Consider the following 144,179-nt stretch of genomic DNA (forward strand, 5'->3'; position numbering starts at 1 on the left):
GGTTTCAAGGACACGGAGATGTTCACCTGGAAAGGTGAGGGGAAAAGAGAGAAAACCTGGGGGCACAGGGAAACTGGGCTATCTGTGGGGAAAGGATTAGAGGTTCTCTGTGTAACTCCCCAGAGGATGAACTCGCTAAAACTAATGGAAATTGCAGTTCACTCTCTGAAAAGTAGGCAGCCACCGCACTTTGGAAGGGTTCAAGCCTAGGCCAGATTCCTGTTACTGGATGTTGCAGATTTTAAAACACTGCATGAGGGCATAGAGTAAAAGGACTCGAAGGCCCTTTCTCACCCTGAGTGTCTTTGGTTATGTAAATTTGGTAAAATACAACTTGTCCCATAGAATAGAACTGAGTTAACACACCAGACTTTTGCCCCTTTTCTTACCAAAGAACCTGACTACAAAGTTGTGCAGAAAGACCCAGCAGCTAGGAGGAGACCCTGGAGGTCAACAGTTAATGCGATGTTCCTTCCCCAGTGTTTGATTTCTTTACAGTGCCTATATGTGGAGGCTCAGTTCTGTTGTACCGTTTGGTCTTAGAGGCCATGAGATTGTCCTTGGCTTGGCAGCAGGAGCTTCCTCAGGAGAACTCTGAGCTCCCTTTCCAGCTCAACTTCAAACCACCGCAACCATCTGTTCTCGATAAGCTGGCCAACACACAGCCCCAAACACCTTTCACATTTCCCATCCTGCATCTTTCTTTAGGTCATTCCCCCAACATGGATGCCCTGCTCCAATCCCCACACTTGCCTAAGTCCCAAGCGGCCCACAGGCCCTGTCCAGTTGCTCCCTGCTGCTGCCACACAGGTGAGGTGGGTGCCGAGCTGTGCTCTGGGAGTGCCTCATGGGTGCTGTTCACCAGCAAAGGCCAAAACTGGTCACTGGGAGGCCAAGGCTGCAATGGCTCAGGGGTGAACATGGAAGTGGAGATCGGAAACCCCAAACAGGTCAAACATAGGGTTGCTGCTTTTGACACAGGATTAGAGGATCCAAACACAACTCTCCCAAAGTCTTAATTTATATACACTTGATATGTAATGTTAAGAGTCAATCCTGAAACAGAATAAAATTGTATTATCACTGTTTAAGTAGTCTACTTACATAATTGTCATTTTTCTTTAAGTTCTAAAGTGTATTTTATTTTTACTCCTAATTAAAATGATGCCCTTGTTGCCCTGACCAGTGTGGCTCAAATGGCTGCAATATTAACCAACTTATTGAGCATTCTCCAAAAGGCATCCCCCTGGCTCTGGAAGGTTTCTATTTTCACACTTGACAGTGTAAATTGAAAATGAAGGGGTTTTCAAAACTGAAAAAAAAAAAAACTTATTAAAAATTCAGTTTATATTTGTCATAATCATTTATCTATGCTCTCTATATAAACTTTACCTTCTTATTTTAAAATACCACTATATAAAGACATGTTAGGCACTAAACCCACCTGCAATAAATACATAACAAGCTGAAGTAAATTGATGCACGCTATTCCTAACGACCCAACGCACTATTGCATTCCAGTCTTTGGTGACATGATTGGATAGTTTGTCATATTTAAGTTGATTACATCCTTGAAAGATACAGTTGTATCCTTTGGAGTACAAGACTGCATCACTTTCAGGTCCAGTTCCTGGAAATTTCTCCGCAATCAATGTGGAATGACCAAGGTCTTTTCTCTTCTCACCTCCAATATTGTTTATCCACAAAGAGGCAGGTTTTGTAGATGAGTGGATTACAAACATCAGCATCGAATCTTTTCAGAGTCAGGGAAGTCCAGACAATGTACGTTCTTGGGATAGTCTGGCTATGGTTTTAAATCACTGATTAACCAGTACTTGTCATCTTTAAAAAGAAAAAAATTGACTCCTGGCTCCAATTATATAAACAGCTTGATAGGAACCTTCCACCAGAAGAGCCCATTGTGAGAAATGCTCACAATAAAAACCGGGACACAGGGCTTGAGCAGTAAAGCGAGGCGTTTATTCACGAGTCTGCAGGGTCGGGGGCACCCTCAGCCAGGAGAATGTGCCCGCAAAGCAGACAAAGAAAGTTGGTTTTATAGTAAAGTGCCCCACCCTAAAGTGAAATTGCCACTCTAAAGTGAGAGCGATTAGCTTCCCCGCCCTAACGCAATTAGCTCCTCCACCCCTTTCTTTCTTCCCCCTTTCTCCATTACTGGTTACTCCGGAGTTACAATCTAAGGTGTTCATCTAAATGCCCCTATTGTGATTTGTAAATATGCTAATGCTGTCAACTCCCTTCTCAGAGCTCCTCTAATTACATTTGCCCTTGAGACCCTTTAATTACATTTGCCCTTTGTTACTAATGACTTTCTACTGGTTTGGGAGTCACTATGTCCTTGTTTCTTACACCATCTTTAAAAAAAATATTTTCCCCACATTTGTAGTGATAGTCATGGATGGCTGGCTCCATAGTGTAAGGATGTGACAAAGGTTGGTGCTTTTATGATTGTCTCAGAGAGACTGAACATCACAGATGTTGCCAGTAGGGAGGGGAAATCTGTTGGGGTCAACATAACTGCAGACGGGGAACATAAGAGCTTTTGGATATTTGGAAAAGCCAAGCTCGAGAACAGGAACAAGAAACAACTCTATGCCTTTGATGTTTTTAATCCAGATTCAGCCTCATCAACATGCAAGTCTCCTCCAATGCCAGCTACAGGTCCATAAGCATGAACAATGGTTCCACCTCTGCCAACAAAAGGATTGGAGTGTAGCCCTTAGTGGTGTGGCTTGGTTGGTTGGATATTTTCCTGCAAAGCAAAAGGTCACTGGTTCAATTCCCATTCAGGGCACATGGCCTGGGTTGCGGGTTCAATCCCCTGTCAGGGCATATATGAGAGGCAATCGATTGATGTTTCTCTCCTTCTCTTTCTCCCTCCCTTTCCCTCTGTCTGAAAAATAAATAAATGAATAAATAAGTATCTTTTAAAAAAGAAAGAAAAAGCGCCGGAGTCCTCATAAGCACCTTGTGTGAAATACATCATAATGTCAGCTTCACCTGGGTTAACGTGTCTGAGTTTGAGAGGATCGCACTACCCCATACACACTGTGTCTGGAGTGTAACCTTGATTCTGTTGGTGACATGATGCCTCATCCATCTGGCTTCCCCATCATTGTGCTGACCAGGTGAACATTGGGCACTCCCCATCAAGATGAGACGCGTCCACTGTCCAGTGACATTTCCTAGACTTTTCCTGCCACAGAGCAGCTAATAACTCTCATCTTAAGCCCTAGAGTTCTTTCCATCTGGAGGCCAGAGTATATATGTGCAAACTCCGCATCAGCTGCTTCTGGACCTACACTATTCGGCAGAGGAAGAGCTCCAGTAGCAGCAGCTTGAAGGACCGAAACTTCATTCTAAACTTCTCTTGAATCATTTAACCCAATTTACTTTGTACTTTTCTGTCTCCAGCTGGCTTTTATTTCCGCCCTATGGATATGCAGGTATTTCCATCCCCAGCATTCCCGCAAGTCTCTGACACCAGCTCTCAGGGAGCACTTCCATGTTTCAATTTCTTATTACCTGTACCTCCTATTTAATGATACTTCTATCACTACTTAACTTTTCATAGAAATGAACTGGCTTATCAACTATTGTAAGACCCTTGAGGGCACACAGGCCAAACTTCACTTCCAGATTCATTATTATTATTGTTGTTTATTTGCTCTTTTTTTCATTTTATGGGCTGACATCTCCCTTCCACCACCCACTCTTTCCTTTGATTCTGAATCTTCATGTTTAGACAAAAAAGTTTTCATGGGTGCGTTCAGATGAAAGTGAGGTGAGGGGCATAGAGCTACTGTTCAGCTGGAAGGAAAGGAAGCCTCAGCATTTAAGACCAATGTCCCGAAATAACGGCATCTCACACAATTATCTCAGATCAAACCTGACTTCTAAAATTTGGACTCTGTGTGTATCTACAGATGCACCTTTAGAGCTTTTAGGCTTTTCTGAGCTTTTTGTTTCTGTTGTTAAAACAAACAAATGCTCTTGGAAGGGGTCAAGACTGTGTATAAAAGGTTCCTCCATAATGAGAGGACTTAATTTAAAACATTTCCTGGGAGTCGTTCCATGCTATTCAAGTACTGTAGCTGTTATTTGTCTTGCTCACTAAATGGGCAGGAGCTGAACTTAACTCACACCTCTTTTACTAGTAGGAGGACCACAGACAGGTTTATAAAGAACCCCAGTACAAGTGGGAGTGGTTAATACCGCCTAATACATATCCACCTGCCATAGACGCCCTTGAGAAGAAAGATTATTTTATCTTTTATTCTTGCGCAGGGCATAGACCTGTGTTTAAAAGGGTATTAAAAGTTATTTAACTCAAACTCCCAACAAATTCTGGGATACCCTCTTATATTTGGCCCCTGTTTGACCCCTCCGGGGTGGGTAGATCACCACTGTGAGGCAGTGCCATCCACTGTGCGCAGCTCTGGTGGTCAGGAGACATCCCATGGGGGAGCTAGACCTTCTCAATATTTGTCTGAAATGCCCTCCCCTTCCTTCTGCTTCCTTCATTGAGTGCAATGTCTTTAAAATGCCAATGCAGGTCCCACCCAACAGAGCACAAGACACACATGTGGGGTTATATCCCTGACTCTCAAAACCCAGTGAATTTGTACTGCAGTGTATCCTTTTGTTCATTTCTTTTGTCATTTAAGTAAGTTAATCTTAGAGAGGTACATAACTGTCAAACTTATAGAGGACATCAGTGTTGATCTAGACCATGAATTCTCAACATAGGCAAAAATACACTTACTCTTTGATGTAAAAAGCACAGATGTTCATACAGTACACAAGCAGACAGACAGTATATCTGGTGGTATTAAAATTTTACGAGAGAGTAATTAAGAAAAATATTCTTTAACATGGCTCTTTAGGGGAGAAACAATTTTTTAAAAGTTTAGAAACATTGATAAACCAGTGTCTTCAGACCAATTAAACCAGAATCTATGAGGAGTGGGATCCGAGGATCTACTGTACAGCCAGGATTGAGAACCATAGACCTACAACAACACATTATCCCATGGGGCAGCTGAGGGCTGAAAAAGAGAAATAATCTGTCAAGATGACCAAACTAGACAGAAGAGAGTCCTTCATGACTGCTATTCCAACATTGTTTTCACTGTGCTGTGATGTCTTTTTCAACTTTTGTTCTATACAGTTTTATTATGCTATATTATGTAATTTTAATCCATTCTTAGGTATATTTTATTGATTATACTATTACAGTTGTCCCAACTTTCCCCCCTTTCCCCCTCTACCTGATATACCCCCCTTCCCTCCAGTAATCCCCCCCACCTTAGTTCATGTCCATGGGTCATGAATATAAGTTCTTTGGCTTCTCGATTTTCTTTACTATTCTTAGCATCCCCCTGCCTATTTTGTTCCTACCAATTATGCTTCTTGAACCTTGTACTTTTTGCCCCATTTTCCCCCTTTCCCCTCCCCACTGGTAACCCTCCATATGATTTCCATATCTATGATTCTGATCCTGTTCTAGTTGTTTGCTTAGTTTGTTTTTGTTTTTTAGATTCAGTTGCTAATAGTAGTGAGTTTGTTATCATTTTACTGTTAACAGTTTTGATCTTTTTAAAAAATAAGACTCTTTGACATTTTGTATAATAAGGGCATGGTGATGATGAACTCCTTTAGATTTACCTTGTCTGGGAAGCACTTTATCTGCCCTTCCATTCTAAATGATAGCTTTGTTGGATAGAGTAATCATGGTTGTGGTTCCCTGTTTTTCATCACTGTGAATAACTTCTTGCCAGTTTCTTCTTGCCTGCAAAGTTTCTTTTGAGAGATCAGCTGATAGTCTCATGGGAACTCCTTTGTAGGTAACTCTCTTCTTTTCTCTTGCTGCTTTTTAATATTCTCTCTTTATCTTTCACCTTTGGCATTTTAATCATGATGTGTCTTGGTGTGGTCCTCTTTGGGTCCAGCTTGTTTGGGACTGCCTGTGCTTCCTGGACTTATATGTCTATTTTCTTCACAATATTGGGGAAGTTTTCCTCCATTGTTTTTTCAAATAATTCTTCAGTCTCTTGCTCTTTCTCTTAATGTTTTTGGAGATGTCCTAGAGTCTTCTTAAACTCTCCTCATTTTTTTTTGAATTCTTGTTTCTTCATTTTGTTCTAATTGACTGTTTATGTCTTCCTTATGTTCCAGATCATTTATTTGAATCCTGGGCTCCTTCCCATCACTGTTGGTTCCCTGTATATTTTTCTTTATTTCACTTTATATAAACTTCACTTCTTCCTTTATTTTGCAGCCATACTCAATCATGTCTCTGAGCACCCTTATTACCGTTGTTTTGAACTCTGCATCTAACAGGTTGGTTATCTCTGTTTCACTTAGTTCTTTTTCTGGAGTTTTGATCTGTTCTTTCATTTGGGCTATGCTTCCCTGTCTCCTCAACTTGACAGTCTCCCTGTGTTTGCCTCTATGTCTTAGGTCGAGCTTTCATACCTGTTACATCATAAGGAACAGAGCCTTAGGTATTCGTCAATATGGGGCAACCCATTTCACCACTTGCATTGGCGCTGTAGGTGGGGGAGGAGTCAGAGAGGGAACAATGCCACGTAGTCAGCACTCACCCCTTTTCCAGTCACTTCACATTTTCCTGTATGTCACTGGTGCCCCTCTAGCTGTTGCCCTGGAGATGGTTCCCAGATTGGGTGGGTTTGTGTCTGTTCTAGGATGCTGGGGGCCCTCTAAATGGACTCTCCTTGGAGACAGGCAGTTTCTTCCGTCTCCCCAACCTCCACTTGTTTTCACAGCCAGAAGCCATAAGGCTGTATTTTCCCAGCACTGGAACTGTGAGCTGTGAGGTCTAGCCTGGGACTGGGATCACTCCCCAGGTGTCCCTCCCAGCTTTTATAATATGGCACCACTCATTTTGTTGACCAGCCTCAGCTGCTGCCTTGCCACTGCTGCCACTGCCGCCATATCATGTCCTCTCTGCCCTGGCTCTCTGTTTCCTCCCATCCTACCCATCTGGATGAACACTTCCCCTTTAAATCTTTGGTTTGTCAGACTTCCATACAGTTTGATATTCTGGCAGGTCTGGTTGTTTTCTTTGTTTTGAGGTAGTTGTAATCCTTATGGTTGTGTGAGGAGGTGAAGTGTGTCCACCTACAACTTCATCTTGGCTGGAAGCCCTTTAATCCATGTTTTTAAACCAACTTTTATCCTGAAGGTTGGGCAATGACTTATACCTCTTTGTAAAAGGTGAAAATGTACTATACACACATGGTTTTGCAAAATTCATATATAAGAAGTGTATTATAAAAAATATTTCTCAACCATGATTTCAGTCTCTTTTCCCCAGACACAGGCCCTCTGCCAAGTGCCTTGAATATCCATCCAACAAAATTCTGTACCTCCTTTTATAGCTTTTAAATAATGTAGGTGTTTTATAATAAAGCAGAAAGAGATAGTGCTCGTATCAGGGCTCCTGGTGTTACCAGGCAAAGTCGGATTCAGCCACCTGTCACCATACGCAAGCATAACACAATAATTAGTGAGGAAGAAAAAGGTTTTTATTAATAAGTTGCCCAATTTGGGGGAGCTGGAGGCTCCCCTGGTCCAAGCCATTCTCTTTTTCAAAACTCAGAAATCCCCTTGTTCCCAAAAAGACTGAAATCCAAATCCATGCCCAGAGACCACACCCTCCATTCTTATCTGCCCTTTTGGAGCCCAAGACTGCTACACTGACATGTCTCCATCTCTCCAACTCCAGGGTCTCTCTCTCTCTCTCTCTCTCTCTCTAGGGCTGGAACCTCCATTGCCCCACCCCACCGCAGCTTCTTCCCTCTCCCAGGGCTGGGGTGCACTGCTGGATCACTGCAGCTGGTCATGTGAGGGGAGCTCTGTCTGCAGGGCCCTGGTGCCCAAGGCTTCTCACACCCTTGGGCCAGTGAATATTCCCAACCCACTTGTCTCTGCACTACTCTTAGAGCAAGAGAATGGGAGAAGTCCAGGATCTGTGTACCATGATGTGCAGGGCTGCAGAGTCCCATGGGCTGTCACCAGCAAGGTGTGGATCCTCTGTGATCCTGTTCCTGACCCTGCAAGCAGGGCAAGACAAGAGACACAAATGCCCCTGTCTCCCCCAACCAGATGGAGTGAGGGGATCACAAAAAAGAGACAAGATTCTGCACATCATCCATTTTAAATCTTCTGCCCCAAAATCCCACATGCTGATGGCGTGGTCATTAGTCAGCCAATTCAAGCCAGTGTCCACCATGCACATCATCCCACTCTTACTGCCACCATGATCCAGAAGTGGGTAGCAGAGTTTTCTAGCCATTCAGGGCATGGCGTCCCTTTCTGGGTATATGGCACACCCCAGCTGTGGCTTCAATCCACTGGCTTGGGGTTTCCTGTGACCCATCCCCCTTCTCTGGGGAAGGGAGGCTCTCCTGCTGTCACAGGGTTCCCTCCCTAACTCTGGGAAACACAGCCTTTTATGCCATATCAGGGATCTCTGCTCCCAGCTATCTGGCCAGGCGCCCCTGTTACACTAAGTGTCTTTACTTTTAGCTCTATTATATCTGTCTTAGGGTTTTGTAACAAGTACACACTCCTCTCCAGGAGTGAAAAGAACATCATTTGAACAACACTGCAATTACTTTCATTTTATACCCAACTTACCAAAATGCCCCAGCTATAAAATAGGACCACAACAGGCTATCTCATTGATCTGTTATAAGGCACAGCAATGATAAGTTACCTAGCACTTCACAAAATAATCATCTTACCAGAGAAGAAAAACTTTGCTTTTTAAAATTTTTACTTTAAAAGCAAATTGTTTTAAGCACAAATTGATCAAAATTCTGCATAACTGATATATTTAGTAATCTGTAAAAAGCATGGTGGTCTTTTAAATGCACATATTATCCTTGTTAGATAATTTGGATAGTTTTATTATTGATATCTCTCTTTTGTAATGAGATTTTTTAATAGAGCATCTTTCTGTCTTCCTTACCAAGATATTCCTGATGTCCCAAAGTAACCTGAGGCAGTGACAGGTAATCATCTATAGATTCTTATTCTAGGCTGATGACTAATCTCCAAAATTCTGCTCCTATTCTCTCCCCAATCCCTCACTCCAAAGTGTTTCCCTAAGGAGAAAAACAATTTTATTTCTTTGGGAAGTTAGTTTTAAAACTATTCTCTTGGTTTTTATTCCTACCCAGAACATGCTGACATAGAAGTGGTAACAGATAAATTTAGAGAGTTCTTTCTCAAATCAAGGAATACTCTAGTTGAGAGGAAACACAGAGCCATAGCCCATTATTTCACTTTACAGAGAAGGGAACTGAGACTAGGGAGGTTAACTGGTCTGTCCAAGGTCATGTGGGAAAATGCACTCATTTTTCTTTATCAATAGGTATTGGGTGTCTTCCATATGTCCAGCTTGTCCCAAGCACCAGGGTACAGCCGCGAATGGTTCTCATTAGGGACACAAATGGCAGCGGCAGAGCTAGAACTCTAGTTCTGCCCTCTCCCACAGGTCTCTATCACGGTCCCCTTGGGGGGACTTCAGGCCTTGCCCCAGGGATCAGCATTCAGGGAGATAAAAATAAGATAATTTCCAGGAAGATGGAGCTTCATTTTTTTTTTTTTTTTTTTTCAGTTCCTTCCGGCAGGATTCAAAGGACATTTGGGAAAAAGCCAGGGACATGAATGTGTTCTTGTTCATAGCAATGATGCCACTGTTCCAGAGCCCACAGGACACGGGCCTCATGTGGTTTTATAGATAGCCTTCCCACAGTCATGCACCTCTTTGTGAATCAGGAGAGGGGGCCGGAAATGAACAATGTATAAACAAAAATGCTGACCCACTCAGGACTGAAACCAAGACTTCATCTTCCTAGAGCAGTGTTGGAGCCAGTTCAGCCACAAGCAGACAACCCAGCAATCTGATTTGCAACCAGCCACTCACATGCTTCTGAAATGTCTATTTATTTTAGCTTCATGACTTCACAGGAATAGTGTGAGGTAAGATGACATGACTTACTTAAAGCCTTTGAGATGGTGAAGCACCAGCCTTGACAAGAATCACAAACCAAACTGCACAGATTAGCACAAGGCATAGACGTGCACACTTGCCTATGCACACACACATGCACACTGAAGCTAAAGCCTCTTACAAAAATAAAATCTGACAACAGGAAACTTCATGGAACACTGATTCTGGAATATGTCTATGAATGAGAATGTATTTTGTTAAAAAACTTCAGATGGATATATGGATCTTGAAGACATACTCATATGCTAATAAATAAACTAGACATGAGCAGACAAATACTATAATATTCCACTTACATGAGGGAACTAGAACAATCAGATTCTTAGAGACAGAAAGTAGAGTGGTGGTTGTCAGGAGCTGGAGGAGAAGAAAATAAAAATTTTTATTGGGTATAGAGTTTCAGTTTTGCAATATGAAAAAGTTCTGGAGATTGGTTATGCAATAATGTGAATATACTTAATACTGAACTGTACTCTTAAAATGGTTACAGTGGTCAATTTTGTTATGTGTATTTTATCACAGTTTTTTAAAATTTTGAAAAAGAAAAGTAATACATGCTCTCTATCAAGAGTTTTTTTACCAGGCCTGGCTGGTGTGGCTCAGTGGATTGAGTGCAGGCCTGTGAACTGATAGGTCTCAGGTTCAATACCCTGTCAGGTCACATGCTTGGGTTGCAGGCCAGGTTCCCAGTTGGTGGCATGTGAGAGGCAACTGACTGATGTTTCTCTCCTTCTCTCCCTTTCTTCCTCTTTCTCTGAAAATAAATAAATAAAATATTTAAAATATTTTGTTTTTAAGTTTTCTATCATATATGAAGTATTACAAATTAGTGTGAGGGAAGAAAGATTTTTTTTTTTCTTATGTTCAGTTCTTGGGGGCCTGTGAATTAAATTGACAAAAGCCAAATTAGCAAGAGAAAAGACAGTGTTTGTTCACATACTGGAAAAATCACAAAGACAGGTGCTCAGTTTAATAACAAAAATTAGGGGTTTATAAGCCTAGCTTAAGAGTAAAGAGAGAGGAGGTAGAAGCAGGCTCCTGTTGGAGGAACAAATGGTTTTCAGAAGCACAAAGTGGGAGATAAGCTAGTTTGTGAAAATGTTCAGTTATGCTGGTTAGTGTTTTCTTCCTCTTCTTTGGGCATGAAACTCCCCAAAGAGGGGACTTACAGTAGTTTCTTTCCAGGTCTTCTTCCTGGAAACTTCCCAGAAGAGTGGGAACTCTGACAGCCTCACTCCCAGTTTACGCATTTCATCAGAGAAGGTCTGTTGGGGGCAGGGAAGGGTGTGTGCTCAAAGCCTCTTTCTGCATCTGTTAACTCTCAAATGCTTTCAGCTCAAAATAATTGTATGTCACTATGATATAACTTGGATTACTTAATAGGTGTTTTTTCAACTATTAAAGGAGATGCTGTTTATAATATTTCCCCAAAGTCGAACTAATAATGCTAATGAATCTCTTCCCTTCCTGCAAGAGGCCCAAAATTTCACATATATATATATAGTGGGAAAGTTACCTGTTAGTTCAATTTTAGCCCACAAAAAGCTCAAAAGCTCTTTTGAGATCAATTGTAATTGGAACATGGCAATGAAGTGAAGAAACTGGGGCTGTATGTTGGTACAACAGTATAATTTTATACCTGGGAGGCACCGGCTAGGTGTCACTGAGGATTTTATTTTACCTTTAGATTCTAGAGCCCAGAAAAAATGAAACTGACTCTTGGAATTCTTTGCATTCTCACTACAAGTATTTGTAATAAGCTGAAGGAATTTTCTAGGCAGAGTTAGAAATCCTCAAAGCCTTGTGACTGGGAGTGTGGTCCTGGACCAGATGTGGGAGCTGCTCAGAAAGGCAGAATCTTAGGCCCCAATCCTGTATTTCAACAAGATCCCTGGGGGATTCTTGAAAGGCTAGCTAGAAATGTGGAGTTCTCAATTAACCTTTTCTAAAGTCTGAGATACCCCTCCCCTGGTCTAGAAGTTTCAAGTTGCTTTAAAAACTTTGTATGAACTTCCGACCAAGATAGAGGTGTAGACAGACATGCTGCATCTCCCTCTACAACTAAGAAGGAATACAACTACTTCAAAACTAGAAACAACCAGAAGTTACAGAAAATCAAGCTGCATGGAAGTCCAGCAAACAAAGATATAAAGAAGAAATACTCATCCAGACAGGTAGCAGGGGCAGAGCCAGGGCGGAGAGGACATGGTGTGGGTGCAGCAGCAGTGGTGGCAGCGGCAGGCCGGCAGAGAGCACAGTCACATGTTTTAAAGTCAGGAGGGACACCTGGGGAGTGTTCCCAACTCCTCACTGGACCTAGCAGCTCATGGTCCCAGCACCGGGGAAAATCAAGCCTCATTGCTTCTGAGTGTGCAAACCAGTGGGGGTTGGGGCAGAGGCAGAAACTACCAGTCTCTCAGCAGAGTCCGCTTGTTTAAAGGGCCACCTTGGTCCTAGAACATCCACAGACCCTTCCACTCTGGAAATGACGATCGGTGCAGTCGCTGGAGGGGCACCAGTCCAGTGTGGATGTGGGAGAGGTGCCTGGAGGATGGGCAAGTGCTGAGAAGGCGGCATTGTTCCCTCTTGGACCCCTCGCCCACATACAGTGCCAAAATGTGGTGAAACAGGTCGCCCTTTACTGACGAATCCCTAAGGCTTCACCCCTTACAATGTATCAGGAATGACAGCTCTACCTGGAACACGAAGGCAAACAAACACAGGAGTCTGTCAGAATGAGGAGACAGAGAAGTATGGCCCAAAAGGGGGAACAGATCAAGGTTCCAGTGGGAGAATTAAGTGACGAGGAGATAGCCACCCTAACAGATGAGGAGACAGACAACATAATGATGCACAGTTCAAAACACTGGTGATTAAGATACTCACAGGCTTGACAGATATGCTTGAGGATGGCAAACGCATAAGAGAAGAAGTGAAGGCTATGCTAAGTAAAATGAAGGAAAACCCACAAAAAACCAATGGCAAAGGGAAGGAAACCGGGGTTCAAATCAGTGATTTGGAACATAGGGAAGAAAAAAACAGTCAACAAGTGGAGAATGAGAAAGCAAGAATTGAAAAAAATGAGGAAAACTTCCCAAATTTTGTGAAGGAGATGGACATAGAGGTCTGGGAAGCACGGAGGGTCCCAACTGAGCTGGACCCAGAGGAGACCACACTAGGACGCATCATGACTGAGATGCCTAAGGTGAAAGACAGAGTCCTCGGGGCAGCAAGAGAGAGGCGGAGAGTTTCCTACAGGGGGGGTGCCTATAGGACTATCAGCTGATTTCTCAGAGGACACTTTGCAGGCAGGAAGGGACTGGCAGGCAGTATTCAATGTGATGAAAGGCAACCTGCAACCAGGACTACTCTATCCAGCAAGGCTATCATTTGGAATGGAAGGGCAGATGAGGTGCTTTCCAGACAAAGTGAAGCTAAAGGAGTTCATCATCACCAAGCCATTATTACATGAAATGTCAAAGGGACTTACTTAAGAAAAAGAAGATCAAAACTATGAACGCTAAAATGACAACAAACTCACAGCTATCAACAACTGAATTTAAAAAATAAAAACTAACCAAACCAGAATAGGAACAGAATCATAGGTATGGGGATCATTTGGAGGAATATCAGCTGGGAGACGGGAGGGGGTGAAACGGGAATATGGTGCAGAGATTAAGAAGCGTAATCAATTGGTACAAAATAGACAGGGGAAAGTTAAGAATAATATAGGAAAGGGTGAAGCCGAAGAACTTATATGCATGACCCATGGACATGAACTACAGGGGGTGGATTGCTGGAGTAAAGTGGGGTACTGGTCAGAGAGGAGCAAAAGGGAAAAAATTGGAACTACTGTAACAATATAATCAATAAAATATACTTTAAAAAAAACAACAAAAATATTTGTATGATATTATGAAATTTCATCTCCACAGAATTCCTATGATAACAATGATTGCTTCTAGAGGCAACCTCTTGTGCAGGAAACTGTCATGTGGGAACCTTTGTATAGCCTGAGTATTTTTCTTATAATGGGCTCAGATGATCTTTACGATCGTAATGTAATCATCACAAGCCTTTCCTAACTACCACATTTCAATAGAACATAATTTGCAAAGTACTTTCATAGACATGGTTTCACAAATACTGTGACCATCATAACCAAGAAGTATCATAACCAAGAGGATATGGGGGGATAAGTGCTAATGGGAAAAAATAAAATAAAATAAAAAAGAAGTGATACATTCAGATATCCTTATAGTACAAAAGATGCTGAAAAATAGAAATAAAGATTATAAACAAACATTGGAAATTAGAACCAAAAATATGATCCAAGTGTTTAAAATATTTTTATTATAAAAAATTTCAAACATTTGCAAAGTAAACATATAATGGACCTTCATGTACCTATCACTCCCTACCCCCTATTCCATTATTTTTTATGTGTGTTTATGTATGTATAAATATATATTTGGTGGGGGGCAAAATCTACATACAATGAAATGCACAAATCTTATCAGGGTCCTTTTCTGTCCCTTAATTCCTATCTTGTTTGGTAAGTCTGCCTCTATTGACTCCCAAATGTAAATGCCATCAATGAATTTCCTTTTGTTTTCTACAAGGAGTTGAATCATCCTTCCCTTTATTTAGGTCTGGCCAGAAGAAGAGGAATGCCTTTGTTCTTAGTCAGAAAGCCTCTGGGCCTTGGCCACGTAGTGTTACAGGGTGGGGTCCCCAGGATTCCCCAAAACCTGTGGGTTGGATGATGGGGGAAGGGGACAGCTTTCAAGGTGCCTTTGCATATCTATGGCTGGTAGCTAGTGTCTTAGTTATGCAAATGGTTTTGTTCTTTCAAGGCCCCAAGGAGGTGGGAGGAGTTTTGGCCATAGAAAGGTGAGAAAAGAGCATATGGGGCCTTCGCAAGGTTCTGTGAATGGTCAGAACTGGCTACCACACCCACTGCATCACAGGCCACAGTCAGGGATTTAAAAGTAAGACAGCAGCCACACAGTTTTAGAGAGAGTAGAGGAGAACCACGCAGTTTGCAAGGAGGTAGAGGGAAGAGAGAGTTCCATGCGGTTTGGAAGGAAGTAGGGAGAGGAGAGATCCACGTGGTTTGCAGAGGGAAGAGAGCCATGTGGTTTTAGAAGAGATCCATGCGGCTTTGAAAGGGCAGAGACCCAGTGCAACACGGCACATGTTTTCATAGATATTATACGGAGACTGATGACATTGTACCCCAGATCCTGAAGGATACAGCTGACATATAAGGGATGGGGAGCTATTGGGCTTGGTTTTGGTTTATAGCCTTTTGGGGAGCAAGGGAAGTGCTGGGTCCCGTGGGAGAACAGGGCTCTGAGCTAAAGTGCTCACTGCCCTCCCCAGGTTATATTGTAAATAAAGACCTGTTTTCCTCAACGCTAGTTGTTGTGTTTTACACCAAGGCTCCATGGGAAAAAACCCTCTTTAGCTCTGTAACAGTTTCTCAGTTGGTTGGAGCATTGTCCCAATATGCCAAGGTTTGAAGTTTCCATCTTCAGTCAGCGCACATACAAGAAGCAACCACTGAGTGCATGAATAAGTAGAACAAATCAGTGTCTTTCTTTCCCTCTCTCTCTCCCCTCCATGCCCTTCCTCTATCTCTGTGTTACAGTAGAATGAATAGCAGAAGAGAAATAAAGGCAGGACCCACACCCTCACCAATTGCAATCTAAAAGAACTTAATAGGGAAGGCTAGAAGCAGAAAGAGACACGTCTCACCCGCTAGCCCAGCAGTCCTTGGCCGGTCTGATAATACTGCCAGGTGTTCCAGTATCACGGGAGGAGAAAAGTCCTTGGAATTCCATGTATTGTTTCCACTATCTGGGAAGGAAAGTCTCTGAAACTGCTTTCATCCCAAGGCCAGAAAGGCAGGGGAGGATCCATAGTGCCCAAAGGCAAGAGCCCATAAACCAACTCTGATTAACTGTCTGACTCCTGTCACGCATGCAAGATGAACAAATGGAGTCTGGAGCAAGACAAGGATTCAAGCTAATGGACCCCCATACATACCCCATGAGAAAAGCTGACTCCATCTTTATTTGTCAACCAATATGTAACCTCTTCACCCCCATCTTGCCAACTGTGTAAGTTCTCAGAACAGAGGACTCGCCCTCTTGGCACTCTTGGCACTCTTGGAGCTCTTGACCTTCTGGCCGCAGGACCTCAGGCCGCCTTCGGCCAAGCTGGCCACCCTGGCCTTGCTTTTGCTCTCCCAGTCACTAATAATTTTTGCATGCATGCTGATAAGCTCACTGATCTGTAATTCTTTACTACATCATCGAGAAGAACCAGAGTTTCTCTGACAACATCTCTATCAATAAATTTTTTTTAATCTTAAAAAAAGAAACATCTGGGATATCAAGTTTTGTTGCTGCATTGTGACTGACTCACAAGCAAAATGCAGGGATGACCCCTCCAAATTGTCCTCTTAGCCAAGAGTCAAGAGTCTCCTTCCAAAATGGAAATGCAGAGCCCCTAAAGGTATGCCACCCCTTGTACTCCATCTGAAGCTCACCACTCTGAGTCACCTTGTTACTGAGCAAAGCAAGGCTTGTTCTCATGGTGCCTTGATGTATGACCCAACAATTAGTGTTGAGAAAAACAGATCTTTATTTACAATATTCCAACCTTACGGGTTCTGAGAGCACTCCTGCTCAGAGCCCTGTTCTTCCAGGATATCCAGCACATCCCTTGCTCCCCCAAAAGCTATAAACCCAAACCAAGCCCAATAGTTCCCCATTCCTCATCCGTCAGCTCTCTCCTTCAGGATGTGGGGTATGTTGTCCTTCATCTCCGTATAATAGTCCACGAAAGTATGCTCTGTGCTACACTGAATTGTGATGAAGTCCAGAAAAGGCACAAGTCCTAAGAGAGTGTCCTCTCCATATGTCCTGAGTCCCAAGATTCCGGATGGAGTTCAGGTCTGCAAGGCAGAGTCCTTGGTGGCTTCAGAGTCAGCTAGGGCAGGCACAACCAATGCAGCAGTATGCCTGCTTTCTTACTAGTCCAGACCACATGGCCAAATCCTCAGTACAAACTGCGTAACTGCCTGTTGCTTCCCACATGGCTGCTACAACATCCTCCTACATAGTGGCACCCACCCATCATGCTTCTCTCCCTGGAGGCTGCCTGCCCTTCTTTTTAAATCCTGAAAGTCCCTACTCCTTTTGCTCTGAGGCAGTAGCACAGCTATTATCTATCTATCAGCTTGCCATAGATATGCAAAGTACCTTAAAAGCTGTACTATCTCCTTCCCCCATGGGCTGTGGGTACTTTGGGGGATTCCTCCCCCACTCTGTTTCAAGCTATTTGGGCCATCATAAATACAGTCAATGTTCATTGATTTAGTCCTACTAACGTGCCAGGCATTGCCTATACTTGATTTCATCTCAAAGAGATCTGAACTCGTAAGACTTTCATTTCCCTTTAAAAGCTGGAAAAGAAAATATAAATGTGTCTTCCATCTCATTGCAGGAGATGAGTCAGCAGAGCAGGAAATTCTCCTTGCACAAGCCCTTCTGGTCGCGTGGGTTGGGTGTGTGTGGTATCGAGCAAGGGCTGGGAAGGGAACCGGCTTCTCTCCTGGAACCACTTTGAAAGGTGAACAATGCAACTTGGCCAGTAAGTTTAGAATTATTTACACACATCTTGCCAATTAGAATTGTCCCAACATGTTTTGGGGAAAGCTCAGCTGCTTCTACATAAGGAACAGGGCAAATAAGGAAACTCACTGTTGCCAAAGTCTAGGAGACTTCAGAACCCAAGATGTTAGAGGAGTTACTACCTGTGAAACTCAAAATGCCCCTGAGTGGCAAGCCCAGTCTCAGGGCTGTTTGAGGAAAAAAGTGATTTAAGGAGGATTCCAGGAAGGCCCTTCGGTCCCACCAAAGCCCTAGTGGTGCAGTTATGCACATGTGTGAGTTACAGGACGCAGAACTTGAGCTTTAGACACATCTGCGTGAGGAAGCCACAGCCCAGTCTGACAGCATCACAAAGCCCACTGAGGAGCCTCAAGCTCCCGTCTGGGTTCTGCTCCTAACCAGGTGGGTCACAGTTTTCTCATCTGCAGAAAGAAAGTTAAACACATAAGGTCTTCCATTTCCAAATATTATAGCCCCATTACAAACTCAAAGTGGTCCCACTTTTTCTTTTCTTTCCATTACTTTTCCAAGGAGACAATGAGGGGGAAATATCTGAGTATGACTGTGAGCGAAACCAGGACTCTAAAAAAATTCTGTGGGAATCAGGCACTGGAGTGTGTGTGTGTGTGTACGTGTACATATTTCTGTCGGGCGGGGTTCTGTCGAGGGAGAAAAAGCACTTAGCCAGCTCTTCACCTTTCAGCCTTGCAGAAAAATGGACGGAGCAAAGATTAAGGAGTGAAATTTTGCATATGAGAAGGAGATGGGGGAGGACCAAATGTGCCGAGATTCCAGCACTGAATTAAAATAAGGATGAGGATGCAGTTAGAAGGGTAGGCTGAGCAAGAGCCAAGAAATAAAAATATGCTGGGCCTTTTTAATAGGGTGTAGCCAGAGCCAGTTAAATCCTACTCTTTCACTCCGACTGGCCTCCTCCTTCACCCCACCCGGACCCATTCTAAATCCTTTCAAGGCTCGGATCCCTTCCCTTCCTCCCACGCAGAGAAATGATATAGGAGCCGGGAGGAAGTGACACATTTTCCTGCCCGAATGGAGCAAGCACCTGCAGCAGCCGCTCCGCGCTGAGCGATTGTCTGCCGGCCGTCTTATCTCGCGCTGGCCATCGGGGGGTCGGCTCCTCAAACAATGCTTTCCTCTGGCTGAACCCCGCCTGGGTCGTGACTCGACTGGCTATGAGAGCTCCATGCTCAGAGAGAAGTTCGGGGCACCCCTGCATTGTTCAAGCTCCTTACGAATGCAACTTCTACTCAATTAAAAAACAAAAAACAAAAAAACCCGCAGTGGGTAGCGCTCAGAGCTTTGTTAGACCAGCGAAGGGGGCTGAGGTCAGCCCCTGCACTCCCTGAAGTGCAGGCCCCCTGGGAGGGGGAGTAGGAGAAGCTCCAGGTTGCTGGTCCCAGAGACTGGAGGTTGCATGCCAGTTCTCTCCCTGACTAGCTGTGTGACGTTTGCAAGTTACCCAGCCACTCTGAACGTCTGTAGAAGTTGGGAGGACTGTTAATTTAAAAAATGACTTAAAGGTTCCAATGTGGATTTCCTAAGGTAGCAGGTGTGAAGTGCCTGGAGCAATGTAGACAGGTAAAGAAGTCCCTCCCATCTTGGGCCACCCCCACCCTCACCCTTAACCAGTCCAACTCACACTATTGTTTGCCTGTCCCTTTCTGGCACCTTTCATCTGCACCTCTCCAGTTTAGCACTGAATTTCATGCAGTGGTATTGTGCTTTAATCCTGTAGGCTTCATTCCCTTAGTGACACCAAAAATGTGAGTCAGCATTACAGTCTAACATCTCAAGTAACTAAATGCTGTACTAGCAGAATAATAAAACTACCTAAAAATGGAAAGTGAAGTTAAAAGCATCATGGATAAAAATGGCCTCTAATCCTTTCTGTTTCCACTACTGTTTTTGTCCTGCTTTGTGTATATTTCTACTATACCGGATTTATCTTTTTAAAAAAGATTTTATTTATTTTTAGAGAGACTGGAAGGGAGGGAGAGAAAGAGGGAGAGAAACACTGATGTGAAAGAGAAACAGAGTTGGGTTGCCTCTCCCACGTGCCCCGATATAATGTGAATACTGTATATAGAATTTGATTTCAATAGTGCCTCCTGCAGACTAGGAATCATGCATCTTTTAAAATGATGCATTTTTTAAAATCTTGTATTAAGTGGGTTTAGACAGGAAAACAGTTTTTTTAATTTAATTTTTATTTTTATTTATTGATTTTTAGAGAGAGAAGAAGAAGGGAGAGAGAGAGAAAGAATCAATTTGTTGTTCCATTTATTGATGCATTCATTGGTTGATTCCTGTATGTGCCCTGACCAGAGATTGAACCTGCAACCTTGGTGTATTGGGACGATGCTCTAACCAGCTGAGCTACCCAGCCAGGGTGAGAGAGGAACATAGTTTTTAAAGAAATTAATACATATTGCATATATCTTTACATTTAAATAAGAGATTTATAACACATTTGAGTTTTTTTCTGAATTTCTGAACCAGACAATTTCTTAAGGGGCACATAGCATAGTTTCAAATTTACATAAAAATAAATGGTACCAGGTGAACAATGCGATGCCATTCATTACTTCAAGGTTGGGACAGGACCTGAATCAAGTGGCACCTGGACCTTACATGCTTGTGCCACAAAAGGCTCAAGTTACTAGGGCGCACGAACACCAGGAAGGGTTTTGTATTTCTTCAAGGGCACTCTCTTCTGCGGCATCCAGACCAATTTCATATATATCACCAATTAGGTAAGAAACCTGGGTCAGCAGCTGGGATCCTTCAACCTGACTCCAGTGATGGTTGGATACAACACCTTTTAGGTTGATGTCCCAGGTAGCCAGCTGTCTAGCTGGCCCATTAGTCCTGTTTGCATTTGAGACACAGTAATCAAATTACAAAAGATCACTTCTATGCTCCACAGATATTTTTTCTCTCTCTCCCCCATGATTCTGGTATAAGACAAAACATAGACCTCACTAAGGTCAATATTGTGGACTTCATCTGTTATACAACTGGATGAGGATGTTGTGGGTAGAGGAGGGAAGTGGGTCCATTTTGAACTGGATCAAATTCCCTCCCACTCAGTAGTCAGAGCACCTGCTAAGAAACCAAATGACTGAGGGAAGAGTCCAAGGGAGACCTAGAACTTCAGCATCTCTCAGGAGAGAGGTCAAGAGGGAGAGTCGTAAACACATGTATAAAGAAACATAAAACCTATAAGCAGGTATGTAAACACAGTAGTGACAGTCAGGTGGGAGTGGGACAGTGAAGGGGCTGTGATCACCCCTTGAATTACACTGGTGTGTTTTTAGTTATTCTTTGTTTTCCTTTTCTACTTTGATGAAAAATGCTGCTGTTTCTACATTGTTACTGAGGAACAAGAAAACCCGTGCCATTGTATAGCATCAAGGCCAGTCAAGTCAACTTTGGATAGTTCTGTCATGTCTGACACAGCTACATTCAATCCCTTCAGGATGAGGGGATCAGGTGTCTGCCTTTCCATTCCCCCAGGCTTGTTCTTGTCACTATGTGACTTGTGATGCCAACACAGGCACACCAGGTCAGTAACATGGTTGGTGGTACCCTAAAAGGTCCTGTTTGGTGATGAAGGAAAACATATCTTTCAAGGCTGCTGCCCACAGAGGTTCTGGACAGGAGTTGCCTGGTGAGTTGCTGGCAAAGCAAGTGCATGCCATGGAGTTGCAGGAGAAAGTTCAGGATTTCACAGCGATATTCCAAACAGCAAAGCTTTGGCTGAGCAAACAAAATAAAAGAAACATGCACAAATACCATAGCACTTTCCATCAATTTTTATGATGGAGGTCATAGATATTTTGGACTTGGTCATAGAGTTAATTTCTTTGGAAGGACCAGAAATTCACCATGAAGGACATCCAAGTTCTTCCTTCTCTGAGATCCAAACCTGCAAAGCACATCTATCAGCATGACCTAGAGGAGGTGGCTCCTATGGTAACCAGTAGGACTTTTGTTTAGCATGGAATCAGTCATGGAGTGTCAGCTGATCGGGGTGGTATGAAATGGCACGTATTTCATGACTGCATTTTTGGACTTTCTGCAGAGGGATTCAACCCAATGACAGAGAAGAATGGGAATGACTCTTCCATGTAAAACCAAAGCAACTTGCCTGCCATCTTCAAGGTGTGGAGTAACCATTCCATCGTTCCTCAAAGTCTTGTGTCCCATGAGCACTTAGGAAAGAGGTCACGTTCTCAGCAGCAACTTTTAAGTGAATGGGAACTCTTCGTAAATAACTAGAAATAGAACCATTCATCGCATCATACTCCAGTTCTCACCCGAATACATCCAATTTTATTATTGTCACCCTAAATTCATAGCCCAGGAGTAACAGTGGAGGATGTGAAGGAGCACTTACTTTGCAGCAGTGAAAGGTTTTCTAAACGTTTATGACTAGTTGTTTATCAGTCCTCTTGTTTCTGTGACATTTAGTGAAAGAGGGACCCTGGAGTCAGACTGCCTGGGTCTGAATCTCAATTCTGCCCCCTTTTAACCATGAGGCCTTGTTGAATTACATTCTGTGCTTCCATTTTCTTGCTGGGTTGTGAAGAACAAATCAGTTAATATATGTCAAGGGTTTAGATCAGTATCTGGAGCTGCTCATGAGTTCAAGGTAAATATTTGCTGCTTCTGTTGCTATTGTCATTCCCTTCTGAAAGCACCCAATTCATGTAGTACCAAGGGCAAAAACTGGCCATGTGGATGCTTCACAGGACACATCTGTTAGATGGAACACGTAGTTTTAATCCAATTTCATTGGGGGTAGGGCTTAATAAAAGTACAATACTCAATTGTGAGCGATACTTTTTAACCAGGGGCCCTGATTCCCAGGGACTGACCGTAAAGAGACAGTATTCTACCAATATAAGAATATTTGCTAGCCCAAATATTTCATCTCATATTATTCTTTTTTAAAAAAAGATTTTATTTAGATAATGGGAAAGGGAGGGAGAAAGAGGGGGAGAGAAACATAGACGTGCAAGAGACACATCAATGGGTTGCCTCTCGAGTGCCCCCAACTGGGGACCTGGCCCCAAACCCAGGCATGTGCCCTAACTGGGAATCAAACTGGCAGCCTTTCACTTTGTGGGACCACGTCCAACCCACTGAACCACACCAACCAGGACCATCTCATATAATCCTTTTCTTTCCAATAAATCAGTGGTTCTTAATATTTTAGGTCAGGGACTCCTTTAAAAATCTGATGAAAACTATGGGCCCTCTGCTTGGAATAGCGCACATTCACATATGCATAGAATGATTTGCATGCAATGTCATGGGGTTTATTGGTCTCAAATGAGGTTCTCCTGCTACGGACATAGAAGAATTAGAAAAAAAAAATTATGGAAATACTCTTCTGTCCAAAATTCTTTGAAGCTCATCTCCATGGTGACCATTTCAAATGCCAAGTTCCAGGGCCACACTTTTGTAAGGCGACCCTCAAGCCTTGGGAATCTAATTATTCTTGCAATAGTTCTCAGCTTTGGCCCTATGTTAGAATCATATGTGGATCTTTAAAAAATTCCATTGTGTGCTCAAGCCATATCCCAGATCAATTAAATCAGGATTTCTGGAGGCATCTGTAGCATTTAAAACTCCGTGATGATGTGGGTGGTCAACCATGGTTGATAAACACCCCTTTACTGGCTCTCCATAATTAAAAGAATAATTCAGGTAATCTGGGCATCTCAGTCCCTTACAGAACCTGTATTTTCCTTTCTGTGTCCTTTCTATGCAGGGTATAATATGTTCCTCTTTAAGTTAATAATTGGCTTGCATCTCACATCATTTAGTATGTCACTAAAAAATGTGTTGTTCAACTACCACATAAGAAAGACTTCATTTTAATTAGAGGTTATGATGGGGAGAAAAAGAAGCAGAAGTAAAAATACAAGCCGCCTTGGATTGTTATACTCTATACAAACTCTTGAGTACACTTTACGAAAGGAGCAGAAGACAAAAGGGAGGCAGTGGTCAAAACATCTTTTTAAAGCCGACTTTAAAGAGGTAGATGACTCGGTTAAATCTGTGTGCATGAAGAAGTCCAGAGAAGAGGCAGAGACAGCTAAGGAGTGATGTTCCTTTTATCGTAGGAGAGGAAGGGTAGGGTGAAGATGGCTAAGTAGGTGGGATTACATAGGCAAGAAAAAAAGAGGGTTTTTTTTTTCCCTTTAGAGTCATAAATTTTGAGTTAGAAGAGACCACTGAGATACTCAAGCATTATTTCTTTCATTTTATAGATGAGAAAGCAACCCAGGTTCATGATGTCCCAACCTAAGGTCTCAGCTAATAGTGGCAAGGTCAGGCGTGGGCCTGGGTCTCCTGAACTCAGAGACTCCATCACCCTCTGTGATGCCAGGGTGACAGGGGCTCCCATCACCAAGAGAGACCAGATGAGCAGAAGAAGCTCACCTAACTCATTAATAGTTATCAGTTATCAGTGCTTCAACATTCACCCAACTGTTGCTGACTCATCTTCAGATTTCCTAACACAGTAGCTGGTTAATTCAATTATCTTAATTTAGTAGCTTTCCAACCATTGGTATTCTTCAGTTTGTTCGCAGTTATTGAAGACTCTTGCTATATGGAAGAAACTTCAGCCCATTTATTCTTGGATGTGTTGGGACTTTAGCTGCAGCACTGTCGCCCAACTTTGATGGAGATTTTACTACCTTATCATGTTGTCTTAATTTTTATTATGCCCCCTTTTCAGACAAAAAGCAGTATTTTCTCTTGGATGAGTTACTTGGTGCCATGAAGCCCACAGTGATTAAAGAGGTTAAATTGTTCAGGTGGGTACCTGTGCTGGACACAGATCTTTAGGTTTGAAAGGACTCTGACCGGGAACATAGGTGGGGCACTCAATAGCATTCTCATGTGACCTTCAAAAGAACCACACATTTCTCATTCTGCAACTTGGTGCAGATTGTGAACGTTGCTGGGGTGGAGGAGGTTAGGTTGTGGAGGTGGGTGCTTCAAATAGCATTTGCAGAGTGATGATGCTTCATCTAATTTCCTTTGCTGAAAGCAATTTTGAAGTTCAACTTTTGTCATAGCTTTATTGCTTTCCAAATTAAGAAATTATTAAATTTAAATTTTTATTGCAAAGCTACCAACATACAATGTCAGAGAGGTTTTTGCAGATCTATTAAGTGTACGCAGGATTTGATTCATTGAGCTTTCCATTTTCTCCAAAGCCATCTTCAAGTATTTGTAGAAGCATTCATGACCTTATTTGGGGCAAGGTAGTCTTTTCTAAAGATGAGAGGCACAGTCATAGAAGGACATATTTTGAGGCCTCATAAGAGAGTTTATATGTTTTATCTCCAAGGAAATTTTATTAATACTTGGCCAGTTATAGTTTGATTGTTTTTAAAATGTATGTGTTGCCCTGGCTGCTATGGCTCAGGTGGTTGGGTGTTGTCCCACAAAGCAAAAGGTTGCTGGTTCAATTCCCAATCAGGCCACATGCCTAGGTTGCAGATTCAGTCCTCAGTTGGCATGCCTACAAGAGGCAACTGTTCGATGTTTCTCTCCTTCTCTTTCTCCCTCCCTTCCTCTCTCTCTAAAAAAAAAAAAAAGTATGTGTTGAAGGACGTATCTTTTGTAAGCACACTGGATCACAGTGCAGTACCAAGACAAACAGTAGACAAATAGTCAGCTTGGTGAGCCAATGAAAAGAGTATTATCTAACTAACTGGGCGACCTCCAAAATCCATCAGCATTTAATAACAATGTAGAACCCCAGTGTTCTCATTCCTTTTACAGACATCTTTGAAATAATACGTATACATGACAAACGAAGCTAGTATACTGTCCTAGTTCAAAAATGTTACTGTTGATTTTGTTGTCGTGAATAATACTATTTTGCAATATGAGATTTGAAACCTGAATTATGGTAAAAACAGAAGTGGGCAGGGCTTTAACGTTTGGAAGGCAAGCACAGGAGAACCTGCACTGGCACCCCTTGCCCCAGATACGTCAAGGACCCTCCATGCTTCAGGCAGACTGAACATTGGACCAGGACTCGAATTCAAAAGTGCTCTTGTGGAGACAGGACATTGTGAAGTGTGTGACAATACCAAAGGTTATTTTCTGTGTGGTTAAATGACAAACTGTTTGCTGCCCCGAGAGGCTTGGAAGCAACATGCATTGGGCTTGGATATAACAGAACAGGGTTCAGTAATTAATATTAATGGAACCTTAGATTCTTTAATGTATCAGACCTAATAGTTTATTCAAATAGTGTGAAACTGATGAATAGAAGGGCTGGTAGAGCACATCAAAGGATCGAATATTAAGGGTCAAGGGTCCCATGGCTAAAAATGTGTGTGAGGAAGGGCTCGTGGAAGCACTGTTTCGTCAGCATTGTCATTAGGTCCAGTGAAACAGTCAGGGACAGTACAGAATGTCCAGCCACAAGGCTTGGAACAACCATTAGCACTAAAGAGTTTTTCATGACTTGTACAGAGTGCCCTGAGCTAGATATGAGTAGGGAGTGGGTAATGGCAAGATACAATAAACCTAAAGTAATGGATGTCCAAAATAAGGTTAAAACACATGAACAAACGCTGAAGTAAGTCCTAAAATGCATTATCAAACATTGGGGCAGCACTGGGGACTGGCTTCTGGTGGTGGAAAGTATGGAGCTATACAACTGGCAGCAGGGTGAAAAATGAATAAGTAATAGCTTTGAACATGTCTGGGTCATCCTTACTGCAACTCAAACAACCTTTATATGTAAGCATAGGTTTCTTTTGATGTTGGTTGCTCAGTCTTCATTCATTCTAACCTCACTATTTCACATTCTCAATGGCAAAAAAAAAAAAAGGTTCACAGCCAAGCTACAGACTTATTTTAGTAAACATCCTAAAACTGAAATTTTAAAATACAAAGTTCACGCTCATCATGGAGATGAGGGTCATCCTACCCGAACCATGTCAATAGGAAGAAACGCTTTAAGGCAGAGACTTACTTATGCAGAGGTGGATGAATTCATGGGCAGCAATGTCCCGGCAAGGGCTTAACAACCAGCTTTCTTGGGGGGGTTGGGGTGGGGGAAGGGGACCCTGATTTCCAGCATTTGCTGATTTCTGAGGTTTAAATATTCCCATCGTGACCAATTTCTACCCCATAGATACAATGCATGAAAGAACCTCCAGAGCATTGAAAATAGTAAAATGTAGTAGAGATCATTAGAAAGTGATGAGATTTGAGTATTTGTGACCTTGTTTATAATATAAAAAATTTAATCATACATTTTTAAATTTAAATTTTTAATAATGGCTGTTTTTTAACAACCAGCTCACAAAATTCCCAGCAATTGAACAAGCGGCTCTCGAGAACCCTGAGAGCTGGCTGCGGCCCACCAGTGCCTGCCAGGGAGAGTGGAGAGACGTTCGGGAAAGGGATAAGGAGGAAGGCAGAGCACCAAAGCAGGTTTTAGATTGTGAAGAAAATATGGTGAAACGTGGGTTTAGATTCTTCTTCATTTAAGTTAACACTTTACCATAGAATGGAAGTTTTAAAGCAAAGGCAGTGTGAACACTGAAAGGCATGTTGAATAGGGAATTTAAATATCCATTGTGGGAATTGGGGTAGTTAGTGGCTCAAGTTCCTTCCAACCTTGAGCCTCTAGGTTTCTGCTATTTAGGCATAGAACACATACCAGGGTCAGAGCTGAAGTCCAATGCCAGATAAAAAATCTACAGTGTGGAAGTAGACTCGTACTTCAAACAGATAGGTTATTTAGATAATAGTTTGTCTGCATTATAGGTCATTTGTGGTCACTTAATAAGAACACTTGCCCTGGCTGGTTTAGCTCAGTGGATTGAGCGTCGGCCTGCGAGCTAACTGTCGCTGGTTCGATCTTCCAGTCAGGGTACATCAGAGAAGGAAAACTCTGACTCCAAAAAACCTCCGCTGCCTTGCGGCATACCTCTTCTGGGGAAAGGCTAAGGGAGTAAACCCCGACAGAAAATCCGGAGCCGGAGTCCCTAAGGCGGTTTGACGTTGTAGTCAACACCGGCAACTCCTGCGGCGCACCTGAAGCCAAGCTGTATCGACTCCGTCTTTCCCTTGGACCCTTCAGCTGCGAAGAGAGGGGGGGTCTGCTGCATGGGCAACAGCAGACCCTCCATATCACCCTGCCCAGGCTCTGTAGCTTCAGCTCCACTGGAGAGGACACTCCAGCGTCATCGCAAGATGTCAATTCAACACGGGAGGAGACAGATGCCGTGTCACTCCCGAGTCGGACTGCACAGCCATTCTCGGCGGTGCAGATAGACACTTGAGAAGCTACACCATCGTCTCTCGAGACGGACGGCTGCCGACGACGACGACGAATAAGAACACTGAAAACAGATTTCAGAGATAATGTTGAATTTCATCAATGTTGTGTTTTATACCAAAGAGATATTCAGGTTATATATTTATAGACTCTACTTCCCATCAAATCATAAAACAAGATTTTTGGTTGCAACTTACATACAGAAGATAATGGCATGAATTTACCAGTCTTTCCTTGATTACATACGCACTGTCGAAAACCCCAAACAAAATGTTTCTCTGCTTTATGGTCAAACCAGGGATTAAATCACATCTGTGTGTACAGTTATAATGGATTACAACTCTTACTTTAATGTGAAAAATCTTTAACATAGATTTTATCATCATGCTCTAATATCACCAGCACTAGAATTGACTTTTAAAATTAAGTTTATTCTTTCCCTTAATATATGTTGATTATAGAATATCTGGAAAAACACAAACGTCAAAGGAGAAAAAATTACCCATTGTATCACTGCCCAGAGACATTTCTGGGAACACCTTGGTACATTTCCTTCCTGTCTTTTTTGGCTCCACATGTTTTGTTTATTGTACATACTCGTGATCATATGGTATCTGCATTTTGTATCCTGCACCTAAAACACCAACAATTAATTTCCTCTGTTTTTACAAAAGTTTGGCTATGTAATAATCCACCTGGTGGATTCACTGCTGTTTTTCTTAAACACTTTTTAGCGTAGGATTTTTGGTGATTTGATGGTAAGTTCTATACCTTGAACATTGTGGTGTGAATTATCATTATAGTCTAGATTTTGCAGAGTTTCGGGAAACCGACTTCTGGGCCAAATTTATAGATATGAAGACAGTACATAAAAATATTCTTATAGTTTCCCTTGTAAAGCCCTTGAACCTGCTCCATATCAGAAAGTATGACTGTGGTTCACCAATATGTATCACTTTTTAAGCAGGGACTTCTTTTACCCTTGACTCTGTGGTCTTTCCTAGATTGCTGCCCCACCCCCACCCCCACCCCCATCCCCAGTTCTAACTGGCTAGGGGAAAGGAGCTTCTAAACAGTCTCACTTATTCAGTGTAGAGGAAGGTTTACGTTCATCTTAACTCCAAGGAAAAAGAACAACTTTCAACTGATTCTTCCAAACAACTCTTCTTTTTTCATATAATACATTTTAAAGAACTGTCTTACAAAAACTCACAGATGAGTCTTGAGAGCTCCATGGTGCTGGCCAGACTGTGGATGTCCTTGGTGCCTCTCAGCACAGATTGGAAATAGAACAGCTCCAGGACTTACAGACTCTCTCCAGCACTTCACCAGGAAAACCTACAGCAAGTTTTCCTCTTGTGTGCCTAACCAGAACTCAGTTCTGAAGGGATCTATTACTTGGTGCATCTCACATATGGTCAGGTGCTAAAGACCTGGATAGGGGCTCATGTGAAAAAATGCTTTCATGATAGCAGGTGGATCATGTGGATAAGGAAATGGTACCCTGTGGGATTCTCTTGGATAGTATGTATTCAGGGACAAATGACCATTTGGAAGTAGTTGGGATGAATCTATCTACTAGCAACTTAAATATTTAACCAACTATGGCCTAACAAATATAGATCAAAATGACCAAGATAATTTGTAAAATGCCTCTTTCTTCCAGGGATAAGAAGGGTGAGTAAAAACATTTATGATATGACAAGCTTTAAGAAGCCAGCATTCCACTGATTTTCTTCCCAAGCCGGATTTATTCAGTTATCCATTAATCCAACAAATTATGTGGCTGATATGAGGATGAATAAGACATACTTTCTACTCTCAAAGGATTCAGTCTAACAACACACATATACTTAGATAATTTAAAAATAAGTCACTAAGAGAGAAGTGTATAAGATTTTATAAGAATATTTAGGAAGGGCACCCACCTCAGATTAAGGTGGGTAGGGAATGGGAAAAAATATCAGTGAAACCTTCCTGGAGGCAGTTATATCTAAATTGGTTTTGGAAGAACAATTTACTGGCTGAGGAAGGAAAGGGGGATGGGCATGGGGGACTATTGGGGTGGGGAGATGGTTAGAGGATGGTGCTGTTCCTAGCAGAGAGATAGGCTCAGCCACGGTGGAGGGAACATGGAATCAAGACTTGTGTTCTGGCGGTGCTTGTTTGACATGCTTATTGTGCATCTGTAAAAATGTCAAGTAGGAAGGGAGGTGTTTGTGTCTGAAGTTCTGGGGTGAGGACAGAGCTGCAGATCTATAATAGTTTTGGCAGCCACTGGTAAATACATGGTATTTACATCTGTAAATATCTGGAAACACTATATGAAATTTTCTGGGAGAGTGTGTGATTAGAGAAGGGGACCCAGGACAGTGGCAAGGGAGAAAGATCACCTTAACACTTAGAGGGTGGTCTGGAAGGAGGAGCCAGCCAAGGAAACTGAAATGGGAGACTAGAAAGGTTGGAAGGAAACCAATTATGTGTCAAGGGAAAAAAAAAAGGCTCAGTGGGGATGGGGAGATCAGCCATTTCAAATCCCTTTGGGAAGCAGAGAAAGATAAAACCAAAGAAGTAACCATTGGCCCTAGCTAGATTCTCTCCCTCTCTTTCTCCCTCCCTTTCCCTCTCTCTGAAAATAAATAAATAAAATCGTTAAAAAGAAAAAAAGAAGTAATCATTGGATTTGGTAACATGGAGACCGTTAATAACCTTGACAGAAATGTAGGGACAGAAGCCTTAGTACAGAGGATAGAAGATAGAATCTAGATAAGGGAGGAAATGTAGACAAGAGCAACCCTTGCTTCTGGGCTAGTGGGTGCGCTGGCCTCTCTTCCTGAAAGCCACTCAGAAGAAAAGGAGGCAGTTTATCGTGTGCTTAAATGACTACTCAGGGTCAAAAGTGCCAGATCCACTTGTATCTGGGTAACCAGATGCACAGACCTTTGATTTTTAGACACATCTTAGCTCATCTCATAAGCAGCCCATCTCAAGATTCTATAATGTTCTTAGAAAAGCACTCAGTACATTGTCTGTGCTATATGAGCTTTTGTTATGATCATCCCAGTTTTAGGCAAGCTTTATCGGCTTCTAAGAACAAATCATTTACGTAGACCAAATCATTTTTCAGGATATGTGAAGATTCAGATGTCAAAAACTGAAGTACAAGAAAGAAAAATGATTTGCATATTGGGGTGCCAGTCCCCAGTTTAATGGTATGTTCTCTCTTCTCTGCCCTGAGTTCTGGTTAAGGTGGAGAGCTCTCACTAGTGACAAGAAAAAGAAACAGTAATGGCATATGCAGAGAAGTACATTTATGAAATCAACCAAAATAGAAGTAAATACAGCACACGGTGCATTGAAGTCTTGTATCTGTTTGCACAGGTAGCTGAAAGATGACAGATAGAGGGTGGATTTTTAGTTTTGGTTTGTCCATTAGTAAAGTAAAAAATATTAATGTAGAAATGGAGGAATAATAACACAACTGTACAGCTGTTCCTTTGTGGGGGAATCCTGAAACTTAACAATTGAACTCTCTGGAGATCAAGAATAAGAAAGAAAGTGGAAACGAGGAACAGGAGGTGTAAATATTGTTAACATCCCCTTGGTCTCCAAATGCCTTATCACTTATTTCAACCTTAAGGTCAACTTCTGGATATTTTTGCAGGTATTTTTTCGGGTGGAAAATGTGGATGTCTCTCTCCTGGGAGTATTGTGGCAATTCAGCGAGATGTACATTGGGACTGCATCTTTAATGCATCTTTCAATGAAGTGCACTTCCTCTCTTGGTTGATGACTGGTTTTGTTTATTTTTTCCCTTATACCTCTTAACTCTGTTGAAGATGCTTTCAATACAAATCTAATCATAACCACAGTTAACATTTGTCATGCACTCAAATTAAGTCATTTAATCTTTGAAAAAATCCTATAAGGTAGGAAGGATTGTTACTATCATCCCTTGTGTGGAGTCAGCATTTGGCAGCCTGCCTTCAGAGCCCAGGTCTCAACCACTGTTTCTACATCGTTAGCTGGACAGAACTGGGCCACTTTCTCGGCCACATTCTGCTATTAGCAAACTCAGTTTTCTCTTTAGAAACCATTCTTAACTGCTTTCAGTCTTCAAGGACTCTTGCCTCTGTTCCCGGGTCACCCAGATGGAACCAGCCGAGCTACGTCCTTCTCACCTCCGCGAACTTTCACCTTGGCCAAGGAGTTTGCACCACTGTCCCTTTTTTTCACTGGCCTCAGGGCTAACGCACAAGGTCACTATTTTAAGTAGCAATACGGGTAATTCGCTAAAAAGACGCAGGCCCGCACGAATCCCTGCGAGCGAGCACTTGAACAGGACAGCTGAGCCCGCCCCGGAGTCCGGACACTGGCTGGAGGGCTCGGGACACTGTGATGTGCAGCAGAACCGGGAGAGCAAGCACCCGAGCACTGAAAGAGACCAGATCACCAGAGCGTGGGCCAGGGCGCGGCGCAGCCAGTCCAGCCGGGACACCACAGCTTGGGCTGGTGTTGGGGACCCGGGGAAGGAAGGGGCGGGGCCAAGAGCCCGCCGGGCCGCTCTCCCACCTCTCCCCACTTCTCTCCGCCTCTCCGGCCCAGCCCGGAGGCTCCGCCCCCGGTGACGTCATTGGCCAGGCCAGCCGGCGCCATTTTGAAAGTGGAGTCGCCTGTCCCTGCTGCTGCCGCCGCCTCCGTCGTCGTAGCTGCCGCCGCCGCTGCTGAAGAAAGAGCAAGAGCAGGGAAGCCACAGAGTGAAATCCACCATCCTGCTGGCTCTTCTGCCTGCCCCTCCTTCTTTTTCCCCGGACCCCCGCCCCCAGCCCCCACAGGTGCCATCCGCCGCCATCCGCCCTCTCTACCCCCCCATCCCCAGGTGAGGGGGGTGAGTTCAGGAAGCGGAGACCCCGAGGAACCCAGCAGGGTCACCATTTGCAGCGCAACATGGCAGGTAAAGGAGAAATCACCCTCGGCCACTGACAAGGCGCCGCTTCCTTCCTTCCTTCCTCCATCACCCCCTAGCGACCGACCGCCTGTGCCTGTCGTAGAGCCACGGGGGCGCCCCTTGGATTTCAGGGAATTGGTCAAGTGGGGTAGGGTGGGGTGGGGTGGGGGTGGGAAGGGTTCTGGTGCGGCGAATGGTCGCTGTGATAGCGAAATGGCTTTTAAAACGAGCGCTGGAACCTGGGCACGGATGGGGGTGGGGTGTGCCGGCGAGCTGTGGGATAAGGCGTGGGTGGGGCGGGGGTGGGGGCGAGTGCAGATTTGTCCCTACTGCTTTGGAGCCTGGTGTAACCTCCGCCTCCCCCTCCCTCCCGGCTCTTTGGAGGATCTTTCTTCATTTAATTACTTACTGTTTTTCCCCCTGCTGCAAGCCTTCTTGGGTGTGTATACGAATATATTTTGCACTGAGAAGGAAGAGTGCTTTACAAGTTGAAATATAAGGTGTTTTCTCTCCTCACTGCGGGCACGTGTATTTCTGAGACTATAAACCTGAATTTTTTTGTCTCGCACCGCCTCCCTTTAGTTTGTTACCCTTTATGTCCAAGAGTGCAAGGCCTTGAGTACAGCAAGTTGCGTGAAAAATGTGATTTCAACTTTCCGTTTTGCATGTTAGCCTTGTGCAGATGTCTTTTTCCCAAAAGGGTTTCATTTGAGTTAGTTAAAATAGTTCTGGAGTTCAGTGATATAAATAGCCAGGAGGAGAGAGATTTAGGTAAAAGCTTGGGCGGGGGGGCGGGGCGGGAATGCATAGAGAAAAACAGGTTGGAATATTTAGCAAGGAATGTAAGTGCGGGAAGAGAAAGATAATTGCTTTGAGGATTAGTTTTGTACATTTTGGTGTGGCCGAATAGCTGCATCAGTGCTACACCTAGGTTCAGTCTCTATAGACCCAGGACATTTCCTCCTCTGTGCTTAAAAATGAACTCGACATTTTCTTGGCTTTTTTCAGTGTTGAGATAGAACCTTTGCAAAAGTTAACAGGTTGGATTGACTGATGGTTTGCTATAAGCGCGTTGCTCTTTGGCCTTGTTGAATAATGAAGTCAACTTAAAATTGTTTTGCAAAAGATGACAAATGAGCAGAATTAATCCTTTGCAGGGTCCTGTGATGAGGGATGAGGGATGAGGTGAAGGGGGGAAAGGACAGTCCACCAGCATTCATGTGACTTTTCCGGGAGCCCCTGCCTTGCTGCTGAGGAAATGCGAGGAGGGGTTGTTGGGTGCCCTGTGCACTGTGTGCACGCTTTGGTGACAGGGTGGGATGAGCCCTTGCTCCTCGCCTGGCAGTGATGTTCCTGAAGTTTTCTCCTCCTCCCGTGTTTTATGCTTGTTTAACCTTATCGAATCTTCTGCGTGCTTTTTGTACACTGAAAGGAAAACTGACTTTTGGTATTTGCTTTTTCCTGGTAGGTCTTCCTTCAGTATAAGGCCTTTATTGTATTTGAGGGGAAGGGAACATGGAAGGGAAGTTTTGAACACATGTACAATGTTAATGACAGTATGTGGCCTTTTACCATTTCATACCTGGAATCTTTTTTTTTTTTTTCCGCTAAAGCAATACCAACTGTTGGGGATTAACCTTTTTCCAAATTTGTGCTCTGGGGTGGTGGTTGTATGTGTGGGCAGTACTAGGCTGTTAGTACCCTGCCAGCCAGGGATAGCAGCTCAGTGTTTATGAGAAGAAATGTGAACAGAACACAGTTTTAATTGGTATTTGTTCTTCCAGGAGCTGGAGGAGGGAATGATATTCAGTGGTGTTTTTCTCAGGTGAAAGGAGCAGTAGATGATGATGTAGCAGAAGGTAAGAAAAATTTACTCATGCAGATTTTGAATATAGAATCTTCAAAATCTTGATTACTAAAGGATTTCTTTGCAGATGAGTTTGTTATAGTTTAAGAACATTTTGTATTGTCCAAGCAATGGAAGAACAGTTTTAAAGATCATCTTTCTGGAAAATAGTCTTAAATCTTTCATTCTTGATGCTTCATTATTAATTTCCTCTGAATTAAATGAAAGGACTGGTATATGATATATAAAACCATCAAAAGAAGGATCCAAGGTTCATATTATAAAGGTTTCCTTGCTGTGTAAATTCCATGTATAAGTAAATGGTGATGCATTTTCATGTTTGAACATCATTTTTAGACAATTAAGTTGAAATGGGTGCCATCAACACTTAACTCAGAAGTATCTTGACAGCATCTTTTATTTCTGAGTGAAGCTTTTTAGTATTTGCCTTTTCTTTTCTTTTTTTTTTGAACTTGCTGACTTTGAAAGTGGGTTGTTGATTGGCATATTCTATGAAGAAATTCTGGCTCAAGTGATGCATTTATTTCTTGTAAGGATTAATTTAGATGGATAAGAAAATAACTGCTATAGATATATCACATGTCTTCTGGGGAGCTTATTATACAATTAGAAGCTGAATTCCTTCAGTTGAAGTACTTAAGTCTTAGTTTTTCCTCCAAATTTGCTTATTAGTGTATTTCAAAAGTTTAAAAATTTGAATTGTTCGGATTTAGCATTCATTTGAGATGGTCTTAGGTGGGGGAGGCATCATTTCCCAAAAAGCGATTGCATTATTTCATCATTCATCAATATTATTTAAAATTTGAATTTTAATCGTATTCTGTGTCTTGAATACAGTAGGAATTTTCCAACAAAACTCAGATAAATTAAAACATGTACTTTTAATTTTTAAAAATTGTCTAGTGAAAGCTTATAAGTCATTTTTCTCAAGATTATGTTGTCCTTGTATTAAGACCCTATTTCTGCCTAAGAGTACTGTTGTTTGAGGATTTTCCCCTATGAGGTAGGATGATGCTTTGTGTTGAGCCACTAGGAGGCTTGGATTTGCTTTGTGTCATTTGTAGTGATCCATGGGTCTTGAGTCTGATGTGTCCTGTGGCAGGTCAGCTGGCATGAGTGTGCTTGTGGTACTGCATAGGGTACTCTTGTTTATTTCCATTTGAATCTTCCTCCTCTGTTTTTCAGATGAGAAACCATGACCTTACAGAACTTAAGAGACTCACTAATAGTCAAACAAACAGGGCAAGTCAAGGTTTTCTGGTGAAACCTTCGGTGTGGGACTTGTTTGGAGAAATTAATTCTAAGTTCAAGGGAGGAGTCTTGTGTTACTAATTTTGTAACTTCACTACCTGTTGAAGAGTAGGCACTCAGATATTGGATCATTAGCTCTGTGCTGTTGTGTAATGTTCACCAAATTAGGAAAGGGCTGTATACTTGAAAACATTCCTTGTTTGATTTCCACTTATTCCTTTTATCAGCGATCCATTGGGGGCTGCCTGAAACCTGGGCCCTGGGGCAATGAGGTGTCTAGACCAAAAATCCTGCCCTGAAGGAGCTCATAGTTTTACTTGTTTAATGGTAGGCAGAAAGACCGCATGGATGTTTTGTTTGTTCATTTATTTTTTTCTTAAATAGGAAAAAATGTCCAAAGTTTATTACAGAAGCACATAAGGGGGTGCCGTAACATAATGAGACCTGAAAGCATTGGGCAGTTGAGGCTGACGTGCCATTCTGGACAAAGGAGAATGGTGGTCAGGGGTCCGGCATTTCAAGGGAAAAGTAGGCAATTTGCAGGTAGATGAGAGAGTGAACATGTAAACAGATTTTTGCTGGGCCACTCACAAACCATGTACATAAGAGGGCAGTTCTGCCAACAGGCTTGACCATATTCTGTCTGCCCCGGTCGGTTCTTGTGGTGATGCTAGGTGGCACTCCCTTCCTGAAGCCCACTTTTCTCTCTGAATTCCTCTAGGCAGGTAAAGGGAGGGTCAAAGGTTCTTTCTGAATCTTTTGTTTCCTAACAACCAGCCCAAAATCAATATTCCAAAATACATATTTTGGGGTGGCAAAACTTTGGTCCTCTTCAGCCCTGCCTTTGAAACAGGGAATAAAGAGATTCACATTCCAGAAACTAAGTTGGTAGGTTGCTCCTTTTTCATTGAACAACATTCAGCCTTGAGAGTGAGTCAGTTCAGTTAAACCCTTGTGTGTCCTTTTAGAAGGCAGTGGTACAGATGGGCTCAAATTAGCCACATGGGTTTTATTTAATCAGAAGTAATTGATGATTCCAGACTTACCTTACTGAACCAAATGATTGTGGTACGTATAAATGGATCAGTTGTTCTCTTCTGCTGATACTTAGCTTCATTTTGCCACTGATTCATTAACTAATTTTCTCCTGAAGTTGTTAAATATTACTTCAACATATAGTGCATTTCTAGCACCTTAACATGCTGAGGCTTGGTATGTATATTTTAATAAAAATATGCCCTGTTTTAGTACCTATGTCTATACAAATGTGTTAAGTATAAAAAGCACCCAGTTTTCAAATTACACTGCTTTAATTCGGGTATCTTTGCATGCTGTACTTTACATATTATAGTCTATTCTGTTTATTTTACTAAGGGAAGATTTGCTTTTCCGAAATAAAATAAGATCAATACGTTGTGTGCCCCCCCCCCTTGATTTATACTAATCTCTATAAACAGGTTATGTTTAGCTCAACCTGTAGTTTGCCTATTTTCTGTTAACCATATATCCCAAGTTCTTTCCCATCAAAGGCTCCAAATTGTCTGTCTTTCCCTTCCTCCAGTTGGCTGTCACAGCCTACTATTTTTACCTCTGTAATGCTTTAATCTTCCTATATACCCATTTTTACCCTAATTCAGGTTCTCAGTATCTCTCATCAGGATTGCAGTAGCTTCCAAATGATTCCCTGCTTCTTGCTCTGTGTTCTCCCGTTAAGTTAACCTTAAATGCAGACAGTGTAATTTTCCTAGAAATCTTCAGTGGTCACTGTATCTGCAGGATTATGAATTACTTTCAGATATTTCAGCCCAGAAAATGAAACCCTTTACCACTGTGGCCTCTACTTTTTTTTTTTTTTTAACTTTATTTATTTGTTTTTAGAGATGGGGAAGAGAGGGAGAGTAACACTGATTGTTTGCCTCTCATACCTGCCCCAACTGGGGACCATGTGCTCTGACCAGGAATTGAACCGGCGACCTTTAGCTTTGCTGGACGATGCCCAACCAGCTGAGCCACACCAGACAGGGTGGCCTCTACTTCTCTAAGTTTATTTGGTAGTATGGTATATAGTCCAGCTAAATGGATATTGTTTTCCAAACAAGTCCTATACACTTACTTTTGGGTCTTTGTGTTTTGCTGTCCCCCCTTGGAATGCCTGACACTCCTCTCTCAGTTCTCTTATTGGAATCCTATCTATCCTTCAGGTCACGCCTAGAATCCTTCATCTCCCTTTTTCGGAAATATTTTTAAAATCTTCCTTCATAACATTTTGTACCTATAATATTTAGTACCTCAGACATCTATGGTGATACTGTAAGCTTAGTGCAGGACTAATATATCTTTCTGTGCTATACCGGACATCCTATATAAAAACTGCTGTGCTTAGAACAGTGCATGGCACACAGTAGGTGTTAAGTATTTGTTGAAAGAAAGAATATAAATGTTACTATTACAAGGTTATGAAGGGGTAGGAGAACAGGAGAGAGGTAAGCTGATGAGACCTATCCAGCCACCATGGGTTTATTTAGTTGGTAAGCTTTCTAACTGGATTGATGAGTTATATACAGCTCTGTAATGGAAGGAAGTCCAGAGACCTTAGGCTTTGATCCTGGTAACAGACTAGTACATATCACTTTAGATAAGCAAGTCTTGACTGGACTTACTCAAGGCTTAGAATTCTTAATTTAATATTAATGTTAAATATTAAGTAATTTTTATGATTTTTATTATTTTGATGTAAGTATAACTTTCCTGGCTTTCATATTTGATGATCTTAAGTTTCCATAGGAAATTATTTTAGAATATGATTTTATTATATCAAGCCTGTTTATGAACCTTGGATCCAGATACATTGTATCTTTTGCTTCCTGTTTATTTTTGGCAGGATTTAGACATTTATGGATGGTTCTCAGAAAAAAAAGTCAGTGGTAGAGTGGAAATATTCTCCAAATAAGGACATAAATAAAATTTTGGGAAACAAATAGTCTTAGGGGTTTCACATAATATTTAATGGTTTTGAATCTATTCTGTATGTAATGCTACATGGTTCTTAGAGTAGTATGCATGTTAGATTTAGGCACCAGAGTCAATTAAAAAAAATGGTAGAACCCTGTTGTTTCAGATTTCAAATATTGGCACATTAGCTATATTTTCCAAAACCTAATGGCCCAGACTAATGGTCTTATTTAACATTTTAATTTTGTATCCCATGTAATACTCCTTTCTTTTCACACTAGCATTACTACTGAGAGAAGTCTAGTATTTACACAGTACAATCACTTAAGGTAGTGTAAATTTGCCCATAAAATAACATGAAAGACCATATTTATCTAGTGTTAGGCAGTATCCTTGTTTTCTTTTAAGATACTAAACTTTTTCTTATTCCTTTATTGATAGAAAATGACGAGATAATGGCTTTGAAAGAGTATTAGCTGACATTTTATTTCAGGTTATTAAAATAAAAAAACAAACATTTTATACTCTTAGTGAACTAATTTTAAAATCCTTGAAAATTGTGAAATAAGCAGAATGTTGAAAGGTTGTTGAAGCAAATAACTTATTAGTAAAAAGATTCTCATATTATTTATTTGCACACATATATTGCCTAGTTTAGTTGAGTTATGGAAATAAAGGTAAACTGTATTTTAAGTTTCTTATGCTATTTAATAGGAACATTGAAGGGTTGGAGATTGATGTTTTAGCTAATATCCTCAACAGTAATCTCTTTTCCTTCTCTTAGGTGGTAATGGAAATTATAATTGAGTAATCAAGGGTCTGCAAGTTGCTTAGTAGAAGGAAAGAAAAATAAATGCCTGGTAATATATAAATTATATTGCTTATAGGTAATTGAATTTAATTATTACCACTGTAGAGTCAGTATAAGGAAGAGATGGCATGGCCATCTTAAGTAAATACAGCAGCCAGCATTTATTGAGGGCTTAACTATGTGCCAGGTATTGTTTTAGGAGTCATATATATATGTATTAATCTTCACAAAAACTCCATGAAAAAAATGGACAGTTGTTTTCCGTATTGTACAGGTGAGAAAGTAGGCTATCATTAACTGTGTGTCCTTAAGCAGATGGTGGAGTTGAGGTTCTTACCTCAAATCTTTTACTTCCCCTAATGTAATTTTATTTATTTCAAAACTCGAGCTACTTCTTTTAGTTCAGGTGAAGGTGTTGGAGGTTGTTTGAATTTGACCTGTTTATGACAGAATTTATTTATAATGCCTTATAGATTCTTGTTGTGTTGAAGTAATTGAATCCAGTTTGGAGACCTCCTGAATTTTCTGCTAGTGGATTTCTTAAGCTAGAACGTCCTATAAATGGGCTTTGTGAACCTTCTGAAGTTTTATGTAAAATTGTATTGTCTGTGCTTGTACATACATGCATTTTTCTGGTGAGAGGGTTCATAACCATGGTTGAAATAGCTAACTTTGCATTTCAGAGTGTGATCTGAGTGACCCTTCAGTTCTTTCATAAAGTTTATGAGATCAAAACTATTCTCATAATAACACAAAGATGAATTTGCACCAATGGTACAAAAGCAACATGTGTGAATCTTTTGATGCCTTAACATGAATCAAAGTCTTGGCACCAAACAATACCAGTAACTAGTCATGGTCATCTTTTATCACCATGTACTAGCAGTGAAAAAATGTCAGTTTTACTTAAGCATGTCCTTGATGAAACAGTAAAAATTATTAGTTTTTTAAACCTCAACTGCAGAGTACATATCTGTTTCTGTGTGACGAAATAGGAAGTACTCCTAATGCACTTCTGCTGCAGAGCAGATGCACCGTGGCTCTTTGGGAGGAAAAGCACCAGCATAAGGAATTATTTGAATTTCAGGCTGAACTAGCTGTCCTTTTCATTGAACATGATTTTTACTAGTAGGAACGACTGTCAACACTGTGGTAACTGAGACTTGGATGTTTGGCAGACATTTTCTCAAATGAACAGTGAATCTGTTGCTTCAGTGGACTGTATTTATTGCCCATGATACATTTGAGCTTTCAAGCAAAAAATTACAATTTTAGAAGTTGGTATCTGCCATCCTGAGCTTGATAATTTCCCAGTACCTAAAATTTTTTCAGGTGAGATCAGTAGTAATGATGTCTGCAATTTTTGATAGTGTGTAATGAAATGTGGCAGCATTTGGAAGATCGCTACAAGTGAGTCAGTACCTTACAAATGACCAATGCCTGTGATGTTAAAAAATCATGCATAAGTAAAGGTGCAAGATACAACACTGGATTTTAATGTAACAGACAACTAATAGGGTTTTAGATTCCACAAACCTTGAAGAAACTACCACATGTTGAGTTTTGGTATAGTATCAAAGAGATATCCAAGACTGCCTGCAAAGCCTATTAAAGCACTCCTCCCTTTCCAACTGTATACCTGAGTGAGGCTGGATTTTCTTCATGTAGTTACCCAGCACAACAAGGGTAGTGCAGTATGTTGAATGCAGAAACAATTAAGAGAATCAAGGCATCTGCTGTTAAATCAGATGCCAGTCTTCTCACTATTTGGGGGGGGCAATAGTTATTTTTCATAACTTTGTTAATGTGTAAGCCTTATTATTACTGTATTTAAATGAATAACTTTTAAAATTTAAAGGTTTTGGGGGTCCTCTGATTTTAATAACTGTAAGGGAAATTCTGCCGTGCAGAGATAATCTGACAACTGTTGGTTTAGTTTGTGATAGATTTCATTGTACTAATGCATGGAAAGACTCCTGAACCACAAGATAAGTGATCAGACTAGTGTGCTGCTTTTGTGCATGAGTGTCTTCAAGCTTTCTTGGGACGAGACTGTTTCAGCCTACTCCCTTTCTGTTCTTTGTCTAGATACCAAAATAGATCTGCCTTCAACTCTTCCGGTGATCCAAAGGACACCTTTAGGACAAAAATATGTGTTTTTAAGTTTAACTGTAGCTTAGATTAAATACCAGTACATATTTGCCAAAATACTTTAGCTCTAAGAGGTTTCGGGACATTTTCCACTCTTCTCAGATGCAACTGTCATTAATAGTTAATGTAGGATTACTGAACTCCTCAGAGCCTTGTCTAGTGCCATTTCTGGGTTGGCTGCCTGGTCATTAGAAAAGAGTTGGTGCCCTTGACATTGTGTTTTGAGCCCAGCATGTTGCAGTTTGATGTGTGGCTTTTTTTTTTCTTTAAAGAAAGGCATAACACTGGCATGGTAACTTTCTGTTTCCCAACTCTTAACTAGTAAAGGGAGGGGGAAGGAGAAGGAACAGTATTTTTCTTTAATTCTACTTTAAAGTACAACATAATTCTATTTTAAAATAGTTGCTGAATTTCCCATTCTAAGAATGTAGTATCGATTATTTATTACTTAGAATTTTCAATATTTTTGTGACTCTTTTCTGCCCTTAAAAAAATTTGTCAAAGTATGTAAGACTTTTAAAACTTGCTGTACCAGTTTTTTTCCATGTTCAAACATTGGGTTTATAAAAAAGAAAGCTAATTTTTTATTAATATGAATTATTTTTAGTTAATGTTAGCAGTAGTTGATTAAAATGTCATCTAGATCTTTGCCCGTGGTGTATGTGAAATCCTTGGCAAATCATTATCAAATGCTTCTACGTGCCACTATACCAGGGTTATATACTCCTACAGTTGTGGTTTCTGTTGGTTGACTTCCTTGAATGTTCAAATGTCAACTGGCATTTTTCTCTTCTGAAGTCTATGAATGATCTCCTTTATCCAGTTCAAGGAGGTTCGTGGACGAACCAATGTACCCTGCTTCAGGACATCTGAGCACATATAAAATTCTGCCTGTGGTTATATGTCTACTGAAATTTGGAGGAGTCAAGGGTATTTTTACATGGTAATGATAATTTTTAACCTGTGGAGAAGGTATTGTTTCTTAGGACTCCTCTTAGTACTACTTTTTCCTGACATAGTTAGAGGGATGAATCTTTTCTAAGGTATTGGACTTGACAGCTTTAGTGTATTCCCTTGGTAATTTTTTTTAATTAAAAACTACTGTCATTTTAATCATAGATAAAAATATTAGAGGAATATATTGGATTTTGAACCAGTTGCTTATTTTCTATTTCATTTAGAGGGAATCTAAATTGAGAGAAACCAAAATAGGTTAACAGTGATTTGGGGGAAATTTAAAAAAATTTTCTAAAGGTCTGGAACTTGCCGTTGTAGAGTTTCAGGTCTGCTCTGTGTAAAAGTAGAAATAGATCCTTTTTTTAAAAAAAATTATTTTAGAGGTTGAGGGAAGGGGTGAGGAGAGACAAGAGAGAGCATGAACCATCGCTTTGTTGTCCCACTTGTTTATGCATTCATTAGTTGGCTCTTGTTTTGTGCCCTGACCGGAGATTGAATCCAACACCACTCTGACCAACTGAGCAGAAATGGAACCTTTTTAGTGTTCCCTGTGTCTGTCTTTATTTTATTTTATTTTTTTCCCCGCCCAGCTTCCCACAGGTAACAGTTTCATGGGCCTGGAGTAGATATGTTTCTAAGATAGCACAAGGGGAATTTTTAATATTTTCAATTGGCTAATACAATAGAGTGGGAATGCTTTATTTCCAGACACACAGGCTGTTGTAGGCAATAAATAGCCCTTACCTAGGGATGATGCACCGTGCATAACTAGGGTTTTTTTTCCCCTTTGACATAAAAAGAATTATTTTTTTTCTACCAGCAGAACTATTTCTTCAAGTCAAATATTTTTTAACTCCCTAATATTTTAACACATTTTTAATTGTAAAAAACACCTGACATAAAGTTTACTGTCTTAACCATCTTAAGGTAAGTTCAGTAGTGTTAACTATATTCACACTGTTGTAAAACATCTCTAGAACTCTCTCATCTTGTAAAACTGAAACTGGACTCATTAAACGCCTCTCCATTCCGCCCTCCCCGAGCCCTTGATATCTACTGCTCTGCTTTCTGTTCCTGTGAATTTGACTAATTTAGATACTAAATGCAAGTGAAACCTTACAGCATTTGTCTTTTTGTGATTGGATTTTGTCCTCAAGGTTCATCCATGTTGTAGCCTGTGACAGGACTTCCTCTTTTTAAGATTGTGTATACCGTATTTTGTTTTATCTGTTCATCTTTTATGGTCATTTAATATAGGTTGCTTCCGCCCCTGAGCTATTGTGCACTCCTTGTATTTGTATATATGGCTGGAGTTCTGTGCGAAGGTGCAGCTCAAGTATTGTACTTCCTGTACATGATTAGAGGTGGGCAGGAAGAGCTGTGGGCAGAGCATGAAAGTATCATGGTAGAGGACATTAAAGAACAAGACTGGTACTGCTGGGAGACAGAGCAATTACCCTAGATTACCAGTTTGAAAATTAGAACTGGATTGCTTTATTTGGTAGGATCTTTTAGTGTAAAATGCGGCTAAATCCAGATTTTGACCAAAGTTTCACTTCACTTGTTTTGCAGTTTCTGGTTTAAAATAGAAAATCCCATAGATTTTATAAATCACTTTTCCTTATTGTAAATCTCTTTATATTAACAATAAAGAAAGCCAGTATGTTTCATGTGTGTTTTAATTAAGCAGAGTCTTCGGCATTATAGGAAAATTGATAACTGCATTGCATTTCTTTGAAATGAAATTGTCGATAAGGAATGATCAAGGTTGCATTTCTTACAGTAGCTTTTGAGGTAGACATTATTGTCATTTTGTAACTGAGGACACTGAGGCTCAAAGAAGTTGAGCGATGTTAAACTATGGTTATGAGTTAGTATAACTATATATGTCCCCATGTTGCTTCTGTATGGTTCAGTTTTTGAAAATATGATTTCATTAAATCTAAATTGCTGGTTCTTATAGAGAGGGGGTGGAGCTAAGGCAAGGCCTTAGTTATTCATCCACAAGTCAACATGTATGTTGAGTGCTTAGCACTATGAAGACTGTGAAGGATATAAAAGACATGGTTCCTTCACTTTAGGTATATTAAGAAGGTCAATTTTATTGAAATAAGCATTTCCCACAACACTTTGGCTTTTGGTATTAAATTGTTCATGTCTCTAGGAGATCCTTGGCTAATCTCATGCAAAAATTTTACAGGTAATGCGAGTAGTGCATTATTTTCCTTTTCCAAGTTGATGTTGAGATGGTGCTGTAGGGGGTTAAATGGAAGAATCACATATACCTCAGCCTTTCTAAAACATAACTATTTCTTTCAATCGTTCCAAATGATTGTGAGTTGAATTTATTGATGAATATTACTGGAGATTTCTCCAGGTAAATGTTTGTGGTAGTTTACAAGCCTTTTTCTCTCTTTCCTCTGTATACTTTGTTTCAAAACCTTTGTTTTTGTCACTTCTTAGCCTTTTGGCTAAGATCAAGTGTAAAACCTTTGTTTAAACAGTTTGGCAGTTACTTAAGTTAAACATAAATTTACCATATAACCCATCAATTCTACCCCTGGGTATATAAGAGAATTGGAAACATGTATCCACAAAACTTGTTCGTGAAAGTTTACAGTAGCATTATCGTAATAGCCAAAAAATGGAAACAAACCAAATGTCTGTCAACTGATAATGTATTTAAAAAGGTAGCGTAGCCATATAATGGAATATTATGCAGTCATAGAAAGGTATGAAGTGCTAATACATGCTGCAACATGGATAAAGCTTGAATACACTGCAAAATGAAGAAGCCAGTCACAGAAAACCATATATTGTATGATTCTATTTACATGAAATGCCCAGAAGAGGCAATTCTATTGAGATAGAAAGTAGATTAATGGTTCTAGGGTTGGTTAGGAGGCCAGGAATAAGGGGAGTGACTGCCACGGGTTATGTTTCTTTAGAGGGAGGGTGTTGAAAATGTTCTGGAATTAGATTGTGATGATGGTTGCACGGTTCTGTGAATGTAGTAAATACCATTGAATTATACACTGAATCTGGAAAAAAAGAGAATAGAATGTAAACTAAAAAATGAACAGGAGAACCCTGGCTGGTGTGGCTGGGCTGGTTGGAGCGTTGTCCTGTGGAAAGGTCGCAGGTTCAATGCCCAGTCAGGGCATATACACAGGTTGTGGGTTCAATCCCTGGTCAGGGCACGTAAGAGAAGGCGTCCAATCGATGCCCCCTTCCCCCCAATCCCCTCTCTGAAAGCAATAAAAAATGTCTTCAGGTGAGATAAAAAATAAATAAGCAGAGACAAGGTAGGGTTCCCTTTCTTAGAGTTTCTAGAGCCAATAAAAACCTTGGCATTTACAAAAGAAAATGCTTTCATTTTTTAATACTTCATCTCATACATAGACCACATCTCTGACTTTCTGCACTGTATTAACCAAATTTAGTTTGCACATCCTTTTTACAAACGAAATAGAAAGCAGTTATTTTTATACCACACACACACACACACACACACGTAAATCGAAACAGTGCCAGAAGTATTTACAGTGAAAGGATGTCTCTCTCTTACCCATTCTCTAGGCTCATACTCCTAGAGGTGCTGCCACAAACTTCTTATTCCACTAGAACTTCATACTTGCATGTTTTCACTTAACCAGAGGATGTTCATCATTTCATATTTGAAAGATGGAAAATATATTCCAGAAATCCATCTATAGGCTCTGTCAGAGAAAGGATCTGAGGAATTGACTAAATGGCTGCCATTTTCTTTTAAATGGTCTGTGATTTTTATAGCTTCACTCTTAAGTACTTGCTAAGAAGGTGTTACATTTTCAGGGTATGCATCTGGATACACAGTGGATTCTAAATACAAAGCTAAGTAAAATTATACTGATTAATATCTAAGATATAATTGTCTTTAAAAGTAACAGTTTGGGTTCATTAATGCCTGGACTTTGTGTCTTACCCTTATTAAATTAGACCTTGAACTTCGTCCAGTTGAATTTTAACTGTTTCTGATGGTCTGAAATAAACAGGTCTTTTTGATAATTATTTAGTTAGGGCTATACTAGGTATTATAAAATATGCTAGATCCTGAAGACCTAATGTGTCTTTTTTCCCTCTAATGTATATTTTGGACTGTTCATTAAATATAGGTCCTTTTGTTCACACATCCACCTTCTCTAATTCTCAACTGAATTTCTTGGGAATTTTGTTAACATTGTTTAAAATGCCAAAATGTTGTGATTTGTATACTTAGGTTGATGAGAATACAGCTTCATTAAATTCTTGCTATGCAATGATTTATTAATATGGAAAATTTTTATTCTTTAAGGAAAATAACTTTCTGAATACAAACATAAAGAGGTCTGATATACTTTAAAAATAACCGCTCAAGAAAGGGCTTTGCATGCATTATCTTCTCAACCAGCTTCTGAGGATAGGTATTACTATATTCATTTTATAGACAAGGAAATCAAGGATGGGATAAAGTAACTTGACCAAGGTCACACAGTAAGTGGGAGAGCCAGGGGTTATATCTTGGTTCTTCTGACTTAAAAACCACCATAAGTAAGTGGAAAAAAATAAAATTACATGTAATCTTGCCATTTTCAGATAACATCTGTTAAATTTTTGGCATAGATCTTTGCAGTTTATAGTCTTTTTTTCCCCTGTGAATATATATTTTCAAAACTGGCATTACATATAAAGTTTTGTATTATGTTTTTTACTCTAGTAACATAAGATAATGGCTGTATGATATTTAATTGGATGACTAGTATATATAATTTGAACATTTAGGTTGTTTGATTTTTGCTGTTATAAATCTATAGTTGAACATTCTCGTGAGAACCTTATTACTTAGGGTACATTTCTAGAAGTGGGATTGCTGGTCAAAAAGTGTGATTTTTTTTTTTTTTTTTTAATGGTTTATTGTATGTATGAGCAAGTTGCCTTAAGTTGGTGTTCGCCTTCACTTCCTCCAGCAGTGAGTGGGAGTGCCCATTTCCTGACCTGTGGACAGGGTCTGGCACAATGTTACCATTCAGAAAAATCTTTCCCACCTTTTTATTTGAGTGTCTTTTAAGTGTGTGGATTCTGTGCCTATGCTTATCTGTTATATTCATTTGTAATAGTAAAGCCGCCATCACCACCACCCCCCTTCATATTGCAGCTAAGGAAAGTTATATGAACGCTCAAATAAGAAATAATTTGGAAGCTAGAGTAGATGGGAAAGGTTTTCTGAATAAAGTGATTTTTTTTTTGACAGCCTAAGAAAGGCAGAGGGTAAGGAAACATTTGAGAATTTTTGTGTGCTTTCTTATCTGTAAATGGGGATAACTAATAGTACTTGTCTTGTTATTTAGAGAATTAAATGTAGATGAGTGCTTAGTTTTAGCACATACTAATCATTCAGAAAATGTTGTTGAATCAGTTAGTTATTTATGATTAACAGAAATAACAGATTAACAATTAACAGAAGAATAAAACCTTTTTGAGCCCACAAATCAAGATTAACTATTTGTTGAGATTTGGGAGAGGTTATAGACACCTGTTTGCAATAAGTTAAGTATATGTTGCATTAATAAAAACAACTTAGCTTGGTTGGGTTAGGAGTTTGGGAAAACCAAAGAGAAAAGTAGGAAGATTAATTTCATCAGAATTGGATGGGCTGGGATCTTGCATTTTGACCCCTAAATTTGGCTAATTTAAAATTAATGTGTGGCAACAAAAGTTTAAGCTTGTTCTTTTGCTTTGTTTTGTTTCATTTTTCCATTTTTCTCTGGTTCCTCCAGTGTTTTGTTCTTTCCTGTGATTGTGTACATCTGCTCTCAAGAATATAATTGGGGAGTGAGGGGGTGCTTTGAACATGCAGTAGTGCTCAAAGCATCCTTTGCTGTTAGTTTCATTTTCCCTTAGAAGGTAAGAGCGGAGTTTGGGAGCCTCTGAAGGTGCGATCTCTAGGAAATCCCAGAAGAAGTATTGGCCCATCACTGCTGAAGCTCTCAGAAGCCCTGCTCCCTTGTTGCCTGTGACAGCATTGTATGTGCGATGGTATTTTCCGTTACAAATATATTCTTATTACTCTTTCCTCCACCACTCAGCTGTTTCCGTCATGATCTGAATTCTTTACCAGACCTTGAATAGGCTGAGGAATATATGTAGAGCCCACAAAAAATTCTATAGGGGTCTGAGGAGAAAGGAAATTTGACCCTACTAATGCCTCCCCCCTCCCCCCTTTTTTGTCTCCTTGATTCTTTATTCAGTAGTGTGCAGTGTTTAATTTTGTCAAAAGAAGTGTATCAGCCCAATACCAGTACTTCTCAAGCTTATGAACTTCCTGGGAATCTTGTTAAAATGCAAATTATGATTCTGAATGTAGGTCTGGGCATTTTTAACCAACTGCAGTATATCTGCGCTGCTGCTGCTGCTCTGGTGGCCTGCAGTCTACTTGGAGCACATGACAATTTATAGCCAGTTTGGGGGGAACAGGGAATGGGTAAGGTAGTATCTTAATTCCTTTGCTCAGCCTTTCTGGCAGACTGGATAGATCCATTGTGCTATTCTCAGATCAGTTAACATTTGTTCAATAAAGGAATAAACACCTCCCTGGAAGCTTTGTACCAGCTAAAAGGGGAGCTTGCATCACAGTGCTACTTGTTAGCCATTCCTAATTGTTAGGTTAAATTTGTGTTTGCATTTCAGGCTTAGCTCAGATCTCTTATTAAAAGGTTTTCTTTTGCTAGTAATTTGCCTTTTTAAGTCAGTTGTTCCCCAGAGCTGTAGAAAGGATAAATTTAGGAAATGAAATTTTAACTCCTTAATTGGTTATTTCATAACCTCTAACACAAGTTTTTAATAAGTATAAATGAGTAACCTTTTAATTTTTATGTTTGTGATTTTGTTTGCTTCATTAGCCTTGAAGTACCTGTTCAGTCTCCAATCAGGATTTCTCTCCCTCCTCAGTTACCTAATCTTAGTTTTGTTTTAGATTGATTTTGATTTTATCTGTATAGCTCATGCACATAGTTTAACAAGTCAATAGTTTTAAAACGCTTGTGAGGAAAATTACGGTTTTTGTCCCTCTTGCTTATCCTGAACTTGAGTCCCCTTCCCGAACTTTTTAGCTCTTCTGGTATTTATTGTCCTATTTCCAAACATTGTGTTCTGACAGCTGTTTATCAGTTTATTCTGCCCCTTCTACTGCGCCTCCCGTTTTCTCAGTCTTTTTATACCATTAATATTGTTTAAACCAATATTCAGAGTTGTAGCAGGCTGAATAATGCCCCCTCCCCCAAAAGATAAGCACATCCGGTCCTGAGAACCAGTGAATATTACCTAATATGGCGAAGGGACTTTATAAGAATAGCCACCGTTATGTCCATATAAACACTGTTCACTGTTACAACATTGTTTTCTCTAGAGTAAGAATTACCTTGTTCTTCCATTTTTTGTTTGCTCACTCTACCATTGCTGTTTTCTTCCTGCACCTTTCAATATAGTTTTCTACATGGTCAAAAGAATCAGGTAATCGATCAGTTTATTATCTCCCTTCACCCCCACCCAGCTTCTCTGTCGTCGTTTCGGTCTGGCGTGATCCCCTTCGTTCTCTCTGCCACTAAATCGCCCTCACGTCTCTTGTCAGGGAATTGAAGCACAGCAGATACTTGACTGTCTTACTTCTGCCTTGAGCCCTGTCCCTCCCATGTGTCTTCAGTCTGGCCTGTTGGTTTGCTGCTTCTATTGCGTAGCTGTTGTCCTTGGGTTTTTTTCATTCTAAGCATTTTTACATCACCATTATGGGAATCCTTATGCCTCTTCTTGGTTGAATCTCCCTACTCTGGGATCCCGTGCTTTTCTCTTTCCTGGTTTACTCCCTTGTTGACTAGTGCACAGCACCCAGTGTTCCATGGGAGGGAGCACATGGTGGTAGCTTTCAAGACCTTGCCTTTCTGGGAAAGATGTCTGTATTCCATTTTCACACTTCCAGGTCTGGCTAGTTATTGGAAATCATTTTTTTCTCAGAATTTGGAAGGCATTTCCCTTTGTCCACTGGTGTCCACTGTCACATTTGAGAAGCCCGAACCTTTCTGTTCATACTTCTCATCCCCTCTGTGTGTTGTGCCTCCGTGCGGGTTGGATGGGTACTCTCTGGGCTCTTTCAAGTTGCACGTTTATTTCCTTCACTTTTTTTCCCCCCTGCTCTATTTGTTCTTTCTGGAATTCCTATTATATCTGGATCTCGAACTTTCTGCACTAATCCTCTAGGGCAACATTCCCCAACCCGTTTTGTGGAAGACAGTTTTTCTAAGGACTGGGGTGGGGGAATGGTTTCAGGATGATTCAAACACAGTACATTCCAGCTCACCTCCTGCTGTGTAGGCGAACTGCTACCGGTCTGTGGCCCAGGGGCTGGGGACCCCGGCTTTAGGGCTTTTGTTCTCTTTTCCATCATTTTACATTTTGTCCTTTCCAGAAGTGTTTCTCCATTTTGTTTCCAGCTCTTGTCACTGACTTTTACTTCCAGTTATTTAAAAGGGCCCCCCACCCCAGTATTCCCTTTTCAGCAACCTCTTTTGTAAATGGAGTATCTTTGAAAAGATTAATTTTATTTACAGTTTTTTAATTTTGGCATTCCATTTCCTTTGAATTCTTTTTTTCTTGTGTTGGTAGACTGCAGTGTCTGGTGATCCTTGGCTGTCTGTTTAACATTTAAGAATGAGGTGCTAAAAAGTAGCTTGGAAATGTGTTCCCTGGCAGAGCTAATTATCTGGTGGGCTTTGCTCTAGGGTTGTGAGACGTGGCCTCTGGTTGTCTCAGTGTGGGAAGGAACTTGCAGGGGGCCCTGTCTCAGAAGGAAGGTGTGGGAGATATCACACTCAAGCCTGTGCGCTGAGTCTGGGAGCCCGGGAGCTCACTGCTCAGTATGAATCCGTTTACTTCATACTACTTTCAGTTTGCGCCTTCACTGACCTCAGCTCTGGCTCAGTGTCTTCAGAACGTAAAATAGCTCTCTTCCTCGGAGTGGATCTTCTTTGCATTATGTTGATGTTTCTATGAGTAGCCCTGTTTTGAGCCCTGTGTCTCATGGAGGTCGTTTCCTAACCCTTTGCAGGGTCTGCAGGGTGAATCTGCTGGTCTCTCCTTGGCAGCTTCTTAGGTTAACATTTCCTTTATTCTGCTAAATTACCTGCTTTCCATTTTCCAGCACATTTGTCCTCGGGTTCCTTCTGCTGCTTTCTGCATGTGCCCTTTTTTCTTACTGCCTCAAACTGTTTTTATTCTCTTACTGTCCTTGTCGTGGGATCTAGGGGGGAAGAGATAAATGAATGTGTTTTCTGTCTCCAAGTTTAACAAGTGTATTGATAAAAAGATGATAGTTCCATTTCCTTTGTGTGTCAGAACACTTGGTAATCATTTATCTGCCATAGAAAGGGAGAATTCACGGAATATATATTCATAATTTTTTTACATGAAAGTAGATTAATTGTTTTTTATATCTAAATTATGTGTATTATTGTTTGTAATACACTAAACTTTATTAAATTGTGTAATTTCCTCAATTACAACAACAAAAATGAGAAAAATTAAAGGTAATAACTTGTATTTTCAAACCTAAATTTTAGGTACTAAGGAGTCAGCCAAAAGCAGTGAGGTTTTAAAAAATTTATTATTACCATTCTTAAACTTTGAAATGTATTCTGATTTATTAAACTCTGCAAGAACTGGGTCTTTTATTTACTTCTATCTAAAACACCTGTAGCAGTGTCTGATACACATGGGTACTCAAGAGATATTTGTTGATTAAATGCTTATGTGAAGTTTGTTCACATTTAAAATGTCAGAGAAAGCTTTAGCTTTATTAGAAATGAATGAGTTTACATTTTTCTACTCTTAAAATCACTTAATTAAAATGCTTGTCTCAGAGTAAAGACATTTGTAAATCAAATGTAAGATTATAATTGGTTACTGCTTGCAGGGCAGCTAAGATCATAGTTTTCTGTTAGGGATATCATGTGTTCCTGAAACCAAGTTCTCTGTGTTTCATCAGGAGCACTCATCCTCTGGTGTTAATGACACAGCGTTTGCATGCTTAACGCCAGGCTCCCTCTTCCACCTCTCAGAGCTTTACAGCCATTCTGTCCCTCGCTTACTAGACGCTCAAGCCACAGGGGCGTTCCTGGTGGTCCAGGAACATACGTGGTCTTGTTTTTGCCCTTTTTAACCTGGAATATACTTTACCCAGGGTTTTATACAGTCTCTACCACCCTGTGCAAATTAACTGATTCCCCTCCCAAACCCAAAATATACTCAGTGAAACTGCCTTCTTTTTTTTCCTTTTTCAATACCCGTATTATTACTTGAAATCTTGTTTGTTGCTTGCTTGCTTCTTTTAGGCTCCCTTTCAAATTTTAAGTTTCATGCATGAGGGAATGAACTTTCTTCTACCACTTTGTTCTCTGCATCTTTAATAGTTTCAGGCACATAATAGTATCTGGCACTTAGTAGGCTTTTTGTAATTATTTGTTGAACGAGTAGATAAATTGTACAAGGTGTTTCCACATGTCATCCCATTTTTAAATATTTGAAACTTTAATTTTTTTATTTTACCAAATATAATAGTTTTTTAAAAAAGGAAATCCAGTAAGCTATAGGAGTTTGATAATACTCATCAGTCTTTCCAGTTTTGTGAATCAATAAAATGAGGCCCAGAAAAGTACCCAGAGTCACACAGCTATTAATACAGGCCAAGCTGCTGTAAAAGACCCAAATATACAGTGGTTCCCAAAAAAGTTTACTTCTCTTTCATGTAAACCGCCAGTGGCAGAGAAGTCTGAAGTGGATGAGCTACTTCTGGCAAAGATTGTCTAGCATCCCAGATTTCTTCTATCTTGCTCTTCACCTTTGCAGAGTGTATTGCTATATCTACGTGGTCAGCTCTGGCTCCTATCTGTGTTCAGCCTGTAGGAGAGACACAGCAAGTAGCTTCTTTTTAAGGGTGTGACATGGAAATTTTGTTCTCATATCCCTTTGTTCAGAACTTGGTCACTTGGCCTTAGGAGAGCCCAAGAAATGTAACCTCTCATTTCCTGTTACAGCTCTGTGTAGTTCTGCTGGGGGAAAGCGGGTGCCAGGGCTTCTTCTCATTTAAAAGAGAAAGTGAGGAGAGAAATGGCCACTTGCAGGGACAGTTGCTTCGTCCCTGCTATAGCCAGTCGTTTTTAAAACTTTTACTCAGGACTGTTCCCTTCCTTCCTACCCCATCTGCACCTAACATTAGGTGTTTCCTTCAAGATATAAAAGAATAAAAATGTCTGGTTGATACAGAATGGGATAGGTTCTAGAGTAGTAACAGAATAGTAACAGTGAAAAATCTTCCACTTTGGTTTGATGAGGTCTGGAAACAGCCTACATCTCACTTTTAAGAGGTATGAGTACTCCTCCCTCAATTTTGAATGCTTTATGTGATCTGGTTAGAAGAGGGAAATTATTAGGCTGAGTAATATAGTTCGGGGGAAAACATGCCATCTTAGAATTTGGTTTTCATACTGGCTAGGTAAGAAAAGGCCAGTCCAGTTTTTTGTTTGTTGGTAGGTTGGTTGGTTGGTTGGTTGGTTTTTTAAAATTTATTGATGAGAGAGAGAAACAGTGATTTGTTGTTCTACTTATTTATGCATGTTTTGGTTGCTTCTTGTATGTCCCCTGACGAGAGATCGAACCTGCAACCTTCCCGTGTTGGGACAATGCTCTAATTCAGCTACTTGGCCAGGGCCTAGTTTGGCATTTTGTTTCATTATAGATGTATTCATGGTTTTAGAACTAAGCTAAATATGACAGGAGGTCAGACGGGTAATATTAGATCTATACAATGAAATATGAAGAGCTGTGTCCAGGGGGGGGGGGGGGGCTGTGAAAGGCATCACAACCCTTTTTAAAGAGACCAAGGAAGAGAGAGTTTTTTTGCTATAGTGTATGAGAATACAACTGCAGCTACTATATTCCCTCCCTCTATTATTCCCTTTTCTAACTTATTTTGAAAATGTTTAAAGCACATAAAGAAGTTGAAAAATCAATAGGGGCTGTAGCTATTATTTCTCTTCACCGATTGTAAGCATTTTGCCCACATTTGCTTCAGGCCTCCTCTTACACACATCCCTGCCATTGTGCCCCCACATATTTTGAGAGTAAGTTGGAAACAGCATATAGTTCTTTATTCATAAATAACTCAGCCTTTATCTCCTAAGAAAAAGAATATTCTAACAACCACAATACCATTACAATATCCAAGAAATTTAGTATTAATTCAGAAACGTTTTTTATTGCATAGTCCATATTTAAACTTTCTCAACTGGCTCAAAAACTGTCCTTAAAATATTTTTTCAATCTAATCAGAGCATTTGGTTGATGTAGGAGAGTCAAGACTTATATGTAAAATAACATTTTCTGGATTTCACCGTTTTAAATCCAGGTTAAATAATTAAATCCAAGTTAAATAGTTTCTACACAACATATTACATAAAGTGTACATAATGTGTATTTCCTGGTACATGAAATCATGTAAGTTGTCTTATTGATTATTCTTTTATAAAAAATCTTTATTGCATTTTTTTCCATTACCATTTAGTCCCCTTATTACCCCTTGCCCCCTTATTGATGATTCTTAGTTTGATCATTTGTCATGTGCTGTCTGTCAGATATCTCAAAAAAGAACCCTTTTTTTCCTCTTCGTAATTATTAAGCATCCATTGATGATTTTTGCCTAAGGAATTCTGCTTCGGTGGACACTGACTGGTGATTTTCTTTTTCTTTTTTATTGAATTTATTGGGGTGACATTAATTAACAAAATTATAGCTTTCAGGTGTATAGTTCTATAATGCATCATATGTAGAGTGGTGATTTTCTAATCTTGTCTTTCCTCTCCTTTTTAATATCACTGTGGACTCATAGGTTCTTTATTTTTTTTTATTCTGTATATTAACAGTCTATTAATTCCACTGTTCCTTTTGATGTTCAAGTTGTCCAGAATTTGGCCAGATGAGAGACTCATCAAATCCCTCCTATTTACAAGCCCCAGTCAGTCCCTGCTCACTTCCTATTTTTCTGACACAGGATAGTTCAGATTGTGCTTTTTCTGCTCAGACTTGGAATTAAATCGCTTTTTAAGGATCCTTGGGTTCTGTTAGTAGGGCATTTAGAAACCCATTTTATGTGCTGTGTTATTTACTACTGGAATGTAGTTATTTTTTGGCCCTGCCATTTTTTTCTACGTAGAGCTAGTAGGTTAAAAGGATTTGGGGGTTTTGTTTCGTTTTTAAATTATGAGTTCATATAGGATGAACTACATATAGTACCTGGTTTCTTCAAAAGATAACTTGAAAGAAGAAAACAGAGGAAGAACATACAGATTTAAAAAGACTTAAAAGATATACCAATCAATTGTAGTTTGAAAACCTTACTGGATTGTTACTCAGACCATTAAAAAACATTTTTGGATATAAGACAATTGGGAATTGAAACATAGAAAGTACTATTCATTTTTTCAGATATGATAATGTTTGGTTATATTGAAAATGGTTGTCTTTTATAGATACCTTCTGAAATATGGGTGAAATAATTTTATATCTGGGATATGCATAAAATAATATGGGATGACTTTATAGATGAAACAAGATTGACCACGAATTTGTAATTGCCGAAACTGGGTACTGGAAACATAGTGTAATTAATTCATTATACTGTGCTCTTCTGTGTATGCATATTTTTGTATATGATTGAAATACGCTGATAAAATTTTTAAAATATCAGTTTATACTGTTACGCCAATTTAGATTGAATACCACAGAGTTCTTTCTTACCTCCCCCATATATATTTTGTGTTCCGTAGTGAGAACCCTGATTCCCAGCCCTATAGCTATCTTTTGTCAGATAAGGATGAAAAAACCTGTATCTTTGATGAAATAAACAAGTGAATTAACCATGGATTTAATTGCTTTACCTTGGGACTGTGGGAGTTACCAATTTTTGATATGGGAGATAACAGATAAAGTTTTTATTGTGATAAATTGTACATCACGTAAGACATTAACTATTTTCCAATGTACAGTTCAGGGGCAATGAGTACCTACATCTATCACCATCCATCTCCGGAACTTTTTTCATCTTCCCAAACTGAAACTTCATAACCATTTAAGAGTAGCTCCACAGTCTCGTTTCCCTTCCCCTGGCAAATCCCTCTTCTGCTTTGTCTTCTCTGTGAGTCTGACTACTCTGCATACCTCATAAAAGTGGGACTTGCCAGTATTTCTCCTTTTGTGACTGACTCATTTCACTTGACGTAATGTCCTTGTCTTCATCCATTCAGGCTTCCATACCAAACTCCTGCAGACTGGGCTGCTTAAACAGCAGTGCTCGCTGGTCTGGGGAGCCCAGGGTCAAGGCACTGGCAGACTCTGTGTCTGGGGAGGGCCTGCTTCTTAGTGCTTACTGTGTCCTCACATGGCAGGCGGGGTGTGAGAGCTCTTTGGGGTCTCTTTTGGAGTCTGTTTTATAAAGGCACTGGTCCCATTCCGTGAAGGCTCCACCTTCATGCCATAATCACCTCCCAAAGGCCCCTCCTCTCACATCACACTGAAGGTTAGGATTTCAACCTAGGAACTGAGGATGTAGAAACGTTCATTCATAGCAGTTCCTCAGAGTTCATCCCTGTTGTATAGCATATGTTGAAATTTCCTTTTTAAAGCTGAATAATCCATGGTGTGTACGTACCATTTTATATATTCACTCACCTGTTGCACATTTGGGTTGCTTCCACCTTTGGGCTATTGTGAATCGTCGTCGTCGGCAGCCGTCCGTCTCGAGAGACGATGGTGTAGCTTCTTAAGAGTCTATCTGCACCGCCGAGAATGGTTGTGCAGTCCAACTCGGGAGTGACATGGTATCTGTCTCCTCCCGTGTTAAATTGACATCTTGCGATGATGCTGGAGTGTCCTCTCCAGTGGAGCTGAAGCTACAGAGCCTGGGCAGGGTGATATGGAGGGTCTGCTGTTGCCCATGGAGCAGACCCCCCCTCTCTTCGCAGCTGAAGGGTCCAAGGGAAAGACGGAGTCAATACAGCTTGGCTTCAGGTGCGCCGCAGGAGTTGCCGGTGTTGACTACAACGTCAAACCGCCTTAGGGACTCCGGCTCCGGATTTTCTGTCGGGGTTTACTCCCTTAGCCTTTCCCCTGAAGAGGTATGCCGCAAGGCAGCGGAGGTTTTTTGGAGTCAGAGTTTTCCTTCTCTGATGTACCCTGACTGGAAGATCGAACCAGCGACACTTAGCTCGCAGGCCGACGCTCAATCCACTGAGCTAAACCAGCCAGGGCCAAGGGTCACATGTGGTTGCAGGGGAAACTGATGAAGCACAAAGTTGAAACTCCCTGCTCCCAGCTACCTTGTTTGGTCAGCAGCCTGCCACCAGACTTCCACATGGCTGTCTATAAGCTGACCAAGGACATGTGCAGGCAGCCCAGGGATGGTGCCCTGGAACGCTCTCCCTCCTAATCATGATCTTGAGTGTCATTCCTTCCTCTTGAGTGCATAGCTGGGCCTACTGACTTGCTTCTACAAGTGTGGTAAAAGTGATGGGATGCCCCTTTCCAGGTTAGGTTACGAAAGGTTCTGGCCTCTGGGTTGGGCTGCACTCTCTCATTTGCTCTCCGGGAAACCAGCTTCCATTTTGTGAGCTTCCCTTTGGAGCTCACGTGGCAAGGAGCTAGTGCTTTGGGCCAACAGCCAGCGAAGATCTGGTGCCTGCCAGCAGCTATGTGCGTGAGCTTGAATCACAGCAGATTCTTTTCTCATCAAGTTTTGAGATGACAGAGGCCTTGGATGATTGGTCATTGCAGCCTTGTGAGAGACCCTGAGCTAGATGCACCCAGCTAAACCACCGTCAAGCTCCTGACCCACAGAAACTGAGATAATAGATGTTTGTTGTCTCAAGCTACTAAATTTGGGGTTATTTCTTAGACAGCAGTTGAGAACTAATTCAGGAAGTAACTGTAGTCATCCCCCATCCCAGAAAATGATTTATACTTGGTTCTTAATTTTTTTTCTGATCAAAGCCAGTATAATTTCCAATATTTCATAAACATAGACCTTTTTAAAGTTGAATACAATACGCGAAAAGAGAGACACATATAGGCTCAGTAGTCTGAAAGGTGATCAGTGTGAGCAAGTGATATCTCATGCAATAAATAGACTTACTGCATAAACAGGAGAAAATTGAAATTTAAAGGACAGCTAATTAGTATTTTCAAGAAGGCTCATATCGCCCTTGCTGCTGTGGCTCAGTGAATTGAGCGTCGGCCTGCGAGCCAAGTGTCGCTGGTTCGATTCCCAGTCAGGGCACATGACTAGGTTGCATGTCAGGTCCCCAGTTGGGGGCGCAAGTGAGAGGCAGCCACACTGTTGTTTCTCTCCCTCACTTTCTCCTTTTCCCTCTCTCTAAAAGTAAAACAAATTAATTAATTAAGAAAAGAAGACTCATGAGTATTTGAAGAAAAAGTCAGGGCAGGAAGGAGTTCATAAGTGAAATTTGTAAGTCTTAACTATTGACTCTAGGAATAGTCCCACAATTTAGAGGAAATAATGACAAAAATTATAGACAAAAATAGAAGAAACACAAAGAAAATAGATCCAGTGTATAAAAAAAGTTTAGAGTGAGAAGTCAGAGGAAACAGATAAAAGATAAAGTCAGAAAAACAATTAAAAATTTTCTGGAGCCAGAGAGAATAAGGTCAAAATACCTTGTGGAATATGGCTAACATTTATTGAACAATTATGTGCCAAGTATTTGGCAAGTTAAAGCTCATTTAAAATTCTCTACAACTCCTGTGTGGTAGGGCCTGTTAATATTATTCTCTTACAGGTAAATAAAGTGCCTACCAAGCAAAATAAATGAGATTCATGCCCAGTGGAATTTTAAGTTTTAGGATATAGAAATAAATAAAACAAAAATCCAGACAAGAAACAGGTTACTTGCATAGGAAGGTGTATCAGGTAAGGCTCTGTCTTCTATATTCGGTACGCTAGAACTGGACTGCCGAGCTAGCAAGCGGTCATTTCCTCAGTTTCACTGCTCACAGTCAAAGTACTTAATAAGTTAGCTGCATGTGGCTAGTGGCTGCCATGTTTGGACAGTGCAGAATAGAATATTTCTACCCCAGAAATTTTTGTTGGACAGTGCTATGATAAAAAATAGTGGAGTGACACCTAGAAAACTGAGAAAAACTATTATAACCTAAGAATCTTACATTGACTGCAACTGTCCTTCACATAGGCAGGGCAACAAAATAGCATTTTTCAGGCTTGCAATTACTCAAAAGTCTTATCACTCAATCACTTTTCTTGGGGGGAAAAAATACTACTCTCAGTACATTCAGCCAACTGAGAAGTCAGCAGCTCAGAAGCATGATGAGTCAGCTTCACAGTCCGGTTTTGTTTAACCCTCTGTTTTCCAGAATAACCAAAAGGCATAAAGAAAAATTTTCATGAATGGCAGATATATAGAGGTTACCCTTTATAAGCCCACCTTCAAACTGTCAGAACTGTGATTTTCAACCTAGACAGCTTAACTTGAGAACTGCTGCTTCTCACAAGTATAAAATAAAGCCACAGACAACAGGTTCATTTTAATGATACTAGTCCGCTGAAATCACTTTTGTTGAAATCACCCCAAAAATCTTTATGTCGCCAAATCCAGGCTTAGCTCTCTGACCTCACTTACCTTGATCTTTGTGCATTTTTGACCCAGTTTATTACTGCCTACTTTTAGAAATACTTGTCTTTGCCTGGCTTCCAGAAAAGTTCTTCCTACCTCTCCAGTAGTTCCTGCATAACCTCCTTTTCTAGCTGGTTCCTCCCCATCAGTGCTAAATGTGGGAGAGCCTCAAGACTCTGTCCTTAGACCTGACCACCTCTTTTTTTTTTTTTTAAATCCTCACCCAAGGACTTTTTTTTCCCATTGCTTTTAAAAGAGAGTGAGGAAGGGAAAGAAAGGGAAACATCAGTGTGAGAAAACAACATTCATCTGTATGTGCCCTGACCGAGAATTGAACCTGTAGCCTTTGGTGTGTGGGATAATGCTTCAATCATCTGAGCCACATCAGCCAGAGCCTTTTTTCTTTTGTTTTCTTTTTTTTTTTTTAATCTGTAATCACTCAGTAGGAAATCAGTTACTCTTTAAATGCCTTCTATTAGCTGATAATACTCTAATTATATCGCTTCTTCCTTCCCTAAACTGCTGTGAAATCTGTCTTGCTCCCTCTATGGCCTTGCTACTTGCATATCTGCTTGAAATCAACATCAAAGATGTGGAAATGGAACTTTTGGCTCCTTCCTTACCCCAAACCTCTTCTTTTCTGGTGTCTTTTCCCAGTGAATGGCACTCACTGCCTTTCCTCCATAGGGCTTGGTTCTAAAACCTTGGGGCCATCCTCTGCACCAGCCGTTCGAGGAGTGCTGTCTTCAAAACATGTTCTGTATTCATCCATTTCTCTTTGGCTGCTGCCCAAATTCAGACTATCATCATCTTCCGCTTAGGCTACTGCAGTAACTTATGAACAGTTCTTCCATGTTTGCACTGTATTCACACAACAGATAATCACTTTAAAATATAAGTTAGAAACTCCCCAGTAGCTTCTTACCACTCATACAACAAATCCACAGCCATGGCCTACAATGTTCTGGCCTCTGCTGAATGCTCCATCTCCTCTACCACCTTGTTTTGCACTAGTCTTACCAAGTTTAGCAAACTCATTTCTGCTTAGGTCCTGTGCTTGAATACTTCCCTTTACAAGTTTGGACAACTAATTCCCTGTTTGTTTGTTTTTTGCCTAAGTACCTGAAATACTCTCCCACCCCATTACTTTCTGTTCTTTATTGTTCTTTATATTTTTACAGTACTTAGCACTACTTTTAATACATTCTATATTTCTTATTTGGTGTTGTAATACACCCCCATGACAAGAATATGAGCTCTATGAGGGCAGGGACTTTTTTGTCTGTCTTATTTAATTTTGTAACCCTAGCCCCTAGAATTACTAGCCTGAGCTAGTGTTTAACATTTAGTAGATATTCAGTAAAATATTTATTGAATGAATTATTCAAGAGTGAACAAAACAACAAAAATATGTAAGTGTTTACAAAACATAAAACCAGTTTTTAGAATTAGAGAAATAAACTTTTAGTTCAAGCAAGTGAAGAAAATAAAACCTTAAATGTTTAATTCTCTTTTTCAGTGAGACTCATGAAAGAAATTGCATCTTTGAAAATGGAATCATGTGAAAATAATTTCAGATCATTTGAAAAAACATGATTATAATTGTTTAAAATGGAAGCACGAATTGCAGTGTAAATACAATTGAAAACAAGATCAGGAAATTATCGCCTTGAGCAAACCTACCAGAACCAAGAGGAAAAGGATGATTTAAAAAAAGGAAAAGAACTAAAAGAATTTCTTTTTTTGTAATAGTGTATGATGTATTTCTTTAAGAGGTTTGGTGAAATCATTCATGATATACAAGGTCTGTCCAGAAAGTATCCAGCCATGGACTATGAAAAATAGACTTTCATGGAAGAAGATACAAGATACAAGAAACATTGTATTAGGACAATGATGACTCAGTCCCCTTCAAAGTAGTTACCTTGGGACCTCACAGAGTTCTCTCAATAGCCATCAGCTGCCCTGTCATATTTTCCTGAACCTCATCAATGGTCTGAAATCTCTTCCCTTTCAAAGGTGGTTTTAGTTTTGGGAAAAGCCAGAAGTTACAGAGCACCAAATCTGGGCTGTAGGGGAGCCGAGTCACCTGGGTGATTTGACGGTTTGCCAAAAAACTCTACACAACATGCGATGCATGAGCGGGTGTGTTGTCATGAAGTTGCCAATCACCAGTTGCCCACAGCTGCTGCCTTCTGAATCTGAGTAGTTTCCACGGAGGAATGTTCAAGCTTCATGCAAAATTTGATGCCCATTCATTGCTCTACTCTCTGTCATTTTGAATGAGACGGCCACACAGTACACAAGCTCACTCAATGGCGTCTACTGCCCCCACTGACCAGTACAGTGAAGTTGTCATTGTTCTCGCATGCACATTGCTTGGCTGTCAAGGAGAACAAACAGTTCTCATTACATTGATAATGGCTGGACTTTTTCCGGACAGACCTCGTATAATCTTTGTATTATTTAGCTAGTGTATATTAACTTCTTTTTTAACCTGAAGTTGTACCTGCCATTTAGATGCTGTTAAATTATGCTTAATGTAAGGCAAATATTTATTAGTGGTATCAAGTACAGTCAGCAAGCATGAGGAACTGGATATTATTATTGCTTTCATCTTTAGCACTCCATACCTTATCAGTGATCAAGCCTTGCCTTATACACTTTATAAAGGTATTTTCAAATCTGTACATTTCTGTCCCCTCTTTTGCCTTTATGCTCTTAGTTTCTTCCTCTGTTAAGTGGCTATATTAATAACAACCAACTTTATGGGTTTCTTGTGAGGATTACATACCTAACTTAACATACTGTAAAGTGCATTTAAAATGTTGGCTAATTATGATAATAGTGATTGTACTATACTGGATTATATCACTATCACTGTCTACTAAGATTTCCAGAGTAGCCCCAGATTGGTTTCGAGACTTCTCCTTACCCATCTTCTAGTCCCCAGTCCTCCTCACTTCATCAGGAACAATCTGAGAGCACATCTAATTGGATTACTCATATTTAAAACTCCCTAATGGGCTCGGGCTCCATTGTGCCATTGGGATAAGTTGATGAGATTTTTCTGTAACATACTTTAGAGACCCTGACTCTTTCTCTTAATAATTCTGTCACTTTTACCCGGTTTGTAGGTGAGCTGGAGGAATCCTGTCAGAAAACAAACTTGAGACAAACAGACAATGAAGTGCTTTCTGGTTCTTACAGCATGGACCAAACAAACCTAGTTTATAAAATTTATAAAGGTTTTAGACAGATGTTATTACTAACCAGGTATCCATTCTGGTTATAAAAATATCTTACTAAGGCCTGCATAGGTGTACAGGAACTTTGTGCAGTACTGTAATGCTGCTTTGTCTAATCTCTGTGAGAAACTGCATTATATTTCATAAGGCAACTTAATGAAATGATTTGCTTTGTGGGATTAATTATGAGCCAATTAAAAATAAGTGAACATTAACAAAGATGGTAACTTCAGTTTTAGAATAATTCATTTACAGCTCATTTTTTTAACATTATATGTTACATTAATACACCAAGGCTTGTTTAGTAAGATCACACCTTTAGACCAAAATGTATTAGCAACTATTTACCTTTCTGTTTTTTGTTGCAGGAGGGTGTGGTTCTATTCCATTTTACCCAAACATGATATCAGATTATCCAGGAACAAGTTAAAGAGAAGGGAGAGTGGTTCCAGAACACATCTCTGGAAATAACCCTATGGACCCCTGACTCCCATGGCAACATTGCAATGTAGGTTCTATATGAGCATCTATAGCCAGTGAGTTTTCTTTGTTGAGCTTTTCACATATCTGGTTTCAGTTTAGAGTCAGAGGTTTAGAACAGGTTATAAACGGCCCTGAGCAACTTACTTCATTGTGGAAATCTTGTTACAAGGTTGGGCTCTAGCCTCAGGCTTGGTGAGCTAAGCTGGGTGGTTTGGAGAACTTGTTATACCTCAGCTAGATTGATTTGAATTGCCTAGAACCAAGTGAGGTTCAATGCTTGTTTCTACTTTGTAACAAAACCTGAACCCCATCCGAGTATTATGCTTATGATGTGCCTACCACGTGCCTTGTACAGGGTCCACTTCGTTGTATTTATAGTATTGCATATTTAGCCCTCAGAGCAACTCTATGGGGCAGGTATTTAAAGACGAGGAAACTGAGTCTTGAAGGGACTGCCTTAGTTCCTCAGTCACATGGACAGATGAAGTGGGGATTTGACCATCTGACTTCTTGTCATTTCTGCACAGCTTCCCTACAGATGTGGCCCAAGAGGGTGTTACAGGTTAAGATAATGATCCCTCTGTCCTTGCGGGGTGGTTTCTGAGTCGGGGTTTAGCCGACTGGAGTTCCTGGGCAGACAGGAGTGGTCTCACCTCAGCTGTGGATGAGAGTGTCCTGCACAGACCAGATCATGCAGGCCCCAGCATGAGGACAGGGGAGTGGCAGTGGCTTGCTCGCTCAGCGAACCACAGTTGGCGGGAGGAGTGTCCTGATCTTTGGGGAAAAGTAACAAGAACTTTGAGCTCCCTCTAGAGGTCAACGGTAACAAAAGAGCATCATAGTGATTCATAGGGGAATAACTATACCTAAAGCGAACCTACCCCTTTACCAAGAAACTTAACATTTTATGGGTGCATTACCTGGTAAAGTATTTTCTTATATTGGGGAGTAATTAGTTACCTTGGAGAAGAAATTTGGGTTAATCATATTCTAATTAGTTGTCTTGGGCCAGTTCTGAACTTTGCCACATAGAATATGCAGTAGTCCCTCTCTATATCGCGGTTCACTTATCGTGGCCTCACTGTATCGCGGGATTTTAAAAAATATTATATCTAATTATCGTGGATTTTTCGCTATATCGCGGGATTTTGTGGTACTGTATATGTATGTTGTTAAAGTTACGTAGGTTTAAGAGCGTAGAGTATGTTTAAGAACGTAAGTACTGTTTATAAAAGTGTGGAAAAGGTTAAGGGAGTGGGAAAGGTTAATAAGGGATTGGGAATGGTTTATAAGTGTGTGGGGAGGGTTTATAAAGCCTTAAAATATATACAAATACTGAAATAAATGTAAGGTTCCTACTTCGCAGATTTTCACCTGTCACAGGGGTGTCTAGAACATAATACCCATGATAAGTGAGGGAATACTGTATATTGAACTAATAAAAGTACAAAAGGTAGTGAAAATGGATCGCATCCAAACAAAATAGCATGATTCTTCATGGGAACCCTGACTCTGGAACAAACTAGATTAAAATGAGAATTATTTTGTGTGCTGCGATGTGCCAGGATGTTTCATCACTTAACAGAGATGGAAGTGATCAGTAACCTGCAGCGTTCTCACCCCTCCCTTCCCAGCATCGGAGAGAAACGTGCGTGAGCACCAGAAGGTTACTGTAATGACATCCAACTTCTAAGACAGCTAACATCCAGTTTCTTTTTTGTTTTTTTCCTTTTAAATAATTACCACTAGTTTTTCCATTTATTTTTGTATCGTCCTGTACTTCTTTTTCTTTTTAAATTTATTTGTTTGTTTGTTTATTTGTAGAGAGAGGGGACAGGAGAAAGAGGGAGAGAAACATCACTGTGTGGTTGCCTCTCACTTGCGCCCCAACTGGGGACCTGACGTGCAACCTAGTCATGTGCCCTGACTGGAAATCGAACCAGCGACACTTGGCTCGCAGGCTGACGCTCAATCCACTGAACCACAGCAGCCAGGGCTAACATCCAGTTTCTTAACCTGTAGTGCTTCAGTTGCCCAAATGAGAAATTAATCCAGGACAGAAAGCCAAGTCACTGTCAGGTACTCCTCTTCAGAGCTCACTGAGTGAGTTCAGTTCTTAAAACTTAGTATATAAATATAGAATGAAAGAAATCATTTACTTTGTGGTAATATTAGGAATATGTGAAAGTTACACAAGTTTTTAAAAGTTCCAGAAACAAAAGGATGGGAGCGTGGCAAAGGAACCTCGGAACCAACCTGAAAGAGCTTTCAGTGGCCAAATCTGGAACAATTTGAACAACATATTAAATTACAGTGTGTGAAGTCAGTATCCATAAGTTTATATGGATAAATGACTGAATAAACAACTGAGGGAAATAGATAATTTCCCATACAGAAAAACTCCAGATAATTTATACAGATACTCAGGGTAGAGCTTAACTCCTTCCATCCCTTGAGATGTGGGCTGTACTTAGTAACTTCCTTCCAGAGTACTTTCCATGGGATGCGGGGGGCTAGGGGGGATGTCAGCGGGGGAGTGAGTGCAGGTAACATTATAGTGGAGAAACCTGGTAAACCACACCTTGGCTAGGAAATCTAGACTATCATTAATAAGTCATATTGGTAGGATGTGCCCTTGATATGATGTGGTAAGAATGACATTTCACCTTGATCTTCTTGCCAGTAACTCATAATTGTAATGTGGCCATGAGAAAGATACCTGACAATTCCCGTGTGAAGGACATACCACACAGTACCTGACCAGTACTCTTCAAAACTGCCAAGGTCATCAAAAACAAGAAACTCACAGACTAGAGGATGCTAAAGAGGCATGATGGCTAAATTGTAATGTGGGATCTTGAAACTGAAAAGGGACACCAGGCAAAAACTAGTGAAATCTGAATAAAATGGAATTTAGTTAATAAATAATACTGTCCTATTGTTGGTTCCTTTGTTGTGGTAAATGCACCATAGTACTCTAAGATGTAAACAATAGGAGAAACTAGGTGATAATCTGATAATCTTTGCAGCTCTTCTGAAAGTCTAAAATTATGCTAAAATAAATATATGGAAAACAAAGATTTGGCTCATTTAGCTCTTCTATGTAAGTTTTGTTCAGTGATGTTTGAAAACTGGGCAACTTTTCTGTTACGTGTATGTGCATTCTGTATAAAAGCGGGGAGGAGCCTGTTTCCTAAATGTATCGTGAGTAATGATGTGGACACGAGGCTCTCCAGTACTGTGGTTTGCTGCTGCAGCTGGCATGCAAGCTGAGCCGAGCAGAAAGGATTGTGCACTTGGTCTCATTCTGTTCTGCTCTCACAGTTGATTGGCTTTTAACCTACTAAAAGTACCTTGCATGAAATCACTATTGCAGATGAATTCCAGGTTTAAAAGAAGTAAATCTGGGACCCGTTTTGTCATGGTGAGATCTCTCACAGAGATTCATGGTCATGGGTAGTTACACAGCATTTGCAATATATTGTCGTCTCAGATCTTTGGTTTTCCACATTGGAGTTTTCTAATAAAGGCATGTTGTTTTTCTCCAGTTGTTATTGTTTCCTTCCTCCCCTAGAAATGTGGCATTTACTTGTATCAATGCTCTGTGAAAGAAAAATTCTAAGAGAGAGATCATCTATTTATGTGTCTTTGCAAATGAGAAATTTCAAGTTCATAAATATTAATTGGCTTGCTCATGGTCAGATTATTACTTACCTAGAGCTGAGACTAAATCCCCAGGTATCTTGTTGCACTTGCGTGTTCGTTAATAAAAGACCAAGGCTTATTGAAAAGGGAGGAGGATTTCAGGAAAAATTAGAACAAAACATGAAAAGATATTGGCAGAATAAGAATATTTGCTCATTCTCTTGCATTCTCTTAACACTTCAAATAATTAAAAGACATTACTGAGCATCTTTATATGTTAAAAAAATTATTTTTTTATTTCTATAGGATGACTTCTGGAACTGATGAAGTTCCAAGGGAGTGAATACTTTGTGGTTTTGGTACAAATTATGAAATAATTTCCTGAAGTAATAATATATTACCTACAATGTAGGTAAATATGAGTCTTTTGAACTATTTATATTTTTTCTGTAGCTTAAGAGATAGTAGTATCATATTAAATTATATTTGAAATTTTATTTGACTGCGTATTTCCTTACATTCTACCAGTATTATTTTTCTGTGAATTGTCATCCTTTGTTATATGAACTGATTTTAGAACACAAGTATTTTTCCTGGACCACTTGTCTTTTGTTGTTGTTATTACAGCTATAGACATTATTCTTCTGGTGTGTTACTACTGCTCCAGAGATATATGAATTTAATTCCCCTTTTTTTTCCCCAATGGGCAACATACAGAAGGGCTGAAGGAATGCGAAGAAGAGGAAAGGAGGAGGTATTTTAGGCAAGGTAGACAATACACCTATGCCAAAAGAGTCACGAAGGTGGGCATAATTACATATATGGGAGGTTAAAATATTTACCTTACCCTTAATAGAGAATTTGGTGAATACTGTGGTACTTAGAAAATAAGATGGTATGTTTCAGTGTTCATATTATGGAGAAGGTTGGATTCCGAGATTATCCAAAGTCTTATGGTACTTCTTAGAGGAACTTTGAAAGTTTTAGAGTAGGAAAGCATTGTGTAACCAGTAAGTAAAACACCAAGTTAGGATTTTGAAATGTCTGGCATGAGATTCCAGTGTCTGGATTGTTTTCTTACGATATTATTTGTGTACAGTGAAATGCATCCTGTTTAGCATAGTTCTTCAAGCTTTAATAAAAAGTGTGCTACTACCACAGTCAAGATAAAAGGCAGTTCCATCACTCCAAGAAGTTCCACGACCCATTCATTGTCATCCACCTCTAGCCCCTAGCAACCCCCAATCCATTTTCTGTCTCAAGTTATGCCCTTTCCAGAATGTCAGATAAATGGAATCACATAATATGTAGCCTTTTGAATCTGGTTTCTTTTCCTTAGATTATGCACTTTGAATTTTATCCGTGTTACTGCTTGTATAAGTACTTCTTTTTTATTGCTGAGTGGTATTTCGTTGTATGGACATAACACATTTTGTTTATTCATTCCCCAGTTGAGGATCACTTGGCTGCTACTTGTGCTGGGCTTGGAGGTGCCCAAGAGAGGCCAAGGTGTGAACCAAAGCAGGCTGCAGAATTTGTAGATGTTCTTTGTCTTCCATTTCTCATCATGTTCATAACTTATTCTGTGTTCTTGAGCATATGGGACATATTTACAACAGCCGTTTTAAGGTCCCTTTCTGCTCAGACCTTAATTCTATCATTTTTGTTGTTTCTGGTTCTGTTTCTATTCGTTTGCTTTTCTTCTTGTTACGGATTATGTTTTTCTGCTGCTTTATATTCCTGATGCCCTGGCTGGTTTAGCTCAGTGGATTGAGCGTCGGCCTGCGAGCTAAGTGTCGCTGGTTCGATCTTCCAGTCAGGGTACATCAGAGAAGGAAAACTCTGACTCCAAAAAACCTCCGCTGCCTTGCGGCATACCTCTTCAGGGGAAAGGCTAAGGGAGTAAACCCCGACAGAAAATCCGGAGCCGGAGTCCCTAAGGCGGTTTGACGTTGTAGTCAACACCGGCAACTCCTGCGGCGCACCTGAACCCAAGCTGTATTGACTCCGTCTTTCCCTTGGATCCTTCAGCTGCGAAGAGAGGGGGGGTCTGCTGCATGGGCAACAGCAGACCCTCCATATTACCCTGCCCAGGCTCTGTAGCTTCAGCGTCATCGCAAGATGTCGATTCAACACGGGAGGAGACAGATACCGTGTCACTCCCGAGTCGGACTGCACAGCCATTCTCGGCGGTGCAGATAGACTCTTAAGAAGCTACACCATCGTCTCTCGAGACGGACGGCTGCCGACGATATATATTCCTGATGACTTTAGATTGGACTCAGACATTGATTTACATTGTTGAGTGTTGGATTTTGTTTCAGCACATAGTTAAGTTACTTGAGATTAGTTTGATCCTATTAAAGTTTGCTTTTAAGCTTTGTTAGGACAAATTCAGTCTTCAGTGCTGATTAGTCCTACTACTAAGGTGATACTCTTCGGAGGACTCTACTTGATGCCTCATTGAATAAGGTTTCTTGATTCCCACAGGTAGGAGCCACAGCTACAAGGGGGAACCCCAAAAATGGAATTTATGAAAAATTGTATATTCTTATATGTAAACTTCAGTCATCTTAAGTATTCTCCATTTGATGCAATGCACCTGTCGAGACATTTTTTTCCACTGCTGAAAACAGTGTTTGAACTCACTGTTTGAAGCCTTTTAGTGCTTCTGCTGTTTTTTGTTTACCTCTTTCACATCAGCAAAACATTTCCCTTTGAGGACTTTTTTCATTTGGGGAAACAACAAGTTGCTCAGAACGAGATTGGGTGAATAGGAGGGTTGGGCATGGGGGTCATGCCATTTTTGGACAAAAACTGGTTAACACTCAATGTGGTGTGGGCTGGTGTGCTCATAAATCACCCATCATGAAATGGGCAAACATGTTGAGAGAGTCTTCAAAAAAAATTCGCTGAAGCCAAACGCAGCCTCTCACAATAACACCAGCTGGTGCAGTGATACATGATATAGAAATTCACCTAGTAGGGGAAGCCTGTGTGCTACAAGGGGCCTGCCCTCCAGGAGATAATTCCAATTAAGGGGGCGGGTCCCCCTCATATTCTGAGCCTCATAAGCTTTCTGGTGATTTTTTTTCCCCCTGGACTTGGTGGAGTGTAAACCACAAATCCTCAGGTTCATCAACCAAAGAATCTTAAGTGATCCCTATATAGACCCCTTGAGCTTTCTCTCTGTGCTCCGCCCACACGTTCTGGCTGCTTTGGTTTTCCTTACCCCCAGTTTCTGTGTCCACAACTCACTGGTTGGTGTATGGGTACTTCGGACTCCCCACACTGCCCAGGCAGTGAGCTTGGGCATATACAGGGCTCAGTCTTTCTCCTGTTCAGGGGTTGCCAGTCCTATACTCCATGTTGCCCATTGTCTGGGAAAAAGTTCTTTTCTATGTTTTGTTTTCTAGTCGTTCATAGTAAGAGGGTGAATCCAGATTGTCTTATTCCCTGTTGGCTAGGCCCAGAAGGCCAACTACAGACTTTTAATTTTTACTTGTATCTCTCACTTCAGCCTTCTAAAAGAACTGCTGGTAACTTGTTGTATACTTTTATTGGTTACTTGTTGTATACCTTTGTTTATGCAGTTAGTTTTAGTGTTCTTTGCCCATCTTTGTTTTCACTGAAATGGAATAAACAGGAGAGAAGGCTGATTACCTGGTAGAGACGGAGAGAAACATCAATGTGTAGTTGCCTTGCTCACAACCCCGGCATGTGCCTTGACTGGGAATCAAATGGCGACCCTTTGGTTCACAGGCTAGCATTCAATCCACTGAGCCACACCAGCCAGGGCTGTAAATTTTTTTAATGGTATAAGAAAACATTAGAATAATAGGTTTATTGTTATTTTCAAAAAATAACTAGTATTTGGCTAACCATAACCAGTATGTAGCATAATGTGGGAGCCCTATTTTTAGAGCCACGTGCTTACCTTTTGCACATCATGGCATACCAAGGAAACAGTAAAGGTTGTATGACACACTGGGATGAACAGGTGGTTCGCAGTTGGAGATTACAGATCTGGGTGTTCTGCAGAACCCAGGCAAACCCGATAACCCATTCTTGGCCACCAGCATGCAGTAGCACATACAGTTTAAAGCTCTGTTTCAGTGTTTTCCATAATTCATTCCTGGATGTTTTTTATGGACTGTACACGTTATTTGATTTAGTTCTCCCTTTTATTCACCTTTTTTCTATGTATTTCTCAAGCATTTAAAGTGGGTTCACTTTTATGGTGTAAATCTCCAGTTCTTGTCCTCTCCTGATGTTCAGCCGCACTTGCTATTTAGGCCATTTTTCCCTGGAATCCTTTAGCATATCTCAAGTACTCTTATTAAAGTTCATACCTGCTACAAAGCTGGTTCAGTCCTACACACGTAACACATCACTTGGCTCTGGAACTCTCACTGAAAGATAGGCATTCCTGGGATAAGAAGTGGCACATGGTAAGAGCAGATGTCTTATTATTCCTGTTGTATCTTGTAACAAATCTTTGATCCTTATTTTCCTTCTTCCTTCTCCCTCTTTCTCCCCTTTCTCTTCTCACCCCCCACCCCAAGCGCACGCGCGCGCACACACATTCTCTCTCTCTCCCTCTCTCTCTCTCTCTCCTCTCTCTCCCTCTCCCTCTTCTTCTCCCCCCTCTTCCCCCTCCCGTCACATGTTCAGTGACTGCGTTGTAATTAGCTGCATGAGTCAGTACTACCTTCAGTACTTAGCGATATTGTGCCTGCTGCTTTGTTACCTGATTCTTGTCCTGTCTTTTAAGAATAGTACAGATATGGAGTCCCCATCACCACCACCCTCAATGTTTTTATTTGTCTCCTTGCTGACTTCATCGCCTCTAGATTTCCTCCTGTCCAGCTCACCTCAGGAACATCAGAATTTCTCCCTTTTAGAAATGGGGTGGTTGTGCTGTACACCCCTCCTGCAGGGGCCGGGTGCAGCAGCTCATCTGCCTGGCAGAGAGTGGGAGTTTCTTTAAGTTAGTTGAATGCAACAATTTTGACCTGGGGAGAAGGGAAAATAATATAAATACTGAGCCAACTCGGCCTGTTGCTGCACTGTGCAACCAGGAGAATAAACCTGGTGCTGGCATCAGGTGGGAGCATTTCGCCCAGCCGAGAGCATATTCCAGAGTTCCCAGATTGGTATCAGATTTTCTTCTCCTTTTTATTCATCCTCTTTCTGTGTCATATTACCACTGAGACCTTGTGAGATCTTGACATTTTACAGCTCAGAAAAACTTTTAAGAGTATGGTTTTATGTTCAAATTAGCCATTTATTTGTTGGGTTAGCCAAAAAGACTTCCAGTGTCTTAGGGAAGTTAGCTGAGTTGGATGTGTATACGAGAAAGAATTTGTGTCTCGGTGCTGAGGTCTCAGGGATTTGAATTTAAACATTAATTTTTACTATGTGTGATTTTTACCTCATTCCCTGATTTTAGAACTGAACCTTCAAATAAGATGTGACTCTATATTCTGTCTGATACTGTTCGTATTTATTTTCTCTCTCCGGCTGTACTCTGTGCTCTAAGTGCAGGGACTAGGTATGTTTTTAATGGCTTATTATATTCACTACAAAAGTCCAGTACAGTATAGAACATCTAATAGATTGGCTTTTAAGTACTTATTGATATGTGGCTTTACAGAGTAGTCCAGTACATTGTTTTACAACTTTGTGTTCCATATGCATGCTGTGTAAGCAGTAAGCATTCTTTCCTCCTGATACTGGACTGTGGTGGGCTGTCCGGGCTAATGTTTTTAACCTGGAAGTGAGGTGCTGTCTAGACCCTCTAAAATTGTATGCGTATTTTTGTGGGCAATTAAATATGTGCAGTTTCTTGAGAGAGCATGTGTAACTTTCAATAGGTTTTCAGAGTTTCAAAAAGCTAACCCTTGGTCCTAGACAAAGGAGGAAGCAAAGAAAGCTTTCCAAAATCAGGCTGGACTTGGAAAAAATCACTAAAAAGAAAATGATAAAATGCAGTGCTGGACAGATTATTGATAAGATATATTCATCAGTACATTTTTAGGTACATAGTGTCCTTTTATTTAGAAAGTCACATTGTTAAATTCTTAGAGTGAGCTAATTAATGTAGACCAGAAAATAACACTTCTCTTGTAGAAAAAGTTGACTTATTTATTTAAAATGCATATGATGGAGTCTTTCCTAATTTGTTATACAGTAATGCTTTATAGTGAAGAACTTGTTGGTAACAATGGTGACTGGTACAGTGTATTGCTTTATCTTAATGCCCAATTCTGTAACTTAGATTTTTTTTTTCCTTAGGAAAATGGCTCTGGTGTCACAGAGCAAGGAAAACCCCCTGATAATTTTATTTGAACTTGACTGTGAAGTTAGCGCCAACTTTGGGTGCATTGTGACTTGCTGTGCCCACTGAAGGTGCCTGGCATACCATGTTTCTGATAAAAGTGTGCTCTATTTGCACATTTTTGCTTGAGAGACTAATTTGAATTTGTTTTTGACTTAAAATTCCACCTGAAATTATTTTTACACTTAAATATTTGCTCCGTTTTAGTTTTATCGGCCTTAATTTTAGAGTCCATCTTTGGGTTTTATAAAAACTTATCAAAAGTATATAAGAAAATTAGCAAGATAATTGTTAATCTTTAATGGTACAATCATAGAATGTATCACAAGTCGATTACGTTCATGAATTTAGTGAAATATTAATAAACCACTGGTATTTATTTGTTGTGTTCCTATTTATTAAAAGTGTCATATTGGTTTATTCTAGAGAGTTCTTTGTGTGTGTGAGAACCAAAATATTCATAAAAAATAGATTTTATTTCTGATGACAGGTTGATATAGAGACTTGGATTATGTTAGGGAAAACATGCTCAGTTCTAAAACTGCTGAATTGGGAGAGAAAAGCTAATGTCTTTTTGTTTGTTTTAATTATACAGCAGATATAATTTCTACAGTAGAATTTAATCATTCTGGAGAATTACTAGCAACAGGAGATAAAGGTGGTAGAGTCGTCATCTTTCAACAGGAGCAGGAGGTAAGTGTTTCAAGTTTTCATATATAAATTTCAGTTTGCTCTTGGGACTGGACTTGCTCTTGCACTGGAGAATCTCATCAGAGGTCACTGGCAGTTCTTAAAAGAAATGTCTATTTATCAAGCAGAATACCCAGTGTGTAGATAACCCTGTTTCTTTTAGCTTTATGTATGTATGTGTGTGTGTTTGGGTTAAAAATACAATGCTTTAATTGTAGAAAGATTTGTTGGGAGAAAGGGGTGGAGAGTGGTGGAGTAATCCAAGATATTACCTGGTTTTAAAGCCTTGGCCTTCTTTTTTTCTCTTAAGACTCCACAAAGCAAAGCTGCTTTGACCTCGTCTCACTGCTTAGTTCACTTTGTGTGATTAGGGGTGGGAGGCCACTTAAAGAAAAAGTTGCTCAGTTATTTTGTGTTAGTCCGTACGGATACTGTCCCTCTGATTTAAATATAAAGGTTTTAAATGACAGTCGGCGTGTGTGTATATATATGTAATTTATAAGCTCAGTACCCTTTTTAAAGTGGAGTTGATTTGAAAATTGTTTTCTCTTTGAAGAAAGGAATCTGTGATTAAAGCAGGTTTTGTTTTGGGTACAAAACTTAGGCACACTTCTAGATCTGATTGATAAACGTTCTTACTAAAGTTTTATCAAAACAAAATATGTCATACTAGATTTTTTCTTACTCCTTCCAATTGTAGATCAACGTTAAACTTTTAAAATTATTTTTGATACATTCTGCCTGTCTATAATATATTTAAAAAGAGTTAAGGGTAATGTGGATAAATTACAAGGTTTTACATATAGCTGTCTAAATCATAACACAAAGTTAGATTTTAAAGAATTGTGAAATTCCTTAAATAAGCAAAGAATCTAGTAATAATACTACTACTTTGCACTTCTATAGCGCCTTTGACCTGAGGATCTCAAAGTGCTTTACAAACACTAATGAATTAATCCTCACAACACCCCAGTGAGGTAGGTAATTTAATTTTAAAAGAAATGATTCATAGTGTCTGATTAGAAGATGCACATACACTAAATGTGTCTCCTTTTATTTATTATATTTTTGGTTGGAAGAAAAATATGAAAATAAGACTCAAGCTTTCCTTGACAGAAAAATATTCTGTGGAAATGGGTGTGCAAAATCAGCTCTCTGTCTCTGTTTGCAAGCAGCTAAAAATTGAACCATGAGAATCTTGAAATACTTAGGGTTGAAATGCAGCCTTACAGATTGTTATAATTTCCCTATATTTACAACTGAGTAAGTCAAAATATTAAACGATCACTTGGCGACTTAGTGAACGAGCTAACTAGTTAGAGCCTAGAATCTCTGCTGTGCCATTTTCCCAGGCTTCTTTGTAACCAAAATGGGAATGTTAATTCACTGTTCAGGAATTAGAGCTGCCTTTCCCAGATGCATTTCCTGCCCTTGAGTGTTTTTGTTTTTGTTTTCTGTTTTGTTTTTTGTTTTTAAACAACTGTAAGTCAGTGGCTTTCTACACTTTGCTTTTGTTTTAAAGAAAATTGTTTGGAGAAAAACATTTAAGACTATTTTTGCTTCTTAAGCAATTCCATCTTGAAGGATAATACATCCGTGGAGTTACATTGAGGGTTTCGGAGAGCCTACATTTTTAGTGAGGGCTTTATGTTATTTTAAAATCTAAGTCGTTAATTAAAAACAAGTTTAGAAATATTTTGCTTAAGAATGAGGTCATTTTCACCTTCTATAGAAGATGGTTTGTTATTTAAGTAGAATTCAGTGTGAAAAAAATGACTCATTTAATGGAGGTCTACTTTAACAGGGGTTCAATAAATATAGTCAAAGCAGTTGCTTAATATTTTCCTAAAGGGCTGTCAGTAATATATTAAATTGGAATTAAAGGTCTAACACGGAGTTACTGAAACTTCTATACATTTTACTTGTATTAGACAATAAGGCCAACCGTTTTAGAGAATAATCATGTCCTGTGATTCTTTTCTGAAATCTCACTGAAGATTTTAAAGCACTGATATTTAAAATATGTACTCTAAGAAGGAATTAGCAAAGTCACATTTTGAAAAGGGCCACTAGTAGGAAAAAAGGAGTTCCTTTTTCATGTATCTAGCATTAACTGCATTTAGGAATTCAAGACAAGATACATTATCTAGAATCTCAGATTAGTATTGTATGTCTTGAGAACTAGTGTAAATATCAGTGTATTTTAAGTGATAGATTAAATAACAGTGGTAATAATTGACCCCCCCCCGAAGCTTGATCTTGTTAATAGTAATTTGATGCATTTTAGCTAATTTATTTTCTACATTTTTAAGCCCTCTTTTACACTGAAGCTTCTAATACAGTGTTGTCTTCAGCACAATCAATGTCTGTGTTATTGATTATAAATGTATGTACCTTACACCTCTGAAGGCACCTTTATTTCAGTACCTAACATATTTAGATTAGGTTTTATGTATTCATATATACACATCTGTAAAGTAGTGTTACATTTTGAAAAGGAGAACTTAGAGATGATCTGTTCCTAATTTTTAGATCAATTCCAGGAAAATTTTATAATACAAGGTTATATTTCTTAGTTTAATAGCAGAGCTTTGGAATTAGAACTTGGTTCTCTAAATTTTAATCCAGCTTCTGTTAACAAACCACAGCTATTACAGCACAGTCCAGGGTACATTGCTGCCTGACCAGTGAGCGTGTCTTCATCTCTGAAACGGCACTAACGCTGTTTGCAAAGCAGTGACATTTGCACTGTTGTGGCTTTATCCTCTCACCTTCTGCTTCAGTTTGGCAGATTTTCTTACGAAATTTCACTTGACTAGAGACCATTTTTCACTTGCTCTTTTTGTTATCCTCAATTAAGAAAAGGTACAGTAGCGTCAGTGAACCTGACACATCACCCTTTTACATCTTTAACCCAGCTTCTGCCCCACTTCTTTTACTCTTCAGACATGGCAGGCCCCCTTCCTATATCCCCATCAGGGATCTTTGCTGTCTGTTCATCTATCCCTCAATCAGAGAATCCCAGAAGTCATTTAGAAAGTCTCCATTCAGTTCAAATATATTTCAGCCTGGTGATCTTGTGTCATTTAATAGTATCTTTATAATTAATATGTTTGAGTCGTTTTTGTTGGATAGAATCTCTGCAGTAGAAGCAGGGCACAAGGGTAAAATAATTTCCACAAGGCATCACACCCACATGTGGTCAGTAAGGGTCTAAATTTTAAATTTAACTTATTTCCCATTTACAGTTCACATACAATATTCTGTTAGTTTCAGGTGTACAACATAGTGATGAGACATATACTTGACGAAGTGATCACCCCAATAAGGGATCCAAATTTTTGATATCCAATCTGTGTCCAGTGACCCATCTTACTAACTTGTTTTCATAGTTTCTATGTATTAGCTTTTGACAACAGTGTAGGTATGTGGTGGGATAGTTTTTGTTTGTTTGTTTGTGAAACAGTTAATGAGAAAGTTGGGAAGAAATTTTTCATTTCTTTCTGGATTCTTTCTAGATTGTTACACAGCTTTTGTTTTCTCTAGAACTGCTGGTAACTTTCTCGGACTCCTTTCACATATTTCTGTTCTTAATATGATATTACTAAAACTCTTTTAACTGGATATAGAGGAACCCTTAGCATGCTTATCACGGAGACTGGCAGTACTGTTAATATGATTGCATTTTCTTTCTTTACTTGGAAAGACTTAGAATGGGGCTCAAAATCAACAAGATGCAGTTTAACAATTCGATATCATTTATACAAAGGGTTTAATTGAGTTTGATGTTGATTTAAATGAAACAACAAGTCTGTTTTAGGGTGATGTGGTGGCATTCACTTAACCTAGTGCTCACAGTGTGCCCGTCAGAGGAGCAAATTTAGATACGTCAGTGAGGAACGGTTGAAGGGATGAGGTTGTATAGCCAGAAAGGACTGTGAAGGGTCTTCATGTATTTTATTCAGGAATTCGTGTGTAAAGAAGAAATCTGTTTACTTTGTATAAGGAAATAAATACACAAGAGTTGGATGCCCATGTGTCAGAAGAAAGAATACGCGAGAAGTTCACAGAAATATCATTATGATTTCTTCTAAATCAAAATATCTGTAAAATAAGGTTTCTTTTCTCAGCTACCGGGCCTTAATCTGTTCCTTTTTCATGCACTTTTTGATGTGTTTTTCAGAGATTAGATGCTAGAATCACGTGGGCATTATTTAAAATGCATATTCCTAGACTGCACTTCAAAACCACTAAAGCAGAATTTCTGGAGGCCCAAGACTCCAGCACTTTCACTTTTTTAAAAAAGTTGCTTGGAGACTTCACCAGATAGAAAATATAAAATTAAAAATTGTGTTCCAATACCAGAATAATGATAAAAGCTCCAAAGCACAGTTTCAAGGCTATATTATTTAAAAATACTGTTAAACATTTCCCAAGATAGATCATGCATATAGAAAAATGCAGAGAATCATAAGTAAACAGGTCTGTGAATTTTCACAAAACAAACACATTGTGTAACTATTCCCTGGTCAAGGAATGGGCTATTATTGGCATCCCAGAAGTCTTTTCTATCCTCTCCACCACTCCTGCCTTCTCCCATTGCTAACTGAATCAGTCTGGTCTGTTTTGAACATTATATGTATATGGTGCATTCGTAGAAATGAAGAAGTAAAATGTATAGGATGATGCAAGGATTCTTAACCTTCTTTGTGCCATTGATTCCCTTCAGTAGGCGGTAAATTTTGTGGACTTCTCAGAATGTATTACTTACACGAAATACATAGGATTATGAAGGAAATTATACTAAAACATATTCTTCGAGGTACTTGAATAATGTGTTTTTGTGCTGGGATTTGACTTTTAAAACATGTCATTTCTATAGTGACAAAGTCACTAGTGTTGCTAATACTATAGTTTGTTGCCTACGTCCATGATTGGAAGAAGTGCTGAATTTCAGTTAGAGGTTAGTGAAAATAAATATGTAAGTTTCCACTGCATCCATGTTCACAAAATCTCGGCGGGGGGCCGGGGGGACAGCACGTAATTTATGGGCCCCAAATTTACAACACCTGGTCATGCGGTCTCCTTTTACCTATAAACTGGGGGACCCAGACAACAGGTTAACTCATCCAAAGTCCTTACAGTTAGCAAAGAGGTGATCCCTTATTCTAGAATCCACAAGTCCTGTTTCCTTGCCCATTCTTACCTGGGTATAGCAACAGTAGTTATCTGCCATGGCCCCTAACCTTACTTAATCTTCACACAAAAATAATGATTATCTGATTACTCACTTACTATATATGTCTCTATTTGTTACAAATTTGTAAATGAATTGAGACTTAAAGAAGACTTTTCAAAGATTACAAACCTAATCAAGTGGGTAAAAATTAGTACTGTGCCCTGGCCAGGTATCTCAGTTGTTAGAGCATCTTCTCCATATGCCAAAGTTGTAGGTTAGATCCCTGGTCAGGGCAAATACAAGAATCAACCAATGAATGTATTAACAAGTGGAACAACAAAGCTGTGTTTCTTCCCCCAACTTGCTCTCTCTAAAAATTAATTTTTAAAAATAAATACTGTATAAATTGTGATGAATATCCACAGTGCTGGATATTGTTTAACAAATGAAAAGAATATTTAAGTAATAAGCCTGAGGTGATGTAGATCACACAAAAAAATCAGTTTTATTATTATACTTTATAATAATGAGGAAAAGACTTAATCCTCAGACTTTTTACAAATGCTATTAGCAAATACCTTCTCTCTATAGTAGGCTTAGAGAAGGGGAAGTTGGGGAGAGTTTGAATTGAGAGTTTAAAGACCTGGGTTCTAGTCCTCGCTTATTTTTGTTCATGCATGAATTCATCCAGCCACCTCTCTTGTTCAGCCATCTGTTGTCCAGATTTGTACCCAGCCAGCCATCACATATTTATCAGTTACCTAAGTTTTTGAAGTTCCAGCGTATTAGAGTATCATATTTTCCAGAAGTGGAATATCTTCTAACATATTTTGCTGATTCCCGAGCCTATCAGTATGAGTGCTGCTTGTACTTACAAGCTCTTTTCAAACTTGAACATTGTAGAGAAACTCCCTGTTGTACTTTGTTTTGCGGCTTTTGTTCATTTGTAAACATTTAATTATTCCCTCTGTAATTTACTTTTGTGTAAGAAATGAAATTCCAGTTCTCTTTCCAAATGTTGCTTAGTTCTAACACTTTTGGATTTTACTTTTCTGTTGTTGTTGTTGTTGTGATTTGTTTGTTTTGGTTTGTTTGAACCCTGGGGACATTCTGAGTTCATGACATGCTATCATTATAGGTCATGCTGAGGCCCTCTCTAAGCAAACAAACATGTGCACGCAGGTGTGCAGGCATACATACATTACCTTTTCTTCATTTGACCTGCTCATATGCGCCTTCCCCTACTTAGGTAAGCACTGGAATGTGTTCTTTTAATAGTATTTTTTCTGTGCTGTGTTGTTATTTAATTGTGGCAAAATACCACATTCAACCTCCCAACAGTTTCTAAGTATACTGTACAGTATTGCCAACCACATACACATTGTTATGCAGCAGATCTCCAGGACCTCCCAGTGCTCCATGACCAAAATGTGCACCCACTGAGTGACATCCTACCTTCTTTCCCTCTTAGCCCCTAGCAGCCACCTTCCTGCCTTTTGTTTCTGTGGTTGACTGCCTTAGATACCTCATATAAGTGGAATCATGCAATATTTGTTTTCTTGTGACTGTCTTATTTTACTTAGCATCATGTTCTCAAGGTTCATCCATGCTATAGCCTATGTCAGGAGTTCTTTTTAAAGGCTGAATAATAGTCCCTTGTGTATGCCAATCGAACTGTGTTTTCTTTATCCATTTATCCATCAGTGAACATTTAGGTTGTTCTACCTCTAGGCTGTTGTAAATATCTTTTGAGATCCTATTTTCAATTCTTTTGAATGTATACCCAAAGTGGGATTGTTGGATATTATACTTTAATTTAACTTTTTGGAGGGAACCCTCCCCACCAATACTGTTTTCAAAGTAGCTGCATTTTTTTTTTTAAAAAAACTTTTGAAATATACACTGAAAAATACACAAAACCTTAGTGGAGTATCACAGAGCAGACATCTATGTCAAGAAATAGGACTTCTCACCCTTCCTTCCATAAACCCATCTTATTCCTTTTCCCAGTTATTTCTCCTTCCTCACCTTGTAAGCCTGTCTTCTAACACTTAATGTGGCCTAAAGTTTTAGAGCTTTTTCGTCGTCGGCAGCCGTCCGTCTCGAGAGACGATGATGTAGCTTCTTAAGAGTCCATCTGCACCGCCGAGAATGGCTGTGCAGTCCGACTCCGGAGTGACACGGTATCTGTCTCCTCCCGTGTTGAATCGACATCTTGCGATGACGCTGGAGTGTCCTCTCCAGTGAAGCTGAAGCTACAGAGCCTGGGCAGGGTGATATGGAGGGTCTGCTGTTGCCCATGCAGCAGACCCCCCCTCTCTTCGCAGCTGAAGGGTCCAAGGGAAAGACGGAGTCAATACAGCTTGGCTTCAGGTGCGCCGCAGGAGTTGCCGGTGTTGACTACAACGTCAAACCGCCTTAGGGACTCCGGCTCCGGATTTTCTGTCGGGGTTTACTCCCTTAGCCTTTCCCCTGAAGAGGTATGCCGCAAGGCAGCGGAGGTTTTTTGGAATCAGAGTTTTCCTTCTCTGTAGAGCTTTTTATAAATGAAGTAATATAGTATTTTGTGTCTGGCCCTTTTTTTTTGTTTGTTTTTTAAGTATATTTTATTATGTTGTTACAGTATCGCAATCTTTCCCCCTTTGCTCCCATCTGCCCAGTACCCCCCTTCCCTCCAGTAATCCCACCCTCCTTAGTTCATGTCCATGGGTTGTGCATGTAAGTTCTTTGGCTTCACTCTTTCCTATAACTTCCCTATGTCTATTTTGTACCAACCAATTATGCTTCTTAATCCCTGCACCATTTCCCCATTTCCTCCACTTCCCCCTCCCAGCTGACAACCCTCCAAATGATCCCCATACCTATGATTCTGTTCCTATTCTGGTTTGCTTAGTTGGATTTTGTTTTTATTTTTTAGATTCAGTTGATGATAGTTGTGAGTTTGTTGTCATTTTAATGTTCATAATTTTGATCTTTTTCTTAAGTAAGTCCCTTTGACATTTCATATAATAATAGTTTGGTGATGATTAGTTCCTTAAGCTTTACCTTGTCTGGGAAGCACTGTATCTGCCCTTCCATTTTAAATGATATCTTTACTGTATAGAGTAATCTTGTTTGTGGGTCCTTGCTTTTCATCACTTTGAATACAGTAGTTCCTCTCTGTATTGTGGTTCACTTATCACAACCTCACTGTATTGTGGGATTTTAAAAAATATTATACTTAATTATTTATCGCAGATTTTTCACTATATCACGGGATTTTGCGGTACTGTATACATATGTTAAAGTTATGTAGGTTTAAGAGCTAGAATGTTTAAGAACATAAGTAGTGTTTATAAAAGTGTGGAAAAGGTTAATAAGGGAGTGGGAAAGGTTAATAAGGGACTGGGAATGGTTTATAAAGCCTTAAAATATATGTAAATACTAAAATAAATGTAAGGTACCTACTTTGCGGATTTTCACCTGTCGCAGGTGGGGAGTGGGTGGTTCTAGAACATAATACCCGGGATAAGTGAGGGAATACTGTACTTCTTGCCAGTCCCTTCTTGCCTGCAAAGTTTCTTTTGAGAAATCAGCTCAAAGTCTCAGGCAACCCATTGTAGGTAACTCTCTGCTTTTCTCTTGTTGCATTTAAGATTCTCTCTTTATCTTTAACCTTTTGCATTTTAATTATGTGTCTTGATGTGGTCCTTTTTGGGTCTACCTTGTTTGGGACTCTGTGTTTCCTGTACTTGTATGTCTTATTTCCTTTGCCAAATTAGGGGAGTTTTCCTCCATTATTTTCTGACATAAGTTTTCAATTTCTTGCTCTTCCTCTTCTCCTCTGGAACCCCTGTGGTTCGGATGTTCGCACGTTTAAAGTTGTCCCAGAGGTTCCTAAGCCTCTACTCATTTTTTTCAATTCTTGTTTCTCATTCTGTACTGGTTGACTGTTTATTTCTTCCTATGTTCCAAATCATTGATTTGAACCCTGGTTTTCTTCCCTTCACCACTGGTTTTGTGTGGATTTTTCTTTGTTTCATTTAGCATAGCTTTCACTTCTTCTCTTATGTGTTTGCCATACTTAAGGATATCTATCAAGTCTGTGAGCATCTTTATCACCAGTATTTTAAACTCTGTGTTTGTTAGGTTAGCTAGCTCCTTGTCGCTTAGTTCTCCCATTGGAATCTTGATCTGTTCCCTCTTTTGGGCCATACTTTTCTGCCTCCCCATCTTGACACATTCCTGTTTTTGTTTGCCTCTGTGTCTTAGGTAGAGCTGTCAAACCTGTTACGTTGTAAGGGGCGGAGCCTTGGGGATTTGTCAGTACAGGGCGACTTGTTTCACCACGTTGTGGCGTTGTGTGTGGGGGAGGGATCTGAGAGGGAACAATGCCGCCTGCTCAGCACTCACCCCTTTTCCTGGCACTTCTCCCACTTTCATATGGGACTGGCACCTCTCTAGCTGTTGTCCTGGCCGTTGTTCCCAGAGTGGGTGGGTCTGCAGACATTCCAGGACTGTGGGGGCCCTTTAAATAACCTGACTCTGCTGAGAGGCCGGCAGTTTCTTCCTGGTCTGCACAGTCAGCAGTGAGGCTTGATTTTCCCCAGTGCTGGGACTGTGAGCTGTGCGGTCTGTCAAGACCTGGGAACGCTCCCCAGGTGTCCCTCCCGACGTTTTTAAAAAACATGTGACTGCACTTTCTGCCGCTGCTGCCACCACCACCACACCGCGTCCTCTGCACCCCTCATACTTGTCTGGATGAGTATTTCTTCTTTATATCTTTGTTTGTGGGACTTCGTGCAGCTCGATTATCTGGTTGTCTCTAGTTTTAAGGTAGTTGTATTCCTTAGTTGTGGAGGGAGATGCAGAGTGTCTGTCTGTGCTTGCATCTTGGCCGGAAGTCTGTGTCTGGCCCTTTTGGTCGGTTTTATGTTTGTGTAAATATAAGTTGCTCACTGTCATTGCTATAAAATGTTATTTTGTATTTCTGTACCGCAGTTTATCCATTGTGTTGTAGATTTTGGTTGTTTCAGTTGATCGCTATTAAGAATAATGCTGCTATGAATATTCTTGATTTATTTATTTATTTTATTTTTGGTGCACATAGACATGTATGGAATTATTGGGTCATGGTGTAGGCATTCAGTTTTAGGAGATAGATAGCACAGTAAAAGGGGTTCTGCCCATTTTATTCTCATGAACAATATCTGAAAATTCTGGCTTTTTCTCATCTTTGCCAATGCTTTATATTGTCACTTATTTTAAAATTTATTGATGTGTAGTTTCTTTTTCACAGTTTTTGAATATGAACCCTTTGTCAGTTTTATTTATTTGGAATATCTTCCATTTTCCTGAATGGTATATAATTTGACAAATTAAGGTTATTAATATTAATACAATATATTAATGCTTTCTGTAGGCTTATTGCTTTTTCTGTCCTGTGTAAGAAATATTATCTACCCTAGGTCCAGAAGGTTATATATTCCCAGTATCTTTTAGATCTGCGCTTTCTGATAGTCACTAGCTCCATGTGGCTATTTCAATTAAGTAAAATCTAAAGGTTTTTACTCACAGTAACCATATTTCAGGAGCTCAAGTAACTAGCGGCCACCATTTTGGGCAGCACAAGGAGAGCCTGCTCCCGTAGCTGCAGAAGGCTGCCTGGGACGGTGGTGTCCTAGGCCCTGAGTGTTGAGCACTTCATACTTACAACTAACTCTCCTGCTGTCAGGTTACATGAGTGCTTTGAGGTAGTAGGAGCCAGGATCCGTTTTGTCACATGGAAATCACCCAACCAAAAGGCCACCCCCGCTCAGCAGTGCCGCCTTGATAATTTAGGCCTGTTTCCGAGGTCTGTCCCATTGGTATATCCGACAGCCCTTGCATGAGCACCATACTGTCTGCATTACTTTGCTTTCAAGTGACATAACATCCTTTATATGTTTATGGGTTCTTTTTGCATCTATGTGGAAATGTGTAGTTTTGTTTTTGAGTGCTTTCAGTGTGTTGAAGAAGCCTGTGTCTCATCTCATTGCGTCATACTTTTGTCAATAAGAGCTGTGTTTTCAAGACCCTCCTGTCTTGCTGTATGTCTGGCTCACCCATTTTTTCTGACTTCTGCACTGTACTCTGTTTACGAGGTTAACGCCAACCTCTTTACCATACCAGCACCATCGTTTATTCATTTTTTTTCACTCCTTTTTTTTTTTTTTCCCACTCCCGTTTATTCATTCTTTTTGTCCATTTAGAAAATCTTTATTGAATACCTGTTATATCCCAGGCACTACTGCAGGAGTTGGGGATAAAAGCCCTTCTAAATTTATTATGGAAAATTTCACAGAAATAGATTATGTGATTAAGAAAATAGACTCTTAGTGATTATAATGCCAAGCTAAGAAAAAAGGGAAATGCAAAGAGCTGTGCAAGAAAACCTAAGTATGAGATATTTTATGATGTGTCACAATTCTCAGGTTGTACGAGAGTTTTTATTTAATTTTTTAATCCTCACCTGAGGATATGTTTATTGATTTGAGAGGGAGAGAGAAAGACATCGATCTCTGGGAGCGGGAATCAAGCCGCAACGTGTGCTGTATGGGAGGGTGCTCCAGTCCACTGAGCCACTCAGCCAGGACTGTGGGAGCATTTTTAGAACAAAAACAAAAGTCTTCTTTGACTTGAATGCATTCTTGTTTGAGTGACACAGTGCTAAGGACATGGAATTATGTTTCCTTCATATCTGCTCACTGTACTTAGTTTATGCTGAGAACAAGACTGTTACCATAATTTTAATGTAAACACCCCTCCCCAAACCCTGTTGCTGGCTATGGGTCAGCTCTGCAGTCCGCTGAGTCAGTTTCCACTCATGCATCTGTTTTTGTGACCTCTTCCACTTGTGACTGCAGATGTCATCTCTGCTGTCTTTGTTCTTGTCATTTTTGTCTTTTAAAGTCCTACTGTAATTTTAGTGGAGTTTTAGGAGAGAGTACATGTTAATACATGAGCCCAGCCTGACATTTTTAACCTTTAGACATTATTTTCTTCTTGTGTGGTAGATTTTTTTTTTCCTCCTGTTGGCAAAGAAGCTGCTTCTTGCACGCTAGTGAAACTGCCACACACCTCCATGATTTGTTTCTGGATCATGTTTAGACCCATGTAGTTATTCTTGATTCTTTAGGATTATGTTCTTTTTCTCTTTTAGGAAATACTTTCATATGTTTGTGGTTTTCTTCAGTTATCATCAAATAATACATGACCTGTGTGGACCCAGATTTTTCATATAGAATGATGTGTGCTTGGCCTTGGCTCTTTATATTGACTAATCTGAATTAAAGGGACCTTAACGTCTGCTTCTGACTGACGTTTCATGTGCGTAAGGTACTTGAAGGTAGAGACTCTGTGTCATTAAACCTGTAGCTCTGTACGACCTAATGTACACAATACCATATTGTCTCTTGCCAAGTTTAAAACATAGCATGTTAAAATTTTAATTGCTATTTTTAGTAGTTTTCTTGGAGAGTGACACGACAAACCTTTTAAGACTAAGAAATTTTAGATGGAAGATTCCTATAATTTCTCCTGAAGTGGTAATAGTGTATATATGTTTAATATATCGGGTTATCCTTCTATTTTGGTATAAAAGTATGGTAATGAAATGAAGGTTCTTTTTTGACTTTTCCCCTCTTCCTGTCCACAGTGTGGATTGTGTTCTTTGGTGTGCTCTGCACTCTTAATATTGGCAACCCCATTCAATAACAATTGATGCTGCTGTCAGAGGATCCAAATATAAAATTATAACCATGAGTGATCGATCGAGATAAGCTACTGGAAAAAACAATCCTAAAACATGCTTTTAAGATGATTCAATGGGTTTTCTTTTATATGGAGAATAATAACTAACGGGCTTTTCTTATTATCAAGTAATGTTAAACATTTTATTTCATAATTCACTTTTGTTTAAAAGTTGACTATCAGTAATATCTTTCATTTCAACTTTTTTCATAGGTTCTTCTGTGAATTAGACTTTCAGTATTTTTGATGGAAAGATTTTTAATCATGTGATGATAGGTTAGAAGATGAAATTCTGAACATGGTTAGAATTCTCACTTCTGCTAAGGTATCTGTGTTAACTGAAGTTCACAAGTAGTCTCTTTATCCAGTAGCTTAACGTATATTCACACTTACTGGTAGTAAATAAAATAAATCATCGGTGTGTGCGAGGCTCATAAGAAAGCTAGTCTCAGGATGGTAAATAGTTGTTGACAGGGCTGTGGGTTGGCGTTTGCTGGGCAGTGCTGAATGTGGACTCAGTGAGTAACAGAGCTCTGTAACTAGTCCTGGTGGAGATGGGGTCAAATGGTGCTGTGACATACGTGAGATTTTTCTTACAGCGTTTCTGAGCAGTGAGATTACCTCAAGGCAGGCGGAAGAAATAGAATGGTGGAAGACAATAATCATTAAATAACTGATAGGGCATTTGAGCCTAAAATGGGCGGAGAAAGAAGGTGTGCTTTCTGTTTCTGACAAGCTTTTCTCACTTAATCTTGGCTTCTTAGGTCAGCACTCTTGTTAAGGATGCTCAGATTTTTCTTTTTATCACTATGAGCCTATGCTATTCAAAATATAATGGTAAATTAGTAATCAAATTGATCCATGTTTCATTGTAACTTTTCCTAGTAAATTGCGCTTAATCATTAGGCTTTATTTAACTCTTCCTTTTTTTTTTTCCTTTAAATATTTAAACAATATAATTGTATATGTAATACAGGTAATGAATTAATCAGAACCTGTGAGATCTGTTGAACTGATTCATTTTATAATTTTGAAATATTTCTCAACAGTGGTCCAAATGTTTTTGTTTTCCTTTTAGAACAAAATCCAGTCTCATAGCAGAGGAGAATATAATGTTTACAGCACCTTTCAGAGCCATGAACCAGAGTTTGACTACTTGAAAAGTTTAGAAATAGAAGAAAAGATCAACAAAATTAGATGGTTACCCCAGAAAAATGCTGCTCAGTTTTTATTGTCTACCAATGGTAAGTATGAATTTTTTTCTGTGTACTCATGTTCTGTAGGATGCACTACCCTTTCTGAGGAGGAACAGTTGTAAAGAGATCTCTGCAAATGGTCATTTGGAAATATTTCTTCCCCACATAAAATATAAACTTTTCTTTTTGTGTCTTCTCTTTTTGATTCTCATTTAGTTTTTAAATTCTGTGGGAGAGATTTTCGGGTGTCGGTTTTTGTTTGGCGCACACAGTTTGTAGTGAAAGAACGGGCTAATGTAACTGCATTTAGGTCTTGTTCTGTTTTGGCCACTTCTTGGCTTAGCCTCTGGCAGGTTTCTAACACTGGGTCAGACTTGCCTCATCTGCAAAGTGGAGCTAGTAATGTGATAGCTCCTAATGGACATAATATATGCTCAGTAGGTGTTAATCTCCTTTCTTCCTCCAAGTGTGCCAAAAAAAAAAAAAAAACTCTCCAAAGTATTTCAAGCTATAAATTCAAAATACTCTGTCAAAAAATGGCTTCCATTTAAGGGTCTTCCCTAGGGGAGCACTTTTCATACTTGTTCTTGTCATCAACCTGGACTGGACACACTGCCTTCCTCCCAACAAGCCTTGTGGCTGGAAAAAGTCTTTTCTTACACTGTTTTGCTTTTCCAGGAAATGTTTTTAAGTGAGGGTTAGAATTGTGTGATGACTCTGCCAGAATTTAAACTCCTTTATGACAAGTTAAGAATTGGGTGTTTTTTTGTTGTTCTGAAGTTTTTTTTCATTTAAATTGTGTGACTTGGTTTATCCTTTCGGGGCTGGGTCCTGAGGAGAGTCATTAGAGTGACAGAGATACTACCAGGCTCTGGGTAGCCGGAGTCTGTAAAAATTCAGTTAAAACTTTTTTGAGGCTGGCACAAGAATTAGGGCAAAAACCTCTCATATTTTCTTATATCTTCACTTCATAAAAGCAGATTTTTAGCACCTGGACCTTACAGTGCTTTACCATTCACAGAATGTAAACTCAAGTAACTTCTGGGGTAACATGGTGAAAAGACTGAGTTCCTCCTTGATCCAGTTTGGGTCTCATCCCCTTCTGTATCTAGTCTTTGAAATGCATTTGACAAATGATGCCATTCGCTGACACCACAGGTGTCTGCTTCCTCTGCCCCCTTTTTTTACCATCAAGGTGCTTCCTAACCAGCCCATGGACACATGTACTCTCTACCCACTCTTTCTACATAAACTCTGAGTTTCCCTCTTATTAAAAGAAGAATAAATAGAAATCATGATTTAAAGCTAGCGCTCTTACAGCATCATAGACAGAGGTGTTTATGTCATATGTTGACTTCTAATCTTGGTTCAGTTTGAATTTATATGTTAAATTGTTTCAAGTAGCATTCCAGATACTCCTTTTTTTCCTTGACATCAAATAATGCGTAACTTTACCATTTATAATAGTTCCTACTTTTGGAAGTAAGGCTCCCGAGGAAGTTTGTTATACATTGCATGTATTGAATATTTGCTCTTAATAATTTGCTAGTTCACTTCTTAGTGGCTAAATTATTTCAGTTTTTATAAAGGGTTTTTTTTTAATATACAAGCTGAAATAGAATAGTGTAATGAAGACCTATGTACACATCACCCAGCTTCAACAATTCTTAGCTCATAGCCAGGTCTGTTTCTCAGACCCTTCCCCTTCCCCTCCTCCTCAGTAGCATTTGCAAACAAATTCCATTTCCGTTTGTTTATGGATTAAACCTTAAATAGCTTTCAGTTCCCAGTTTATGCTCATGTGTCTTCCTTGTAGGCTTCCTTGTGCTCCTCTGTGGCTTGAAATAAGCAAGGCAGTGTATCACCAGATGAGCCTTTTGAGACACTAAACTTAACACAGGCTCAATGCAGAGACAGAAGCTGGGAATTCTGGAGTAGGGGTGGGGCATGGCAACCTACCTAGTATAGTACTTTTCTATAGACATAATCAACGCTGTCTCCCAAATAGGCTACTATGTGAATTTGAAAAATCATTGGTTAATAATTAAAGCTATTTTAAAGAGCACTACACAGTGCATTGTAGGGTTTTGTCTCTTTGTTCTTATTGTTGTTAATGAATGTTAAATAAACCACAGGTTTTTGAGGGCCACATTAGTTTTGCATGGCTGGATGGACTGGAGTGGGGGCTGTACAGACTGTCTGGGTGTGGTAGGAGAAGGAGGGTGGTAGGAGTAGGACTTGAGTGGTATCTGAAAAGTGTTCCTGTTTCAAACAAGAGAAAGCAAGTATGGGAAAATCTGAGTAATAGCTTTATATTATTTTGTGTAGTTTTCTCTGTGAAATATAGAATAATAATACCTCCTCCCCCCAAATATGTGATCAACGGGTCTTTATACTCATAGGATTAGACATTTCCTGTGGAAGGACAGTAGAAAACAGGACCAAACATTTCAGCTTTGATTCACCAGAATTAATCTGACTTTCATCCTTGAGTTGACTTTCTGTGGTCATCATAGTCCCCTTTTAGAACTAGTTGATTTAATGTGTCTTCAAGTGATTTATTTCTCTTTTTTCCCTTCTTCTCCCTCTCTCTGAATGCTCCTCGAGTCCTCCACACTGCAGAAAGATCTGCCTTGGACCCTGTTGACCATGGGTGTTGCTTTGTAACAGCTTGTTAATAGGAAGCTATTTGGATCTTATATAAAACTGCGTTTTCCCAGAGGAAACTTGGTAGCATGGTTTTACTTGTCCCAACCCTCAGCTTGTAGCCAGAGGTACACATGGACTTTTGGACTTCCAGCATACTCCTTTAGTTGTTGGAGTTGACAATTTAGGGAATCACCATAAAGAAGTAGTTCTTAATTTTTGGAAGTAGCAGACATCTCTGTGAATCTTAAAAGTCCACTTCAGGGAACAGTTATATGTGAGCACCACCATCTTGCCTGCCTGTTGATGGAGTTTGATCATGCAGCACCACGTGGGCCAGGGACTCCAGATTTAAAGGTCATTTCCATAGAGCATATGAATGAAAAGAATTTTTAATTTTATGTCATTTGTTAAAACATTATTTATTTCCAGCCTTGTCCCCAAGCACTGCACTGAAATTGTGTAGTACTTCTACGTCCTATGTTAATGCTATTAAAAAAAGATTTTTTTACCTTCGTAAATTACAAATTTTATCACTTTAAGATTTTTGAAATTTATTTTTAAAAATATCCATTTTTTCATAATTCTAAAAGTATTTTCTTCTGTTAACACTATTAGGAACCATAAGCTAATTTCATCTCATTTGAAAGTTGGATAAGTATATTGTGATTTCCTTATCTGGATCTTTAACGAGGTTGGTGAATTTGAACAGACCATAGGACAGTTACAGGGATTGGTGGTGGGCAGGGGGAGTTGACATTCTCATCATCTTTAGGTGATAATTTCCCCTAAAGTACAGAATTTAGACTTGATTCATTTATATTAAAGATTTGGCGATAAAATATTCTAGAATATATACTTATCTAAATATATAAATTAAATTCTGTTATTTAACACATAACCGAACTGCAAGAGCGCTAGAAACATGATTGGTTACATAGGGTTTAAATGAAACACTAAATTACAAATTAGTAGAGTGGACTGTTTTTTCTGTGCAGACTTCCTCTTTGCAGAGGGCACACACAGGGGCAGCTGGAGTAGGCAGAGAGAGGTGGCCAGGCCAGTGTAAGCATCTTTATACACTTATAAAATTACATTATGCCCATTTGCTTAATGAAATACCATTAGAATGTAATTATTTTATATGAATGCAATTTTAGGGTAACACAAAGTATTAAGTAAATATGCATGCGTCCATAGTGATACAAATAATTGATTGAACAGATAAATAAATAGGGGAGAGGGGAAGCTTCTTATAGGTGAATTACAAATAGTATATGGATGGATACTACTTCCTACAGGGAATGTAACTTCATTCTCCCCTTAAGCAGGGAGTGGACTTGGTGACACTTCCAACGAACAGAGTGTGCCAATGGGGAGAATAGGAACTGCAGCAAAGAAGCCTGGCATGCAGTCCCTCAACCAAGCGATCGAAGCAGAGAAGTCCTGTCTATACTATGTATACCCTCACTTTCCCTCTGGTCCTCTCCTATAAAACCCACGATTCCAGTCTGGCCACGAGAAAGTGGCAGACATGCCCTGTTGCAGGACACCCTACAAAATACCTCGCCACTGTTTCTCAGGACTGTCAGGGTGATGAAGAGTAAGGAAAGTCTGACAAATTGTTCAAGTTAGAGAGACTCAGACTTGACAACTAAATAAAGTATTGTTTGGATCCTGGATGGGATCCTGAAACGGAAAAGGGAAGTTAGAAAAACTGGTGAAATCTGAGTGAAGTCTGGAGTTTAGTTACTAGTAATGTGCAGCATTAATTCCTTAGTTTTAACAAATGTACCAGGTTGCATAAGATGCTAACATCACAAGAAACTGGGTGGGTGAAGGGTGTATGAGAACACTTCTCTGAAACTCATCATAATTACAAAATAAAGGTTTATTTTTTTAAATAGCATTTTACGTATTCTTGATACATAAGAATTTTGTTTTGAAGAACTTGGGGACATATGCCTTTTTTTTTTTTTTTTTTTTAAGTCCTCAGACCAGGATCAAACCTGCAGCCTTCTGGTGTATGGGATGACCCTCTCAACCAACTGAGCCACCCAGCCAGGGCAGGAACATGTGCTTTCAATTGGTCATTTTTTTTCAGGTCCTGTTACCTACTTATGAATCCCTGATGCATTGGGGAAATACAGATTTAAATAGGAATCTAGACCTGTGAAGTAATCTGTGGGCTCTGATAGGATCTGCTGGGAAGTATGGTACCCCGAGAGAGACTACTTAACCATTTTTATTCTAAATAGCAGTTAGGCTGTCTTAACCAATTTTATTGTTTGTTCTCTTTTAAAAATTAAATATTAAGCATACATATGTCTGTATTTGTATGTATATGTGGGCATATGTGTTTATGCACACATATATTTCCCCTTTGGCTTTATTTAGTTTTAAAGGAAAAGGACCTGGCTATGACTTTATTTTAATATCAAATTGAATTTTATGAGTTCCATTAACACAGAAGTGTAATTTCTGCACTGTATTTCTGTTCATGTGTTTGCTATTTACCTGGTAATAAGAAAACATTTTTTGAGTCAGATAAGGGATTTTTATTCTTGGGATCTGATTTCTTTTTTGGTTGTTGTTGTTTTTGTTTGTTTGTTTGTTTTTGAGGACCTTTTTTATTGTCTCCCCAGATAAAACAATAAAATTATGGAAAATCAGTGAAAGAGACAAAAGACCAGAAGGGTATAACTTGAAAGAGGAAGATGGACGGTATAGAGATCCTACTACAGTCACTACGCTACGAGTAAGTACATAAGAAAAAAAGCATTCTATCAGTAGTGTTCTGTATTCATATTATATATTCTATACCCTGAATAATTACAGTCTGTCCCCATCTCAACAGTTCTGTAGATAGGAGAGTAAAACCCCTCCGCGTTGGGCAGGACACACTGTGCCATGTGCTCTCTTGCTCCCGTGGTTTGAATATCAACTATTATAAGCTTAATTTTCAAGATTAATTTTCTTTGGAGATTGAAAAAGTAGAAATGGACCGAATTTTATTGCAGCTAAAAAAACCCCAAGAATTAGATACTCTGGGCTAATTTCATTTTTAGCTACTTTAATTTAAACCATACACATTTGTTATCTTTGCAAGTCTTTCAAGCAAAAGATTGGAACTAGGAAGAACTGCAAATTCTAATAATGCTATCTGTAAAAAAAAGATAAATTATTCAGATTGTTCATTTTTCTTCTCAGTTGAACACTTCAGAGGTTCATCATGAGTTACTCTTTAAACCTAAATCTGAATCATACTATATTGTTTTATATTCCCTCAAAAACTGTAGAAATGAACTGTTCTGAACCTTAAGTTCTATTGTAAACAATGAATGTGTGTAGTGACTCTTTCTCCTCTGTCTTACTGACAGGTGCCAGTCTTCAGGCCCATGGATCTAATGGTTGAGGCCAGTCCACGAAGAATATTTGCCAATGCTCATACATATCACATCAACTCAATTTCTATTAATAGTGATTATGAAACATATTTGTCTGCAGATGATCTGCGGATTAATCTTTGGCATCTGGAAATTACAGACAGGAGTTTTAGTATCCATTTGGCTGTGTGTGTGTGTGTGTGTGTGTGTGTGTGTGTGTGTGTGGTATAAATTCAATATATATCCAAACCCCATTTTCATTGTTTATATTGTCCTGAAATTTTTCTGTGCATGTACAAGTATGTGACTGTATATAAAGTTATATACCTGGCACACGCATACTATGTACAAATAGTGAAAAGCCCTCTCTTGTTCTTTTGATTATCATTTTTTTTAAGTGTATTTTATTCATTATGTTGTTACAGTAGTCCCAGTTTTTTCCCTTTGCTCCCCTCCACCCACTTCCCCTGTTTCCTCCAGCAATCCCTCCCATCCCCTCTTATATGCATGACTCATGTTCATGGGTCATGCATATAAGTTATTTGGCTTCACAATTTTCTGTATTATTATTATTTTTTTAATATGTTTTATTGATTATGCTGTTACAGTTGTTCCAATTTCTTTTCCCTCTGCTCCCCTCCACCTAGTGACCCCCGTCCTTCCAGTTGTCATACGCCCCCCCCCCGCTTAGTCCATGCCCATTGGTTGTGCATATAGTTCTTTTCAACATGTTCCTGTCTACTCCATTCCCTCCTACTATGCTTCTTAATTTCTGCATCATCTCCCTCCCTTTCCCCTCTGCCCCTTTCCCCTCCCTGCTGACCTCCCCCCATATGTTCCCCATATCTATAATTCTTTTTCCACTCTCGTAGCCTAGTTAGTTTACCTTTGTTTCAGTTCCCTAGCTTCTGTTGTTGGTTATTGTGATACAATTTTCATTTTAATGTTCATAGTTTTGATCCTCCTTCTTCTAAACAAGTCCCTTTAACATCTCATATAACAGTGGTTTGGATCTAATGAACTCCTTCAGTTTTACTTTGTCCTGGAAGCACTTTCTCTGCCCTTCTATTCTGAATGACAGCTTCGCTGGAAAGAGTAATCGTATCATGGTTGTAGGTTTTTGATTTTCATTACTTTGAATATTTCTTGCCAGTCCCTTCTTGCCTGCAGAGTCTCCTTTGAGAAATCAGCTGACGGTTTAATTGGGACTCCTTTGTACATAATTCTCTTCTCTCTTGCTGCTTTTAAGATTCTCTCTTTATCTTTAATTTTTGACATTTTGATTATAATGTGTCTTGGTGTGGGTCTCCCTGGATCCAGTTTATGTGGAATCCTCTGTGCTTCCTGGACCTGTAAGTCTATTTCCTTCCCCAAGTTAGGGAAGTTCTGCTTCATTATTTTTTCACATATCTTTTCAATTTCTAGTTCTTCTTCACCTTCTGTAAACCCTATAATTCAGATGTTCGCTCTCTTATAGCTGTCCCAGAGGTTTCTGAGCTTCTCATTTTCCTCACTTTTTGTTTCCTCTTTCTGCACTGGTTGACTGTTCCTTCCCCATGTTCCGTTGTTGATTCGATCCCTGGTTTTTCTTCCCTCACCACTTGTTTCGTATATGTTTTTGTTCATTTCAGCAGAACTAGCCCTCATTCCCTCCCCATCTTGATTAAGTCCTGCTGTTATTTCTATAAGCTGTCTTACAACTATAGTTCTGAACTGAGCCTCAGAAAGATTATCTGTCTCTTCATCCATTAATTCATGTATTTGCTTTCTGGTCAGCTGCGTGATTGGGATCTCTATCATGATCTGTGCCATCCTGCCAGTTTTTGTTTTACCTTTGCTTCCTGGGCAGGGTTGTCACACCTCCTACGCTATATTGGGCAGAGCCCCATGTGCTCGTCACAACCTGGCAACCTTTCTCACCACACTGTGGCGCTTTGTGTGGGGGTGGGGGTCCAAGATGGATTCCTGCTGTTCACTTTCCACTGAGAGACCAGGAACCTCCTCCTCTGTACCCACGCCCTCTGGGCCCCACAGTCTGAGGCAATGGGGGTCTGCCTTCCCCAGTGTTGGAATCGCGAGCTGACGGGTTTGGTTTGCAGCTAAGGGTGCTCCCCCGGTGCTTTTCACCTCCTCTTAAATACGGGTGTCTGCGCTTACCGCAGTCCCGCTGCTCGTCACTGCAGCTGCCACCGCCAGCAGTTTCACCTCTCCACCCTGGCTTCACTCCTACCCGTCCGGACGAGCACCACTTGTTTATAACTTCATATGTTGGACTTCGTGTGGCTTTATTTTCTGGAACTTCTGGTTATTTCTGGTTTTGCGGTAGTTGTAGTCCTTCTTAGTTGTGGAGGGAGACAGAGCGTGTCAGTCTAGGCCTTCATCTTGGCAGGAAGACTACCCTATATTATTCTTAACTTCCCCCTGTCTATTTTGTACCATCCAATTATGCTTCTAAATCCCTGCACCATTTCCCCATTTCTCCCCCTTCCCCCTCCCAGCTGATAACCCTCCAAATGACCCCCATACCTATGATTCTGTTCCTATTCTGGTTTGCTTAGTTGGATTTTGTTTTTATTTTTTAGATTCAGTTGATGATAGTTGTGAGTTTGTTGTCATTTTAATGTTCATAATTTTGATCTTCTTTTTCTTAAGTACCTTTGACATTTCATATAATAATGGTTTGGTGATGATAAACTCCTTTAGCTTTGCCTTGTCTGGAAAGCACTTTATCTGCCCTTCCATTCTAAATGATAGCTTTGCTAGATAGAGTAATCTTGGTTGTGGGTCCTTGCTTTTCATCACATTTAATACTTCTTGCCAGTCCCTTCTTGCCTGCAACGTTTTTTGGTTTTTTGTTTTTTTTTTGAGAAATCAGGTGATAGTCTTTTAGGCATTCCTTTGTAGGTAACTCTGCTTTTCTCTTGTTGCTTTTAAGATTCTCTCTTTATCTTGAACCTTTGGCATTTTAATTATGATGTGTCTTGGTGTGGTCCTCTTTGGGTCTAGCTTGTTTGGGACTCTGTGCTTCCTAGACTTGTATGTCTATTTCCTTTGCCAAATGAGGGGAGTTTTCCTTCATTATTTTTTTACATAAGCTTTCAATTTCTTGCTCTTCCTCTTTTCCTTCTGGCACTCCTATGATTCTGATGTTGGCATCTTTAAAGTTGCCCCAGAGGTTCCTAAACCTTTCCTCATTTTTTTCAATTCTTGTTTCCTCATTCTATACTGGTTGACTCTTTTTTTCTTCCTTAGGTTCCAAATCACTGATTTGAACCCCAGTTTCCTTCCTTCACCATTGGTTTTGTGTGGATTTTTTTTTTTTTTTTTTTCATTTCGTTTAGCATAGCCTTCAGGTCTTCCTTTATGCATTTGCTGTACTTAAGGATATCTGTCAAGCCCGTGAGCATCTTTATCACCAGTGTTTTGAACTCTGTGTCTGTTTGGTTGTCTGTCTGTGAGGTTGGCTGTCTCCTTGTCACTTAGTTCTTCCATTGGAATCTTGATCCGTTCTCTCTTTTGGGCCATACTTCTCTGTATCCTCATTCTGACAGGCTCCTGTGTTAGTTTGCCTCCGTGTCCCAGGTAGAGCTGTCGATCCTGTTACGTTGTAAGGGGCGGAGCCTTAGGGATTCATCAGTACTGGGCGACCTGTTTCACCATGTTGTGGTGCTATGTGTGTGGGAGGGATCTGAGAGGGAACAATGCCACCTTCTCAGCACTTGCCCCTTTTCCAGGCACTTCTTCCACTTCTGTATGGGACTGGCGCCCGTCTAGCTGCTGCCCTGGCCGTCATTCCCATAGTGGGTGGGTCTGCAGACGTTCTAGGACCGTGGGGGCTGTTTAAACAAGTGGACTCTACTGAGAGACTGGCAGTTTCTTCCTCCGACCCAACCCCCACTGGTTTGCACAGTCAAAAGCAATGAGGTTTTATTTTCCTCAGCGCTGGAACTGTGAGCTGTGTGGTCTGGTCTGGTGATGGGAGTGCTCCCCAGGTGTCCCTTCCAAGTTTTTAAAACGTATGACAGCGCTTTCTGCCAGCCTGCTGCTGCAGCTACCACACCACATCCTCTTCACCCTGGTTCCGCCCCTCCTTCCTGTCTGATTATTTCTTCCTTATTTCTTTGTGTGTTAGACTTCCATGCAGCTCTGTTTTCTGAAACTTCTGATTGTCTCTAGTTTTGCGGTAGTTGTACTCCTTCTTAGTTGTGGAGGGAGATGCAGCGTGTCTGTCTAGGCCTCCAATCTTGGCCGGAAGTCTTGATTATCATCTTTTATCATGAGTCAACATGAGCATTTTTTTCTTGTTTATAGTTTTTTCTAATTTATTCATTAGGTTTGCATGTTTTTGTTCTTAACACAAATTAGTTCTATCCTTTGTGGTACAAATAGTTTTCCCTTTTTTTCTCCCCTTGAAGATTTTTGTTTTGCTCTGTCTGGAATGTACACTAAGCTTTCTTAATATTTAGGAAGGCAAACTTACCAATCTATTCTTCATGGCTCCTAGGATTTGTATCACGCTCAGAAAAACAGACCTTCATTCTAAAATGATTTAAACTTTGCCCATGTTTTGTTCTAAGATTTTTTTTAAGCATTAAAGGTTTTGATCCCTCTGGGATTATACTCGTATAAGGACTAGGATGCAATTCCAGAATACTTGTACTTCATCCTATGAATGAATTTCAGATTTGAGAAATGTAAAATTGTATTTGCCCTTTTTTCTAAGTGGAAATTCCTTAATAGAATGCTATCCAGATATTGTGGATATCAAGCCTGCCAACATGGAGGAGCTGACAGAGGTCATTACAGCAGCCGAGTTCCACCCCAACAGCTGTAACACATTTGTATACAGCAGCAGTAAAGGAACAATCCGGCTGTGTGACATGAGGGCGTCTGCCCTCTGTGATAGGCACTCTAAATGTGAGTGAATTGCGTCTTTGTACAAACGATGACTTTTCTCTTTGAAGTCCACCTCAGACATGGTAACCACATGTACACAGGTTTACAAGTCTTAATTCAACCTGTGTGCCCAGGGCTTCCTTTCCTCTTTGGTAGCTGCTAACGCTCCATGAGGCAGCATGGGTGACCCTACTGGAAGAACATAGGAGGCTTTTGCAGGGGCATGTCTGTGGATGTCCCAGTGGGTGGATGGAAATATATGTATATATTTCTATCGCTATAGATTTTTAATTTTTATTTATTTTTTTTATTTTTACCCAAGGACATGCTTACTGATTTGGGGGGAGAGAGAGAGAGAGAAAATCAGTCAGTTGCCTCCTGTATGTGCCCCGACCAGGGATCAAACCCACATTTTTTAGGTGTGCAGGATGACACTTCAACCAACTGAGCCACTTGGCCCAGACCCAGTGAATATATGTTTAATGGAATATTACTCTTTGGGAACTTGGGTTGAGGCTCCCCAACCCTGTATTCAAGTGGAACAGTTTCTTTTCTTTTCTCCTTCCCCTCCTTTCTTCCTATTTTGAACTGCCTAGGAATATTTCCGTTCAGAAGAGTTTTCATTGGCTTTAAAAAAAAAACTTAGCAAAGCACTATATTAAATTAAGGGGTTGCATTATTCTTGTCTTCATGTTTTTGAATATTTTTAAAACTCATGAGAATTGGTACATGCCTGTTACCAAAATAATTTTACCTGGCCACTAAATAAAATGCTGGTGTGAACCTGAATGGTGAGGATGGTGTGTTTCTTGTGGTTATAGCGCAGGCAAAGTTCTGTGGCACGTGCAGGACCTCAAACCTGGTACACTAGAGGCAGGGTCCAGGGTGAGTCCCCTCTGCTAAATGAGCTTGGGGCTCTGAAAGTACATTTGCATCTTCTGTCTGTATTTATGTCATTCTCTTTAAGAAACTTTCAGGGAGCCTTGGCCAGGTGATGCAGTTGATGGAGTATCATCCCATACACCAAATGTTCTGGGTTCAATCCCATCAGGGCACATAAGGGAAGCAGCTGGTGGACGTTTCTTTCACATCGATGTCTCTGTTTCTCTCTTTCTCCTCCTGTCTGTCTGTCTGTCTGTCTGTCTGTCTGTCTCCCCGCCCCCTCAAACATTTCTTCAGGTGAGGATTTTTTTTTCTAAAGAAACTTTCAGGGCGATATCTTAAAGCCAGAGAGACGTTTTTCAGTTTTTTATTAGGCTGTCATTTTTAGCTGCCTCTTAGGAAATTTGTGAATTGTTTCAGTAAATGCTTTGTGCAAGCCAGAATATTATACAAATTGCTCCCCTTTTTTTATTTGCTTTTAGTGTTTGAAGAACCTGAAGATCCCAGTAACAGGTCTTTTTTTTCTGAAATCATCTCCTCTATTTCTGATGTAAAATTCAGCCATAGTGGCCGATATATGATGACTAGAGACTACTTGTCAGTCAAAATTTGGGACTTAAATATGGAAAACAGGCCTGTGGAAACATACCAGGTATTTGCACTTTTTTCTTTCAATGATCACGTGCCCTGTTTACTTTTAAGTGTTTATAGAGAAGGATTTTGTATTATGTGTTCGTCCTAATACAGTGTTCACCATTAGACTTTTTTCTTCAGAGGGCCATGAGTATTTGGCTTTTCCTTATGGTAAACTTATATATAATTTTATAGGCTGTATTGTAATTTTGCAGTTAAAGTGTAATTTTGCTACTGATTTGGTTCGATATTGACAACTTGTTTTCCCCTGCTCTGTCTCCATTTAAAGTGAGGAAAGATGATCGCTCCTTTAGGTGGGCTATGGGTTGAGGAGAGGACTAGTCCCAGGAGAGGTGTCGCGGTTGGAGTATGTGAGATAGCAGTCGGACTAGAGCTTAAATTTGGGGTGCTGGGCAAAGGGACTGGTTGGTATTCTGCCTTTTCGCTGAAAACCGTTTTTTTGTTTTTTGTTTTTTAAGTAAATGTATTGGGTGACATTGGTTAGTAGGATCATATCAGTTTCAAGTGTACGTTTCTGTGATACATGATCTGTGTAGTACATCATGTCTTAAACTAAAGAAGGCCTGAAAACCCAGCGCGTAGCTTTAGGAGTTGCCTGTCTGTTGTGGGGTGTCGGTTCTGGATTCTTGTCAGCAGCCACTGCCACTGACCCTGCCTTCTCTTCTAAGAGAGGAGAGTGAGGCCATGGACAGGTGGGGACAGCCGGACCTTGTGTGAGGCCCTGAGTCGTTGCAGTGTAGAAAACACTTAACCCTGCTTTGGGATAAGAATTGATATATTTTACCTTCATGTTATATGTCCTCAGTAAAATTAGAATGGTATTTCTCAAATGTTTCGATCCTTTTTGACATACATAAACCACTTAATATTCTCTTTTCTGGGGAAATTTCCAAGTACATGTTCATTGAGGCAGAAGCAAAGGGATGTGGTACTGCTCTGTTTTCAAACCATTGGGTTGGCCAAAGTGTCCGTTATATTTTTTCCATAAACTGAAAGGTACATTTTTTCATTTTCATAAATAACTTCATTTTTGTGGGTATTTTGAGTATGTCAGCTATCTTCCACTGTTGGCTTCTAATGGGTAGAGGCCAGGATGCTGCTAAACATCTTCCAGTGCGTAAGACAGCCCCACAGCAAAGATTCATTAGGCCAAAATGTTAACAGTAGCAAGAAATTTTGCAAACCACTTTTGACACATTTGATCAGTCACAGCACCTTCATACACTGCACAGATCTTTTTGGGGGTTTCAGTTGCATTTTTACCCCTTTCTTGAAATAATAAAGCATAATATGCCAGAAATGTTGCTAATTTTCTTCCATCTTCAGTATTAAAATGGCTGCACAGTGAGTCACCAGTTTTGATAAGTTTCTTTTTTAATGCATGCTGACATGACAGCTGTTACAATGCAATCTAACAAATTTGTTTCCATTAAGCTAGAGAAAACTAAATGCAGCTAGAGCCATCTTATGGAAAAAACAAAATAGACTTTTTGGTCAACCCAAGACATTTATCTTGTGTAACTGCCAGATTCTGGTTTGTCTCCTCACGGTCCTCACTGCCACCACTCCATGCTCGCTGAGAATGACGGACTTCAATCTTAGCTTCACACTCGCAGATTATTGAGAAAGCCTCTACATGCATTCTAAAACTTGGCCCAGTTGTTACGGTTTACTTAACTGTACCTTACTGGCAGTTTTTCTGCCTATGCCAAGTTAGATTAGTGATTGAAAATCGTTTCACATTATACTCAAATGTAATACATGCAGATTGAGTTGTTCGTGGTGAATTTTGTATAAGCATCTTGCTGAGCTGTGTGTGATTGAAAGGTAATTATGAGTTTATTAGTTTTCGTCTTAACATGTTCACTTTCAATCCTGACTCTACACAAATTGCAATTACTCCATGGAACAAATTTTTACTTAATGTCACGTAACATGGCACAAATCATGCCTCTATACCTAGAGTTAAAATAAGGTGACTTTAGGTTGTTTCATAAAGAATAAGGGAATTCTAACATTTAGAAAGTACCTACTCTTGTCTATCATCATTTCTTTTTAAGCTCTTTAAGTAAAAAAGGATAGTCAGATAGAGACTCCCTTTTCTTCTTCTGAAAGCAAGAAGTATTTTAAAACTTAGCTTTATAATTTAACCATATTATTGAAATGCATCATTTCTTGGGATACATTTTATATACCAGATTTATGTATTTAGAATTATATTTCAAAAAAATAAAATAGGTAATTTTCATTAGCTTTTGATATTGTATAAGTAATATCAAGTGATACGAAAGTTTTCATTGATGCATATATAGAGTAACCGTATCATTTATCACCAAACCAGGGCACGGTCATGCTGTGCATAACATATACACCTAAAGATAATGTAGGCTTCTGTTATTTATGCCCAGAAAATGGTGTTTTAAAAGGAAGTAAAACACAGTATTGCGTTTTTTTTTTTTTTTATCAGCAACTTATAGACTGAACACCAAGTGTTAGCATATTCAAATATTGCTGTAATATTCTTTAAGTCTCTTATCTGAGCCATTTTCAAATGTTCTATGGCCTAAATACTTTAGTCAAACTTATAAAGAGTGCATGTTCCATCCCCAAGAGGGTAATTTCTCCATTGTTCAAGAGTAAAATGTGTGTTTCTTGAAGGGGGCTCATATGTTTGTAACAGAATAAAGACCTTTATTATTACTAAGGGAATCAAGTTTTAATAAGATTGAAAGGTATGTGTATGTGTCTATATATGCTTTTAAATATATATATACAGACCTATTAAATCAATTCCCTAATTTTAATCAGTAAATCTTGAGGTATAAACTAAGAATATGTATATATTTGTTTTCCTCAGGTGCATGAATACCTCAGAAGTAAACTATGTTCACTGTATGAAAATGACTGCATATTTGACAAATTTGAATGTTGTTGGAATGGCTCTGATAGGTAATTAACTTTAATTTGAACTCATTCAAATGTGATTTTATTTAGAGCAGCAACTGTCAACCTTTTTCATCTTATGGCACACATAAACTAGTTACTAAAATTCTACAGGACACCAAAAAACGTATTTTTTGGCACTCTGACAAATCAGTATAATTTTGATTTATTCACACTGGATGGCTGTTGTTGGCTGGCTGTTGTTATTTTCTTATGTGACGATCTAAGGGAAAAGAGGTCAGAACCTAACTATATAGTCAGGGATTACATGTGTTAAAAATTCTTGAAGCGTGCTGGGTGAAAATCGCTGTATTAGAGAAAAGAAATGTGCTGTTTCATCACTCCTCCTGGAATAGGTTGCCATGTTTACTAAAAATATGGCAACCTTTTTCTAGATTGATGTAAATTACAAATCCTAACTACAATCCCTCCCCCAGCCCCCTGGGTTTCCTTGAAATAAATTTAGTAACCTTATAGCAATATTGGCAGATAAAAATTAAACATTGTATGTCACTGAGTAAATGTGAAAATATGCAAAAATTTTAGATTATAAATTATGGTTTAAATATTTAAAAATTTTCCCCTTTTATAAAAACCAGATCAATCATAAGTTTGAAATGCAGCAGTTAAAATGTCAGTTTGGTTGTTATCTACTATTAAACTCTTTAGAAATATTTAGACAGATATTTCATTTGGACTGTTACACACCGGTTTCCCCAGATAATACATGAGTACCTCATAGAAGTGGTAATTTTCTGTCCGGAAGAAGTTTATGAAATATGAAAAGTAGAGACATTTTACACATAGGACAATGACACTTTGGGACCTCACACAGTTTTCCCAATTGTCATCAGCTGCCCCATTGTATTTTCCTGAATCTTTTTTTTTTTTTTTCCCCCACTGTATGGTTGCCTCTCACTCACGCCCCCAACTGGGGACCTGACGTGCAACCTAGTAATGTGCCCTGACTGGGAATCGAACCAGCGACACTTGGCTCGCAGGCCGATGCTCAATCCACTGAGCCACAGCAGCCAGGGCTTATTTTCCTGAATCTTATCAACGATCTGAAATCCCTTCCCTTTCAAAGGTGATTGTAGATTGGGGAAAAACCAGAAGTCACAGGGCACCAAATCTGGGCTGTCACAGGGCTGAGTCTCCTGGGTGATTTTGTTTCACCAAAGAACTCTGCACCAGACATGATGCTTGAGCAGGCGTGTTGTGGTGATGAAGCTGCCAATCACCAGTTGCCCATACCTTCAGCCTTCTGAATCATCTGAATGTTCAAGATTCACACAAAAGTTGATGCAGATTCGTTGCTCTGCTGGCTCAGTCATTTTGAATGTGATGGTCACACAGTGCACATGTTCACTCCATGGCATATACCGTCCCCACTGACTAGTACAGTGAAGTCATCATTGTTGATGTATGTGCATTCCAGTCCCACTCTCCTTGGCTTCCAGGTTACCATTTTCATAATATTAACAGTGGCTGGACTTTTTCTGGACAGACTGCGCACACACACATACACACAAACACTTTTGTGTGTGAACCACTTGGGAGTAAATTCCAAACATAATGCCCCATTGACCCTGAATTCTTGAATGAGTATTTCCTGAGAGACCCTCTCCTATACAATAACAGTGCAAGCATCTAAAACAGAAGAATTCCCATTGATGCACTACTTGCATCTCATCCACAGATCCCATTAAAATCACATCAGTTCTCAATCATGTCCTCTCTTGCAAAAAGAAAAAAAATTGGGTTCAGTATCCAGTCAAAAAGCATAAGTGACAGCTGTCCTATCTTGTTAGTCTCCTTTAATTTGGAGTAGTTCTTCATTCTTTCCTTGTCTTTTGTAATCTTTACATTTTTTAAAAACACAGGCCAGCCCTGGCTGCTGTGGCTCAGTGGATTGAGCGTCAGCCTGCGAGCCAAGTGTCGCTGGTTCAATTCCCAGTCAGGGCACATGACTAGGTTGCATGTCAGGTCCCCAATTGGGGGCATGAGTGAGAGGCAACCACACAGTGATGTTTCTCTCCCTCTCTTTCTCCTTTCCCCTCTCTCTAAAAATAAAATAAATAAACGAACAAATAAATTGTTTTTTTAAAAAAACACAGGCCAGTTATTTTACAGAATGTTTTTAATCAGAGTGTTGTCTTATGTTTCCTTATGATTAAATTCAGGTTATACATTTTTAACAGGAATACTACAGAAATGCTGGCCTAACAACTTCTAAAAGTTACAAATAGCCATAGATCAGATACTCTAATAAAACTTCACAAATTCATATAACATGGGGATGCCAGTCTAAATTACATTAATCGTTTTAAAAGAAATACAATTTTATTACCTTCAAGTACATGCACCAACATGTGTTAAATTAAAATGTAAGTTCTTTGGAGGACTTGACATTACTAAATATGGCCTGTATGGTGTATAATATTTGTAATAAGAATTGCCCTCAAGCATTACTTTACTTGAAACTGTTTCTTGGTATCCTGTAATCTTATTTACAGTAATAATTTAAATCATATGGGAAGGATGTAATAGGACTATCACACCCTTTGCAAATTATTAACAATTTCAAATGTATGAGGTTTTGCTTACTGGGATACTTAGTAAATGTTTAGCAGTGATGGGTGTCAGGAAGGACTGACAGAACATGTTTTGGGCGGGGTAAGAATTTCGCACTCCTTTAACTGATATTAAATATATTTGTCCAAAAATTTTGCTGGAAATGTTTTTAGTGTTACAGGTAAAATGACTTTCTGTTAATAAAAATTGTATATGCTACTTGATATTCTCAGAAGCAGATCTCCTATAAGCATCATGAAGTGTGATTATCCAAAACAGGCAGTGTCCTGTGAACAGATTAAGTAGCTTCTATTTTAAACCATAAAGAAGGCATTGGTTTCTTGTGAACGGTTTTATACCATGCCTTCTTTTTGTTCTGTTTTGTTTGTTTTAGCGCCTGTTTTTCCCACTCTTGGTATTTCTAGAAGTTGGGTGGTCTGGTTGAGCACATAATCTATAGTTGTAAGATACGCAACAAAGATGACTCAGTACTGCTAAGAAGCTTTATTTCAGGATGCTTTCAACTTTAGTGATAGCTTTGGCAGTCATGAAAAGGGGGGATTTTTTAAGAAATGAAGTTAACTAGTACCATATTTCCAAGTTGGTGTCACCAGCCCTCACGCCGTTTCCAATAGAGCACTAGGCTAGGTTTCATCAGTGAGTCATTGTATGGAAAACAAACTCTTACTTACTTGATTAAATGTTCTGTCTACTTTTACAGCGTTGTCATGACTGGATCTTACAATAATTTCTTCAGAATGTTTGACAGGAACACAAAGCGAGACATAACCCTAGAAGCATCACGGGAAAACAATAAACCCCGCACGGTTCTGAAGCCACGCAAAGTCTGTGCAAGTGGCAAGAGAAAGAAGGATGAAATAAGTGTTGACAGCCTAGACTTCAACAAGAAAATACTTCATACAGCCTGGCACCCCAAGGAAAACATCATTGCCGTGGCTACTACAAACAATCTGTATATATTTCAAGACAAAGTCAATTAGGTCGGCATTCCTTGCAGAAGAGCCCACTTCCTGCTTAGTTGAGATAGTTGAATCTAGCATTCGTACCCAAAACAGAGAGAGGTCCATTGTGGTGCCCCTTGCCAGTGTTTGACAATGTGCCATTCGACAACACGTCTTTATAGCCACATGGAGAAAGCTCTGGGTTCATCACTGGGGTGTTCTCCATGTCTGCTAGCCATTTAGGTAAGGATAGGGCACTTTTAATTTAAATGACTTCTTGCACCATCTTGCCTAATGGACTAGATTGGACTGTCACAACATTGATTTCCTCCACTTTTTACGCCTTCCATTGTGATGACGTCAAACACAGTGAAAGCCTTCAGTCATGCTTATGGGATTTAATTGTGTATCCTCATTACTGTATCATTTGTGGGGTACACCCCTCCCCCCTTTTTTAAATTAAATACAGCTCATTCTTACTGTGGCTTGTAGCATTCCTCCTCTCTGGCCTCCTGGACTCTTCCCTTCGTGTCCCTTACCCTTGCCCCCTCCACCCGGTCTTGGTGGTGGTATATTAAAGAACGAACGAAAGCACACAAAATGAGTCAGCTTGGGGTCAGTGGTAAAAGGGGGGGGGGTATATGTTGCGAACAAATGTTTTAATAACAGTTGGCTGTAATCACTCCTTGCCATGTCTGGCACTGAAAATAAGGGACAAAAAAACTACTGAATAAAAGTGACAAAGAATGGAGAATCTGGTTTTCTTTTTCTTTTTAATCTACCTCTTTAAGCCAATATTTTGTGTCATAACTTTGGGACAAATGAAATGAGTTTCCATTGTTTTATTGGTATTTTTGTTAATTATTTTTAACAAGTGTTCTTTTACATGGAGAAGGAGAGCTATTGGTTCTGTATGAACATGTTTTGGTTACATATTGGTATTACTAAGGTTTCACAACCTATAAATGCTACTAGAGGTTTGTTGCATTTTTTAATTGTAGTTACAAGGGTATTAGATACATTGTACCTACATTTAACTCATCTGTTAATGAAATTGTTAATGGGAACGAGATTTATGGAGCTTCGTTTTAAAAGACTACGGTAATTAATTTCATTTTTGCATTACTAAATACTAAGTCAGGCTTTTAAAACTTTTTTAACAAGTTAAGATATTTTCGTCATTTAATCATAAGACAACACAAAACTATCCTCAAGTGATTTACGTAGATAAAATTGACACTGCACTAAATTTTTTTTTTTTTTTTTGTATTTTATTGCTATCAGATCTGAATGAAATGTACTTTGCCATAGATGTCTTTTCTCTATTTTTGGTTTTCCAAAGCTATTAATATTAAAGACAAACTTTAAAGATACAGTGTTCGAAAAGTGCTTAATGGACTCCAACAGCTGCCTCAAATAAAAATTCAGTAATCTGTATGTGACTACCTTTCCCTAAGTGGTGATACCTTATCCAAAGATAAAGAGGACCCCTATTTTATATAGGTAGAATGTACCTTTGTCAGTCTTGCAGAAGCTCTAATGGAGAACAGATGGACTTTATTTTTAAAAGATAAATTGAGTAGGCATTTATACATTAAAGAATGCTTTGCTTGAGCAGTAATATAACAGCCTTGAATTTTAGAGGACTCTTGAGTGCTTCTATATATATGTCCACTACCTACTGTTCTCTTCTCATCAATGAGAAATGAAACAATGCGACCGTAACTCCCTCTACACTTATACAAATATTATGTCTTGTAAGTTAACATTTTTAGCACAGGAGAAATTTTATGTAATAAAATTACTGTATCTTTTGGACTTAACAAATTGGAATTTGTATTTAAACACATTGATTATATGTCTGATAATTCTTAAAATAATAGCACTTTTACTAATTTATTTGGGGATCTTGGGTGCATTTGTAATTTATTTATTCCTCACAATTAGAAGTGGGCTATTCTCCTGCCACATGAATCAAACACTGATACTGTCTCTGATCAGGCACTTTTTCTGATCTTTTCAGATTGTTTCCCTAAAGTTTGGGTATAGGTCTTGAGGCAACATCACCAAACAGCTCTTGGAAATTCTTTTTTAATTCAGCAGTATCTATAATGATTCTCATTCATGACACTGAAGGTTAGTTTTCTATATTTAAGAGAAACATTGCTAAAATTAAAATGCCTCTAAAGGAATGCTATTATAAATTGTAACAATATTCTCAAGTATCAATTTTAGTTTCTTTGGTGTAGCAAACTTTAAGCCCAGCCACTTACGGTCATGGTTAATGTTTATTAATAAAAATTATACTTAGAATAAACTTAATCTTGTCAAGTTGCTTCTATTCTCCTATTCTCTTGACACCTACAAACATACATATTATACCCCTTCTTAACCTTTTTTAAAAATTAGAATATGTAAAAAATTCTGTTAACCTCCTTTGATCTTTATTTAGTGGCTGGGCAGTAGTTATTTTATATGTATATAACAACTACTGGATGTTGAGCTTCTGTGAAGCTGCTAGTCTTGTAATAAATGAAATACACACTTTTTTTCCTTTCAAATTAAGTAAGGATTTTTCTGGTTACAGTTATTTCTAAAGAAAGCTGGAAATGAAAACAGGTTCTTCCAGCGTGTATCGGTATTTTTTCAAGTAATTGTTTGCTGGAATAAAGTTATATATGAAAGCTAAAACAGTACTGATAAAAAGTATTTTTAGTGAAATATAAACCATTACCTTCTTAGGGAACACTGCTTCAGTGAGTTTTTTTTCTAACACATAGAAATCCAATTGGAGATAGTAATGTGCACTTCAGAACAAAAGCAAGCTTCCCCTGCCACTCCCCAAAAAAGAAAAATTATGCTAGGTAATCCAGAATCAAGTCATTTTCCTTCAGTATTTAAAAGCATAATATTTTAGGTATCTGTTCTCATCATTGATGATGTAATTGTGTTATTTTACCATGGTTAAAAAGGAATTTTACACGCACACATACATACATACCCCAAAGCTTAGGAAACAACCTGCTTCATTCTATAATTGTGCTTATGTGGCCAAACATATATAACTCAGTTTAGCATTACTCAAATGCCAAAGATATTAAGTGTAATGAAAAGTTGAGATTTTTCTACTTGACATTTCATTGCATAGCAGTATTAGAGACTGTAACCTACTATCTACATAAGAATTAAACATCCACTTTACAGGCTTATGGTAATAACATATAAAAGTCCCCCCTAACACGCAGAAGGCACTGCAAAGATTAGTTTCTCCGGAAAGGAATTGGGTGAACAAAACTAAACTGGCATAAGGATAAAAGCTAGTATGTGTTTGAATGTTCTAGGCTTTTCATTAGCATGTGAACAGCAACAAGTTATTTGAGGACCCTCCCACCAGGGGGCAACAGTTAAGTCTTCAACAGCATTTACCAAGTATTAACTGGAAGAGCATTTTTTTTTTTTTTTAAATTGGAAACTAAGGGGAAGTCCACATTTATGCCCAAATAAAACCACTATTCTACATGATCTTGGAGTGATAACCTCAGGACCCAGTAATGGAGGGAGAACCCAAATGCCAACTCTGACATCTGTTAAACTTGAATAAAATGGAAGCGAGTTCTGAGCTGCCCTTGCTTTCAGCCAAGTTACTCAGTCTCACCTGCCCCGTTACAAAATCGGACCTTCGTGGGCCACGCTAGCTTGCTCCTTATGAGGAGACCAGGAATTTCATGTTGCACATTTATGCTAATTTAATGTCAATTGCTTTTCAAAGTTCTGTGGTCTGGGTACATGTTCAAAGAATGAAAGAATACCCCACCAGTAATCTCAGAAAACTCCCATTCACATTTGTATGTATTATTTATTCTCTTGTGGGTAGTCAATTTCTTTTTACAGAAAATGGAACTATAATGTTCTGTTTCTCCACCACAACAGTATACTGAGCAGTTTCCTATATCAAGTAATTTTCTTTGAGCAAGATTTTCCTGTCTTCATAGCCTCACACTTATTGATGATTCATTATTTAAGCAGTCCCTGTTGTTGACTGATTTTTGTTTTCATTTTTGCAAGTAGGTGTATTGTAACAGTGGACATACATGCTGGCTGTGATGTGTAAGATTCTTAGGATACATTCCTATAAAAATGTCAGATTTCCCTTCCAAAAATGGAAGTTCCATCACAAGTGCAGCAGGTCTTTGAATAACGTCATTTCATTATAACATTGATGAGATGCCATAGGAACTTTGCCCTGTTTTTATCAATTACCCTCCGGTAAAACTTGTTTTGTTATACGTCACTTATCCGTGGTTCCAAGAACCTATTGACAACATTAAATGTGGACTGAATGTATATGGTATTACCCCATGTGCTCATTCTCACTAATGGATAAAATCCCATGCTTTATTCTTGTCAATTTGAAAAAGTTGAAAATGGTAAGCCAATTTTTTTTCATATTTCTAACCAGATACTAATATGTATAATCTGGATACAAGAGCTTTACTAAACATGTTTTCTCCTAGTCTGAGGCTTGTCCATTCTCTTCACAGCTTTTTGAAGAGTAGAAGTTCTTAATTTTCACAAAGTCTACTCTACCAACTTTGTCTTTAATGCGGTATGCTCCTGGTGTCATATCTAAGAAATCTGCCCAACTTAAAGTGACAATAGAAGTTTAATAGTTCTCAGTTTTTATATTTAGGTCAGATCCATTTGAGTAAGTTTTTACATATGGTACACATAAAATATATACCTCATTCCTCTTTGCACCTTTCAAAAAATCAGTTGACACTAACAGTGCTGGTCTCTGAATTCTCATCAGTTTATGTCTGCTTTCACCCATACTGCATTGCTTCTATTACGTAACTGAGTAATCCAAGTTTGTTTTCAAAATTGTCTTATTTCAGTTCCTTTGTCTTTCCATAGATGTTTTAGAACCAGCCTGTTAACAAGAAAACAAGCACCATTTTGATTTTGATCATTATTGCATTGAATCCATAAACCAGTTCAGGGAGACGGGACATCTTAATATTTGTCCTGCAACCCAGGACTACAGTTCAGTCCATGAAGACTATATGACAGCGGTCCCATAAAATTATAATGGAGCTGAATTTCCTGGAAGAGGTGGAAAGATGTGGTTCAGGAGAAATAGTTTTCTTTGATGGAAGCAGTATCTGTGGGGCTTGGCAGTGGAGTCCTCACAGCACCTCAGTTGTGAGTGCCAGTCAAGTCACCAGTGACCTGGTTCAGCACAGATGAGCCTGTGTCCTTGCTACAGCCCTACCGACAACCAGATCTAGCTTCATGGTCTTCAGAGCACATGGCCGTAGATTTTTTCTTTGCAAGCTAAGATCCTGTGCAAGAACACAGGTCCACAGGAGCTACCTAATGGGTATTAAGTGCCACTGCCACTTGAGAAGAAGTTTTCATGATTGTGTGGGGCCGGCCTGTCCCTGCACTTCGGAAATATTTTCAGGTTATAATGATGTAAAACATAGGTGAGCTTTATTTCTGTCACTTCAATGTCAGAGCCCTCTGTGTCAGATAGTGTCAATGGAACCAAAAACAAATTTCCTAGTCAGACTCTTGAGGCCTGCATTCTACCCCCTGCACATGTTAAACACCCTCTTTTCTTATGAATACCACATAGTTCATTAACCTGACCACTGCTCCAACATCCAGTAGCCCGAACTCATCGCCGTGCCTGCCCCGTGTTCCTTCATCTCTCCATCTGGATTTCTTGTTCCAGCTGATCCTCAGGCCACCTTTCACTCCCTCCCTACAGTCACTGTGACGGTGACCTATGCCTGACCCACCTAGTTTCTCGATATTTCTAATCCCACATCCCTGTTCATGGAGCAGCATCAACAGCTTTTTTTTTTTTAAGTATATTTTATTGATTATGTTGTTACAGTAGTTTCAGTTTTTACCCCTTTGCTCCCCTCTGCCCAGTACCTCCATTTCCCTTAGAAATCCCACCCCCCTTAGTTCATGTCCATGGGTCGTGCATGTAAGTTCTTTGGCTTCACCCTTTCCTATATTATTTTTAACATCCCCTGTCTATTTTGTACCAACTGATTATGCTTCTTAATCCCTGCACCATTTCCCCATTTCTCCCACTTCCCCCTCCTATCCGATAACCCTCCAAATGATCCCCATACCTATGATTCTGTCCCTATTCTGGGTAGCTTAGTTGGATTTTGTTTTTATTTTTTAGATTCAGTTGTTGATAGTTGTGAGTTTGTTGTCATTTTAGTGTTCGTAGTTTTGATCTTTTTCTTAAGTCCCTTTGACATTTCATATAATAATGGCTTGGTAATGATGAACTCCTTTAGCTTCACCTTGTCTGGGAAGCGCTTCATCTGCCCTTCCATTCCAAATGATAGCCTTGCTGGATAGAGTAATCCTGGTTGCAGGTTGCCTTTCATCACTTTGAATACTGCTTGCCAGTCCCTTCCTGCCTGCAAAGTGTCCTCTGAGAAATCAGCTGATAGTCCTATAGGCACCCCCCTGTAGGCAACTCTCTGCCTCTCCCTTGCTTCCCTCAGGACTCTGTCTTTATCTTTCACCTTTGGCATCTCAATCATGATGCGTTCTGGTGTGGTTCCCTCTGGGTCCAGCTCACCCGGGACCTTCCATGCTTCCTGGGCCTGTATGTCCATCTCCTTCGCAAAATTTGGGAAGTTTTCCTCATTTTTTTCAATGCTTGCTTCCTCATTCTGCACTGGTTGACTGTTTTTTTCTCCCTTATGTTCCAAATCATTGATTTGAACCCCCGTTTCCTTCCCTTCACCATTGGTTTTGTGTGGATTTTCCTTCATTTCACTCAGCATAGCCTTCACTTCTTCTCTTATGCATTTGCCATACTCAAGCATATCTGTCAAGCCTGTGAGTATCTTTATCACCACAGTTTTGAACTCTGTTAGGTTGGCTATCTTCTCCCATGGCTTAGTTCTCCCATGGGAATTTTGATTCATTCCCCCTTTTGGGCCATACTTCTCTGTTTCCTCATCTTGACAGGCTCCTGTGTGTGTTTGCCTCTGTGTCTTAGGTAGAGCTCTCACTCCTGTTACGTTGTAAGGGGCGGAGCCTTAGGTATTCATCAGTATAGGGTGACCCATTTCACCACATTGTGGCGCTGTGTGTGGGGAAGGAGTCTGAGAGGGAACAATGCTGCCTGTCCAGCACTCGCCCCTTTTCCAAGCACCTCTCCCACTTACACACTAGACTGGCTCCCCTCTAGCTGCTGCCCTGGTCGTCGTTCCCAGAGTGGGTGGGTCTGTCGATGTTCTAGGACCATGGGGGCCCTTTAAACAAGTGGACTCTGCTGAGACTGGCAGTTTCTGCCTCCACCCCAAACCCCACTGGTCTGCACAGTCAGAAGCAATCAGGCTTGATTTTCCCTGGTGCTGGGACTGTGAGCTGCTAGGTCTGGTGAGGAGCTGGGAACGCTCCCCAGGTGTCCCTCCAGACTTTTTAAAACGTGTGACTGTGCTTTCTGCTGGCCTGCAGCTGCTGCCACCACCACACTGCGTCCTCTCCGCCCCGGCTCTGCCCCTCCTACCTGTTTGGATATTTCTTCTTTATATCTGTTTTTTGGACTTCCATGCAGTTTGATTTTCTGGAACTCCTGGTTGTTTCTAGTTTTGAGGTAGTTGTAGTCCTTCTTAGTTGTGGAGGAAGACACAGCGTGTCTGTCTATGCCTCCATCTTAGCATCAACAGCTTTGATGTTCTACTTATGAGTGTGTGGAAAGGAAGCAGCGGAAGGGCGTGTGGAGAGTTTACAAAATCCACAGTCAAGTCCCAGGCCTCACATTCACTCACCACTTACCCAGAGCCACTTCCAGTCCTGCAAGCTCCATCCATGGTAAGTGCCCTACACAGGTGTGTCATTTTTTATCTTTTTTTTTATGTATATTTTATTGATTATATTGTTACAATAGTTCCAATTTTTTCCCCTTTGCTCCCCTCCGCCCAGCACCCCCCTTCCCTGACAATCCCCTCCCCAAGTCCATGCCCATGGCTCACCCTTTCATATATTCTTCTTCTTTTTTTCATTTTTTATCTTTTATACCATAATCGTATTCTATCTTTTCTATGTTTAGATTCACGAATACTTCTTATTGTCTTGCAGTTGCCTAGAGTATCCATGACAACAGTGACACGCTATACAGGCATGAAGCCCAGGAGCAAGAGGTTAGCATAGCCTAGGTGTGTAGTGGACTGGATCACATAGCTTTGTGTGGGTGCACTTGGATTTCTGAGCATGACAAGTTTCTGGTGTAACGAGGCTGTCTCCTTTAAGTCTTAGTTAAAATACCTGTGCCTCAGAGAGCTTTCCTCAGACTTTAGTCCACTCCCCCTGAGTGACTCTGGATCACCGACCCCCAGGCCTTCTATTTTCTTCATGGTACTTGTTCCTGGCTGAAGTTTTATCAATCATTCACTTCAAAATTATCTATGTCACCAATGAGACAGGAAGCTACAAAAAAGAGGCCTTGTCTGACTTCTTAACTGCAGTGGTCTGGACCCCAAAACATGCCTGGCACTTAATCGATGCTCAAAGAATATTTTATTGAATGACTGAATACGTACATCCTGGATTTTAAAAAAATCAGTCCTCTGTAACCTTGTCCAAGCTACTCAGTGTATTTAAGCTTTAGATTCCTCATTGGTAAAATGGCACTAATAGTGATACTTAACTCATAAGGTGGTAATGAGGCGCAATTGAGGTAATATATGTAAAGTTGCTAGCATAGTCTCTAGCACTAAACAGTACTTGTTATGATGTTGGCGTTTTTAATGGTGATGTGATATTTTGTAATGTATTCTTTAAAGGAAATGTTTACTTGATCACTGTTTTGTTTGTTTTTTGCCATTTGAGTACAATGTGCCTCAGTATGATTTTCTTGGTGGTTTTCCTGCTTGGGGTTTTTTGAGCATTTTGTAAGCATGGGATCATAGTTTCCATCAATTCAAAGGAATTATTTCTTTAATGGTTTTCTCTGTCCTTCCCTCTGCTTTCTTTCTAGGACTCCAATTATATGTATGTTTGACTTTTTGATAGCATCCCAATCGGTCACTGAGGGCTGTTTGTTTTTTCACCATTTTTCTGTGTGCTTCCTTTTAAATGTATTCTGTTGCTTTGTCTTCAAGTTCACACATCTTTTTTTCTGCAATATACAATTGGCTGCTATACCCATCCAGTTCCTCAGCCACACTAGACACATATCAAGTACTTAACAGCTAGACATGGCTAATAGCAACTCTATTGGACAACACTAGTATTAAATATCTTTTACTGTAGAGATAGTTTAGATCGACACTAAGTCATGACTTTTCTGGAGTCTCTTCTGGGGTATTCAATGAGTACATTCCAATCTGTCTTAACATAACCTAAATATATCCCACTCCTGAGTGATTTCCATCTCTGGAAACTGTTAGTCTTGCGGTTCTCCAGGTATTCTTTGCTTGTGGAGTTTCATTCTGTGCTTGCATGGTTTAGTATTAAGCAGAGAATAAATGGGGTCAATATGCAGATTTCTTTTTCTGCATTGGTCCCTTCTCTTCAGAACTCTGTTCAACAACTTCCAGTCATCTTACCTCCCTGGACTCAGACCTCTGTCTTCATCTCACCAAGTCTGTGAAACTCTGCTTTTGATTCTCTTTTTATATTTTACTTCCTGTCCTAGTGACTTATCTAAAATATCATAGCTTTAATGAATTAATTTATATTTCTACCACTATTACACATAATGATGAAATTATACACTGTAATTTTTGCAACATTTTACTTAATTGTATACATGTTCTGAGTTATTCTGTTTAGAAGTTTTTTATACACCTTTTCAATCAGTGCTGCATTCTTTACTTATTTCTCCCATATTTACTGTATATTTCTTTTATAGGTGGACACCGAAATATAAAGCCTTATTCATAAAGAAAATCAAAACTTCCCAGACAAGAGGATGACTACATATTTTAGTGGAAATTCTAGACAATGACAATAAAATGTGTAATATGTTAACACTAGAATGTAAAGGAAGAGCTATATAGTAAGAGGCATTAGGTCAAAAGTTGAAAATTCATTCATTTCTTGTTTCTAATCAATGTATCACTTTGATCTGTTCATTTAAAAATAAATTATATTATAGCATGATGTGTAATAAATTCATTTGCTTTGCTTCCAAGCAAATCATCACAAACCTAGATGGTTAAAACAACACAAACTTATTGTGTCACAGTTCTGTAGGTTAGAAGTCCAGGTGGTCTTGGCTAGTTTCTCTGCTCCAGATCTCACAATGATGAAATCAAAATGATTGATCACTTGGGATAGAAAGGAAGGTATTGGCAGTAGGGAGAGATTAAAAAGGGCACTAGGGAAATGCTGGGGATGATGGGTATGTTCACTATCTTAATTGTGGTGGTAGTTTCACAGTGTACACAAGTAGTCCAAAGTTGTCAATTCATGTACTTATAAATATATGCTTTTGTTGTAGTCCATTGTGAAAAAACACACACACACAAACACCTATTTCAAGTAACAATATCCAGTCTTTCAGGACATGCATTATCTTCAGAATACTGTTCTCAGGTAGAAAAGTTCAGCTAGCCAGAGATAGTTGCATAAATTATGGCAATAGGACCCATAAGGCGCAGTGAATCTATAACTATAGAATTGAGACTTAAAACAAATATGGGGATCATGCTAACATATTGTTGTAGATTATATTATTGTTTCCAAATCTTCACTCTCCCAGAATCTATTCCTTTTGCAAAATGACTTTGCAGTTGGCTATCTGACTTGCTTTGGCCAACGGAATGTGCATGGAAATGACAGTTCAGAGCTGCATGTACTTATTCTTTCTGAGTTTCTTTAACCATTGTGAGAGAAATATGCTCCGGCCAACTCATGGTCCAAAGACGATGACCAATAGGGGAGCAGAGCTGGACCACCTTTCACCTTGAAATCAAATCCATCTGAGCTAAGTGTATATTAACTATCGTTCAGATGCACAAGAGAGAATTAATGCTACTTGTTTAAGCCAATGAATTGGGGTGGTTTACTATGCAGCATGATTGCAGCAATAGCTATAGGATACTTATATATAAACTAATAATTAATAAAGGTTGTTTGTGGTGGGGATAGGTAGAAAAGAGATAGAGCCACGTATTCTAGATTATTTCTACTCATCAAATTTATCATATCAAGTTGATGAATCAAGTGATAGATACATAACTCTATCTGTATGATCAACTAAAGAATGGGTAGGTGAGGGAAAGGTGGAAGGAAAGGAATTGTACTAATTTCTGGGCATTAAAAGAAATTATCTAAAGAACCGGAGATTAAAGGAATTATATAAATATACAGTTATAAAGGGAAATCACTAAACCAAAATTAAAATTTCTAAGTTTTAAGACAACATGTAAAATAAATAGGCCCACAGTGAAAGATATTTTAAGATAATAAGTGGAGAGCATTATATAAAATAATAATAAATCCAAATACATTTATAAAACAAATGTGTGAAACTACTCTATTAAAAGAAAAAAAATTCTGATTAGACCCTAAAGCAAAGACTACTTTTTGCACTTATCAAATGACACATTTAATAGAAAGTGATTCAGAAAGGTGAAAAATTGAAAGGATGGGTAGAGGTACATTAGGATATTGCCAGTAACCTAAAAACCAACAATAACAAAAACAAAACCAGCATCATGATTTTAATACCAGACAAGGTTCAACAGAGGGCAATGTTATGATGACTTAACAGTGATAGACAATTATGAATATCTGCGCATCAAATAATGAAGCACCAACTATAATGAAAGAAGATAGAAGAAATAGAAACATTAGAAGTAGAAGATATTAATTGGCCTCTTGGACTCCATCACACATAAAGGGGGAAAATATAAAAATGATATTGTTATTATGATAGTTCCAATAGATACATCAAGCCTGATGCCCTGAACATTAAAGCAATATACCTTCTTTTCAAAAACTCTTGAAACATTCCCCAAAAGGACCCATATATTAGGACTCAGAAAACCTAAGGAGAATCTCCAAGCTAGAAATAGTACAAAATATCCTCTGACTAGGGAAAAATTCTTAGATACCAAAATAATTAAAGAAAGAATGAAATAAGCATCAAATGTAAGAAGTTAGGAAAGGATAAGGAGTGGTGCCTAATGAGCACAGGGTTTCTTTTTTGGGTGATAAAGTGTTCCAAATTAGATCATGGTGACAGTTGTATGACTGAATATAATAAAAATGCTGAATTATGAGCTTTAAATGGATTAATTTTATGGTACGTGAATTATATCTGAAGCTGTTGAAAACAAGAATACTACAATAAAAACAATTAGATTTAAAGAGTCAAAATAAATAAACCATTAGGTAACATAATCAAGAAAAAATAAAGGACAAATAACACAAAATAAGAAATAAAGATAACATCCTGTAGAAACAGAGCTAAACTCCCTAAAAACACTAAGTCTGTATGTTTCCTTAGAGGACTGGTTTCTTTAGGTGAAGCAAATCCTTTAAAGTAATTTCAACTTCATCTACTTAAGACCACAGAAAACGAAACTTTCTAATAATTTTTAATAAAATGAGCATAAGATTATACAAAACTCAAAAGAAGATTAAACAATGTTTAAGACATTTTTGAAGAAGCAACTCGTTAAAGTAAAATAGTATAAAGAGGGATATTGTACTCTGAATGGGAAAACAACTTTGTAACTATGTCCTTTAACAATCCCCCCCCCAAATTAATCTATTAATTGAATACATTTCCGACCAAAATCTTAAAAGAATTTGCAATGGGATTTGACAAATCCTCTAAAAAAAAAGTTTTACTATGAAATTTTTCACATATATTCAAAAATAGGACGAATAGTTTAATGTATTCATCACCTAGCTTCAATAATTACCAACACATGGTCAATCTTGGAGAAGTTAATTTTTAAGTTCATTTGAGGAATAATTAAATAGTCATGAAAATGTTCAAAAAGACAAATGAGCAGACACTTTCTCTAGTACTTATCTAATTAGCTGTTGTAGAGTCCTGGAATAGATTCACCTTTTTGTGGGAATTTAGAAGACGATAAAGGTCCAATTTCATCAGTGTGGAAAGGATGACAAAAATTAGTAAATCTTATTGGGTCAATTGACTAAAGACTGAAGTTAAAAATAAATTTCACATGAGTTAAGTGTCTAAATACAAAAATTAAACCTATAAGAAAACTAGAAAAACGTATAGATTCATAATCCTGGTGTGAGGCTACTCCCAACTCATAAAAATAATAATTTAATTACGTGAAAATCTTAAACGTCTGCAGAGTAAAACAAAGTTAAAGGACAAGGGACAGCCTGAGAGAACTATATGCCACACAAAATCAGACCCAGGAAACTAGACGAAGACACGGAGCGACGGAGAAGGTGGAGCGTTCGGAACGCGAGCCCTCGAGTGTCACCTGCACAAAGGAAACAGGAATCCCTCGTGACTTCTTCCACAAGTTAGGGAATTATTTTCGTCCCTACGTTTTCCCGAAATAGTCCGATGTTTTTTACAACCACAGTGTGTTACATTTGTAATTAAGACTTGAAATTCTCTAACTAAAAAGTCTGGTCTGCCTTACATTGTTCACGTTTACCAGCTTTATTTTAGGTTTATGACAGGGAGGGACCTATTACAAAAGTGAGTCCTTACAAGTATTAAAATGGAAATGCTCACGGAAGGATAAAACAATGTCGTAGGTGTGGGACATCTGGGTGCCAACACATATGCACCGTAGACTTCCTCATGACACGCTTCTCCCCGTCCTCCAGCCAGAGCCGGGCGCATACCGCCCGTCACCCGGCCGGGACGAACGACACGCAGGACCTCATTCCTGGCGCGCGCGTCAGCGTCACTCCCAAGTCTCCTAGTGCGTCGTTAGCCTGGGAACGCCCCCGCCCCGCCCCGCCCCGCCCCGCGGGCTGTGTTGTCATCACGTGGCCGGGGCGGGGCCTGAAGTCAGAGGCAGGGGAGGGACTGCGCAGGAGCAGATAAGGGGGCGGGGGACTCGGCTTGTTGTGTTGCTGTTCGAGAACCTTAGCCTGTCCAGCTGCGGACACAGCTCTTCCCGCCGCCTGAACATGTCGTCTCATTTAGTGGACCAGCCGCCGTCCCTACACAACAACAACAACAATTGCGAAGAAGGGGAGCAGCCTTTGCCCCCGCCAGCCGGCCTCAACAGTGAGTGCTAGGCGGGCGGACTAGGGGGAAATGAGATGGGGGACCGGGAGGTGGGGGCGGGGGGGCAGGGAGGAGCAGCCCCGGCCGTGGCGGCGAGCTCCGCGGGTTGGGGGGAGGAGGAGGTAGCCCATTGGTCCAGGCCGAGGATGTGCGGCTGACTGACAGCTCCCGTCACCTGTCAGGATGAGGTGTTTCTGTCTTCCCCTGGACCGGTCTTCCTTTCCTTCTTGGGGTCTTGGGCCGGGGCTACTTGGGTTCGTGGTTTCGGAGGGCAGGTGGGTGGGAAGAGGAGGGGGCGAGCCGATCCCACCTGCAGTGGGCCTCTGAGCGGAGCCTATCGTGGCGTGAAGGGGCGGACGTTGGAGCGCGGAAGGGTGGGCGGGGCGGGCGCGGAAGGAGACGTGGGCAAGGATGGGGACGTGCGCTAGGATGGGGACGTGCGGCGGGGACGCCGCGGGATGGACGCGGGTCGCCGGCCAAGGGGAGGGGGTGACCAAGCGGCAGGCGTGAGGTGCGGTGCGCAGCGCCTCACCTCGCCGGGGCCGCCTGCCTCCGAGTGCGGAACGTGAGCCCTCTGGTTGCGTTCCTTTGTTACCACAGGCCGGTTAGGAAAATCATTTGGTAATTTAGTGGTTACTTGTTTCACTTGTGGGAGGTGGGAACTCGGCCCCCCCCCCTTTTTTTTGAGATGACCCAGAGTTGCTCAAGTTGCTTTTTTTTTTTTTTAAACGTTGAGGTTGTGTGTCCTGTAAACCTGTTTATGAACAAACACCCTTTTGAACCATACAAGATTGCAGAAATCACGGAGTCTGGGGCAATGAATTTTCAGAAACGGGATTAAAAACACCTTCATACACAAGGGCGGTTGAAAGTTAATGGCAGTATTGAATTACGACCAAGTACAGTTGCTTTTCCTAACACTCTGGTGCTCAGATGTCTTGTCCGAGGGACCGTCCCAGGTGTCTTGAGAGCTCAGAGCCCTGGAGGGGTTTTTGCCTAACCCTCCTGTAATGCCTTTCGTGAAAGGTGGCGGGGACGGCTAGCACGCGGCTAGATGAAACTGTTGAAAAATCATGTGAATGCTTGCGTGCCATTTATGTCGTTGCAGTATCTTTAATCAAAAGCAGGTGTTCCAGTATGGCCTAAAAATTAAATTAGGGAAGAGAGTTCCGGTACCCATAAGCTGGGGGGAGAATTTCGTTATTTTAAGATGTTTTCATTGCCTGTTGCTGCTGCTCCATGTTTTCACGGATAAATTTCTCAGGTGCTGACTTTTTAAAAACTTAAGTGTCTTACGTTCCAGAATGTAAGACATCTGTTATTTCCCACAGTAAGTTAGGGTTAATTTGTGTGTCTGTATTATTTGCTTTACATATTAATAAGCATTTAAAAATTACCCTTGTTTAGCATAGTCTTTTAGAAGGGCAGGGTTTTAAAGTGGGAAAAGATTTTATTATTCCTGTTATTTAAATTTTATTTTTCAATTCCATTTTACATTTAATATTGTATTAGTTTCAGGTGGACAGTTGTATAGTTTACAGTGTTGGAAAGAGACTTTAGAGACACCCGTCACCTGTTATTTACCAGGAAGGAAAGAGGTCTAGAGTAAAGTGCGTTGTCCAAGTTCACACCCAGCTAGGACCCAGAGCTGAGGTTTTGACGTTCATCCTGTCTAGTGCTGCTTTCAGGACACTTCTTTTCAGTGGCCCAGAATTGTGTTCCTTGTTATCCCTATATGTTATTTCATCTAATGTAGTATACAGAGGTGACCTGCCCATCTGTCTCTTTTTAGTATGTTTTTTAATTGTACCCAGTGCATTCCTAGGGTACCTTTAAGTTAGCATGTGTACATGATTTCACAGAAAGCAAAAGAATTGTAAATTTCATTTGACCATTTAACCAAAAAAAAAAAAAAAAAAGAGCTCAGCTATGTGTAATTGTTTATCTCTGTGTCTGACAGACCTACTAGATATTCGATGACGTTTACCAAGCAGTTGCTGCTCCGCTTATGTTAGCTCTTAAAAAGTGGAAGAACATTCAGCCTATGTGTGATATCAAAATGCTGTTTTGGGAAATCTGCTAGATAGGAAGTATTTTGGGGGTGGGCAAGCTTTTAAGTTAATGAAAAGCTTTTAGGTAGTGTCATAGTTAATTATGCCCTCTTGCCTTGTACTCTGTTTTTTTTTTTTTAGCTCATTATACAACACTGGACTAAGGAAAACAAGAGTTATTGATTCCTTCAAGTGATTTTTGGGCACTGGGCAAAACAACTTATTCAGGCATCTAATACATGCTATCCGAATTGCTGATAAGTTGAAGTTCTTTGTTGGGTAAAGTTGCACAACTAAGAGAAAGAGGAGATGAACTCATGGTACAAGCTATCTCTGGTTTGGGATTTTATCTTTCGTTCGAGGATCAAAGAAGGGTTTTAATAGCAAGTTATGGAAACATCTGGAATATAGAAAACTTTTTCTGATTTATTTTTACTTTACTATTGTAGGGGAACTGTTCATTCCATTACATATTAGTGGACAAGTATCTGAACTGCTTTCAAAGTTAAATGGATATTTTCCAATTTCCAATTGTTAGTTTTATTCTTAAGAAAACTATTAAGTTTCTTAAGAGTATTTGTATAGAACATTTATGTCATAAAAATCAGTAGGCGTAATATAAGGAAAATCAAGATAGCAGTGTAATTCTTGTTATTATTTAATGTAGGAAGTGCAGCCTTTTATTTTCTTTTTAACCATGTTCAACCGTAATGCTCTTTTTTCTTTTAAAAAAAGATTTTATTTATTTATTTATTTATTTATTTATTTATTTATTTTAGAGAGAAGAGAAGGGAGGGAGAAAGAGAGGAAGAGAACCATCAATGTGTGGTTACCTCTTGTGCGCCCGCAACTGGGGACCTGACCTGCAACCCAAGCATGCGCCCTGATTGGGAATCGGACCAGTGACCCTTTGGTTCGCAGGTCGATGCTCAATTCACTGAGCCACATCAGCCAGGAACCATGATGTTCTTGCTTCCCCAATATTGCAGGAAGATTTTTAAGGCTATGGTACATGAAACATCACTGTCTTATAGTACTGTTTTGAATACAAAATTTATACATAAATACATATATACATACATAGTGTATGAGTACCTACTTTTTTTATAAGAATGTCAGTGGCAGTTCATAGTCTCAGTTCTAGCATCAAGTGCTTGAAATAACATAAAGGCTTTAAGGAAGGAGTGTAACACATAATGAAATCTGTCACCCCTGCTTAGGGTCAGATTGACACCTGGAGCCTTGAAAACTTGGGGGCAAAATGAGGAATAGTGCTGTTCTCCTCTTCTTCCTGTCCCCCTAGCTTTCCCACTCCCCTTCTTGCAGGAGGATTAAATCGGTGATTGTAAAACTAGAGAGAATGTATACTGCCTAAGTCACAAATGTAACCACAGCAACTGCGCCAGCCTTCACGATGTACTATGTTAGAGAATGTAGAAGCATGCTTCTCAGAATCTCTTAGCAATTCTCAAGAACTTAAACTAGGAAACGTCTAATGTATTGTGTATATGTACAGTCGGACATAGGAGAACAGTTTTCAATTTGTAAGTAAGCTTTTAATATAATAGAGCCTGCAGTTTTTAATTTTAAAGCTTGATTTTTAGGAAGAGAATTCACTGAGATTTTATTTTTCTACTTTGTATTGCTTGGAGAGCACAATCCTCATATCCTGTCTTGTTTCCTTTCCAAATGAAAAGGGACTTAGTGCGGATCAGTTAAGTTAGAACATCAAGAATTTCTGAGCTGTAAATCAGGAATGAGTGAAGTCATGTGAAAAAGGCATGTGGAGTTCATCTGTTGAGAAAGTTAAGTTTGCTTTTTTCAAAGTCATGTTTCTCAAAAGATAAAGCTGATACGTAGCCTTTTAATGAATACCTGTGTGCATAACTTTCTCTGCAGTACTGTTTTTTTCCGTAGATGATATTTCTGGGAAGAGAATTATTAAAGGAAATCTACCTTTCTTAGGCTCTTTATACATATTGCCAAATTACCCTCCATTGAAGCCCTGGTTTTAATAACAATATTAGGAACAATAATTTGGGTATAATGGTTAACCGTTGCCATTTGTATAATGGTTAAAGTATGGTATATCTTTATGATGAGATGTAACACAGTTGTTTAAAAGAATGAAGTAAGGCAGTGTATATACTATGTTGACATTGAAAGACATCGGCAAGTTGTTAGGTAAGAAATGCTACTTACAGAAAAATATGTACAGTATGATGCCATATTTTTATGAAAACTCTGGAAGTTTATATATGAAAGTTTTAAAAGTGGTTTCCTTTGGGATAGGAGTAAGAGGAGAGGTATTTTTATTTTATGTACTTATGTTTGCATTTTCAAGAAACATTTTTGTAATCTTTTAAAAGAACACAATTGTAATATTAGCTAACACTTACCATGTACTAGTAACCTTTTCTATTTTTTAATGTATTTTATTCATGTCATCCTCCTAACAATACTATGAAATAGATACTATTACTCTCCCGATTTACAGATGAGAAAACTGACAGGTCTAGGATATAACATCTGTGATAGAGTTGTGCTCTTAACCACAGTACTAGTATATGTCAAGTAAATATTATCTGCCTTCAGCCGAAATGCCTTCAGATATACTGAGTGTGGAGGCAATTGCAGAGATCACTTTTACCAAGCTTTTCTGGGTATGTCTCCCCAAGTTCCTAGATTATGATTGCTTACTTATTTTTAATGCAGGAAGTAGAATTTAGATACTGGTGTGGGACTCCTTCAAAGAAGTGAGGTTCAGAGCACTTGATAGTGGTACACTTTTTTTTCTCTTTGATCAGTTACTTCAGGTGAACATTTGTTGTATTTGGGGAAACAACTGGCTTCCACAGAGACCCATCTGGAACTCCTGCTTATTTAGTTCTGTCTCCACCAGAGCAGCTCCAGCCTTTTCTTTGTTTTTCTTTATTTTACACAGTGGGCTTCTGAGAAGAACTGGTCCTATTGGTTTACAGTAAGTTTGGGAAAAAAGTTTATCATATACCTCGCTCTTTCTCTGCCTCTCTTTCCAGTTAAAATATTTCACAGAGCGCTAAATTTAGGAATGCTTTTGGCATATTCTTTTTTTTTTGAGGAAAACATTCTTTATTTACAGTATTCCAACCTGGGGAGGGCAGTGAGCACTTCAGCTCAGAGCCCTTTTCTCCCATAGGACCCAGCACTTCCCTTGCTCCCCAAAAGGCTAGAAGCCAAAAACATGCCCAGAAGTCCCCCATCCCTTATCTGCCAGCTGTCTCCTTCAGGATCTGGGTACGATGTCATCAGCCTCCGTGTAACGGTCCAGGAAAACATGTGCCGTGTTGCCCTGGATCACGCATGGTTCTCTTTTTGCCTTTTCAAAGCCACATGGTATTCTCCCTTTCAAAGCCTTGTGGAGTTCTCTGGCATATTTCTTGTACACTCCAGAGGCACTCTAAATAGTTAAATTACCTTCACTGTTAGATCTGTCTCAGCTTTGCTAATTGAATCTGTTAACTTACGTTGAGTTCTGTCCTGTCTCCGTCTTTTTGTGTGTCTAGAATGAGGCCGCAGGGGTGTCCTGTAACTGTTGTTAGGCAGTACGGTCCCAAAGAAGTGGTGGGGGCTATGGGACTGTGACCTGGGCCCAGGACTGCCTCAGAGGGAAAGGAAGGAAAGGGTAACTTCATTTTTATCGAGCAAACACTGTTCTAAGTACTTCACAAATATAGATTCCCTTAACTAGTTCGTAACTGAGCATCTGCTGTGTACCTCTGTTCCTATATTTAATCCTCACAGCAGCCCAAGGAGGTTGGCACTAGGTGCTATCATTGTTTTACAAATGAAGAAACTCAAGGTCAAAAAGTCATATAGATAGTAAGGGGTGGAGTCAGATTTCCAGCCAGGTCTGCCTTTGAGCTTTTTCTTCACGGGAAGATGATGCTGAGTTCACTTCCAGGTCTGATACAGCCATCACCTCATTTAGAGTGCCTTTAGGGTTTGAACCTGTTTTGGTCATTATTCTGATTTGCTGATGGAATAATGTTTGGCCACAGAACTCTCTCTAAGGCTTTTGCTGAGAGATTAGAGGAATGGTCCCACCAACCTGTGTAGTAACATTTCCTAAAACAAAAGTTATTGTAAGGAATGAAAATTATGAAAACAAATATATTACTATCTCCTTTTGTTGTAAAATTGACTTATTGGCTACTTTTGCCAATTCTTGTTAAAATTAAAGTATCTTAATGTGTTCAGCAAACTCATCGAGCCAATAAATATTTTTAAGACCTATTCACATTACTCAGGCCATCTCCCCTTTCCTGTGGCTCCACCCTCTGCTACTGTATCTCTGAGAAAACGTCTGTGCTGCCTTTGGCAGGTGCACAGTTGTTTCTCCCCCAAGCCAAAGAGGCTTGATGAAAACCTTAGAAAGTAGGAACTCCTGGAGAGAAGAGAGAAAAGACAAGTTCACAAGGTATGTTTAGTGGATAGAGAAAGGAGAAAGGAGAAAGGCAGGAACTAATTGTGGGCTAAAAGTAGAGCTTTTTTCAGGTTTTCTTAGCACTAGCACCTGACTTAGTTGCAAGCCAGCTGCATTAATTTTATGCTCCAGATTTGGACACAAACTGAGATTTTTGTGACTGCATCTAAGCTCCTCCTCTAGGAGCTTCGCAATTGTTTGTGCTAATTAGGACATAGTTGTTAACTTATGTAGATGACATTTATGAAGTTAAGTCATAATTATTTCATTTGTGGAGAGAATACTACTAAACAACTTAGGTAGACTATGGAAAATATACAAAAGGTAAAATAGTAAAGGTAAATTGGCCATCTAGATATAAAGTATTTTTATAAAGAAACCTAAAAAAGTTTTCAGTAAAGTGTTTAATGTGTGTAAACTAAGCTTTAACCAGAGAGAAAATTGGCTTAAAGACATTTTCTAAGATACTAGTTTTAGAGTTCCAGCTTTTTCTAAATTCGTTCATTGCATGAGCAACTTCAGGAACAGAAGTAGATAGACTTTTAGGCTATTTTTGCTCCTTGTTTATCTTCTTCAGAATACTTTCTACATTTGGTTTGAGGCGAGTAAGACTTCTTATCTGAAGTCACCATATTCACATCTATGTGCACATGACAGATTTCAGTTCTGCTGTGGTTAACTAAAGTTATCTGACTTGTCCAACAGGTTCCTGGGTGGAGCTCCCCATGAATAGCAGCAATGGCAATGACAATGGCAATGGGAAAAATGGGGGGCTGGAACACGTCCCTTCCTCATCGTCTATCCACAATGGAGACATGGAGAAGATTCTTTTGGATGCACAACATGAATCAGGGCAGAGTAGTTCAAGAGGCAGTTCTCACTGTGACAGGTAAGTGAGATCCACATTTTGGTGAAATTCAGGACACGGGCTACAAGGTTGATTCCCATTAGTAAAAATAAATTGCTTCCATCTTCATTTCACAGAATATGACACCCGATTTATTATAGCGTGTATATTTAAATTAGATAGCTCATTGGCAAGTACTCATGTTTTTTCCCCAGATTAAATCAATTTCCTTATCAGATTATATCAGTTTTAGATGTTTATCAGTTTAAAATTCCATGGCATAAATGTTTATTTATAGAATGAATTCAACTTTCTCCCATCTTCCTTTGTGTCCCTGTTTCACAGATTACACCTGCCTTGAATATAGTTACCTCTGAGTGTATCTGTTCTCCCTTTTAGATTGTGAGGCCCCACAGGCCAGCTCATGTTTTATCCTCTTGAAATCTCACAGTAATGGTGCTAGCACATAGTAGATGCGCAGCGCATGTCTACATCACAGGACCGTGGAGTGGTTCAGGTTAGAGTAATGTTTGCATGGTGGGAGCACCAACCAGGGGCTGTAAAGACAGTTAATTTGGAAGGCCATTCTCTTTCCTCAGAGATTTTATTTCCGAACTCATTTTTCACTGAGTTAGAAACACTAATTCCACTGATGAAGGTGAAACAGTAAGAATATAGAGGTATGTATGGGTAGAATGAAACTGAGCTGTTAGTTTATGTTTTATTGTATTTTTTTTATTGAATGATTTTTTTTTTTTAAGAGAGGGAAAGGAAGAGAAAGAGATCGATTCGTTGTTCCTCCTATCTATACATTCATTGGTTGAGTCTCTTATGTGCCCATGACTGGAGTTGAACCTGTAACCCTGGCGTGTCAGGATGATGCTCCAACCAGCTGAGCTACCTGACCGGAGCCTGAGCTGTTAGTTTATTTTTCAATATAAGCTTCTCTTTTTTTTTCAGAGTGAGTAGATATTAAATGACATACTGGTATCATTTAACAATTCTCAGACCAGTGACAGCCATACTGATAGCATTACGGGCTATTGGATGATCTTCTGGTTAATTAAGAGTTAACTGATATCAGCCATGTAGAAAATGCAAATGCCCAGGAAAAAGATTAAGGAAATATTTTTAAAATGTAAACAGTGATTATCTCTAGGGGATGGAATTACAGATTTTTCTTCTTCTGAATATTTTTGTACTTTCAAAAATTGTGTGTATAGCATGTATTATTACTTACCAGAAAAAGTATAGAAGGAGAAGGAGGCAACTCGTGTTCGAAGTTCTGTGTGTCTTATTATCCACCAGTGTTACCAAGGCAGCAGAGGACTGGTTTGCCATCTATAGCTATGGCATAGCGTGCACCCTGCCCCCCCATCTCATCACTGGCTTCATCCCTGTGCTTTTTAAGAGCTTGGGGTGGCTTTACTCATAAGCAGAAGGAGAGCAGATAGCTTTCTGAGCAACTTGCCTTTGATTCCAGTCGCGACAGCATTAGTCTTACCTTTCAGAATGAAATTTATCTTACACAGGCAGACCTCGGAAATACTGCAGGTATATTTCCAGATCACCACAATAAAGCTAGCCTCACAATAAAGCAAGTTGTAGTCTTTTAGCTGGTGGAAGGTCTTGTCTTCAGCTTGTGAAAAATGCAATATCTGTGCGGTAAAGCAAAGCACAATAAAGCATAGCACAGAAAGTCAACTGTAAAAGTATTACATTCATTTCCTGAGCCTCCCTGGTGGGCTTCTGAAGTTTAATGCTCAGTATGGTCCCGTCGATAGGCTTTCACTCTACACCCAAGTGCGCGACCCTTGATCACCAGACCCAGTGTGTTCCTTCACCTGGTGGTCACTTGGCGTGGTCACTGAGCAGAGAAAAAGTCTCCTGATTGCCTTCCTGGTCATCTGCTTTCATTTATGGTTTCAGGGTTACTTGTGATCAAATATGAGTTCGTGTTTCAGCTGGGTTTCTGAACACAGGAACTGAGATGTTGTAGGTGATTTTGAACACTTTCTGGTCCCTCAGCTTATGTGTCTGCACTCTGGCTTATTGCTTGCCTTTCAGAGGATGCCTAGAACTCCAGCTCAGTAAGACTGACTAACACACTCTTCATATTTAAAAGTGTCTTCAAAATTCATGTCATCTGAATTGTCATGTATCTGTTTATTTGAAGTTGTTGAGAAGTGTTCCTTGTAGGTGGCAAAGTCTTAGGGTTGTTGGCTTTTAGTCCGAAAGCTAATTTATGTACACTTTCAGTTTAAAAATTATTCCATAGGTGTATTTTTGTCTCTGTGGCAGTGGTTAGAAGATAACACCTAAGTGTTTTGCTTTGCATTCCATCCTTTTGTATGAGTTTTCAACCTACAATTCACCCAGGGAACTCTTAAAAATACCAGTGTGCCAGACCCCATCCCTGCAGATTCTCATTCTGTTGCAGGGGAGGGGTAGAAACAGAATATTTTAAAATTTCCCCAGGCAATTCTGACAAGAGCCAGGATTGAAGCCCTAATTCATTCCAAAGCGTTAGGGGTCGTAAGCAGTTTACTGAAGACATGTGTAGTATTTCTAGTGGGATGGGAGCCAGTGCAGAGAAGAGTGTGGAAGTGAAGCAGTGCTTACGTCAGATTCTTACCTGTCACGCTGCTGACTTGACCTGCTCACAACTCTATAAAGCGGACCCTTAACTTGACCTTTGGCTGTGAACCTAACAGAGTTATAAGCATAATGACAGTAAGCTAAGATTTCTAGTTCAAGACAAAAAATTTTCAAGTACATTATTATCTCTGTTTTATATATAACCAGCTTTTCTCTTTTCCTACCTTCCTTGGTGAATCTCCCGTGTCCCCTAGCTGGTATGGCTCAGTGGATTGAGTGCTGGCCTACAAACCAAAGGATCGCAGGTTTGATTCGCAGTCAGGGCACATGCTTGGGTTACAGGCCAGGTCCCCAGTTGCGGGTGCACTAGGAGCAGCCGCACACTGATGTTTCTCTCCCTTTCTTTCTCCCTCCCTTCCCCTCTCTCTAAAAATACAAAAATAAAATCTTAAAAAAAAACTCCTGTGTTAACTGTAATAGCCTAGGACTCCTAGACTTAGTCAGTCTGATACATTCCTTCTGATTGTACTTATTTTTGAGTCAGTTTCACCAACATCTGTATATTAACATTGTACACATGCTCATGATAACTTGAATACTTCACATTTATTCTGTTGAACATTTTTCATCCCTACTTGAGTTTAGATTTGGGGGTAGGTGGGTTGTTCAGTGGAAGACGTAGGGACTTGCTGTGGAATTACACCAGGAATCATTGAAAAAGCTAAGAATAGGACTTAGTGCAATACAGTAGTCCCTCACTATCGCAGCCTCAGTGTATCGTGGGTTTTTTTTTTTTTTAATTGATTATGCTGTGACTGTTGTCCCAATTTCTTTTCCCTCTGCTCCCCTCCACCCTATAACCCCCCTCCCTGTAGTTGTCCCCTCCCCTTAGTCCATGCCCATTGGTTCTGCATATAGTTCTTCTCAACATCTTAATGTCTACTCCACTCCCTCCTACTATGCTTCTTAACTCAAGCATCATTTCCCTCCCTCTCCCCCCTCCCCACAGACCTCCCCCCAATATGTTCCCCATACCTATAATTCTTTTTCCCCTCTCATTGCCTACTTAGTTTGCCTTTGTTTTGATTCCCTAGTTTCTGCTGTTGGTTGTTGTGATACAGTTTTCATTTTAATGTTTGTAGTTTTGATCCTCCTTCTTCTAAACAAGTCCCTTTAACATCTCATATAATAGTGGTTTGGATCTAATGAACTCCTTCAGTTTTACTTTGTCCTGGAAGCACTTTCTCTGCCCTTCTATCCTGAATGACAGCTTTGCAGGATAGAGTAATCGTGGTTGTAGGTTTTTGATTTTCATTACTTTGAATATTTCTTGCCCTTCTTGCCTGCAGGGTCTCCCTTGAGAAGTCAACTGATAGTCTAATTGGGACTCCTTTGTACATGACTCCTTTCTTCTCTCTTGCTGCTTTTAAGATTCTCTCTTTATCTTTAATTTTTGACAATTTGATTATAATGTGTCTTGGAGTGGTTCTCCCTGGGTCCAGTTTATCTGGAACTCTCTGTGCTTCCTGGACCTGTAAGTCCATTTCCTTCCCCAGGTTACGGAAGTTCTGCTTCATTATTTTTTCACATAATTTTTCAATTTCTAGTTCTTCATCCTCTGACAATCCTATAATTCGAATGTTCGTTCACTTACAGCTGTCCCATAGGTTTCTGAGCCTCTCCTCATATTCCTCACTTTTTGTTTCCTCTTTCTGCAGTGGTTGACTGTTCCCTCTCTGTGTTCCAATTTGTTGATTTGATCCCTGGCTTTCCCTTCCACACCACTTGTATGTATTTTTGTTCATTTCAGCAGGACTAGCCTTCATTCCTTCCTTCTCTGCCTTGATTCAGCCCCACTGTTAGGTCTGTAAGCTGCCTTATGACTATAGCTCTGAACTGAGCCTCGGAAAGATTCGCTATTTGTTCATCGGTCAAGGCCTTTATTTGTTTTTTCATTAGCTGCATGATTGGTATTTCAATCATTAATTCTGCCGTTCTTTCCTTCTTGGGTGGGGCGCTGTCACACCTCCTATGCTATATTGGGCGGAGCCCCGTGTGCTCGTCACAACCTAGTGACCTTTCTCACCACACTGTGGCGCTCTGCGTGGGGGCGGGGGGTCCAAGATGGATTCCTGCTGTTACTCTCCGCTGAGGACCAGGAGCCTCCTCCTCTGTCCCCACGCCCTCTGGGCCTCATAGTTCAAGATAATGGGGGTCTGCCTTCCCCCATGTTGGAATCGCAAGTTGACGGGTCTGGTCTGCAGCCAGGGCTGGCTTCCAGGCACTTCTGCCCCCAAATACAGGTGTCTGCTTACCGGGTCCCGCTGCTCGTTGCTGCAGCTGCTGCCTCCAGCACTGCTCAGTCTTTCAGCCGCGGTTTCGCCCCTCCTACCCGTCCAGACGAGCACCACTTGTTTATGACTTTATATGTTGGACTTCCATGTAGCTTTATTTTCTGGAACTTCTGGTTATTTCTGGTTTCGCGGTAGTTGTAGTCCTTCTTAGTTGTGGAGGGAGACAGAGCGTGTTGGTCCAGGCCTCCATCTTGGCCGGAAGTATATCGCGGGATTTTAAAAAATAGTTAATTATTTTTCGCTGATTTTTTGCTATATCACAGGATTTTGTGGTACTGTATACATATGTTGTTGAAGTTACGTAGGTTTAAGAGTGTAGAATATGTTTAAGAACATAAGTGTTTATAAAAGTGTGGAAAATGTTAAGGGAGTGGGAAAGGTTAATAAGGTATTGGAAACGGTTTATAAGTGTGTGGGAAGGGTTTATAAAGCCTTAAAATATATATAAATACTGAAATAAATGTAAGGTTCCTATTTCACGGAATTTCACCTATCGTGGGGGAGTCTAGAACGTAAATCCCGCGACAAGTGAGGGAATACTATACATTCATCCTTTGTATTAGGGACAGTTCATGATCATGTGTCTTTGTCTAAAAATTTATCTGTAAATTTTTGTAGTTCGGTACTACATTTTGCATTAAAGGTTATATATTCGTATCTATACATGTATTTGTGTATATATATATAAATGCTTACCTAATTTACTGAAATGTTTCAAAGCAGCTATTTCTGAAATAAGTAGAATAGTTTTCAAACTTTTTAGTCTTTGTGCTTCTTTACACTCCTAAAAATTATCAAGGACCCCACAGAGCTTTTGTTTATATGGATTATATGTATTTTGGCATTTACTATATTGGAAATTAAAACTGAGAAAACTTAAAAATATGTATTCATTCAAAAATAGTAAATGATTACATTTTAACATAACACTTTTGAAATGGAAAATAACTTCCATAACCAAACAAATTAGTAAGACTAGTGGCACTGTTTTATATTTTTGCAAATCTCTTTAATAGGTGGCTTAGAAAACAGCTGGATTCTTGTGTGTTTGCATTTGATCTGTTGTAATATCACACGTAGCCTTTGGAAAATTTCACTGCATGTTCATGAGAGAAAGACTGAAAATAGCAAATGAATCTAATAGTACGTATCATGAAAACAGTTTTAACCTTGAAGACCCTTTGGATGAGTCTTTGGAAACAGCTTTCACACTTTGAGAACCTCTGGTGATGAATTATTTAACCGTGAAGGAACTTTGAGAGAACCCCAAACAAGGTTTTTGTATTTAAAGATCATTTTACCTTTACTGGAAAAAAAATAAAAATAAAATGTAAGAGTCTGGTGTCTGTAGGTAACATTTCCTTTGCAAAGTTATTGTGAAGGAATTTATCACCACAGAAAAATTCCAGAACATTTTGAAATTAAAAGTGCTCAATTTCATTTTTTTTCCGTGGGGTTACAATATACTTCTGATTTGCTGCTTTTGAAAGCCGTACTACTGTAACTTTTAATTTTCTAATTTCCAGTAGAGGATAATTTATTTGACAAAATGAGCATTAAAACTAATGCCTGAATTCTTTTTCTCCTAGCCCTTCCCCACAAGAAGACGGGCAAATTATGTTTGATGTGGAAATGCACACCAGCAGGGACCATAGCTCTCAGGTGTGTGTGTTTGTGTATGTTAATTTATTTTTCTGGTTCACAGTGAATAGGGAAATGCAAGCCTCTTAAGTAAGTATGTTTGGCTAAAATATACTAAAGAATTAGAAGACTTTTAAAAATAGTTTGAAGCTTTTTTATTTTTTTTAAACAATTTATTTATTTGTTTGTTTATTTATTTATTTTTAGAGAGAGGGGAAAGGAGAAAGAGAGGAAGAGATGCATCACTGTGTGGTTGCCTCTCACGCGCTCCCCCAACTGGGGGCCTGAAGTGCAACCTAGTCATGTGCCCTGACTGGGAATCGAACCAGCGACACTTGGCTCGTAGGCCGATGCTCAATCCACTGAGCCACAGCAGCCAGGGCTGAAGCTGTTTTAAGTTATTCAGTTTATGATTTTGAAATTCATTTAGGAAGATATAGCCCTTGTTGTACTCCTTTACAACTTACTATTTGGAGATGTTTCACCCTAAAAGAATTGGTAAATTCTTGTCAGTGGTGTATCATTTTAGTATGCCAGGCTAGTTTCTTGAGTTTATAAATAGAAAACCCAGACACATGTCTTATTTAAGGTCACGAAATAAATGAAAAGGAAGGGTACTGTAGAACCAGGTATGAAAACTTTTGCTGTGTCTGAGATGAAAGCAATGACTTTTGAGATAAATTTCAAAAGCTAAGATAAAATTGATTTAAAATATGCAGCTTCCTTAAATTAAATAAGGGTAAATATAGTTCACTTAGGAGTTGACATTGTTGGAAGTATAGATGGATATGGTATTGAAAGCTTATAAAGATCTATGTTATAAAATTGATAAGTGCTTAATTCTTAATGATTTAGAATGTTCGTAGGCAACCCTTAACTTCATTGATGTGTCAGATCACCAGATACTATTCTTTTCTGTCATTATAAGGTGCTTGAAGAATGTATGTTGAATGAATGTTTAAATAAATTCTAATAAAAAACTTTGCTTTGTGGGGGGTCTCACTGTACAGTGTCTTGAACCCTTTGCACTAGAAATATTTTGCATGTTTCCTGAGATCCACCCAGTATTGTTTCTGTTCCAAAAGGCTGCATGATTTCTTCCTATTTTGACGCCACTCTATTTGTACTGTTCTCTGAAACCCAGAAAACCTCTGGGATTGAACACAAATGTATTTTATGATGAACTATGTTCTGTAGAGAAGCTTAGAGTAGCCAGGCTCTTGTGTAGGGAGTGTCTGACTGAACTTGTTGAACTGCTGGCTTTTGTATATCAGTTTGGCCATGTGCAGTGAGCTTTAACAGTGAAGAAGGAAGTCTGAAGTTTCCATGGCAAAAAGTGTACTAAGGAATCCCAAGGTACAGAAATGAAATTAATTCTTTGTTGTAGTCTGCCCTGAGGAAAATGTCCTCAGTTGTACTGTCTTTTGTACAGACCTTTTGAAAATCTAGATTAGCATTTTTCCAAAATGTGTGTTTAGGAACATTTCCTCAATGGGAAGCCCCTTAGGATTGTTCTGAAGTGATGTAAATGGAAAAGAATACAGCACCAGGGCTCCCTCACCTCCATTAATCACAGCAGGTGGTAACATGTTACAGGCTCTGACAATTCCTGCAGTAAAGAAATCTGTTTATTTAAATCAAGTATTTCCCAATTATTGATTTGACCTTAGACCTCCCTCACCCTCCACATACATGTTTTCCCTCTGATACTCTGTCTGTGACCCCCCCATTCCTTCTACTAAATTAAGTCAGTGGGATGGGGTTGGTTTCAGGAGAGCTCACAGGTCCCAAGAACAAAACATGTCTGGTGAGCTACAGTGTGAGGAAGCCCAGGTTGTAATGCATTTAGGCAAAAGGTCATTCAGATTATACTTTCAGGATAGTAGTCCTCAAGAGTCTCAGTTTTGTAGCAGAAAATAGACTGTAGATTGTCTCTTGAAGGCATTTTTGCATTGTGTTTTTGGGACCAAAGAGGCCAGCACAGTGTTGCGTATCTTTGGAAGGTGATAGAAACTGAGATTGTCCTCTCTTTTCCCTCGTGTAAGCTGTGGTTTATCTGACCATTGACCCCACAGGCCAAAGTTTACTGCTGCCGTTTAGAGACCTGAAAACTTGAGGTGGGCCAGAGAAGTACAGTGGGAGTGGATAGAAGCTGAGGGCTTTCCACGGGAGGATAGGCTAAAATCATCATTCTATACAGTCTAAACAGATGTTGGTGTAGAGAGAGGGCTATCGACCCCGTTGAAAGCATGACTCTTAATAAGATTAAGTGCATTTTTACAATATTCTGAAATTCTCAGAGTTGGAAGACAATTTAAAACCTGAAACTGGCAAATTTAAGATTAATAAAAGGAATCTCAGGGCTGATATAAATGAGAGTTGGAGAGCTTATGATCCTGATTCTAAACTGATCTGGGTTTTTAATTAATTAATTAATTTTTTAAGATTTTATTTATTTTTAGAGAGAGGGGAAGGGAGGGAGAAAGAGAGGGAGAGAAACATCCATGTGTGGTTGCTTCTCGTGTGCCCCCAACTGGCGACCTGGCCTGCAACCCAGGCCTGTGCCCTGACTGGGAATTGAACTGGCGGCCCTTTGGTTCACTCAATCCACTGAGTCACACCAGCCAGGGGTGATCTTTTTTTTTTTTTAAGTAATAGTCCAAAGATAACTTTGCTTCACTCAACTGAGAGAAAATTACATCATCTAAAAAAAGAACAAAAATCGTATTGTATTTTCATTCTCTTGGAAAGTGTGAAATACACACTTTTTCACAAGTTTAAACCTAAACCTTTGAGCAGTTTTAGAGAGAGAGACATGTGAGACCCAACTTAGAAACTTAACAGAAAGGACCTGCAGTGTGTTGAATATAGTCATATACTATGTGTAGACAAATAAATAAATTTTTTAAATATATTGTTTTTAATTTAGGATGTTTTTAGATTTACTCTAAAGGGCTAATTCATGATTTGGAGTAATCTCAATACCCAGTGGAAAAAGCTTAATTCTGAAGGCCTCAGTGGAATTTGCCAAGTTTAGCCCAACTAAATAAGAATGATACTACAGAGGAGTAAAAATCCATAGCATTTGTACTTCCGGTTTGATAGTAAAAAGGGCTATCTGTATCTGGAGAGTGTCTGAAGCTACCTTCACTGGGCAGCGCTTCCACAGAGAACTATATCTGTCAAAAAAGAATCATGGGGATGTATTAGGCTCCATATTTCATAACTACCTACTGAAAAGAATGAAAGTTTTGGTCAAAGACTGGATCCTATTCAAATAAAACAATTCTTAGCTTTGAGATCCTTTGGTTTGAGGTCATAGCATCACATTCCCTAAAACTGAATAAATAATGCTGTGTCATTTTTAGGAATGTCTTCTTCCTGTGGATTCTACTAAAAGAGAAGCTTTTGGACAATTTGATTGCTCTTGGCCTGAAAACATACATACAAAAGAGTATATTATGTATAAGCATCACCCAAATTCAACAGTTAATAACCATTTTCCACACTTTAGTTAGCATAGCCTCAAATACACTTTCTCTCAGGTTCACTTTTTTTTTTAATTGAGGTTTAATTGAAGTTTCAGGTTCATAGTCTATGCTTAGGTATAAAAACAGTGAAACTCACTCAAGTTCTTGTTTAGATATTAAATACTGGTCTTCCTTTTTGTATTTTTTAACTTTTGAATTATTTACAGTCAGAAGAAGAAGTTGTAGAAGGAGAGAAAGAAGTTGACGCTTTGAAGAAAAGTGTAGACTGGGTGTCGGATTGGTCCAGTAGGCCCGAAAACATTCCACCTAAGTGAGTTCTCACCTGTTTTCTTCAGTGGGCACAGTGCATGTTTACACAGTGGACCTGTCCATTCCCACACTATTTTCAGCAAATGTTTCTGATACCTACTTCTGAATTTCTTCCCCTAGGGAGTTCCACTTCCGGCACCCAAAACGTTCTGTTTCTTTAAGCATGAGGAAAAGTGGAGCCATGAAGAAAGGGGGTATTTTCTCTGCAGAATTTCTTAAGGTGTTCATTCCATCTCTCTTCCTTTCTCACGTTTTGGCTTTGGGACTAGGGTAAGTACTGGTCAGCTCATACAGGTTTTTTTTTGTTTTGTTTTTTCGTTCATTTTTATCCTCATGTTTTATTTCCAGGTGCAAGAAATACATGTGAAAGCAGCTTGTATTGTTTTGCTATTAATGTTTTAGTGCAATTAAAGTGTGAACTTGAATTATTAAGGTTGGTACACTGTTAGTATAGTGATTAGCATTTTTAATAGAGTATTTCTGAAAAGTAAGTTCATATTAAATTCCTAAGTGATCTTTTAAAAAGAAAAACATCCATGTGCAAGAGAAACACACTGCCTCTTGCACACCCCCAATCAGGGACCTGGCCCACGACCCAGGCATGTGCCCTGAACTGGAATTGAACCAGTGACCTTTCAGTTTGTGGGATGGTGTCCAACCTGCTGAGCCACACCAGCCAGGGCTTAAGTGATCATTTTTAAGTGGGCTTGTCTATGATTGATATTCCTTTTTGGGTTTTGTTGTTTATTAATGACTCAAGATTATTTGAACCATAAAGTAAACTAATCTTCAGTGTGTAAATTTGGGGGTTGATGTGAACTTTTTTTCCCAACTGGAAAGGTACATTATTTTATTGTATAGTTCTTGAGTGAAACTGGTTGGTTGTTTGAGATACTGTTTTTCTTCTCTTTGTAGCATTCCCATTTATTATTCTCAAATTTGTTACATATTTACCTACTTCCATTAATTTTTTAGGCATGCCTTTTAAATTCTTTTTTTCTTAATTTGAGTAATTGAGGAAATATATTTTTGGAAGATTTTAGGAGTTAAACACTAGCTGTTAATTTTTTCCCCAAGATACGTACATTGTCCTCTTTAAGCGTGTCCAGTGAGTCACTTTCTGTATATAATACGCAAAAGATACATCTTTCCTTAGCTTCCCTTTAAGGAGCTCAGCATACAGGAGAGAGATGCACAGTCATGAACATGGAAACATATGTGTGACTTTTCCACACACACCCTTTGACTTTCTGAGTGATAATAGTGATAACAAACATCACAAGGAAGGTGTTTGTGGAGGAAGGGAATGTGAATGTTGTATGAGGTTGGTGTGGGGGCAGAACTTTTAATTCTCTACAGTGTTGACTGCACAATAGTTCATTTACTCTCAAGAGGTTGGTTTTTGTACCTTGCAGTATCTCTTCCTTTCATGAACCCAGACTATTTTCTTGCTGGTGTAAGTGTAACTGTTGTTATAGATGAATGTAGAAAAAAGAATTTTAACAAGGTGGTTGGTTTTAGTGCACTGGGGGGTGGGGCTAATTCCATATTTTCCTTAACTTCCCTTCTGCTTGTGATGATTAAGGGTAAAATACTTGCCTGGCCCAAAAAGTAACATTAGGCCCTTAATCTTTAAGAGTTAAACTGTTAATAAGAGCCCTCTTGAAAGCACTGGCAGCTTTATAATTGGGAATATTACTATTCAATATATTTTGTATCTGAAGTGTCAGTCTACAGAAAAGTAGAACTTGTCTACCACAAAGGAATAACTCACAGGAGGTTGGCTGTGCTTTCCTTTTTCAGGAGCTCTGTTCTCTCTGGCGTTCCCTTGTCTAATCCCTACCCCTGCGCTGTCCAGTCCCGCCTCCTGAGTTAAACGTAATCATGTGAAACCAGTTGGGCCAGCTGGTGACTTGTTTTCAGTAAATCAGTGACAATTTCAGGGTGCTAGGGCACTATATGCTTACATTTCTGGAGCCTTTTATAAGGACTGAACATTTCAGTTTTTATTGGAGTTCCTCCTGTGTTAAGCTGGTGCAGAACTGTTGAAACAGATGAAACGTCGTACGCTCTGTTCCCTTTCAGCATCTATATTGGAAAACGACTGAGCTCACCTTCTGCCAGCACCTACTGAAGGAAAGAAGCCCCTGGAAAAGCACGTGGCCTGTGAAGCGGTGTACTGTCACAGTAGTTTATTTGAACTTGAGACCATTGTAAGCATGACCCAACCTACAACCCTATTTTTACATATCCAAGCTCCAATAACTCAAATCCAGTATTTTATTCAAACTCTGTTGAGGCACTTTACTAACCTCATTCCCTTTTTGGCCTGTGAGACACTTTAGAATTTCCTAACAGAGTTTACTGTTGTTTAGAAATTTGCAAGGGCTTCTTTTCTGCAAATGCCACCAGCACATGATAATTTTGTCAATACTGCTATTGTTTCCTTTTAGTACCACCAGACTTAAACCTGACTCACTCATGGTATAAATTTTACTCTTGCAAGATGACTACCATCTCTTTCAAAGCAAGATCAGGTTAGCAAATGATATAAAAGCTTTGTTGTTTTGTTTTGTTTTTTGAGACAAAGGCAAGCTTCCCTAAGCTTGAACTTATTAGTTATTAAAAAAGAAAACAAGAAAAAAAGAAAAAACCCACAAGACACAAGAAAAAAAAAATATCCTGGGCAATAAAAAATTATTTTAAACCAGCTTTGGAGCCACTCTTTGTCTAAGCTCCTAATGGCACCTTTTAATTTGTAGGAGGCAGTCTATGTAAATGACAGGTATGAAATGGAGTAAGAACTAAAGTACATCAGCAGGTTTTACTATGAGTGTGTTGTAATGCTGTCTTTTCTATGGTGTAGAATCTTTATTTCTGATGAGGAATGTTGCAGGCCTAGAAATAATGAAAATGTTTTTGGGATTTGTCTGTGTGTGTTTGCTTTTTTATGTTTACTGCATGTGAGTTTTTCATGACTTTCTTTACATTAAAAAAATTCTTTTCCTAAGAAGAGGCTTTGGAATGAGGACCAGTTTGTTGTGTAAATGCAGGCTTACTGTCTTTAAGGAAGCATCACATCCACTCTGAAGCCTTTAAAGTAAAGATAATTGTTTGAGTTATTCCAAACACTTGTGCAACTTGGAAAAACAGACTTGGTTTGTGGGAACATTGGACACAGTTCCGAAAAGATGCCATTTGTTGATTTCTGATCTCTCCTTTGTTCATGTTTACTCTACGATCTTCCCAAGGCAAAGCCTATGATTCTGCAGGTACTGGTCACTTTCAGTTGCAGCCATCTTTTCAGTTATAAGTTCCAGAACCCTCACAACTTCCTTCAGTGACATACTTTGTTTGTTTGTTTGTTTGTTTCTGAAATGTGAAGCTTTAGGACCAAATTGTTAGAAAGCATCAGGATTACCAATTATTTCACGTAGATTTATTGGATTTCAGAACTCATAGCATGACTCTGAAGGATACTATTATATGTTTTATATATAAATAATACCTGTTTATGATATAGACATTACTATTGAATATTTAGTGAACCATTGTTAATTTTAAAACTAGCAATTTACTCATTAAATAAAGTGCATCAGGTTAACTTGAATAAAAACACTTGGACAACCAGGTTCACCAGTTTGCAGAAACTAACTTTTTTTTTTCTCACATCAAATTTTGTAAAATTAATGTGTTATAGTGGAAAATAACATACCAGAGTAAATAAAAAATTAATTTCTGACTTTTTTCAAGTATATAGCTGGCTATCTTTAAGGAAAAGATATATACAAAACAGTTTTCTGAATTATTTTACTTTGTTTCTCTTTCTAACAATGGATGCTAAGTACTTTTGGACACATTTTTATTATACCTGTTTCCATCTTATTCTTAAACCTGATAT

General features: G+C 39.5%; 2 protein-coding genes across 5 annotated transcripts in view; both read left to right on the plus strand.

The window, feature by feature from the left end:
* Positions 1 to 32,791: 32,791 nt before the first annotated feature.
* PPP2R2A (protein phosphatase 2 regulatory subunit Balpha) lies at positions 32,792 to 109,046 on the plus strand. 3 transcript variants are annotated; one of them, XM_090290283.1, is made up of 10 exons: positions 32,792 to 33,053; positions 34,832 to 34,906; positions 75,113 to 75,207; positions 89,232 to 89,397; positions 94,641 to 94,753; positions 95,376 to 95,553; positions 100,134 to 100,298; positions 101,642 to 101,811; positions 104,671 to 104,762; positions 108,052 to 109,046. In XM_090290283.1, exons 1-10 carry the CDS (start codon positions 33,047 to 33,049, stop codon positions 108,329 to 108,331), a joined length of 1,341 nt encoding a protein of 446 aa, XP_090146409.1. In that variant the 5' UTR covers positions 32,792 to 33,046; the 3' UTR covers positions 108,332 to 109,046. The 3 variants fall into 3 exon arrangements, with proteins under 3 accessions (XP_090146409.1, XP_090146408.1, XP_090146410.1); XM_090290282.1 differs by having other exon boundaries at positions 32,793 to 33,053; positions 75,110 to 75,207; XM_090290284.1 differs by lacking the exon at positions 32,792 to 33,053 and adding an exon at positions 64,415 to 64,554 and having other exon boundaries at positions 34,884 to 34,906; positions 75,110 to 75,207.
* Positions 109,047 to 122,316: 13,270 nt separating this feature from the next.
* The window catches only part of BNIP3L (BCL2 interacting protein 3 like), a 22,796-nt gene continuing 933 nt past the window's right edge, over positions 122,317 to 144,179 (plus strand). The window contains exons 1-6 of one of the 2 annotated variants that reach the window (XM_090290285.1): positions 122,317 to 122,522; positions 129,744 to 129,927; positions 136,427 to 136,499; positions 140,176 to 140,279; positions 140,399 to 140,548; positions 142,364 to 144,179. The exon at positions 142,364 to 144,179 is cut by the window's right edge and continues 933 nt beyond it. In XM_090290285.1, the coding sequence (XP_090146411.1) occupies positions 122,423 to 122,522; positions 129,744 to 129,927; positions 136,427 to 136,499; positions 140,176 to 140,279; positions 140,399 to 140,548; positions 142,364 to 142,412 (660 nt within the window). In that variant the 5' untranslated portion in view covers positions 122,317 to 122,422 and the 3' untranslated portion in view covers positions 142,413 to 144,179. Of the gene's footprint in view, positions 122,523 to 128,909; positions 129,033 to 129,743; positions 129,928 to 136,426; positions 136,500 to 140,175; positions 140,280 to 140,398; positions 140,549 to 142,363 lie in introns of those variants that run through there. The other variant, XM_090290286.1, reaches the window with a different exon arrangement.

This window comes from Furipterus horrens, unplaced genomic scaffold, assembly GCF_987537825.1.
Source record: "Furipterus horrens unplaced genomic scaffold, mFurHor1.1.pri manual_scaffold_10, whole genome shotgun sequence".
In the NCBI taxonomy this organism is placed as follows: domain Eukaryota; kingdom Metazoa; phylum Chordata; class Mammalia; order Chiroptera; family Furipteridae; genus Furipterus; species Furipterus horrens.

Bases quoted from the DNA above. Each gene is read 5' to 3' on its own strand.
- PPP2R2A (XM_090290282.1), top strand. The intron at 95,554-100,133 runs GTATCCATTTGG...AATGCTATCCAG, and splicing joins AATTACAGACAGGAGTTTTA to ATATTGTGGATATCAAGCCT. The intron at 100,299-101,641 runs GTGAGTGAATTG...ATTTGCTTTTAG, and splicing joins CTGTGATAGGCACTCTAAAT to TGTTTGAAGAACCTGAAGAT.